Source organism: Microchirus variegatus (assembly GCF_963457635.1).
Source record: "Microchirus variegatus genome assembly, chromosome: 12".
Taxonomy (NCBI): Eukaryota; Metazoa; Chordata; class Actinopteri; order Pleuronectiformes; family Soleidae; genus Microchirus; species Microchirus variegatus.
In genome coordinates, this window is record NC_139813.1 from 28321733 (window position 1) to 28465911 (window position 144179).

Below are 144179 nucleotides of genomic sequence, written 5' to 3' on the forward strand. Positions count from 1 at the left end.
TTTTGCCAAATATTTGTCGCGCCCTGCGAAGGAATTGTGTTCTTATTTATGTCCAAACAGAGAGAGGTTAACCGTCACACGGTTAGAGAGACGCAGGCGTCTGTGTGTGTTTGTGTTGTTGTTGTTGTTGTTGTTGTTGTTGTTGTGTCTGTGAATAAACTGCAGGCTGACAGGTGTAACTGCACTGCTGCTGTCTTTTGTTTTTGATACTTTTGTTCAATAAAAAAAAACCTGAAAAACACAACAAACGTCTGCACTTTTATGCTGTAAATAGAACTGAGTCCAGAATTTATGAAGCGTTTTAATATTAATGTAATAATAATAAAGTGACGTCATCATAATTAACCTGAATGTATATATATATATATATGTTATTCCACACACACACACATATATATAAAACCCTATATAATATAATATCATATACTGTACATGTATATGTGTGTGTATATCTATATATACACATATGTATATATATATGTATACAATATTATATTGATTTTTCTTTTTTCTTTTTTTAATGATTCACATTTAAGAAGCTGAAAAGTAAATAAATAAGAACAATAAATAATTCATAAACAATTTAATATATATGTAAATATATATTTATATATATATACACAAGTTTTCTTCACAATAAAGTGCTGAAAAGGGGAAAAGTGGACATTTCCGGAAACAGGCTTTTAATTTGGCGGGTCGTCCCTTTGAAAACTGAGGTGACCTCAGAATGTCCAACATGAGTGGACATGAGTGGACATGAGTGGACATGAGTGGACATGAGTGGACATGAGTGGACATGAGTGGACGTGTCCACAGAGGGACAAAAGAGGAGGGGGGGGGGTGATGAAATATGACTCAGCGTTTCTTCTTCTGTGAAACTTTAAGTGTGATGTCACCGCTGGACGTGAGGTTTCCACACACACACACCAATGAGATGATGTCAGGACTGTTTGACTGTAATGCCTGTTGTGTCCATGCGGGGTCCTCAGTGTGCGTGTGTTTGTCACATGTCCACCTTCATCAGTGATTAACTGTCTGCACCTGAGTGTTTGTGTTGATGCTCAGTGTTGATCTGACGCAGCTGAGGACAATCATTGTTCACATACTTTTGGTTTTCACTGCTGTTGGATTAACTAAACCTTGGATTTACTAAACCTTGGAATTACTAAACCTTGGATTTACTAAACCTTGGATTTACTAAACCTTGGATTTACTAAACCTTGGATTTACCAAACCTTGGATTTACTAAACCTTGGATTTACTAAACCTTGGATTTACTAAACCTTGGATTTACCAAACCTTGGATTTACTAAACCTTGGATTTACTAAACCTTGGATTTACTAAACCTTGGATGTTTGTGAGTAACTCTGCGTGGACATCTTACACCTTTGAAAGTATTATATATAAAAGTGACGTCGAGTTACATTTACACAGTCGAAGAAAAGATTCACAGGTTAAAATCTACAACGGCTAAAGTCTATGATGTCTTAAATATATGTTTACACTTTATTTCTTCACTGAACAGTCACTCACTCTCCCGCACCAAAGTCACTCACTCTCCCGCACCAAAGTCACTCGCTCTCCCGCACCAAAGTCACTCACTCTCCCGCACCAAAGTCACTCACTCTCCTGCACCAAAGTCACTCACTCTCCCGCACCAAAGTCACTCACTCTCCCACACCAAAGTCACTCACTCTCCCACACCAAAGTCACTCACTCTCCCACACCAAAGTCACTCTCCCACACCAAAGTCACTCACTCTCCCACACCAAAGTCACTCACTCTCCCGCACCAAAGTCACTCACTCTCCCGCACCAAAGTCACTCACTCTCCCGCACCAAAGTCACTCACTCTCCCGCACCAAAGTCACTCACTCTCCCGCACCAAAGTCACTCACTCTCCCGCACCAAAGTCACTCACTCTCCCGCACCAAAGTCACTCACTCTCCCACACCAAAGTCACTCTCCCACACCAAAGTCACTCACTCTCCCGCACCAAAGTCACTCACTCTCCCGCACCAAAGTCACTCACTCTCCCGCACCAAAGTCACTCACTCTCCCGCACCAAAGTCACTCACTCTCCCGCACCAAAGTCACTCACTCTCCCGCACCAAAGTCACTCACTCTCCCGCACCAAAGTCACTCACTCTCCCGCACCAAAGTCACTCACTCTCCCGCACCAAAGTCACTCACTGTCCCGCACCAAAGTCACTCACTGTCCCGCACCAAAGTCACTCACTCTCACACACCAAAGTCACTCACTCTCCCACACCAAAGTCACTCACTCTCCCACACCAAAGTCATTCACTCTCCCACACCAAAGTCACTCACTCTCCCGCACCAAAGTCACTCACTCTCCCGCACCAAAGTCACTCACTCTCCCACACCAAAGTCGCTCACTCTCACACACCAAAGTCACTCACTCTCCCACACCAAAGTCACTCACTCTCCCACACCAAAGTCACTCACTCTCCCCCACTAAAGTCACTCATTCTCTCACACCAAAGTCACTCACTCTCCCACACCAAAGTCACTCACTCTCCCACACCAAAGTCACTCACTCTCCCACACCAAAGTCATTCTCTCTCCCACACCAAAGTCACTCATTCTCTCACACCAAAGTCCATAGAGAAAACCAGTGATTTTAACATCACAGAGACACAGGAGCTGTTGAATAACAGTAACTCAACTACTAAAAGTTCAAATGTCTTATTTTGTAAAATTTGGCTTTAAAAATATTTAATTTAGACTTAACTCAGTGACACAAAGTGGCCACACGAGGCAGCAGAGGACCAGCAGCAAAAAATTAATGTCCCCAGAATGAAAAAATGTCCCCACAAATAAGGTGTTTTGCCAGGGGTTGGTCCACACAAGAATAGAAATACAAGCACACACAGATACGCATCTACATGTCTGTACCACATTGTGGGGACCACGATCAGGACTGGGCATAATGTCCCCAGAACGAAAAAATGTCCCCACATATAGGGTGTTCTGCCAGATGTGGGGGGGGGGTTGTCAGACTGCATGAAGAGGAGGAGCAGTGCATGCTGGGACAGAAAGTCAGGTCAGTGCGATGATGATGATGATGATGATGATGATGATCTTCAGAGAAACTTCTTTATTTACATTTGATTTAAAACCTTTTATTTTATATAAAGCATTTTATTTCACTTGATTCACTTTTTGTTATTTTTGTATAAATGTATTAATTTTCACTTTATTTTTTCATTTTCACTTAAAACATTTGTTTTTGTTCATTAGTTTTACTTCATCTTATTTTGAACTAAAATCATTTTTTCATGTCTGTTTTGACTGAGTGTGAACCTCTGTGTTTCAGGCTGGTTCTCAGCAGCAGGGGGCGCTCACAGCACAGTCAGTAGCTCATTATAATGAGCAGCACAGGTAGACGACTCAGTTAATGACAGACAATCATTGTTTATGATGAATTACTGAGGCTTTAACATCAGGTTCTAAACAGTGAGACCTCGTCCACCACTGAAGCTGCTGTCTCTTCATGTTCTACAGAGAACACAGAGACACTGAGGAACCAGGAAAGACACAGAACCCAGGATACAGTGTTTGAGTGAATGTGGTCCTGAAGGTGTGGAGGTGGATCAGTGAGTCAGAGGAGACTCTGTAGAAGGACAGAGTCCCAGCAGGACAGTCCACAAACACTGAGACTCTGTGAGAGACAGAGGACGATGTGATGGATGTGAATGTATTACAGTGAGCGACAGAATAACCATCATCAGAGCAGATCAGACTCCAGGACTGATTATTATATCCAAACACACAGTCAGAACTGTTCTCTTTCCTCTTGATTCCTCTGTAACTCACTGATATATAAACTCTTCCTCTCCACTCGACCTCCCAGTAACAGAGACCAGTCAGACCAGATCTGCACAGCAACTGATAACAGTAATCAAATCTGTCTGGATGATCAGGATACGACTGATCTTCTCTCCCATTGGTCACTTTCCTGTTGTCTTCAGACAGTTTGAGTCTTCTGTTCATTGTGTTTGTGTCCAGTTCCAGTTCACATGAATCTGATGAAGAACAAGACACAGCTGCAGTTTATTGATGATCAGCTGAGATGTTGTTATTTCCTGTAAATCCATACTTACACTTCCTGACACCAGGTTTTAGCCTCTGCTCTCCAGCATGGTCCATCCTGGAGGAAGAAACAGTCTGAATGAGTTTGTGTCTTAATGACGCACTCTGGTGGACACAATGATGAACTACACCCTGGTGTCAGATGAAGGACAGGTGTGTTTCAAAGACAAGACGGTGTCTGCAGAACCAGAGACCACAGTTTCAGGAGGCTACGCATTTTCTTAACAGCGCCACCATGTGGACAACACAGAAGACAACTCCTGTATATACATTTATAACTCCTGTCAAACAAGAACAATATCTATCAGGCAGATGATCCACTGTGGCGCCCCCTAAAGGCAGGAGCCAGAAGAAGAAGAACAGGTGTTTAAAATGTTTGACTAATGTTTGGTTATATTCACTGACTTCTTATCACATTTGTCTCATAAACGACAGCAGAATAACAGAACATCTTCAACCTGAACCTTCTTACAAGTTTGAATGGTGCTGTTGAAGATGAAGCAGAAGAGGAAGAGGAGGAGGAGAATACCTGAGAGTGTCCAGTCTCCAGTGTGGACTCTTCAGTCCAGCAGACAGAAGCTTCTCTCCTGACTTTCCTGGATGATTGAAGCTCAGGTCCAGTTCTCTCAGATGGGAGGGGTTGGAGTTCAGAGCTGAGGTCAGAGAAGAACATCCTTCTTCTGTGACCAGACAACCTGACAGACTGGAGTTAAGAAGATATGATGAACTCAGAACATCTTCATCAACAAGAACCTCAAGATCAACTGTCAAATAAAGTGAGTCCTGACCTGAGAGTCTCCAGAGAACAGTGAGGACTCTTCAGTCCATCACACAGCAGCTTCACTCCTGAATCCTGAAGGTCATTGTTACTCAGGTCCAGGTGTCTCAGACTAGAGGACACAGAGCTGAGGACTGAGGACAGAGCTTCACAGCTTCTCTCTGAGAGTTTACAGTCACTCAGTCTGAGGTAGAAAACAGTGATGAACAAAAGGTTAAACATGTTTATCTTCTGAATATGTCTTATTAATATTTATATATTGATCCACGTACAGAGCTTTGTTGGAGGCTTTGACCACCGGCAGCAGCTTCAGAAGAGCCTCCTCTGAAGCAGAGAACTTCTTCAGGTCAAACTCTTCCAGATCTTTTCCTGATGACAGTAAGATGAAGACCAGAGCTGACCACTGAGCAGGAGACAGTGTCTCTGTGGACAGATGTCCTGATGTGAGGGACTCTTGGATCTCCTCCACAAGAGAACCATGGTTCAGTTCATTCAGACAGTGGAACAGGTTGATGCTTCTCTCTGCTGACAGATTCTCACTGATCTTCTCCTTGATGTACTTAGCGGTTTCCTGATTGGTCTGTGAACCACTTCCTGTTTGTGTCAGTAGACCTCTTAAGAGCTTCTGATTGGTCTCCAGTGAAAGACCCAGGAGGAAGCGGAGGAACAAGTCCAGGTGTCCATTTGGACTCAGTAAGGCCTGGTCCACAGCACTGTGGTGCAGATGATTCAGTTTGTGTCTAAACAGACTGGACCTCAGTCTGGACCTCTGGATCAACAGATTTGTTCCAGAGGTGATGAAGGTCAGATGAACATGAAGAGCAGCCAGAAACTCCTGAACACTCAGATGGACAAAGCAGAAGACCTTGTCCTGGTACAGGCCTCTCTCCTCTTTAAAGATCTGAGTGAAGACTCCTGAGTAAACTGAAGCTGCTGTGATATCGATGCCACACTCTGTCAGGTCTGATTCATAGAAGATCAGGTTTCCTTTCTGCAGCTGCTCAAAAGCCAGTTTCCCCAAAGACTTAATCATCTCCATGTTCTCTGGACTCCAGTGTGGATCTGTCTCAGCTCCTCCATCATATTTGACCTTCTTCACTTTGGACTGAACCACCAGGAAGTGGATGTACATCTCAGTCAGGGTCTTGGGCAGTTCTCCTCCATCTCTGGTTCTCAACATGTTCTCCAGAACTGTTGCAGTGATCCAGCAGAAGACTGGGATGTGACACATGATGTGGAGGCTTCGTGATGTCTGGATGTGGGAGATGATCCTCCTGGCCTGCTCCTCATCTCTGAACCTCTTCCTGAAGTAGTCCTCCTTCTGTGGGTCTGTGAACCCTCTGACCTCTGTCACCATGTCAACACAGTCAGGAGGGATCTGATTGGCTGCTGCAGGTCGTGTGGTTATCCAGAGGCGAGCAGAGGGAAGCAGTTTCCCCCTGATGAGGTTTGTCAGCAGCACGTCCACTGAGGTGGACGCTGTGACATCAGTCAGGATCTCAGTGTTGTGGAAGTCCAGAGGAAGTCGACACTCGTCCAGACCATCAAAGATGAAGACCACCTTCAAGTCTTCAAACCTGCAGATTCCTGCTTCTTTGGTTTCAGTGAAGAAGTGATGGATGAGTTCCACCAAACTGTACTTCTTCTCTTTCAGCACATTCAGCTCTCTGAAGGTGAAGGGAAATGTCAACTCTATGTCCTTGTTGCTTTTGTCTTCAGCCCAGTCCAGAGTGAACTTCTGTGTTAACACTGTTTTCCCAATGCCAGCCACTCCCTTTGTCATCACTCTTCTGATTGGTCCGTCTCTTCCAGCTGAGGCTTTAAAGATGTCTTCTTGTCTGATGGTTGTTTCTGCTCTGTCTGGTTTCCAGGAAGCTCTTTCAATCTGTCTGACCTCATGTTCTTCATTGACCTCTCCAGTCCCTCCCTCTGTGATGTAGAGCTCTGTGAAGATCTCATTCAGAAGGGTGGGGTTTCCTGCTTTAGCCACGCCCTCAAACAAACACTGGAACTTCTTCTTCAGGTTTGATTTGAGTTCACGTCGACAAGCTGCAGCTCTGGTTTCTGAAAGAACACAAGAAAATAAATCAGTGAGTGGATCATTGAGAAAATAAGATGTTCTTCCTTTCACATTAAAAGTCCTCTTACTGATCTGCAGACAGTCAGCGAGCTTCTCCTGCTTCATCCTCCTCAAGAAGTTCTCTGTGATCTTCAGAAAGGCCTCTCTGCTCCTCCTCTGCTCCTCATCTTCACCATCCAACACCTCCTCATCCTCCCTCTGACTCTCTGAGACTTCTGTGTGATCTGTACCCAGAACCTTCTGGATCTTCTTCAGCTCGTTCTTCACAAAGCAGATGATGTTCTCCTCCAGCAGCTGGAACAGAACATGTGAAGTTTAACCTGAGATGATCAGTGACAGAGTGAAGTCCTGCAGGTCCACAGAGCAGCATCCAGACTGTCAGGACCAGGACTCTGCTTCAATATGAACAGTAGTGTCATGTACATGTACACACCTTAAATATAGAGTCCAGGTCTGCTCCATGCTGCTGGACAGACTGACCACTGAGAACCTCTGTCCTCTGCTGATCAACTCTGAGGAGAAAACATTCAGAGTCATTAACTAAAGCAGGTTTTCACTGAGCTGCACCTACGTTTCTTCTTCAGCCAAAGTCACATGACATGAGTTTGACAACTTGAAGACAAAAGTCCCTGAAGGACAGTCTCTAGTGTGTGTGTGTGAAGTCTCAAAGACACAATCAGAGAGGCTTGACCATGAGTCCCTGACCAATCACGGACTCTGACTAGATTTACTGTTGGACATGTTTTCAGAGACGAGGACAGGCTGAAGACATTTAGTGGACTGGTCCACCAAGGACAAGAAGACTGGTTTTCTGGATTAAACATGTTTTGGACTAGACAGGCTCCCCCTGGTGGAGGATTATGTAAGTGTGTGTTACTATGTGTGAAATTCTTACATCAGTTCACCATGTTTTTGTCCATCCTTGAAGTTAATAAGACGATCAAAAGATTGGTCACTCTTCATGGACAAACAGCTGGGTCCAGGTCCAGATTCAGGTCCAGGTCCAGGTCCAGGTCCAGGTCCTACAGAGTCTGGTCTCTGTTGAAGGATCCTCCTACAAACACAGGACATGTAAATCCACCATCTGCTCTGATAGATTGATGTCTTTAATGATGGACAGTATCAGGAGACAGAGATGGTTTGACCCAGATGGTGTCGGCTGCTCGGTGTCAAACTCTACACTGATCAACACATTTAAGACTTCCACTAAAACATGGAGAACATCTTCAGTCAGATCACTTTACCCAAAGCCAAGGACGTGAGCCAGGACTGTTCCACATTTATTCAACATTTCTTATTCTTTCATGGCTCCAGATCTGAGCTTAAAGAGACGGCTCTGTTTGGGACTTGGGTCCAGAATGTCTTGGTACTGGATCTGAGGTCCTAAATATAAGGTGTCTCTGGTGCTACATGGTGGATCATTTGAGTTGTTGACCTGTGAAGACCTCCATCATCTGACCTCTGTTCTTGTTTGAAGTGCATAGGTTTATTCATGGACCAGTCACTCTTCATGGAGACACAGCTGGGTCCAGGTCCAGGTCCAGGTCCAGGTCCAGGTCCAGCAGAGTCTGGTCTCTGTTGATGGATCCTCCTACAAACACAGGACATGATGTGTCAATAAAACACTGAGCTGTGACATGGAGACGAGTCACATGATCCATGAGATCTTCATCTGACCTCTGACCCTCATGTTCCTCACACAGAGTGGTTTTAGAGGGCGGAGCTTCCTCTTCACTGTCCTTGATCTGATCCATAGCAGAGCGCCACCTGCTGGGAGAACACAGGACAATCATTACAGCATGGATTCCATTCCAAGTTAGTGTTAGCATGGGTGAACCAGCAGGTCCAGCAGGACCAAGAAGAGCCAGCAACACCAGCCGAGGAGGCGGAGTCAAGTCATAAGAACATGATGTCACAGGCAAGTGATTGTTTTGCAGTTAGCAGCATTAGCCAAGTTAGCTGAGAGAGGGTCAAAGGTCAAAGTCAAAGAAAACTGAAGATGACTTTGAATTATTGCAGAGGCAGCAAAAGCAAACACGCTGAACTTGTTAATGAAAGAGTTCACAAGTGTTTTATAAATGTTACATTTCAGTGTTTTTGGTGACAAAAGTTCAGTGGTTAATGTTGTGAATCAGTGTGATTATTATTCACATGATGAGAAGGTTTGATGTCAAACCATCACTCAGTGAATTAAGACCATAAACAACTTCAGCTCATTGGTGCTCAGCATCCATGTGATTCCAATGTGTCATATCAAATGTCAACCAGCAGATGTCAGCATTTATACTGTGTCAGCAGGGTTCAGAGGAACCAGGACATGTTCACATCCCATAATAAGAAAGGTTTGCAGTATTACAGCAGACATTTCAGCCTCTCTAAGTCACCACAGGGTCAATTCATTCTCTGTCAAAGCTCTGTTCATGTTATCAACGTGGTTTGGTTTGTTGACAAAAAGAACCTGGACAGTTTTTCAGAGAAAGTTTTCTCTTTCAGCAAAAGCACAAACGTCCTCTAAAGCAGTGATTTCAAACGTTTCAAACCTCACATTCATGAAGCTTCACAGTAACAAACATCATGTTTGAGATGAGTTTAGTTCTGTTACCTTCTGATGGTCAGAAATGATGGTCATGAAGCTGTTGAACGTCTGTCAAGTTATTCTGCTGTTTGAACAGGAAACAAACCACACACCAAAGTCTTCTCAAGTCTGATCTGAAGGAAACTTGATGAATCTGATCAAATAACTGCTCTGATCTGAACTTTAGACTCAACGACATCAACTGGAGTCAAACATTAACACAATCAGATCATAAACTTATGAAGTTCTAAGTCCAATCAGTTTAGTATCATCACGTTGTTTTCCATGACATCATAGCTCCTTCTCCTCCTCTGTGGTGTTAATGAGTTAATGACTCTTATTGCGCGATAAGAAAATGGCACATGAATCTATTCACTAAGTTGAGTTTACACAGTGATGAATTTCACTTTATTTTGACGTGGATATAAACGTGGTTGAATTACGCAGTCGGGGCGAGAACGAGTCAGAACGAGTGTGAAATTAGTTTGGGAAACGTCTCAAACATTGAACGTGACGCTGAGGCCGAGTTTGCTTCAGGGCAAATTTGTTTTCAAGAAGCTTCCTGATGGAAATCTCGTTATTTGTTATTTGCACCTTGTGCAAAGTGGAATTAGTTTACTGTGGGAGTTCCTCGAGTCTGAAGTACCACCTGAATACAGAACATCCCTAAGGTGACGTTAGCAAGGATGCTAGGCCAATCACTGATGTAGTGAGAAGTGTTTGTCAAACTACGATGTTCGAGTGAAGCCGAGGTAAAACCGTCACCACAGCTCTGTCAACCAAGCTAACTCATCTCATAGCTCCATGGACTGTTGACCTATCATCATGTTAGAGATGATGGACTTGAGCTTATTCTCCACTGACGACACGTCTTACAAACTATCATGGAGGCCAAACATCATGAGGAGAATCCATGACCAGTACGTCGCAGACAAGACGGCGAAAGAGGAGGTTTGACGGGGGCCATGTTTGTAGCACTGACTGTGGACGACTGTAAACAACATCAGTAAACAACATCAGTAAACAACCAAAACTACCTCATCAAAGTCAGCTGGGAGCTTCACTCGTTTGCCTTAGGTACGTTATGTAGCTTAGCTTCTTCAGCCTAACAGTTACACAGCTTTAGCTAGCTAGCGAACGTTGTTTTGTCTAGTAAACGTTAGCTTGCAGTGCTTTTTAATTTGTACATGTGTGAGCTCTCTAAAGGGCTCAAAGAGTGTAGGACTGGTTGTATGTTGGGAGAAAGGCTGATCAGTCATTTAATGTATGCTGATGACCTTGTTATCATGTCTCCCCAGGTGTGATGAAAACAGAGGAGCGTCACTTTGCAGAAGTGTGTGTCAGGCAGTTTCTCAACATCACAAATCAGTTGGGGATATGTGACAATATGTGACACGACCACAGACAGGAACAGACAGCTCTCCCAGTATGATAGCTGCAGGGAGGATGCTGCCCTTTGAGCGTTTGCCCTGCATCACACAACTTCTACAGAGGGACATTGTTATGTCCCTTTGGGACGTTGGTTTTGATGGTGTATTGGCCAAGTGTCACAAAGTGGTGGCACATTTCGAGCACAGTCTGGTCGACACTGACGAGCTGAATGTCCAGCAAGACCAGGAGTCACTCGTGCAGGACGTACCAACACCCTTGAATTCCACCCTCGACATGATCAAGCCCATGAGACGCAACACTGACCCAGCAGAAGCACAATGTGACCCTCCCAACAAATGCTGAATATGAGAAGCTGGCAAAGCTGGAGAAACTCCTGGAGCCATGCAGGTATGGTCTACAAAGATAGATTGTTCGTGTATAGGCCTTCAACTTCTTGTAAAAGTCACTTTGTATTTAAGTAATGCATTCCCTTAAATGTAATACGATTCAGAACTTTAAAATAGGGAAAATAAATGAGTCACTAATTTATATTGCTTTTTGTCTGTGTGTGTGTGTGTGTGTCTGTGTAGGTCCATCACTGAGCTCCGTGGTTCTACCTGCCCTGTGCCACCTCAGATAATGATCCTGCCTACATCGTGTGATTCAAGGCTGCCTTCACACAGGACCTCAACCAGTGGAGGAAGAAAACAACGCTGGAATGACTGAAGGTATGTCAGATTGACGAGAATATTACTGTATTGTCTGACCATTATAGACTGTTAGGCCAGATTTATATGTTGATAGATGAATGGGTCTCGACAAAATAATGTTCATGCACCCTCGTGTTTACCTCATAAACTCAGGTGATCTCATAAGCCATAATTTGTGATTGACCCCATAAGTTGTTCATATGTCACATATTGATGTTCAGAGTAAAATTATTATGCACATGGTCCTCATAAACCACTAAGAAACAGATGGTCCCCATAAACCATTGAAAAACAACATGGTCTCCATTAACCAGTGAAAAAACAAAGGGTTCCCATAAACCAGTGAAAAAACACATGGTCCCCATTAACCAGTGAAAAAACACATGGTCCCCGTAAACCAGTGAAAAAACACATGGTCCCCATAAACCACTGGAAAAAGCATGTTCCCTTTAAACCAGTGAAAAAAACACATGCTCCTCATAAACCAGTAAAAAACACATGGACCCCATAAACCAGTGAAAAAACACATGGTCCCCATTAACCAGTAAAAAAAACACATGGTCCCCATAAACCACTGAAAAAACACATGGTTCCCATAAACCACTGAAAAAACACATGGTCCCCATAAACTACTGAAAAAGCACATGGTCCCCATAAACCACTCATAAAGCACATGGTCCAGCTAAACCAGTGAAAAAACACATTGTCCCCGTAAACCAGTGAAAAACAACATGGTCCCCATAAACCAGTAAAAAAACACATGGTCCCCATTAACCACTGAAAACACATGGTCCCCATGAACTACTGAAAAAACACAGGGTCCCCATAAACCACTGAAAAAACACATGGTCCCCATTAACCACTGAAAAACACATGGTCCCCATAAACCACTGAAAAAGCACATGGTCCCCATAAACCACCTAAAGAACACATGGTCCCCATAAACCAGTAAAAAAACACATTGTTCCCGTAAACCAGTGAAAAACCACATGGTCCTCATAAACCACTGAAAAAACACACGGTCCCCACAAACCACTGAAAAACACACGGTACCCACAAAGCACTGAAAAAACACACGGTCCCCACAAAGCACTGAAAAACACACGGTCCCCATATACAACTGGAAAAACACACAGACGCCACAAAGCACTGAAAAAACACACTGTCCCCATAAACCACTTACAAATAAAGCGGTCCTCATGAACCACTGTAAAAACACACGTTCCCTGCAAAGCACTGACAAAACACACAGTCCCCATAAACCAACAAAAAAAACACGTTCCACATAAATAAGTGAAATAACACCAATCCCCATAAACCACTGAAAAAACAAACGATCCCCATAAAAAACTGTAAAAACACACGGTCCCCACAAAGCACTGAAAAAACACATGGTTCCCGCAAAGCACTGACAAAACACACGGTCCCCATAAACAACTGAAAAAAAACACGGTCCCCATATACAACTGGAAAAACACACAGACGCCACAAAGCACTGAAAAAACACACTGTCCCCATAAACCACTTACAAAAAAAGCGGTCCCCATGAACCACTGAAAAAACACACGTTCCCTGCAAAGCACTGACAAAACACACAGTCCCCATAAACCAACGAAAAAAAACACGTTCCACATAAATAAGTGAAATAACACCAATCCCCATAAACCACTGAAAAAACAAACGATCCCCATAAAAAACTGTAAAAACACACGGTCCCCACAAAGCACTGAAAAAACACATGGTTCCCGCAAAGCACTGACAAAACACACGGTCCCCATAAACAACTGAAAAAAAACACGGTCCCCATAAACCACTCAAAAAACACACGGTTCCCACAAAGCACAGACAAAACACACAGTCACCAAAAAGCACTGAAAAAAGACAAGGTCCCCGCACAGCACTGACAAAACATACGGTCCCCATTAACTGGATAAAAACACACTCCCCATAAACCACTCAAAAAACACACAGTCCCCCTAGACAACTATAAAAACACACAGTCCCCACAAAGCACTGGTCCCCATAAAACACTTAAACACATGGTCCCAATAAACCAGTGAAAAAACACACGGTCTCCATAAACCAGTGAAAAAGACACGGTCCCCATAAACCACTTAAAAACACACAGTCCACATAAACCAGTGAAAAAAAGACATGGTCCCCATAAACCACTTAAAAACACATGGTCCCCATAAACCAGTGAAAAAAGACATGGTCCCCATAAACCACTTAAAAACACATGGTCCCCATAAACCACTTAAAAACACATGGTCCCCATAAACCACTGAAAAAACACATGGTCCCCATAAACTACTGAAAAAGCACATGGTCCAGCTAAACCAGTGAAAAAACACATGGTCCCTGTAAACCAGTGAAAAACAACATGGTCCCCATAAACCAGTGAAAAAACACATGGTCCCCATTAACCACTGAAAACACATGGTCCCCATAAACCAGTGAAAAAAAGACATGGTCCCCATAAACCACTTAAAAACACATGGTCCCCATAAACCAGTGAAAAAAGACATGGTCCCCATAAACCACTTAAAACACATGGTCGCCATAAACCACTGAAAAAAAGACATGGTCCCTATAAACCACTTAAAAACACATGATCCCCATAAACCAGTGAAAAAAAGACATGGTCCCCATAAACCACTTAAAAACACATGGTCCCCATAAACCAGTGAAAAAAGACATGGTCCCCATAAACCACTTAAAAACACATGGTCCCCATAATACACTTAAGAAACACATGGTCCCCATTTGGCTGTGTGTGTCCGTCCATGTATTACTTTTGTTGTGGGGACCTAAAACTGTTTCCACACTCACACAATGGGGACATTCTTGCTTGTCGGGACAAAAAGTCCACATCACATAAATTAATAAATTTTTCAGGTTAATATATGTTTTAAGGGTTAGGTTGAGGGTAGAGTTAGGGTCAGATTAGAGTTAGGAAGAGTTAGGGTCAGATTAGAGTTAGGATTAGGATTAGGCCAGTAGTAATTATGGTAAAGGTTAGAGTAAGTCTCCTGGAAATGAATATAAGTCAATGTTATAAAGCGTGTGTGTGTGTGTGTGTGTGTGTGTGTGTGTGTGTGTGTGTGTGTGTGTGTGTGTGTGTGTGTGTGTGCGTGTGTGTGTGGTTCTGGTTTAGTGCAGTTTCACTTAATTAACCACTTACATCTATTTGACTGTATATTCCTGCATATATATTATTTATGATATATGTAAATATTCTTTTTTGAAACAACTCCTCCTGAGCACTTAGTGACGTCAGGTGTCCTCGTTTCACAGCCGTTATATTTAGTGTCCGTCGAGTTCAGTTCCAGTTATTTTCACCACAGAGCAGGAAGTGCTGCAGGAAACGGCTTGAATTAAAAAACAGAAGAAGAAAAGTAAAGTGGCAGCAATCGGTGACCTGTTCTGACGGAACCATCTTTGGTTTGGTCGCGGGATGACGTCGAGGATTGGATTGTGAGTCACGGCGTCCGTGGGGGCGCCAGAGGGAATGAAAAACGCTTATAGTGGAAGAAAGAATTAAGAAAACCCAACAAACTCACTCTCAGTTAACTCAGTGGCACAAAGTGACCACATGAGGCAGCAGAGGACCAGCAGCTCCTGTGTCCCTGTGAGCTAAAATCACTGATTTTCTCTATGGACTTTGGTGTGGGAGAGTGAGTGAACGTTTATAAACTTTTATCTACAGGAAAAGTCTGTCCAACAGTTTAATGCAGTGGTTCTCAATTATTTTCTGTTATAACCCACTTGCATAAAGATGTAGTCGTATCATTTGTCGTTAAAATAGTTATAAGTACACCTCTGCATAACATTGTATGCTTATTAACATTAAAGATAACAAAATATAGAAGAGAAGAAAGAATAACTTTATTGTTTTTTAGTCTGTAACAGAAAAGATTTAAAGTTTTACATTTTATTCTCGTACTGCAAACACAAATCTATAGAGCGTAGACTTAATCTGACAGATTTAACTCGGTGAGACGTTTGCCTGCGTCTGTACCTCGTGATCAACACAACAAAGTAGATGAAAGTAGAGATTTGTTGTGTTGTTTTTTTTTATTGATTGATTATTTCATGAAGCCACAGAAACAGAAACCACAGACTCTGATGAGGTCAATAAAATGATTTTCTGGAAACCGTGGTGAGTTTCCCGTCGCTGTCGTTGACGGAGCAGCAGGAGAACAGAGGTCGTCCTGAGTTTCCCTCGGTTTCACCTGCAGAAACCGCCGCGGCTCGACGTCCGCGATCGCACTTCCTCATTCATCAGCGCACGTTTTATGACGCAATCTGCTGGTGTGGGTCTCGTTTTCCCGTCCCTCAAAGTCATCATCTCTGTGTGGACGGCGGCGCTGACGCCACAGGCCGAAGAAGAGCTGGACTATTTTAGCGTAGCCTTTAGCATCCGCATGTTTCACAAAATGTGAAAGAAACTTCAAAGGTTAAAGAGTCCAAAGAATAAATGGTTTCTGTCATTTTCAATGTGAAGTCGACAGAACTGAGAGAGAAAAACAAGTTCACGTCTTTATCTTCACTGTGAGACAGACTTTTGTAAGCCACTCACTCTCCCGCACCAAAGTCCATAGAGAAAATCAGTGCTGCTCGACTGCTGCCTCCATCACAAAGTGTTGCCTTTATAGTTCATGTCATGGTGAACGGCGCCCTCTGGTGGTTTGTGTGTGTGTAACTCTCATGCAGTGCATGCTGGGACAGAAAGGCTCGTCAGTGAGAAGATGATGTTTTTTAGACAAAGAGTCAAACATTATATATTTATATATATATTATATAATCATTTATATTTGATTTAAAACCTTTCATTTTATTTTATCAAAAGCATTTTTTAATTTTTACTTTGTTTTACTTTTCTGTATCTTTTAATTTCACTTTATTCAGTTTTTGTTATTTTTGTATACATTTATTTGAAACATTTATTTACATTTATTTTATTTATTCATGTTTACATTTCTTCATTTTCAGTTAAAACATTTGTTTTTGTTCATTAGTTTTACTTCATCTTATTTTGAACTAAAATCATTTTTTCATGCCTGTTTTGACTGAGTGTGAACCTCTGTGTTTCAGGCTGGTTCTCAGCAGCAGGGGGCGCTCACAGCACAGTCAGTAGCTCATTATAATGAGCAGCACAGGTAGACGACTCAGCACAACATAGAAAGAAAAGAACACACACATCTACAGGTCTGTACCACATTGTGGGGACCACATTCTAGACCAGCCATAATGACACAAAGAAGGTGTTTTGTAAGGTGGTGGTCCACATAAGCATAGAAAGAGACAAGCATGCACACACACACACACGCAGTTTTTACTTCTAATGAAGAACTACACTTCCCAGCATGCTTTGGGAACAAATCCCGGTCTGATTGATCATAACAGAGCGACATTAGATCGTTCTGATTAGAGAAAGGCGAATGTCCGCACAAATGCACAATATGCATTTATGTCCTTTTGACTCGCTAATGAAGTGATTCACACGCATTTGGAGGGCGGAGCCTGATTCTATTGGTTTAGAGGTTTGAAACGAGCTGTCAATCACCCTAATTGACCAAGGTAAGCCAGAGCTATGACGCTGAGTAACTGAAGACGCTGCAGAGTCACAGAGTTGTTATTATGCACCGCACAGGGAGCATCTATTTACAGACAGTTATCATACTTTTTTTTGTTTTTTTTCCCAAAACAAGTTCTTTTTAGACCTGTAGTGACATATTAAATAAAATTAAATGTGTTTTTCATAATTTGGTACCTAAGAAATCTCAAATGACACAGATGGTGCCAAACTGTGCCAAAGAGATAACGCCTAGACATCTCTTTACTAAAACCTCTGTAATTTCACTCTGCTTCACTTCAGCAGCATCAGACTTTGCACAGCTCATGTCCACATGTTGTTACATGACCTCCATGTGTTTTTAAGCTCCTACTGCATATTTTAAAGGTGATATTTGCTTTAAAATGCAATATTTTTTTAGGCGAGAGAAAAAAATCCTTCAGTTATGCTGTGTTCTATGTACATTTACTCTGACACAGTGACATCTACAGTGAAACTTACACCTCTGGTGGAATCTCACAAGTGTTATCTGTAGTTTGATACCAAGATAATCCACATAGAGCTTTTAAATGCAGAGGTTAGTTACAAGCGGTCAAGAAGCCATCTTTGATTCATCTTGTTGTCGTTTCTTTTTCAAAATTCATCACTGGGGATTTTTGCACGATTTGGAGTTTGTGTTCTTGCATCTTTAACATCTTGTTGAACATTGAACATAAATAATGACATTTTCATATTAATTGGCACTTTAGAACATTTGCACATTTTCTATCAAACATTTTGAATCATTGGTATTTATTGAATGTTTGAATTGATTGTAAAAAACAAAAAACAAAAAAAATGACCCAAAACAAAATAAAATAGGCTCAAAATAAGGAATAAAAGGCATATATAGTGTAAGGGTTAGGATGATGATGATGATGATGATGCCTGTTTTGACTGAGTGTGAACCTCTGTGTTTCAGGCTGGTTCTCAGCAGCAGGGGGCGCTCACAGCACAGTCAGTAGCTCATTATAATGAGCAGCACAGGTAGACGACTCAGTTAATGACAGACAATCATTGTTTATGATGAATTACTGAGGCTTTAACATCAGGTTCTAAACAGTGAGACCTCGTCCACCACTGAAGCTGCTGTCTCTTCATGTTCTACAGAGAACACAGAGACACTGAGGAACCATGAGAGACATAGAACCCAGGATACAGTGTTTGAGTGAATGTGGTCCTGAAGGTGTGGAGGTGGATCAGTGAGTCAGAGGAGACTCTGTAGAAGGACAGAGTCCCAGCAGGACAGTCCACAAACACTGAGACTCTGTGAGAGACAGAGGACGATCTGATGGATGTGAATGTATCACAGTGAACGACATAATAACCATCATCATCAGAGCAGAACAGACTCCAGGACTGATTATTATATCCAAACAAACAGTCATCACTGTTGTCTTTCCTCTTGATTCCTCTGTAACTCACTGATATATAAACTCTTCCTCTCCACTCGACCTCCCAGTAACAGAGACCAGTCAGACCAGATCTACACAGCAACTGAGGACAGTGATCAAATCTGTCTGGATGATCAGGATACGACTGATATTCTGTCACAAAGGTCACTTTCCTGTTGTCTTCAGACAGTTTGAGTTCTCTGTTCATTGTGTTTGTGTCCAGTTCCAGTTCACATGAATCTGATGAAGAACAAGACACAGCTGCAGTTTATTGATGATCAGCTGAGATGTTGTTATTTCCTGTAAATCCATACTTACACTTCCTGACACCAGGTTTTAGCCTCTGCTCTCCAGCATGGTCCATCCTGGAGGAAGAAACAGTCTGAATGAGTTTGTGTCTTAATGACGCACTCTGGTGGACACAATGACGAACTACACCCTGGTGTCAGATGAAGGACAGGTGTGTTTCAAAGACAAGACGGTGTCTGCAGAACCAGAGACCACAGTTTCAGGAGGCTACGCATTTTCTTAACAGCGCCACCATGTGGACAACACAGAAGACAACTCCTGTATAAACATTTATAACTCCTGTCAAACAAGAACATTTGTCTCATAAACGACAGCAGAATAACAGAACATCTTCAACCTGAACCTTCTTACAAGTTTGAATGGTGCTGTTGAAGATGAAGCAGAAGAGGAAGAGGATGAGGAGAATACCTGAGAGTGTCCAGTCTCCAGTGTGGACTCTTCAGTCCAGCAGACAGAAGCTTCTCTCCTGACTTTCCTGGATGATTGAAGCTCAGGTCCAGTTCTCTCAGATGTGAGGGGTTGGAGTTCAGAGCTGAGGTCAGAGAAGAACATCCTTCTTCTGTGACCAGACAACCTGACAGACTGGAGTTAAGAAGATATGATGAACTCAGAACATCTTCATCAACAAGAACCTCAAGATCAACTGTCAAATAAAGTGAGTCCTGACCTGAGAGTCTCCAGAGAACAGTGAGGACTCTTCAGTCCATCACACAGCAGCTTCACTCCTGAATCCTGAAGGTCATTGTTCCTCAGGTCCAGGTGTCTCAGACTAGAGGACACAGAGCTGAGGACTGAGGACAGAGCTTCACAGCTTCTCTCTGAGAGTTTACAGTCACTCAGTCTGAGGTAGAAAACAGTGATGAACAAAAGGTTAAACATGTTTATCTTCTGCTCTTTAGAATATGTCTTATTAATATTTATATATTGATCCACGTACAGAGCTTTGTTGGAGGCTTTGACCACCGGCAGCAGCTTCAGAAGAGCCTCCTCTGAAGCAGAGAACTTCTTCAGGTCAAACTCTTCCAGATCTTTTCCTGATGACAGTAAGATGAAGACCAGAGCTGACCACTGAGCAGGAGACAGTGTCTCTGTGGACAGATGTCCTGATGTGAGGGACTCTTGGATCTCCTCCACAAGAGAACCATGGTTCAGTTCATTCAGACAGTGGAACAGGTTGATGCTTCTCTCTGCTGACAGATTCTCACTGATCTTCTCCTTGATGTACTCAGCGGTTTCCTGATTGGTCTGTGAACCACTTCCTGTTTGTGTCAGTAGACCTCTTAAGAGCTTCTGATTGGTCTCCAGTGAAAGACCCAGGAGGAAGCGGAGGAACAAGTCCAGGTGTCCATTTGGACTCAGTAAGGCCTGGTCCACAGCACTGTGGTGCAGATGATTCAGTTTGTGTCTAAACAGACTGGACCTCAGTCTGGACCTCTGGATCAACAGATTTGTTCCAGAGGTGATGAAGGTCAGATGAACATGAAGAGCAGCCAGAAACTCCTGAACACTCAGATGGACAAAGCAGAAGACCTTGTCCTGGTACAGGCCTCTCTCCTCTTTAAAGATCTGAGTGAAGACTCCTGAGTAAACTGAAGCTGCTGTGATATCGATGCCACACTCTGTCAGGTCTGATTCATAGAAGATCAGGTTTCCTTTCTGCAGCTGCTCAAAAGCCAGTTTCCCCAAAGACTTAATCATCTCCATGTTCTCTGGACTCCAGTGTGGATCTGTCTCAGCTCCTCCATCATATTTGACCTTCTTCACTTTGGACTGAACCACCAGGAAGTGGATGTACATCTCAGTCAGGGTCTTGGGCAGTTCTCCTCCATCTCTGGTTCTCAACATGTTCTCCAGAACTGTTGCAGTGATCCAGCAGAAGACTGGGATGTGACACATGATGTGGAGGCTTCGTGATGTCTGGATGTGGGAGATGATCCTCCTGGCCTGCTCCTCATCTCTGAACCTCTTCCTGAAGTAGTCCTCCTTCTGTGGGTCTGTGAACCCTCTGACCTCTGTCACCATGTCAACACAGTCAGGAGGGATCTGATTGGCTGCTGCAGGTCGTGTGGTTATCCAGAGGCGAGCAGAGGGAAGCAGTTTCCCCCTGATGAGGTTTGTCAGCAGCACGTCCACTGAGGTGGACGCTGTGACATCAGTCAGGATCTCAGTGTTGTGGAAGTCCAGAGGAAGTCGACACTCGTCCAGACCATCAAAGATGAAGACCACCTTCAAGTCTTCAAACCTGCAGATTCCTGCTTCTTTGGTTTCAGTGAAGAAGTGATGGATGAGTTCCACCAAACTGTACTTCTTCTCTTTCAGCACATTCAGCTCTCTGAAGGTGAAGGGAAATGTCAACTCTATGTCCTTGTTGCTTTTGTCTTCAGCCCAGTCCAGAGTGAACTTCTGTGTTAACACTGTTTTCCCAATGCCAGCCACTCCCTTTGTCATCACTCTTCTGATTGGTCCGTCTCTTCCAGCTGAGGCTTTAAAGATGTCTTCTTGTCTGATGGTTGTTTCTGCTCTGTCTGGTTTCCAGGAAGCTCTTTCAATCTGTCTGACCTCATGTTCTTCATTGACCTTTCCAGTCCCTCCCTCTGTGATGTAGAGCTCTGTGAATATCTCATTCAGAAGGGTGGGGTTTCCTGCTTTAGCCACGCCCTCAAACAAACACTGGAACTTCTTCTTCAGGTTTGATTTGAGTTCACGTCGACAAGCTGGAGCTCTGGTTTCTGAAAGAACACAAGAAAATAAATCAGTGAGTGGATCATTGAGAAAATAAGATGTTCTTCCTTTCACATTAAAAGTCCTCTTACTGATCTGCAGACAGTCAGCGAGCTTCTCCTGCTTCATCCTCCTCAAGAAGTTCTCTGTGATCTTCAGAAAGGCCTCTCTGCTCCTCCTCTGCTCCTCATCTTCACCATCCAACACCTCCTCATCCTCCCTCTGACTCTCTGAGACTTCTGTGTGATCTGTACCCAGAACCTTCTGGATCTTCTTCAGCTCGTTCTTCACAAAGCAGATGATGTTCTCCTCCAGCAGCTGGAACAGAACATGTGAAGTTTAACCTGAGATGATCAGTGACAGAGTGAAGTCCTGCAGGTCCACAGAGCAGCATCCAGACTGTCAGGACCAGGACTCTGCAGGTCCACAGAGCAGCATCCTGACTGTCAGGACCAGGACTCTGCAGGTCCACAGAGCAGCATCCAGACTGTCAGGACCAGGACTCTGCAGGTCCACAGAGCAGCATCCAGACTGTCAGGACCAGGACTCTGCTTCAATATGAACAGTAGTGTCATGTACATGTACACACCTTAAATATAGAGTCCAGGTCTGCTCCATGCTGCTGGACAGACTGACCACTGAGAACCTCTGTCCTCTGCTGATCAACTCTGAGGAGAAAACATTCAGAGTCATTTACTAAAGCAGGTTTTCACTGAGCTGCACCTACGTTTCTTCTTCAGCCAAAGTCACATGACATGAGTTTGACAACTTGAAGACAAAAGTCCCTGAAGGACAGTCTCTAGTGTGTGTGTGTGAAGTCTCAAAGACACAATCAGAGAGGCTTGACCATGAGTCCCTGACCAATCACGGACTCTGACTAGATTTACTGTTGGACATGTTTTCAGAGACGAGGACAGGCTGAAGACATTTAGTGGACTGGTCCACCAAAGACAAGAAGACTGGTTTTCTGGATTAAACATGTTTTGGACTAGACAGGCTCCCCCTGGTGGAGGATCATGTAAGTGTGTGTTACTATGTGTGAAATTCTTACATCAGTTCACCATGTTTTTGTCCATCCTTGAAGTCAATAAGACGACCAAAAGACTGGTCACTCTTCATGGACAAACAGCTGGGTCCAGGTCCAGGTCCAGGTCCAGGTCCAGGTCCAGCAGAGTCTGGTCTCTGTTGATGGATCCTTCTACAAACACAGGACATGTAAATCCACCATCTGCTCTGATAGATTGATGTCTTTAATGATGGACAGTATCAAGAGACAGAGATGGTTTGACCCAGATGGTGTCGGCTGCTCGGTGTCAAACTCTACACTGATCAACACATTTAAGACTTCCACTAAAACATGGAGAACATCTTCAGTCAGATCACTTTACCCAAAGCCAAGGACGTGAGCCAGGACTGTTCCACATTTATTCAACATTTCTTATTCTTTCATGGCTCCAGATCTGAGCTTAAAGAGACGGCTCTGTTTGGGACTTGGGTCCAGAATGTCTTGGTACTGGATCTGAGGTCCTAAATATAAGGTGTCTCTGGTGCTACATGGTGGATCATTTGAGTTGTTGACCTGTGAAGACCTCCATCATCTGACCTCTGTTCTTGTTTGAAGTTTGCAGGTTCACCCATGGACCAGTCACTCTTCATGGAGACACAGCTGGGTCCAGGTCCAGGTCCAGGTCCAGGTCCAGGTCCAGGTCCAGGTCCAGGTCCAGGTCCAGCAGAGTGTGGTCTCTGTTGATGGATCCTCCTACAAACACAGGACATGTAAATCCACCATCTGCTCTGATAGATGTCTTTAATGATGGACAGTATCAGGAGACAGAGATGGTTTGACCCAGATGGTGTCGGCTGCTCGGTGTCAAACTCTACACTGATCAACACATTTAAGACTTCCACTAAAACATGGAGAACATCTTCAGTCAGATCACTTTACCCAAAGTCAAGGACGTGAGCCAGGACTGTTCCACATTTATTCAACATTTCTTATTCTTTCATGGCTCCAGATCTGAGCTTAAAGAGACGGCTCTGTTTGGGACTTGGGTCCAGAATGTCTTGGTACTGGATCTGAGGTCCTAAATATAAGGTGTCTCTGGTGCTACATGGTGGATCATTTGAGTTGTTGACCTGTGAAGACCTCCATCATCTGACCTCTGTTCTTGTTTGAAGTTTGCAGGTTCACCCATGGACCAGTCACTCTTCATGGAGACACAGCTGGGTCCAGGTCCAGGTCCAGGTCCAGGTCCAGGTCCAGGTCCAGGTCCAGGTCCAGGTCCAGCAGAGTCTGGTCTCTGTTGATGGATCCTCCTACAAACACAGGACATGATGTGTCAATAAAACACTGAGCTGTGACATGGAGACGAGTCACATGATCCATGAGATCTTCATCTGACCTCTGACCCTCATGTTCCTCACACAGAGTGGTTTTAGAGGGCGGAGCTTCCTCTTCACTGTCCTTGATCTGATCCATAGCAGAGCGCCACCTGCTGGGAGAACACAGGACAATCATTACAGCATGGATTCCATTCCAAGTTAGTGTTAGCATGGGTGAACCAGCAGGTCCAGCAGGACCAAGAAGAGCCAGCAACACCAGCCGAGGAGGCGGAGTCAAGTCATAAGAACATGATGTCACAGGCAAGTGATTGTTTTGCAGTTAGCAGCATTAGCCAAGTTAGCTGAGAGAGGGTCAAAGGTCAAAGTCAAAGAAAACTGAAGATGACTTTGAATTATTGCAGAGGCAGCAAAAGCAAACACGCTGAACTTGTTAATGAAAGAGTTCACAAGTGTTTTATAAATGTTACATTTCAGTGTTTTTGGTGACAAAAGTTCAGTGGTTAATGTTGTGAATCAGTGTGATTATTATTCACATGATGAGAAGGTTTGATGTCAAACCATCACTCAGTGAATTAAGACCATAAACAACTTCAGCTCATTGGTGCTCAGCATCCATGTGATTCCAATGTGTCATATCAAATGTCAACCAGCAGATGTCAGCATTTATACTGTGTCAGCAGGGTTCAGAGGAACCAGGACATGTTCACATCCCATAATAAGAAAGGTTTGCAGTATTACAGCAGACATTTCAGCCTCTCTAAGTCACCACAGGGTCAATTCATTCTCTGTCAAAGCTCTGTTCATGTTATCAACGTGGTTTGGTTTGTTGACAAAAAGAACCTGGACAGTTTTTCAGAGAAAGTTTTCTCTTTCAGCAAAAGCACAAACGTCCTCTAAAGCAGTGATTTCAAACGTTTCAAACCTCACATTCATGAAGCTTCCCAGTAACAAACATCATGTTTGAGATGAGTTTAGTTCTGTTACCTTCTGATGGTCAGAAATGATGGTCATGAAGCTGTTGAACGTCTGTCAAGTTATTCTGCTGTTTGAACAGGAAACAAACCACACACCAAAGTCTTCTCAAGTCTGATCTGAAGGAAACTTGATGAATCTGATCAAATAACTGCTCTGATCTGAACTTTAGACTCAACGACATCAACTGGAGTCAAACATTAACACAATCAGATCATAAACTTATGAAGTTCTAAGTCCAATCAGTTTAGTATCATCACGTTGTTTTCCATGACTTCATAGCTCCTCCTCCTCCTCTGTGGTGTTAATGAGTTAATGACTCTTATTGCGCGATAAGAAAATGGCACATGAATCTATTCACTAAGTTGAGTTTACACAGTGATGAATTTCACTTTATTTTGACGTGGATATAAACGTGGTTGAATTACGCAGTCGGGGCGAGAACGAGTCAGAACGAGTGTGAAATTAGTTTGGGAAACGTCTCAAACATTGAACGTGACGCTGAGGCCGAGTTTGCTTCAGGGCAAATTTGTTTTCAAGAAGCTTCCTGATGGAAATCTCGTTATTTGTTATTTGCACCTTGTGCAAAGTGGAATTAGTTTACTGTGGGAATTCCTGGAGTCTGAAGTACCACCTGAATACAGAACATGCCTAAGGTGACGTTAGCAAGGATGCTAGGCCAATCACTGATGTAGTGAGAAGTGTTTGTCAAACTACGATGTTCGAGTGAAGCCGAGGTAAAACCGTCACCACAGCTCTGTCAACCAAGCTAACTCATCTCATAGCTCCATGGACTGTTGACCTATCATCATGTTAGAGATGATGGACTTGAGCTTATTCTCCACTGACGACACGTCTTACAAACTATCATGGAGGCCAAACATCATGAGGAGAATCCATGACCAGTACGTCGCAGACAAGACGGCGAAAGAGGAGGATTTGACAGGGGCCATGTTTGTAGCACTGACTGTGGACGACTGTAAACAACATCAGTAAACAACATCAGTAAACAACCAAAACTACCTCATCAAAGTCAGCTGGGAGCTTCACTCGTTTGCCTTAGGTACGTTATGTAGCTTAGCTTCTTCAGCCTAACAGTTACACAGCTTTAGCTAGCTAGCGAACGTTGTTTTGTCTAGCTAACGTTAGCTTGCAGTGCTTTTTAATTTGTACATGTGTGAGCTCTCTAAAGGGCTCAAAGAGTGTAGGACTGGTTGTATGTTGGGAGAAAGGCTGATCAGTCATTTAATGTATGCTGATGACCTTGTTATCATGTCTCCCCAGGTGTGATGAAAACAGAGGAGCGTCACTTTGCAGAAGTGTGTGTCAGGCAGTTTCTCAACATCACAAATCAGTTGGGGATATGTGACAATATGTGACACGACCACAGACAGGAACAGACAGCTCTCCCAGTATGATAGCTGCAGGGAGGATGCTGCCCTTTGAGCGTTTGCCCTGCATCACACAACTTCTACAGAGGGACATTATTATGTCCCTTTGGGACGTTGGTTTTGATGGTGTATTGGCCAAGTGTCACAAAGTGGCGGCACATTTCGAGCACAGTCTGGTCGACACTGACGAGCTGAAATTCCAGCAAGACCTGGAGTCACTCGTGCAGGACGTACCAACACCCTTGAATTCCACCCTCGACATGATCAAGCCCATGAGACGCAACACTGACCCAGCAGAAGCACAATGTGACCCTCCCAACAAATGCTGAATATGAGAAGCTGGCAAAGCTGGAGAAACTACTGGAGCCATGCAGGTATGGTCTACAAAGATAGATTGTTCGTGTATAGGCCTTCAACTTCTTGTAAAAGTCACTTTGTATTTAAGTAATGCATTCCCTTAAATGTAATACGATTCAGAACTTTAAAATAGGGAAAATAAATGAGTCACTAATTTATATTGCTTTTTGTCTGTGTGTGTATGTGTCTGTCTGTGTAGGTCCATCACTGAGCTCCGTGGTTCTACCTGCCCTGTGCCACCTCAGATAATGATCCTGCCTACATTGTGTGATTCAAGGCTGCCTTCACACAGGACCTCAACCAGTGGAGGAAGAAAACAACGCTGGAATGACTGAAGGTATGTCAGATTGACGAGAAGATTACTGTATTGTCTGACCATTATAGACTGTTAGGCCAGATTTATATGTTGATAGATGAATGGGTCTCGACAAAATAATGTTTATGCACCCTCGTGTTTACCTCATAAACTCAGGTGATCTCATAAGCCATAATTTGTGATTGACCCCATAAGTTGTTCATATGTCACATATTGATGTTCAGAGTAAAATTATTATGCACATGGTCCTCATAAACCACTAAGAAACAGATGGTCCCCATAAACCATTGAAAAACAACATGGTCTCCATTAACCAGTGAAAAAACAAAGGGTTCCCATAAACCAGTGAAAAAACACATGGTCCCCATTAACCAGTGAAAAAACACATGGTCCCCGTAAACCAGTGAAAAAACACATGGTCCCCATAAACCACTGGAAAAAGCATGTTCCCTTTAAACCAGTGAAAAAAACACATGCTCCTCATAAACCAGTAAAAAACACATGGACCCCATAAACCAGTGAAAAAACACATGGTCCCCATTAACCAGTAAAAAAAACATATGGTCCCCATAAACCACTGAAAAAACACATGGTTCCCATAAACCACTGAAAAAACACATGGTCCCCATAAACTACTGAAAAAGCACATGGTCCCCATAAACCACTCATAAAGCACATGGTCCAGCTAAACCAGTGAAAAAACACATTGTCCCCGTAAACCAGTGAAAAACAACATGGTCCCCATAAACCAGTAAAAAAACACATGGTCCCCATTAACCACTGAAAACACATGGTCCCCATGAACTACTGAAAAAACACAGGGTCCCCATAAACCACTGAAAAAACACATGGTCCCCATTAACCACTGAAAAACACATGGTCCCCATAAACCACTGAAAAAGCACATGGTCCCCATAAACCACCTAAAGAACACATGGTCCCCATAAACCAGTAAAAAAACACATTGTTCCCGTAAACCAGTGAAAAACCACATGGTCCTCATAAACCAGTAAAAAAACACATGGTCCCCATTAACCACTGAAAACACATGGTCCCCATGAACTACTGAAAAAACACAGGGTCCCCACAAAGCACTGAAAAAACACACTGTCCCCATAAACCACTTACAAAAAAAGCGGTCCTCATGAACCACTGTAAAAACACACGTTCCCTGCAAAGCACTGACAAAACACACAGTCCCCATAAACCAACGAAAAAATACACGTTCCACATAAATAAGTGAGATAACACCAATCCCCATAAACCACTGAAAAAACAAACGGTCCCCATAAAAAACTGTAAAAACACACGGTCCCCACAAAGCACTGAAAAAACACATGGTTCCCGCAAAGCACTGACAAAACACACGGTACCCACAAAGCACTGAAAAAACACACGGTCCCCACAAAGCACTGAAAAACACACGGTCCCCATATACAACTGGAAAAACAGACAGACGCCACAAAGCACTGAAAAAACACACTGTCCCCATAAACCACTTACAAAAAAAGCGGTCCCCATGAACCACTGAAAAAACACACGTTCCCTGCAAAGCACTGACAAAATACACAGTCCCCATAAACCAACGAAAAAAAACACGTTCCACATAAATAAGTGAAATAACACCAATCCCCATAAACCACTGAAAAAAAAAACGGTCCCCATAAAAAACTGTAAAAACACACGGTCCCCACAAAGCACTGAAAAAACACATGGTTCCCGCAAAGCACTGACAAAACACACGGTCCCCATAAACAACTGAAAAAAAACACGGTCCCCATAAACCACTCAAAAAACACGGTCCCCACAAAGCACCGACAAAACACACAGTCACCAAAAAGCACTGAAAAAAGACAAGGTCCCCGCACAGCACTGACAAAACATACGGTCCCCATTAACTGGATAAAAACACACTCCCCATAAACCACTCAAAAAACACACAGTCCCCACAAAGCACTGGTCCCCATAAAACACTTAAACACATGGTCCCAATAAACCAGTGAAAAAGACACGGTCCCCATAAACCACTTAAAAACACACAGTCCACATAAACCAGTGAAAAAAAGACATGGTCCCCATAAACCACTTAAAAACACATGGTCCCCATAAACCAGTGAAAAAAGACATGGTCCCCATAAACCACTTAAAAACACATGGTCCCCATAAACCACTGAAAAAACACATGGTCCCCATAAACTACTGAAAAAGCACATGGTCCAGCTAAACCAGTGAAAAAACACATGGTCCCTGTAAACCAGTGAAAAACAACATGGTCCCCATAAACCAGTGAAAAAACACATGGTCCCCATTAACCACTGAAAACACATGGTCCCCATAAACCAGTGAAAAAAAGACATGGTCCCCATAAACCACTTAAAAAGACATGGTCCCCATAAACCAGTGAAAAAAGACATGGTCCCCATAAACCACTTAAAACACATGGTCGCCATAAACCACTGAAAAAAAGACATGGTCCCTATAAACCACTTAAAAACACATGATCCCCATAAACCAGTGAAAAAAAGACATGGTCCCCATAAACCAGTGAAAAAAGACATGGTCCCTATAAACCACTTAAAAACACATGATCCCCATAAACCAGTGAAAAAAAGACATGGTCCCCATAAACCACTTAAAAACACATGGTCCCCATAAACCAGTGAAAAAAGACATGGTCCCCATAAACCACTTAAAAACACATGGTCCCCATAATACACTTAAGAAACACATGGTCCCCATTTGGCTGTGTGTGTCCGTCCATGTATTACTTTTGTTGTGGGGACCTAAAACTGTTTCCACACTCACACAATGGGGACATTCTTGCTTGTCGGGACAAAAAGTCCCCATCACATAAATTAATAAATTTTTCAGGTTAATATATGTTTTAAGGGTTAGGTTGAGGGTAGAGTTAGGGTCAGATTAGAGTTAGGAAGAGTTAGGGTCAGATTAGAGTTAGGATTAGGATTAGGCCAGTAGTAATTATGGTAAAGGTTAGAGTAAGTCTCCTGGAAATGAATATAAGTCAATGTTATAAAGCGTGTGTGTGTGTGTGCGTGTGTGTGTGTGCGTGCGTGCGTGCGTGCGTGTGTGTGTGTGGTTCTGGTTTAGTGCAGTTTCACTTAATTAACCACTTACATCTATTTGACTGTATATTTCTGCATATATATTATTTATGATATATGTAAATATTCTTTTTTGAAACAACTCCTCCTGAGCACTTAGTGACGTCAGGTGTCCTCGTTTCACAGCCGTTATATTTAGTGTCCGTCGAGTTCAGTTCCAGTTATTTTCACCACAGAGCAGGAAGTGCTGCAGGAAACGGCTTGAATTAAAAAACAGAAGAAGAAAAGTAAAGTGGCAGCAATCGGTGACCTGTTCTGACGGAACCATCTTTGGTTTGGTCGCGGGATGACGTCGAGGATTGGATTGTGAGTCACTGGGAATGAAAAACGCTTATAGTGGAAGAAAGAATTAAGAAAACCCAACAAACTCACTCTCAGTTAACTCAGTGGCACAAAGTGACCACACGAGGCAGCAGAGGACCAGCAGCTCCTGTGTCCCTGTGAGCTAAAATCACTAATTTTCTCTATGGACTTTGGTGTGGGAGAGTGAGTGAACGTTTATAAACTTTTATCTACAGGAAAAGTCTGTCTAACAGTTTAATGCAGTGGTTCTCAATTATTTTCTGTTATAACCCACTTGCATAAAGATGTAGTCGTATCATTTGTCGTTAAAATAGTTATAAGTACACCTCTGCATAACATTATATGCTTATTAACATTAAAGATAACAAAATATAGAAGAGAAGAAAGAATAACTTTATTGTTTTTTAGTCTGTAACAGAAAAGATTTAAAGTTTTACATTTTATTCTCGTACTGCAAACACAAATCTATAGAGCGTAGACTTAATCTGACAGATTTAACTCGGTGAGACGTTTGCCTGCGTCTGTACCTCGTGATCAACACAACAAAGTAGATGAAAGTAGAGATTTGTTGTGTTGTTTTTTTTTATTGATTGATTATTTCATGAAGCCACAGAAACAGAAACCACAGACTCTGATGAGGTCAATAAAATGATTTTCTGGAAACCGTGGTGAGTTTCCCGTCGCTGTCGTTGACGGAGCAGCAGGAGAACAGAGGTCGTCCTGAGTTTCCCTCGGTTTCACCTGCAGAAACCGCCGCGGCTCGACGTCCGCGATCGCACTTCCTCATTCATCAGCGCACGTTTTATGACGCAATCTGCTGGTGTGGGTCTCGTTTTCCCGTCCCTCAAAGTCATCATCTCTGTGTGGACGGCGGCGCTGACGCCACAGGCCGAAGAAGAGCTGGACTATTTTAGCGTAGCCTTTAGCATCCGCATGTTTCACAAAATGTGAAAGAAACTTCAAAGGTTAAAGAGTCCAAAGAATAAATGGTTTCTGTCATTTTCAATGTGAAGTCGACAGAACTGAGAGAGAAAAAAACAAGTTCATGTCTTTATCTTCACTGTGAGACAGACTTTTGTAAGCCACTCACTCTCCCGCACCAAAGTCCATAGAGAAAAATCAGTGCTGCTCGACTGCTGCCTCCATCACAAAGTGTTGCCTTTGTAGTTCATGTCATGGTGAACGGCGCCCTCTGGTGGTTTGTGTGTGTGTAACTCTCATGCAGTGCATGCTGGGACAGAAAGGCTCGTCAGTGAGAAGATGATGTTTTTTAGACAAAGAGTCAAACATCTTTGTTTACTTTGTTTTATATTTGATTTAAAACCTTTCATTTTATTTTATCAAAAGCATTTTTTAATTTTTACTTTGTTTTACTTTTCTGTATCTTTTAATTTCATTAGTTTTACTTCATCTTATTTTGAACTAAAATCATTTTTTCATGTCTGTTTTGACTGAGTGTGAACCTCTGTGTTTCAGGCTGGTTCTCAGCAGCAGGGGGCGCTCACAGCACAGTCAGTAGCTCATTATAATGAGCAGCACAGGTAGACGACTCAGTTAATGACAGACAATCATTGTTTATGATGAATTACTGAGGCTTTAACATCAGGTTCTAAACAGTGAGACCTCGTCCACCACTGAAGCTGCTGTCTCTTCATGTTCTACAGAGAACACAGAGACACTGAGGAACCAGGAAAGACATAGAACCCAGGATACAGTGTTTGAGTGAATGTGGTCCTGAAGGTGTGGAGGTGGATCAGTGAGTCAGAGGAGACTCTGTAGAAGGACAGAGTCCCAGCAGGACAGTCCACAAACACTGAGACTCTGTTAGAGACAGAGGACGATGTGACGGATGTGAATGCATCACAGTGAGCGACATAATAACCATCATCAGAGCAGATCAGACTCCAGGACTGATTATTACGTCCAAACACAGAGTCAGGACTGTCGTCTTTCCTCTTGATTCCTCTGTAACTCACTGATATATAAACTCTTCCTCTCCACTCGACCTCCCAGTAACAGAGACCAGTCAGACCAGATCTACACAGCAACTGACGACAGTGATCAAATCTGTCTGGATGATCAGGATACGACTGATCTTCTGTCACAAAGGTCACTTTCCTGTTGTCTTCAGACAGTTTGAGTTCTCTGTTCATTGTGTTTGTGTCCAGTTCCAGTTCACATGAATCTGATGAAGAACAAGACACAGCTGCAGTTTATTGATGATCAGCTGAGATGTTGTTATTTCCTGTAAATCCATACTTACACTTCCTGACACCAGGTTTTAGCCTCTGCTCTCCAGCATGGTCCATCCTGGAGGAAGAAACAGTCTGAATGAGTTTGTGTCTTAATGACGCACTCTGGTGGACACAATGATGAACTACACCCTGGTGTCAGATGAAGGACAGGTGTGTTTCAAAGACAAGACGGTGTCTGCAGAACCAGAGACCACAGTTTCAGGAGGCTACGCATTTTCTTAACAGCGCCACCATGTGGACAACACAGAAGACAACTCCTGTATATACATTTATAACTCCTGTCAAACAAGAACAATATCTATCAGGCAGATGATCCACTGTGGCGCCCCCTAAAGGGAGGAGCCAGAAGAAGAAGAACAGGTGTTTAAAATGTTTGACTAATGTTTGGTTATATTCACTGACTTCTTATCACATTTGTCTCATAAACGACAGCAGAATAACAGAACATCTTCAACCTGAACCTTCTTACAAGTTTGAATGGTGCTGTTGAAGATGAAGCAGAAGAGGAAGAGGAGGAGGAGAATACCTGAGAGTGTCCAGTCTCCAGTGTGGACTCTTCAGTCCAGCAGACAGAAGCTTCTCTCCTGAGTTTCCTGGATGATTGAAGCTCAGGTCCAGTTCTCTCAGATGTGAGGGGTTGGAGTTCAGAGCTGAGGTCAGAGAAGAACATCCTTCTTCTGTGACCAGACAACCTGACAGACTGGAGTTAAGAAGATATGATGAACTCAGAACATCTTCATCAACAAGAACCTCAAGATCAACTGTCAAATAAAGTGAGTCCTGACCTGAGAGTCTCCAGAGAACAGTGAGGACTCTTCAGTCCATCACACAGCAGCTTCACTCCTGAATCCTGAAGGTCATTGTTACTCAGGTCCAGGTTTTTCAGGAGGGAGGAGTCTGAGTTCAGAGCTGAGGTCAGAGAAGAACATCCTTCTTCTGTGATCAGACAACCTGACAACCTAAAGAGACACAGACACGAAGGAGTGATGACTGAATAATGTCAGGACAGAGAGAACTTCAAGTTAATTTATACATTTTGAAACATTCCTAACCTGAGAGTCTCCAGAGAACAGTGAGGACTCTTCAGTCCATCACACAGCAGCTTCACTCCTGAATCCTGAAGGTCATTGTTACTCAGGTCCAGGTTTTTCAGGAGGGAGGAGTCTGAGTTCAGAGCTGAGGTCAGAGAAGAACATCCTTCTTCTGTGACCAGACAACCTGACAGACTGGAGTTAAAAAGATATGATGAACTCAGAACATCTTCATCAACAAGAACCTCAAGATCAACTGTCAAATAAAGTGAGTCCTGACCTGAGAGTCTCCAGAGAACAGTGAGGACTCTTCAGTCCATCACACAGCAGCTTCACTCCTGAATCCTGAAGGTCATTGTTCCTCAGGTCCAGGTGTCTCAGACTAGAGGACACAGAGCTGAGGACTGAGGACAGAGCTTCACAGCTTCTCTCTGAGAGTTTACAGTCACTCAGTCTGAGGTAGAAAACAGTGATGAACAAAAGGTTAAACATGTTTATCTTCTGCTCTTTAGAATATGTCTTATTAATATTTATATATTGATCCACGTACAGAGCTTTGTTGGAGGCTTTGACCACCGGCAGCAGCTTCAGAAGAGCCTCCTCTGAAGCAGAGAACTTCTTCAGGTCAAACTCTTCCAGATCTTTTCCTGATGACAGTAAGATGAAGACCAGAGCTGACCACTGAGCAGGAGACAGTGTCTCTGTGGACAGATGTCCTGATGTGAGGGACTCTTGGATCTCCTCCACAAGAGAACCATGGTTCAGTTCATTCAGACAGTGGAACAGGTTGATGCTTCCCTCTGCTGACAGATTCTCACTGATCTTCTCCTTGATGTACTCAACTGTTTCCTGATTGGTCTGTGAACCACTTCCTGTTTGTGTCAGTAGACCTCTTAAGAGCTTCTGATTGGTCTCCAGTGAAAGACCCAGGAGGAAGCGGAGGAACAAGTCCAGGTGTCCATTTGGACTCAGTAAGGCCTGGTCCACAGCACTCTGGTGCAGATGATTCAGTTTGTGTCTAAACAGTATGGACCACAGACTGGACCTCTGGATCAACAGATTTGTTCCAGAGTTGATGAAGGTCAGATGAACATGAAGAGCAGCCAGAAACTCCTGAACACTCAGATGGACAAAGCAGAAGACCTTGTCCTGGTACAGGCTTCTCTCCTCTTTAAAGATCTGAGTGAAGACTCCTGAGTAAACTGAAGCTGCTGTGATATCGATGCCACACTCTGTCAGGTCTGATTCATAGAAGATCAGGTTTCCTTTCTGCAGCTGCTCAAAAGCCAGTTTCCCCAGAGACTCAATCATCTTCATGTTCTCTGGACTCCAGTGTGGATCTGTCTCAGCTCCTCCATCATATTTGACCTTCTTCACTTTGGACTGAACCACCAGGAAGTGGATGTACATCTCAGTCAGGGTCTTGGGCAGTTCTCCTCCATCTCTGGTTCTCAACATGTTCTCCAGAACTGTTGCAGTGATCCAGCAGAAGACTGGGATGTGACACATGATGTGGAGGCTTCGTGATGTCTGGATGTGGGAGATGATCCTCCTGGCCTGCTCCTCATCTCTGAACCTCTTCCTGAAGTAGTCCTCCTTCTGTGGGTCTGTGAACCCTCTGACCTCTGTCACCATGTCAACACAGTCAGGAGGGATCTGATTGGCTGCTGCAGGTCGTGTGGTTATCCAGAGGCGAGCAGAGGGAAGCAGTTTCCCCCTGATGAGGTTTGTCAGCAGCACGTCCACTGAGGTGGACGCTGTGACATCAGTCAGGATCTCAGTGTTGTGGAAGTCCAGAGGAAGTCGACACTCGTCCAGACCATCAAAGATGAAGACCACCTTCAAGTCTTCAAACCTGCAGATTCCTGCTTCTTTGGTTTCAGTGAAGAAGTGATGGATGAGTTCCACCAAACTGTACTTCTTCTCTTTCAGCACATTCAGCTCTCTGAAGGTGAAGGGAAATGTCAACTCTATGTCCTGGTTGCTTTTGTCTTCAGCCCAGTCCAGAGTGAACTTCTGTGTTAACACTGTTTTCCCAATGCCAGCCACTCCCTTTGTCATCACTCTTCTGATTGGTCCGTCTCTTCCAGCTGAGGCTTTAAAGATGTCTTCTTGTCTGATGGTTGTTTCTGCTCTGTCTGGTTTCCAGGAAGCTCTTTCAATCTGTCTGACCTCATGTTCTTCATTGACCTCTCCAGTCCCTCCCTCTGTGATGTAGAGCTCTGTGAAGATCTCATTCAGAAGGGTGGGGTTTCCTGCTTTAGCCACGCCCTCAAACAAACACTGGAACTTCTTCTTCAGGTTTGATTTGAGTTGACGTCGACAAGCTGCAGCTCTGGTTTCTGAAAGAACACAAGAAAATAAATCAGTGAGTGGATCATTGAGAAAATAAGATGTTCTTCCTTTCACATTAAAAGTCCTCTTACTGATCTGCAGACAGTCAGCGAGCTTCTCCTGCTTCATCCTCCTCAAGAAGTTCTCTGTGATCTTCAGAAAGGCCTCTCTGCTCCTCCTCTGCTCCTCATCTTCACCATCCAACACCTCCTCATCCTCCCTCTGACTCTCTGAGACTTCTGTGTGATCTGTACCCAGAACCTTCTGGATCTTCTTCAGCTCGTTCTTCACAAAGCAGATGATGTTCTCCTCCAGCAGCTGGAACAGAACATGTGAAGTTTAACCTGAGATGATCAGTGACAGAGTGAAGTCCTGCAGGTCCACAGAGCATCATCCAGACTGTCAGGACCAGGACTCTGCAGGTCCACAGAGCAGCATCCAGACTGTCAGGACCAGGACTCTGCAGGTCCACAGAGCATCATCCAGACTGTCAGGACCAGGACTCTGCAGGTCTACAGAGCAGCATCCAGACTGTCAGGACCAGGACTCTGCAGGTCTACAGAGCAGCATCCAGACTGTCAGGACCAGGACTCTGCAGGTCCACAGAGCATCATCCTGACTGTCAGGACCAGGACTCTGCAGGTCCACAGAGCAGCATCCAGACTGTAAGGACCAGGACTCTGCAGGTCCACAGAGCAGCATCCAGACTTTCAGGACCAGGACTCTGCAGGTCTACAGAGCAGCATCCAGACTGTCAGGACCAGGACTCTGCAGGTCCACAGAGCAGCATCCAGACTGTCAGGACCAGGACTCTGCAGGTCCACAGAGCAGCATCCAGACTGTCAGGACCAGGACTCTGCTTCAATATGAACAGTAGTGTCATGTACATGTACACACCTTAAATATAGAGTCCAGGTCTGCTCCATGCTGCTGGACAGACTCACCACTGAGAACCTCTGTCCTCTGCTGATCAACTCTGAGGAGAAAACATTCAGAGTCATTAACTAAAGCAGGTTTTCACTGAGCTGCACCTACGTTTCTTCTTCAGCCAAAGTCACATGACATGAGTTTGACAACTTGAAGACAAAAGTCCCTGAAGGACAGTCTCTAGTGTGTGTGTGTGAAGTCTCAAAGACACAATCAGAGAGGCTTGACCATGAGTCCCTGACCAATCACGGACTCTGACTAGATTTACTGTTGGACATGTTTTCAGAGACGAGGACAGGCTGAAGACATTTAGTGGACTGGTCCACCAAAGACAAGAAGACTGGTTTTCTGGATTAAACATGTTTTGGACTAGACAGGCTCCCCCTGGTGGAGGATTATGTAAGTGTGTGTTACTATGTGTGAAATTCTTACATCAGTTCACCATGTTTTTGTCCATCCTTGAAGTTAATACTACGACCAAAAGACTGGTCACTCTTCATTGACAAACAGCTGGGTCCAGGTCCAGGTCCAGGTCCAGGTCCAGGTCCTGCAGAGTCTGGTCTCTGTTGATGGATCCTCCTACAAACACAGGACATGTAAATCCACCATCTGCTCTGATAGATTGATGTCTTTAATGATGGACAGTATCAGGAGACAGAGATGGTTTGACCCAGATGGTGTCGGCTGCTCGGTGTCAAACTCTACACTGATCAACACATTTAAGACTTCCACTAAAACATGGAGAACATCTTCAGTCAGATCACTTTACCCAAAGCCAAGGACGTGAGCCAGGACTGTTCCACATTTATTCAACATTTCTTATTCTTTCATGGCTCCAGATCTGAGCTTAAAGAGACGGCTCTGTTTGGGACTTGGGTCCAGAATGTCTTGGTACTGGATCTGAGGTCCTAAATATAAGGTGTCTCTGGTGCTACATGGTGGATCATTTGAGTTGTTGACCTGTGAAGACCTCCATCATCTGACCTCTGTTCTTGTTTGAAGTTTGCAGGTTTATCCATGGACCAGTCACTCTTCATGGAGACACAGCTGGGTCCAGGTCCAGGTCCAGGTCCAGGTCCAGGTCCAGCAGAGCCTGGTCTCTGTTGATGGATCCTCCTACAAACACAGGACATGATGTGTCAATAAAACACTGAGCTGTGACATGGAGACGAGTCACATGATCCATGAGATCTTCATCTGACCTCTGACCCTCATGTTCCTCACACAGAGTGGTTTTAGAGGGCGGAGCTTCCTCTTCACTGTCCTTGATCTGATCCATAGCAGAGCGCCACCTGCTGGGAGAACACAGGACAATCATTACAGCATGGATTCCATTCCAAGTTAGTGTTAGCATGGGTGAACCAGCAGGTCCAGCAGGACCAAGAAGAGCCAGCAACACCAGCCGAGGAGGCGGAGTCAAGTCATAAGAACATGATGTCACAGGCAAGTGATTGTTTTGCAGTTAGCAGCATTAGCCAAGTTAGCTGAGAGAGGGTCAAAGGTCAAAGTCAAAGAAAACTGAAGATGACTTTGAATTATTGCAGAGGCAGCAAAAGCAAACACGCTGAACTTGTTAATGAAAGAGTTCACAAGTGTTTTATAAATGTTACATTTCAGTGTTTTTGGTGACAAAAGTTCAGTGGTTAATGTTGTGAATCAGTGTGATTATTATTCACATGATGAGAAGGTTTGATGTCAAACCATCACTCAGTGAATTAAGACCATAAACAACTTCAGCTCATTGGTGCTCAGCATCCATGTGATTCCAATGTGTCATATCAAATGTCAACCAGCAGATGTCAGCATTTATACTGTGTCAGCAGGGTTCAGAGGAACCAGGACATGTTCACATCCCATAATAAGAAAGGTTTGCAGTATTACAGCAGACATTTCAGCCTCTCTAAGTCACCACAGGGTCAATTCATTCTCTGTCAAAGCTCTGTTCATGTTATCAACGTGGTTTGGTTTGTTGACAAAAAGAACCTGGACAGTTTTTCAGAGAAAGTTTTCTCTTTCAGCAAAAGCACAAACGTCCTCTAAAGCAGTGATTTCAAACGTTTCAAACCTCACATTCATGAAGCTTCACAGTAACAAACATCATGTTTGAGATGAGTTTAGTTCTGTTACCTTCTGATGGTCAGAAATGATGGTCATGAAGCTGTTGAACGTCTGTCAAGTTATTCTGCTGTTTGAACAGGAAACAAACCACACACCAAAGTTTCACCAAAGTTTCGTTTCTGTCTTGTTCTTTTCCATGACGTCATAGCTCCTCCTGTGGGCGGAGTCATGACATCACTGTGGCGGAATGATTGGTGGAAACTTGACTTTGACTGTGGACCAAAAAAAGAGGAAATGTGTGACTGAGGTTAAGGTTCTTATCTCTGTCTTATCTTGTGTATTAAAGTATTGACGTGATAAACCACTGCAGTCCAGGGGTCGTTTTTATCAAGCGTCTCAGAGTGCAATTTTACACTTTAGTCCTGAGAATTTGTGAAATTTAGTCCTACTCTCAAACTTAAGAATAAGAGCTATTCATCAACTGTCTTAAGTCTAACAATCACTCCTGGGCTGAATTCCAATTCCAATCTTAACCCTCAATCTCAAAAATGTTCTCCCTCTAGTCCAAGTTCTGTCCTGATTCTCAGATAAATGAAGTTGAGGTCAAGTTTAAGGGCTGTATCGCCCTCAATGTTGAGATTTACCGACACCACCCTTGGGAGCAAGGGCTACCCAGAATGCATTGCGTGTTTTGCCATAACAAAGATGGCGTCGAAAGCAGCGAAACGAGTACAAGCTACAAATGAAGTGTTTTCTTTGTTAATAGAGATATAAAAATGATGTTAGTTTAGGCCCAGGTTATGGATTAATGACGTCATTGTTGTGTAACATTTATTTTTATTTTACCATCTTTTTGTTTGTTTGTATGAGTATCATCTTATAACTAACTGACAACCTAATAACTTAATAATAATAATCCTGACGTAAATGTGTTCTTCTTCTTCTTCTTCTTTTTTGGAGTTGACAGACTGGACGCAGGCGTTTGTGGCGTTATTCTGCCCCCTACAGTCTGAAGATGTATCTGCATTTAAGGGGTGTCCCATTTCTAAGTGACAAAATAACCCTCAACACTTGGTTTTGAGGCTCAGTTAAGATTGAGGGTTAATATAGGAATTGGAATTGAGCCTAAGAATCACTCCTACTCTCCCATATATTTAAGAGACCTCCAGAGGTGTCCTAAGTGGTTAGGAGTTGCCAGCAGGGGGCAGCACTGAGGTGAGCAGGATGTCCTGGTTTTTGGGTGCTCAACATCGTGCTTGCATGATTGTTGCTATTTTGACACTGGCTGGCTTTAATGACACAAATGTAGGTTAAATCAAAAGTAACTTGAATCCACAATTCAAAACCATTCCGTCACATCCTTTAAAACATAAAGTCGTCCACAGTCGTCTATAACACATATTTAATTTGTCGTGTTGTCACTCGGTGCGTCTTATAAACTGGTCCGTGATTATTTCCAGGCTGTTATTCCTTGACAATGTCTTGTGACGGTTCAGTATCAGCCTTGGATCACAGACTTTTCAGGTTTTCTGACATCACAATGCCACCCGTTGATAGGTGGCGCTCATTAACTCAATGACAAGAGGAGGCTGGCACATAGCGCCCACAGTATCATCGTCTATGCTCCCATTGTCCATTTCAATATTTCCTAGATCAGGGGTCCCCAAACTTTTTCCTGTGAGGGCCACATCACTTTTCCATTGTCTGATGGGGGCCGGACGATCACAGGGGTGCATATACGTAAACATTTATTGTTTTCCAAAAGCCACACATAACCAAATATTAATAACCCTTTGTGGGTTCTTCACAGGAAAAAAAGTCAGGAAATAAATAATAACACTATTAATGAAATAAATAATAACACTATTAATGAAATAAAAAATAACACTATTTATTAAATAAATAATAACACTATTAATGAAATAAGTAATAACACCATTAATGAAATAAATAATACAACTATTAATGAAATAAATAATAAAACTATTAATGAAATAAATAATAAAACTATTAATGAAATAAATAATAACACTATTAATGAAATAAATAATAACACTATTAATGAAATAAATAATAACACCATTAATGAAATAAATAATAACACCATTAATTAAATAAATAAAACTATTAATGAAATAAATAATAACACTATTAATGAAATAAATAATAACACCATTAATGAAATAAATAATAACACTATTAATGAAATGAATAATAAAACTATTAATGAAATAAATAATAACACCATTAATGAAATAAATAATAACACTATTAATGTAATAAATAATAACACCATTAATGAAATAAATAATAACACCATTAATGAAATAAATAATAACACAATTAATGAAATAAATAATAACACCATTAATGAAATAAATAACACCATTAATGAAATAAATAACACTATTAATGAAATAAATAATAAAACTATTAATGAAATAAATAATAACACCATTAATGAAATAAATAATAACACTATTAATGAAATAAATAATAAAACTATTAATGAAATAAATAATAACACTATTAATGAAATAAATAATAACACTATTTATTAAATAAATAATAACACTATTAATGACATAAATAATAACACTATTTATTAAATAAATAATAACACTATTAATGAAATAAATAACACTATTTATTAAATAAATAATAACACTATTAATGAAATAAATAATAACACTATTAATAAAATAAATAATAACACAATTAATGAAATAAATAACTATTAATAAAATAAATAATAACAGTATTAATGAAATAAATAACACTATTAATAAAATAAATAATAACACTATTAATGAAATAAATAATAAAACTATTAATGAAATAAATAATAACACTATTAATGAAATAAATAATAACACTATTAATGAAATAAATAATAACACTATTTATTAAATAAATAATAACACTATTAATGAAATAAATAATAACACTATTAATAAAATAAATAATAACACAATTAATGAAATAAATAATAACCAAATAACCCTCTCTGGGTTCTTCATAGAAAAAAAGGCCATTATTCCGTTCAGGGGTTAGTCAGGATTCACGTGGCTGGTCTCTGGTATTGTTCAGGGGGCCGGGCCAAATGTGGAGGCGGGCCGTATGCGGCCCCCGGGGCCGTAGTTTGGGGACCACTGTCCTAGATATTCCCTTATTCTTAGACAAAGGGATTCCCTTCCGTGATTGGTCATTTCTGTGGACACGGAAGTGACGTCACCTAAAATTGCGTTTACGGCACATCAGTACTGTGGTGATTCAGCTCTGAGACACTAAGGTTCAGTCCTCAGAGAAAGATGCTCCAACACTAACCTAGTTATTCTGTACCAGGACAAGGTCTTCTGCTTTGTCCATCTGAGTGTTCAGGAGTTTCTGGCTGCTCTTCATGTTCATCTGACCGTCATCAACTCTGGAACAAATCTGATGTCAGAAGAACCAACAATGAGCAACTGGTCCAGACTGTTTGGAATCAATCCTTTACTGAATCATCTGCACCAGAGTGCTGTGGACCAGGCCTTACTGAGTCCAAATGGACACCTGGACTTGTTCCTCCGCTTCCTCCTGGGTCTTTCACTGGAGACCAATCAGAAGCTCTTAAGAGGTCTACTGACACAAACAGGAAGTGGTTCACAGACCAATCAGGAAACAGTTGAGTACATCAAGGAGAAGATCAGTGAGAATCTGTCAGCAGAGAGAAGCATCAACCTGTTCCACTGTCTGAATGAACTGAACCATGGTTCTCTTGTGGAGGAGATCCAAGAGTCCCTCACATCAGGACGTCTGTCCACAGAGACACTGTCTCCTGCTCAGTGGTCAGCTCTGGTCTTCATCTTACTGTCATCAGGAAAAGATCTGGAAGAGTTTGACCTGAAGAAGTTCTCTGCTTCAGAGGAGGCTCTTCTGAAGCTGCTGCCGGTGGTCAAAGCCTCCAACAAAGCTCTGTACGTGGATCAATATATAAATATTAATAAGACATATTCTAAAGAGCAGAAGATAAACAGGTTTAACCTTTTGTTCATCACTGTTTTCTACCTCAGACTGAGTGACTGTAAACTCTCGAAGAGAAGCTGTGAAGCTCTGTCCTCAGTCCTCAGCTCTGTGTCCTCTAGTCTGAGACACCTGGACCTGAGGAACAATGACCTTCAGGATTCAGGAGTGAAGCTGCTGTGTGATGGACTGAAGAGTCCTCACTGTTCTCTGGAGACTCTCAGGTTAGGACTCACTTTATTTGACAGTTGATCTTGAGGTTCTTGTTGATGAAGATGTTCTGAGTTCATCATATCTTCTTAACTCCAGTCTGTCAGGTTGTCTGGTCACAGAAGAAGGATGTTCTTCTCTGACCTCAGCTCTGAACTCCAACCCCTCACATCTGAGAGAACTGGACCTGAGCTTCAATCATCCAGGAAACTCAGGAGAGAAGCTTCTGTCTGCTGGACTGAAGAGTCCACACTGGAGACTGGACACTCTCAGGTATTCTCCTCCTCCTCTTCCTCTTCTGCTTCATCTTCAACAGCACCATTCAAACTTGTAAGAAGGTTCAGGTTGAAGATGTTCTGTTATTCTGCTGTCGTTTATGAGACAAATGTGATAAGAAGTCAGTGAATATAACCAAACATTAGTCAAACATTTTAAACACCTGTTCTTCTTCTTCTGGCTCCTCCCTTTAGGGGGCGCCACAGTGGATCATCTGCCTGATAGATATTGTTCTTGTTTGACAGGAGTTATAAATGTATATACAGGAGTTGTCTTCTGTGTTGTCCACATGGTGGCGCTGTTAAGAAAATGCGTAGCCTCCTGAAACTGTGGTCTCTGGTTCTGCAGACACCGTCTTGTCTTTGAAACACACCTGTCCTTCATCTGACACCAGGGTGTAGTTCATCATTGTGTCCACCAGAGTGCGTCATTAAGACACAAACTCATTCAGACTGTTTCTTCCTCCAGGATGGACCATGCTGGAGAGCAGAGGCTAAAACCTGGTGTCAGGAAGTGTAAGTATGGATTTACAGGAAATAACAACATCTCAGCTGATCATCAATAAACTGCAGCTGTGTCTTGTTCTTCATCAGATTCATGTGAACTGGAACTGGACACAAACACAATGAACAGAACACTCAAACTGTCTGAAGACAACAGGAAAGTGACCTTTGTGAGAGAAGATCAGTCGTATCCTGATCATCCAGACAGATTTGATCACTGTCCTCAGTTGCTGTGTAGATCTGGTCTGACTGGTCTCTGTTACTGGGAGGTCGAGTGGAGAGGAAGAGTTCATATATCAGTGAGTTACAGAGGAATCAAGAGGAAAGACAACAGTCCTGACTGTGTGTTTGGACGTAATAATCAGTCCTGGAGTCTGATCTGCTCTGATGTTCATGGTTATTCTCTCCGTCACTGTGATACATTCACATCCATCACATCGTCCTCTGTCTCTCACAGAGTCTCAGTGTTTGTGGACTGTCCTGCTGGGACTCTGTCCTTCTACAGAGTCCCAGCAGGACAGTCCACTCACTGATCCACCTCCACACCTTCAGGACCACATTCACTCAAACACTGTATCCTGGGTTCTATGTCTGTCATGGTTCCTCAGTGTCTCTGTGTTCTCTGTAGAACATGAAGAGACAGCAGCTTCAGTGGTGGACGAGGTCTCACTGTTTAGAACCTGATGTTAAAGCCTCAGTAATTCATCATAAACAAACCTTTTGTTCTACTCTGTCTGTGTGGGGGGGGTCGTTGACACACCCACCAGACAGGTTAACTAGAGAGATTTTCTATTGTCTCAGCAGTCTTCTCACGTTGACTGAATCTGCAAGTTGCCTTGGGATTGCTCTTTCTGTACAGAAATAAACTCTTGTTTGATTCCTGAGCTCCAACATCCATCTTTTACCAAATTATCCTGACATTTTGGCGCACCAACGTGGGGCACCAATACCTGTCCCTCTCTTCACAACGGTGGACCTGAAGACCTTGCAAGGCGGAGAAAAGAAACATTTCTCCAGAAAAGACCTCCACCTCGGGGCTCTTAAAGCTCCGTTTGGTCAGGGAGGCCAGGTCCCCTGAAAAGTGGGACAGTGACGGTGACCAACCAGAGAGGGGTGACGGAACAGCCAGGGAGTCAAACAATCAAAAAGGTAAGACGCGTGTCGTGTATGTTTTGTGAGGAGCCAAATCGTTGGAAATTTAATTTTGGATTGGTTGAAACAGAAACCGGTTCATTTGGCTTCAAGATCAAACATAGTGAGGGCCAGATCATTGGAGAATTAGTCTCGGGGGGGTTTGAAAAATAACCCTCATCTGGCACCAAGATTAGAAATATCTCATGAGGACCAAATCATTGGAAACTTAATTTCGGGGGGTTTGAAACAAGAACCCATGTTTGGCACCAAGATTGAAGATATACGTGAGAAGCCAAATCATTGGAAACTTAATTTGAGGGGGTTTGAAAAAAAAAAACTCTCGTTTGGCTTCAAGAACGGGTGGTCTGTTTTTGGAAGGACGGCATAGTCTTAAACTAATCCCGAAGTCGACTGCGTCAAAATAAAAAGAGAAGGAAAGAGTCAGGGACTCTATACAATGGATGAGGTTAAGAAGAAGATAAAACTTTGTGGTAACGAGAATAAAACTTTGTGGTGACTAGAGCTGAAACGATTAATCGATCAATCGATTATTAAATTAATCGTCAACTATTTTGATAATCGATAATCGGTTTGAAGCTTTTTTCATTATTAAAACAAGATTTCTGATTGTTTTAGCTTCTTAAATGTGAATATTTTCTTTGCTTCTTTGCTCCACATAAACAAAGAAATCATTAAAACTGAATCATTTTGGTTTGTGGACAAAACAAGACATTCGAGGACATCATCATTTTCAGGTTTGACAGACATTGATCAACGTTTTTTTTCTGACATTTTATGAACCAAATGATTCATCGATTAATCGAGAAAATAATCGACAGATTAATCGATTACCAAAATAATCGTTAGTTGCAGCTCTAGTGGTGACTTATTCAGTGTCTTAAATATCCTCTGTGGATGTTACAAGAGTGAGTTGCTTGGAACGAATGTGTCGTACAAACCACCTGGCTGATTATCCAAAGTTAGTGTATGTTTGATAAAGATCCAAATGTGTGTATGAAAAATCAGGATGTGTGAAACAGGTTGAGTGTGTGAGAATAAGAAAAAACAAAGTTAAGAAAAAGGAAGTTTAAAACTGAAGAAGATAGCCCATTGTAAGTGATATCACACCCATTCGAGGAATGGTAGGTAAAACCGGTAAAATAAAAAAAAGCAGTTTAAAAAAAAAAAAAATAAAAAAAAAAAAGTATAAAAATGGGAAACTATAACAGTTATAAATGTTGTGAACCTGACGAGGTTCAACTTAAAAGAGATGTGAAACGGATGAGCCAGAAAGCGGTAGATAATGTGAAATATATGAAAAAGTGGGAAAAGAAGTATGGTTTTAGAGGAAAACTACAGGTAGAAGAATGCAAAGAATTGGTAGAAAAGATCGAGGCTAAGTCTCAGGGAATTGAGAAAAGACAGGAAGAAGAGATGCAGGATGTTATAAATTTAATTCTGTTTTTTAACTCCAACTGAGATAAACAGGAGGATGACGCCTCTGGGTCTCCATCCCCCGAGCATCAGCACTCAACACCTCCAGCTCAGGGGCCTCATTTATAAAACTGTGCGTAGGACCGACGTCAAAATAGACGTACGCACAAAGCACAGAAAGTGCTTACGCACAAAAATATCCTGATTTATAAAACAGTGCGCACGCACGCCCTACACCGATTTCCCTTTATAAATCACAATCCACTCTAAATGTGGCGCACCTGTTTGCGGGTCATACCACGCCCATATTTGCCGATAAATATTCAGAGAAACGTCCCTCATAAATATTGATTCATGACTGAAATCATGCAGAAATCGGAGAGAAAGGCCAAATAACGTAATTTCGCGAGGTGGAAGTACTTGTCGGGGAGGTGGAGAAGAGGAAGGCTTGTCAATGTTGTTTCATCAGAAGGTCGGAGTGTGGCCGAGGTGAAAAAAAAGTGATCAGACATTTAAGTCGCAAAAAAGCGCCTGGAGTCACACAGGCAGAGCGTCTGTGCCACGGGCGAGGAACAGGCCAACCGGAGCTCACCCTGCTGGATGAAACACTGGTGGGGATCATCACTTAGGGGGACACCCATGCAGGTGTCGCGCCAATGTAGGTATCACCGACAGAAAGTGTTGCCGCGGAGGCGGAGAAACAGTGGTGCGCTTGCTTTCACCCAAGTAAATTAAAACAATTGCATTGTTTAATGATGTATTTTATGTATACTTCACATACTACTATATAACGTCTGGCAAAGATATGGGGGAAACACATTAATTCAGACTGTTTACCTGTCTGCCATAATTTGTATCCCCCCATATTTTCGGCTAGAATAGAAGAAAGCTGTTCATAATACCAGAGGTTATAGACTAGTATGTGAAGTATACATAAAATAAATCATTAAACAATGCAATTTTTAGTTTTAATTTACTTGGGTGAAAGCAAGCGCACCACTGTTCCTCCGCCTCCGCCTCCGTGGCCAGGGTAAACACTTTCTGTCGGGGATACCTACATTGGCACAACACCTGTCGCCAGAAACCCGAGTGTTGTGAGCACTCGGAGCTGGACTGGCACGGTGTGGTTTCTGCGGGTGATCCTCTCTAAGGATGAGCCCAATGCTGCACACAGATCCAAGAGGAAGCTCGTGGGAGTCGGAAACGGCTCATCAGCCACTCATCACTGTTGGTCAGTGGATCTAGCTCGTCTCGGAAGTTCCGCTCCCTCCGTATCCTTCCGTTTGCCACATCCTCTAACAGTGCCAAAGCAGCCATTGTGCGCCATGACGCATTGTGAGTATCTGCCTTTATATGCCCATCGATAAGGTATCTGCTACACGTGTTAGAATTACCCTGATATCAGTGAATACATAATTTGCCCTACTGTTGTGTTACTATTGTCTAAATTATATGTTTCCTGTGTGCACTCCAGGGAGTTTGTTTGTTTGTTCGTTGTAGAAATGTAATTGTTTTTATCCATTTCTTGCAAATAAACTGTTCATATATGAGAGGTAATATAACTTATAATATATATAATTTGTATAATTTATTTTACACGATCAGTTTCACACATTTCTCCCGTTTCTTTCTTCTTCCATCAGTGGCGCAGTTTCGCTTTACCCCAGGTATGTGCGTACGCATGGGTCAGAGTTGGCGTGGAGGAGCGCACATTTTCCCGTCAAGTTCTCTTTTTATAAATCCCACGGTTTGCGTAGAGAGTGACGTACGCCTTCTTTTTTGCGTACGCAACGTTTATAAATGAGGCCCCTGGTCTCTGCTCCAGTCTCTCCCCCTCCTTCTCACTCTGCACCTCCTCTCTCTCTCTTCCTGCACATACCTGAAGTGTCACAGGAAGTCGGAAAGCGACAAGGTCAGATAAGTGGTATGAAAAGTTGAAAAGTATGCTCATGCATTTTCTGATGTGTATTTCCGAGACAACATCAATGGTGGAGGCAGGAGAGGAGGAGGAAGAGGAGGAGGACGAGGAGGATGGAGAATTGATGGAGATGAGAGCTGCTACAATTGTGGCAAATTTGGACATTGGGCTCGACAATGTAAGTCTCAAAAGGGCAGAGGTCAAGGAGGCTGGAGGGGGGAAGGAGAAAGGAAACCCAGACGAGTTGAGGATTCATCAGAATGACTTGACAATAAACAGGTTATGCACCTACACACACACGTACACACCAGAACCTAGAAGATGAGGATGTTTTTTAGTGTTTTATTGTGCATGGTAATCATGTGCTTTTGGAGGTTTTTGGATGTTGAATAGACTGTTATAAAATGATGAAGTTGTTTGAGAAGCAAGGAAAAGTAAGTTGATTAAGGAAAGACTGTGGAAAGTAGTGAAAGTTTAAAGAGTAAGTTAAAGTTGAAGTTGAGATTTGATTCAAATATTGAATAAAATACATACAAATAAAACAATAGTGAAAACAACAGTAATAATAAATGAACACATTAATGTCACTAGAGTTAGGTCAGCTAAGTTTGACTAGATCTTGTGTTTCATATAGTGCTTTAGCTGGTTAATGAGAGGATGATTGTCTAGGATGAAGTGTCCCTGATCAAGACACTAAGTCCTTAACGGCTCCTGATAAGTGTGGTTTATGTAGAACACGTGTCAAACTCAAGGAAAACAACAAATGGTCAAATTGTGGCTGAAGAATCACATGTGCTTCAAAGTCTTTTTCTGAGGTTGCGTTTGCATTTTTAAGTTCTATTTATTCTGTCGTACAGTTAAGCCCAATTTATACTTCTGCGTAAAGTGCTCTGCGTAGCTACGTAGAGACTCTGCGTCGACGCAGAACCTGTCGAAGAGCCTCTGCGTCGTCTCCGGGTGCACGGAATATTTTTTAAGTGTCCGTCACTCCGTCAAGGGACTACGGAGACGGCAAGAGCTGCGATTGGTCCTCAGGACAGGCTGAGCTAAGCTGCTCTGTGCCGGCTCTCAGTGCGCTCCGGGCGTCCTGACAGAGGCGGAGCTGATCCCCGCCGATAACGCCGCTGCCGAACTATAAATACGTCATATCTTAACACACACAGCACATGTTTAGACTCTAAATGGCCAATTTCTCGCCTCAAATTATCTTAAAACTGCGTTCCGTGACACAGAAAAGTGAGAAACGGCCACTTTTTCAACAACAACAGTCTTTCTCTCTCTTTCTTTCTCGGACGCCATTGCTCACTGTAGCCAGAAGCACAACAACCTTGCGCAGCGACCCCTACTGATCGGGCGGGAAATTGCAGCGAGTGTCCGTCACCACGACGCAGAAGTATAAATGCTCGAGGCGTCTCCGTGGTGACGCAGACGGATAACGCATACGCAGTCGGAGAAGTATAATGTGGCCTTTATATCTGGCCCTATGAGGGCAACCAGTATGCTGATGTGGCCTATGGTGAAAATAAGTTTGACACCTCTGATGCATGAATGTGAGTGAATGGGAGAATTCAAGCTGTTCAAGAGAGCTTTGAAAGGCCCAGTGGACAAATGGAAATAGTTTTTAAGATGAAGGTCTGACAAGATTTTGCTTCATTTGCAAATGACTTTGTCTCATTGTAGATAAGAGATGTGTGTTGGTGGATGATGTTGATGTGATGTGAAAATGACTAGTGGTTACCAACTAACATCTGAGATATACAATACAGTCACAATAGGGTTAAAATAATTAATTAAGAATAAAAAATGAATATTAAAGTAAAGTAATCTACAATTAGGCTAGGAGATAATAAAGGTCATGAGGAACGACATAGGACGCTATGTTGTTTTCAAATGAATCACCAAGAGAGGAGAAATCGGGGACGCTCTTTTTCTTCTCAAAGCCTTGGGTGAACTCATATTGACCAAATAAATATCTTATGATCATTTTGGACATTATTAAAGGACAATTACATACATTTGATATAGGTATAGTGGATGACTACCTGATTCAATCCATGACTCCACTAACAGATCTGACTGACTTATAAGAAACTGACTCTGCAGAAATAACTTTGAGTGAATGTGTCTCTGTAAATAATGTGAGGAGTGTATTGGAGAGTTGAAGGTTGTCTGAAGTGTGTTGATATTTAAACTTAGTACAAGGTCAAATGTGCTAATTTGGAAATGGTTTTCTGCTTCAAGGTGGTGACATATTGGTTTGATTGACTCTGATTAGGTTAAAATCAAAGAAAAGATTAACAGTATATCAATTGTTGGTGATGCAAGTTTTTGTAAATGTTGTTATTTTAGTGATGTATAATGATGTAAGTGGCAATTGGGAAATCAATGTGCAGTGAGAATGGTTGTTTTTGTTGTGATATGGAGCAGTGTACTTTTCACTGGCTTAGTGAGAAATGAAACTTGAAGACTCTCTGTGAAGTAGGAGTGTTTATCCATATGTTACTCTATTATCATGTTTCCCTGACATTTGCTCACTCCCCCTGAGTGGTGTGAAACTTCACACTCTCAAAAACTTTGAAAGGAAAACAACAGGATTAAAGTCACTGTAAGTAGCTACACATACAATTCAAATGTGGAGATTTACTAAAAAGATTTGGATGAAGAAATTAAAGTTAAACATTTTTAGCAGATTAACTAATGCCTGGTTTGAACAAAATTAGGTATTTAATTTAAACGTTTAAAGAAATAAATCTTAAGAATTTTTTTTTTAGGTCTTTAAGGAACATGCTGACTTCATGAAGGACATCATAGAGATTACAAAGCACAGGATAAAAGTAAAGGTAAAATAAGGAAAGTAAGGAGACTTAGAATTAGTAATAATGTGCACAGAGTAAATCTGTGCAAGGGGGGAGAACAATAATGGAAATACATATTGAAACAATAAAATTTTAAATTTTTGGAAAAATGAAATAAATGTAATGGAAGATTTGATAAATTATACATTTGTAATGAGGAAATAATTTAAATTTGTGTGTGCAATAATATAATACATGTGTAATCTTTGTTGGTAGTTTAATACTCCGCTGAGAATTCCATTACCAGATCGACAGTTGAAATATTTAGTTATGAATCGTGTGGTCATTAGGAAAAATAAAGTAATAACTGATAGTCTGTCATTGGATTGAAATAGCACCATTTGAGAGAGAGAGAGAGAGAGAGAGAGAGAGAGAGAGAGAGAGAGAGAGAGAGAGAGAGAGAGAGAGAGCAGTTGGTAAAACAAATTGAGAAAGATGTTTTTGGAATTTAGAAAGAGTGGAAGTTTAAACTCTTAGCCAGGGAATGATGTATATTGAATGTTGGAAATTGAGGTGTGAATATGGAAGTGAGTGGTTGGTTGTCATTACCGTTGATCATTTTAAAGTTAAGGTTTGGTTGATATAATTAATGCAACAGTGATTTAATAACAAAATTAAATGAAAAGTGTACTACCACAACACTAAACTGATTATGTTTGGATAACTGCATGTTTAAATCACAGTGCTAACACTGCATAAATGCTAACAGGTGAACTTATGCTAACACAGCTGCAAAAAGGACTCACTGTTTTAAAGATTACAATGTACTGAATAACCCACATTAGATGACTGCCCTCCATAGGCTAGTTCATAGGTTTGCTTTACTTTCAGAAAAGATGGTGGAAGCTCAGCTTGAGACAAGGAAGTTGAGTGGCTGAGGCTGCTGTGAACCAGTGAACCTGAGGGGGGTGCAAAGGAAGTGGAAGAGCCAATGAGAGGAGGAGCTTGAACTGTGATGATAACAACATCATCAGCAGTTTAGTCTGAAGGAGCATGGCATTGTGTCAACTGAGCAAGTACAAGGAAGTGTACGACAAGATCAAGAGCAGAATTTGGTCTGAAAGTGATGCAAAAATACAGGGAAAACGTTGACTGTATTAAAGCAACAGCTCATACAGCAGAAAATGGACTGTGGGCCCTGAACGTCAGTAACAGGAAAACTGATTCAACATAGTCTGGACATTTCAGGAGAAAACACGACTGAAGTTTTAACATTCAAATTTACCGGATGACATGTGTGAATGTTTGTAATTTTGTGTTTATGTTCAAAGGGAATGTTAGATTGTAAGGATGTTTTATGTTCTGTTTTGATGGAAACAATGTTTGATTTTTTAAATGATGCTTATTTTGTGTATGATTACTGTTTCTTGTAACATGGAGTACCTGTGTGTGGTTGCCGGGGCAGCGGAACCGTGAGAGAGTTTCCCTTTCTGAAAGGATAATGGATAAATAGAATGTTTTGAACTGCTCGAAAGGGTTTTCGCTCTCACACTCTACAAAATGTATGTCATAATTATGCTTAAGATCAGCATGAACAGGAGGGATATGTTACGGAAATTTTGTATTGATATTGTATAAATGTAAAAGTATGACCTAAGATCAAGGGACCATTTGCTATTTTGTTGTACAACAGTTGGAGACACAGGGGTTTGAGTCGTAAACACCTTATCTTCCTCTTTCCCTATGGGGGGTCTACCTGATTCCCTCTCTTCCCGTGGGAGGGAGGAAACCTTTTGTTCTACTCTGTCTGTGTGGGGGGGGTCGTTGACACACCCACCAGACAGGTTAACTAGAGAGATTTTCCAATTTGCTGGCAGTCTTCTCAGGGTGACTGAATCTGCAAGTTGCCTTGGGATTGCTCTTTCTGTACAGAAATAAACTCTTGTTTGATTCCTGAGCTCCAACATCCATCTTTTACCAAATTATCCTGACAAGCGTCTTCCATCGTCTGAAGGGTGATTTTCATTGCACTGGAAACATTTGAATGTGAGAATAAATCATTATTATAATACGTTTGTGGAGCAACGATGATAATTAACGTGCAAATGTCCAAAATGTGGACATTAATGTTATATATTGAATTTTTTCAATTTAAAAGAATGTTTCCTGATTTTTTTTCTTGTTCTTTCACAGTTTTGCATCTTTTAAAAGAGCAAAACGACGACAGAAACGATGACCTTTTACCTTCCGTCGTCGTCGTCACTCTCGAGCGTTTGTTCGTACACAGATCCTTCGCTCTTCGCACTCGCTGAAGATACTTTTGTCTCGTAAACGTCATAAATACTTTAAAAAAAACACAAGAAAACTATAAGAAAATGATCATTTATGAATAAAGACTTTTCCAGTGGAGAATCTCAACAGTGCCATCAAATTTATAAATGTCTAATGGTCGCTTTTCCAATTATAACTAGATTTTAAAACATTAAGTAGAGTTTGGAACTTGTTGTGATTCCTTTCTGGTTTTAAATGTCTGTCCATGGTTTTACCTTCCATCTCCATCACCATCATCTTCGCGGTCTTGTGCGTCGTTTTCCAGCGTAACTTCGTACACAGATGCTTCGCTCTTCGCATCTTTTCTTCCACCAACGTCGTAAATACTGATGGAAAAAAACACAAAGCTTTTAATCGATATCGTGTCACAAAGATAAACCTTTGTTTTTACTGTCGAGGAGCATAAAAATGCTAAATCTGAGTAATAACAAAATATTAACGCACCCAAATGGTATGCTCGCCGTCCACGCCACGAGTGGACAGAGGTGGACATGGTGGACAGTCAGGGCCGAGGACTTGCTAAAGCACTAACAGAAGAAAAAAAAAAACACCACAAACGTTTCATTTCCAGCTATTTTTGAATCTTTTCTACCAAAGTGATTTCCAGACGATGAAGGCACATAAAAAAAAAAACGCCGACTTTACGCCACGTTGTCCTTTTGTCGCTGTCATGTTAATAAAAAACAGGGGGCAAAAGTCGTATATTTATTATTGTTGTTGTTGTTGTTGTTGTTGCGTTACTGCTGTAAGTCGTGAATCTGCTGCTAACGCTCAGCACTCAGGTCTTTAAACGCCGCTCAGACGCTCACAGTTTACGCAGACGACGCTTTGACTTTTCCGAAGCATTTAAAACAAATGGTTTGAATCTTAAACAGACGTGGGCTTTTCTTTCTTTCTTTGTTTTTTTAACGTCCTCCGAGACGATGAAGCTAGTTTTCTACCTAAAAATCCTACAAATATACACAAACATATATATATATATATGTGTGTGTTGTACCGACCGTGCATTAACTCTGTATGTAAACACACACAAAACACAAGAAAGATTGTTATTTTTTTTTTAATTGTATTTATTTAAAGAAGCGACACAAGATGTTGTGACGTCTGTGTGTGTTTTTGCCAAATATTTGTCGCGCCCTGCGAAGGAATTGTGTTCTTATTTATGTCCAAACAGAGAGAGGTTAACCGTCACACGGTTAGAGAGACGCAGGCGTCTGTGTGTGTTTGTGTTGTTGTTGTTGTTGTTGTTGTTGTTGTTGTTGTGTCTGTGAATAAACTGCAGGCTGACAGGTGTAACTGCACTGCTGCTGTCTTTTGTTTTTGATACTTTTGTTCAATAAAAAAAACCTGAAAAACACAACAAACGTCTGCACTTTTATGCTGTAAATAGAACTGAGTCCAGAATTTATGAAGCGTTTTAATATTAATGTAATAATAATAAAGTGACGTCATCATAATTAACCTGAATGTATATATATATATGTTATTCCACACACACACACATATATATAAAACCCTATATAATATAATATCATATACTGTACATGTATATGTGTGTGTATATCTATATATACACACACATATACATGTACAGTATATGATATTATATTGATTTTTTTTTTTTTTTTTAATGATTCACATTTAAGAAGCTGAAAAGTAAATAAATAAGAACAATGAATAATTCATAAACAATTTAATATATATGTAAATATATATATATATATATATATATATATACACAAGTTTTCTTCACAATAAAGTGCCATTAGGGAAAAGTGGACATTTCCGGAAACAGGCTTTTAATTTGGCGGGTCGTCCCTTTGAGGTGACCTCAGAATGTCCAACATGAGTCGACATGAGTGGACATGAGTGGACATGAGTGGACATGAGTGGACGTGTCCACAGAGGGACAAAAGAGGAGGGGGGGGGGGGTGATGAAATATGACTCAGCGTTTCTTCTTCTGTGAAACTTTAAGTGTGATGTCACCGCTGGACGTGAGGTTTCCACACACACACACCAATGAGATGATGTCAGGACTGTTTGACTGTAATGCCTGTTGTGTCCATGCGGGGTCCTCAGTGTGCGTGTGTTTGTCACATGTCCACCTTCATCAGTGATTAACTGTCTGCACCTGAGTGTTTGTGTTGATGCTCAGTGTTGATCTGACGCAGCTGAGGACAATCATTGTTCACATACTTTTGGTTTTCACTGCTGTTGGATTTACTAAACCTTGGATTTACTAAACCTTGGATTTACTAAACCTTGGATTTACTAAACCTTGGATTTACTAAACCTTGGATTTACTAAACCTTGGATTTACTAAACCTTGGATTTACTAAACCTTGGATGTTTGTGAGTAACTCTGCGTGGACATCTTACACCTTTGAAAGTATTATATATAAAAGTGACGTCGAGTTACATTTACACAGTCGAAGAAAAGATTCACAGGTTAAAATCTACAACGGCTAAAGTCTATGATGTCTTAAATATATGTTTACACTTTATTTCTTCACTGAACAGTCACTCACTCTCCCACACCAAAGTCACTCACTCTCCCACACCAAAGTCACTCACTCTCCCACACCAAAGTCACTCACTCTCCCGCACCAAAGTCACTCGCTCTCACGCACCAAAGTCACTCGCTCTCACGCACCAAAGTCACTCGCTCTCACGCACCAAAGTCACTCGCTCTCCCGCACCAAAGTCACTCGCTCTCCCGCACCAAAGTCACTCGCTCTCCCGCGCCAAAGTCACTCACTCTCTCACACCAAAGTCACTCACTCTCCCGCGCCAAAGTCACTCGCTCTCCCGCGCCAAAGTCACTCACTCTCTCACACCAAAGTCACTCACTCTCCCACACCAAAGTCACTCACTCTCCCGCACCAAAGTCACTCACTCTCCCGCACCAAAGTCACTCACTCTCCCGCACCAAAGTCACTCGCTCTCACGCACCAAAGTCACTCGCTCTCACGCACCAAAGTCACTCGCTCTCACACACCAAAGTCACTAGCTCTCACGCACCAAAGTCACTCGCTCTCACGCACCAAAGTCACTCGCTCTCCCGCACCAAAGTCACTCACTCTCTCACACCAAAGTCCATAGAGAAAACCAGTGATTTTAACATCACAGAGACACAGGAGCTGTTGAATAACAGTAACTCAACTACTATAAGTTCAAATGTCTTATTTTGTAAAATTCGGCTTTAAAAATATTTAATTTAGACTTAACTCAGTGACACAAAGTGACCACACGAGGCAGCAGAGGACCAGCAGCAAAAAATTAATGTCCCCAGAATGAAAAATGTCCCCACAAATAAGGTGTTTTGCCAGGGGTTGGTCCACACAAGAATAGAAATACAAGCACACACAGATACGCATCTACATGTCTGTACCACATTGTGGGGACCACGATCGGGACTGGGCATAATGTCCCCAGAACGAAAAATGTCCGCACATATAGGGTGTTCTGCCAGATGTGGGGGGGGGGGGCGCTGTTGTCAGACTGCATGAAGAGGAGCAGCAGTGCATGCTGGGACAGAAAGTCAGGTCAGTGAGATGATGGTGATGATGATGATGATCTTCAGAGAAACTTCTTTATTTACATTTGATTTAAAACCTTTTATTTTATATAAAGCATTTTATTTCACTTGATTCACTTTTTGTTATTTTTGTATAAATGTATTAATTTTTACTTTATTTTTTCATTTTCACTTAAAAACATTTGTTTTGTTCATTAGTTTTACTTCATCTTATTTTGAACTAAAATCATTTTTTCATGTCTGTTTTGACTGAGTGTGAACCTCTGTGTTTCAGGCTGGTTCTCAGCAGCAGGGGGCGCTCACAGCACAGTCAGTAGCTCATTATAATGAGCAGCACAGGTAGACGACTCAGTTAATGACAGACAATCATTGTTTATGATGAATTACTGAGGCTTTAACATCAGGTTCTAAACAGTGAGACCTCGTCCACCACTGAAGCTGCTGTCTCTTCATGTTCTACAGAGAACACAGAGACACTGAGGAACCAAGACAGACATAGAACCCAGGATACAGTGTTTGAGTGAATGTGGTCCTGAAGGTGTGGAGGTGGATCAGTGAGTCAGAGGAGACTCTGTAGAAGGACAGAGTCCCAGCAGGACAGTCCACAAACACTGAGACTCTGTGAGAGACAGAGGACGATGTGATGGATGTGAATGTATCACAGTGAAGGACAGAATAACCAACATCAGAGCAGATCAGACTCCAGGACTGATTATTACGTCCAAACACACAGTCAGAACTGTTGTCTTTCCTCTTGATTCCTCTGTAACTCACTGATATATAAACTCTTCCTCTCCACTCGACCTCCCAGTAACAGAGACCAGTCAGACCAGATCTACACAGCAACTGAGGATAGTGATCAAATCTGTCTGGATGATCAGGATACGACTGATATTCTGTCACATTGGTCACTTTCCTGTTGTCTTCAGACAGTTTGAGTTCTCTGTTCATTGTGTTTGTGTCCAGTTCCAGTTCACATGAATCTGATGAAGAACAAGACACAGCTGCAGTTTATTGATGATCAGCTGAGATGTTGTTATTTCCTGTAAATCCATACTTACACTTCCTGACACCAGGTTTTAGCCTCTGCTCTCCAGCATGGTCCATCCTGGAGGAAGAAACAGTCTGAATGAGTTTGTGTCTTAATGACGCACTCTGGTGGACACAATGATGAACTACACCCTGGTGTCAGATGAAGGACAGGTGTGTTTCAAAGACAAGACGGTGTCTGCAGAACCAGAGACCACAGTTTCAGGAGGCTACGCATTTTCTTAACAGCGCCACCATGTGGACAACACAGAAGACAACTCCTGTATATACATTTATAACTCCTGTATATACATTTATAACTCCTGTCAAACAAGAACATTATCTATCAGGCAGATGATCCACTGTGGCGCCCCCTAAAGGGAGGAGCCAGAAGAAGAACAGGTGTTTAAAATGTTTGACTAATGTTTGGTTATATTCACTGACTTCTTATCACATTTGTCTCATAAACGACAGCAGAATAACAGAACATCTTCAACCTGAACCTTCTTACAAGTTTGAATGGTGCTGTTGAAGATGAAGCAGAAGAGGAAGAGGAGGAGGAGAATACCTGAGAGTGTCCAGTCTCCAGTGTGGACTCTTCAGTCCAGCAGACAGAAGCTTCTCTCCTGAGTTTCCTGGATGATTGAAGCTCAGGTCCAGTTCTCTCAGATGTGAGGGGTTGGAGTTCAGAGCTGAGGTCAGAGAAGAACATCCTTCTTCTGTGACCAGACAACCTGACAGACTGGAGTTAAGAAGATATGATGAACTCAGAACATCTTCATCAACAAGAACCTCAAGATCAACTGTCAAATAAAGTGAGTCCTGACCTGAGAGTCTCCAGAGAACAGTGAGGACTCTTCAGTCCATCACACAGCAGCTTCACTCCTGAATCCTGAAGGTCATTGTTACTCAGGTCCAGGTTTTTCAGGAGGGAGGAGTCTGAGCTCAGAGCTGAGGTCAGAGAAGAACATCCTTCTTCTGTGACCAGACAACCTGACAACCTGAAGAGACACAGACATGAAGGAGTGATGACTGAATAATGTCAGGACAGACAGGAAATGAACACAACCTTTCATGGATCATCTGACCTGAGAGTCTCCAGAGAACAGTGAGGACTCTTCAGTCCATCACACAGCAGCTTCACTCCTGAATCCTGAAGGTCATTGTTCCTCAGGTCCAGGTGTCTCAGACTAGAGGACACAGAGCTGAGGACTGAGGACAGAGCTTCACAGCTTCTCTCTGAGAGTTTACAGTCACTCAGTCTGAGGTAGAAAACAGTGATGAACAAAAGGTTAAACATGTTTATCTTCTGCTCTTTAGAATATGTCTTATTAATATTTATATATTGATCCACGTACAGAGCTTTGTTGGAGGCTTTGACCACCGGCAGCAGCTTCAGAAGAGCCTCCTCTGAAGCAGAGAACTTCTTCAGGTCAAACTCTTCCAGATCTTTTCCTGATGACAGTAAGATGAAGACCAGAGCTGACCACTGAGCAGGAGACAGTGTCTCTGTGGACAGACGTCCAGATTTCAAGGACTCTTGGATCTCCTCCACAAGAGAACAATCATTCAGTTCATTCAGACAGTGGAACAGGTTGATGCTTCTCTCTGCTGACAGATTCTCACTGATCTTCTTCTTGATGTACTCAGCTGTTTCCTGATTGGTCTGTGAACCACTTCCTGTTTGTGTCAGTAGACCTCTTAAGAGCTTCTGATTGGTCTCCAGTGAAAGACCCAGGAGGAAGCGGAGGAACAAGTCCAGGTGTCCATTTGGACTCAGTAAGGCTTGGTCCACAGCACTCTGGTGCAGAGGATTCAGTTTGTGTCTAAACAGTCTGGACCTCTGTCTGGACCTCAGTCTGGACCACAGACTGGACCTCTGGATCATTGTTGGTTCTTCTGACATCAGATTTGTTCCAGAGTTGATGAAGGTCAGATGAACATGAAGAGCAGCCAGAAACTCCTGAACACTCAGATGGACAAAGCAGAAGACCTTGTCCTGGTACAGGCTTCTCTCCTCTTTAAAGATCTGAGTGAAGACTCCTGAGTAAACTGAAGCTGCTGTGATATCGATGCCACACTCTGTCAGGTCTGATTCATAGAAGATCAGGTTTCCTTTCTGCAGCTGCTCAAAAGCCAGTTTCCCCAGAGACTTAATCATCTTCATGTTCTTTGGACTCCAGTGTGGATCTGTCTCAGCTCCTCCATCATATTTGACCTTCTTCACTTTGGACTGAACCACCAGGAAGTGGATGTACATCTCAGTCAGGGTCTTGGGCAGTTCTCCTCCATCTCTGGTTCTCAACATGTTCTCCAGAACTGTTGCAGTGATCCAGCAGAAGACTGGGATGTGACACATGATGTGGAGGCTTCGTGATGTCTGGATGTGGGAGATGATCCTCCTGGCCTGCTCCTCATCTCTGAACCTCTTCCTGAAGTAGTCCTCCTTCTGTGGGTCTGTGAACCCTCTGACCTCTGTCACCATGTCAACACAGTCAGGAGGGATCTGATTGGCTGCTGCAGGTCGTGTGGTTATCCAGAGGCGAGCAGAGGGAAGCAGTTTCCCCCTGATGAGGTTTGTCAGCAGCACGTCCACTGAGGTGGACGCTGTGACATCAGTCAGGATCTCAGTGTTGTGGAAGTCCAGAGGAAGTCGACACTCGTCCAGACCATCAAAGATGAAGACCACCTTCAAGTCTTCAAACCTGCAGATTCCTGCTTCTTTGGTTTCAGTGAAGAAGTGATGGATGAGTTCCACCAAACTGTACTTCTTCTCTTTCAGCACATTCAGCTCTCTGAAGGTGAAGGGAAATGTCAACTCTATGTCCTTGTTGCTTTTGTCTTCAGCCCAGTCCAGAGTGAACTTCTGTGTTAACACTGTTTTCCCAATGCCAGCCACTCCCTTTGTCATCACTCTTCTGATTGGTCCGTCTCTTCCAGCTGAGGCTTTAAAGATGTCTTCTTGTCTGATGGTTGTTTCTGCTCTGTCTGGTTTCCAGGAAGCTCTTTCAATCTGTCTGACCTCATGTTCTTCATTGACCTCTCCAGTCCCTCCCTCTGTGATGTAGAGCTCTGTGAAGATCTCATTCAGGAGGGTGGGGTTTCCTGCTTTAGCCACGCCCTCAAACAAACACTGGAACTTCTTCTTCAGGTTTGATTTGAGTTGACGTCGACAAGCTGCAGCTCTGGTTTCTGAAAGAACACAAGAAAATAAATCAGTGAGTGGATCATTGAGGAAATAAGATGTTCTTCCTTTCACATTAAAAGTCCTCTTACTGATCTGCAGACAGTCAGCGAGCTTCTCCTGCTTCATCCTCCTCAAGAAGTTCTCTGTGATCTTCAGAAAGGCCTCTCTGCTCCTCCTCTGCTCCTCATCTTCACCATCCAACACCTCCTCATCCTCCCTCTGACTCTCTGAGACTTCTGTGTGATCTGTACCCAGAACCTTCTGGATCTTCTTCAGCTCGTTCTTCACAAAGCAGATGATGTTCTCCTCCAGCAGCTGGAACAGAACATGTGAAGTTTAACCTGAGATGATCAGTGACAGAGTGAAGTCCTGCAGGTCCACAGAGCAGCATCCAGACTGTCAGGACCAGGACTCTGCAGGTCCACAGAGCAGCATCCAGACTGTCAGGACCAGGACTCTGCAGGTCCACAGAGCAGCATCCAGACTGTCAGGACCAGGACTCTGCAGGTCTACAGAGCAGCATCCAGACTGTCAGGACCAGGACTCTGCAGGTCCACAGAGCAGCATCCTGACTGTCAGGACCAGGACTCTGCAGGTCCACAGAGCAGCATCCAGACTGTCAGGACCAGGACTCTGCAGGTCCACAGAGCAGCATCCTGACTGTCAGGACCAGGACTCTGCTTCAATATGAACAGTAGTGTCATGTACATGTACACACCTTAAATATAGAGTCCAGGTCTGCTCCATGCTGCTGGACAGACTGACCACTGAGAACCTCTGTCCTCTGCTGATCAACTCTGAGGAGAAAACATTCAGAGTCATTTACTAAAGCAGGTTTTCACTGAGCTGCACCTACGTTTCTTCTTCAGCCAAAGTCACATGACATGAGTTTGACAACTTGAAGACAAAAGTCCCTGAAGGACAGTCTCTAGTGTGTGTGTGTGAAGTCTCAAAGACACAATCAGAGAGGCTTGACCATGAGTCCCTGACCAATCACGGACTCTGACTAGATTTACTGTTGGACATGTTTTCAGAGACGAGGACAGGCTGAAGACATTTAGTGGACTGGTCCACCAAAGACAAGAAGACTGGTTTTCTGGATTAAACATGTTTTGGACTAGACAGGCTCCCCCTGGTGGAGGATCATGTAAGTGTGTGTTACTATGTGTGAAATTCTTACATCAGTTCACAATGTTTTTGTCCATCCTTGAAGTTAATAATACGACCTATAGACCAGTCACTCTTCATGGACAAACAGCTGGGTCCAGGTCCAGGTCCAGGTCCAGGTCCAGCAGAGTCTGGTCTCTGTTGATTGATCCTCCTACAAACACAGGACATGTAAATCCACCATCTGCTCTGATAGATTGATGTCTTTAATGATGGACAGTATCAGGAGACAGAGATGGTTTGACCCAGATGGTGTCGGCTGCTCGGTGTCAAACTCTACACTGATCAACACATTTAAGACTTCCACTAAAACATGGAGAACATCTTCAGTCAGATCACTTTACCCAAAGCCAAGGACGTGAGCCAGGACTGTTCCACATTTATTCAACATTTCTTATTCTTTCATGGCTCCAGATCTGAGCTTAAAGAGACGGCTCTGTTTGGGACTTGGGTCCAGAATGTCTTGGTACTGGATCTGAGGTCCTAAATATAAGGTGTCTCTGGTGCTACATGGTGGATCATTTGAGTTGTTGACCTGTGAAGACCTCCATCATCTGACCTCTGTTCTTGTTTGAAGTGCATAGGATTATCCATGGACCAGTCACTCTTCATGGACAAACAGCTGGGTCCAGGTCCAGGTCCAGGTCCAGGTCCAGGTCCAGCAGAGTGTGGTCTCTGTTGATGGATCCTCCTACAAACACAGGACATGATGTGTCAATAAAACACTGAGCTGTGACATGGAGACGAGTCACATGATCCATGAGATCTTCATCTGACCTCTGACCCTCATGTTCCTCACACAGAGTGGTTTTAGAGGGCGGAGCTTCCTCTTCACTGTCCTTGATCTGATCCATAGCAGAGCGCCACCTGCTGGGAGAACACAGGACAATCATTACAGCATGGATTCCATTCCAAGTTAGTGTTAGCATGGGTGAACCAGCAGGTCCAGCAGGACCAAGAAGAGCCAGCAACACCAGCCGAGGAGGCGGAGTCAAGTCATAAGAACATGATGTCACAGGCAAGTGATTGTTTTGCAGTTAGCAGCATTAGCCAAGTTAGCTGAGAGAGGGTCAAAGGTCAAAATCAAAGAAAACTGAAGATGACTTTGAATTATTGCAGAGGCAGCAAAAGCAAACACGCTGAACTTGTTAATGAAAGAGTTCACAAGTGTTTTATAAATGTTACATTTCAGTGTTTTTGGTGACAAAAGTTCAGTGGTTAATGTTGTGAATCAGTGTGATTATTATTCACATGATGAGAAGGTTTGATGTCAAACCATCACTCAGTGAATTAAGACCATAAACAACTTCAGCTCATTGGTGCTCAGCATCCATGTGATTCCAATGTGTCATATCAAATGTCAACCAGCAGATGTCAGCATTTATACTGTGTCAGCAGGGTTCAGAGGAACCAGGACATGTTCACATCCCATAATAAGAAAGGTTTGCAGTATTACAGCAGACATTTCAGCCTCTCTAAGTCACCACAGGGTCAATTCATTCTCTGTCAAAGCTCTGTTCATGTTATCAACGTGGTTTGGTTTGTTGACAAAAAGAACCTGGACAGTTTTTCAGAGAAAGTTTTCTCTTTCAGCAAAAGCACAAACGTCCTCTAAAGCAGTGATTTCAAACGTTTCAAACCTCACATTCATGAAGCTTCACAGTAACAAACATCATGTTTGAGATGAGTTTAGTTCTGTTACCTTCTGATGGTCAGAAATGATGGTCATGAAGCTGTTGAACGTCTGTCAAGTTATTCTGCTGTTTGAACAGGAAACAAACCACACACCAAAGTCTTCTCAAGTCTGATCTGAAGGAAACTTGATGAATCTGATCAAATAACTGCTCTGATCTGAACTTTAGACTCAACGACATCAACTGGAGTCAAACATTAACACAATCAGATCATAAACTTATGAAGTTCTAAGTCCAATCAGTTTAGTATCATCACGTTGTTTTCCATGACTTCATAGCTCCTCCTCCTCCTCTGTGGTGTTAATGAGTTAATGACTCTTATTGCGCGATAAGAAAATGGCACATGAATCTATTCACTAAGTTGAGTTTACACAGTGATGAATTTCACTTTATTTTGACGTGGATATAAACGTGGTTGAATTACGCAGTCGGGGCGAGAACGAGTCAGAACGAGTGTGAAATTAGTTTGGGAAACGTCTCAAACATTGAACGTGACGCTGAGGCCGAGTTTGCTTCAGGGCAAATTTGTTTTCAAGAAGCTTCCTGATGGAAATCTCGTTATTTGTTATTTGCACCTTGTGCAAAGTGGAATTAGTTTACTGTGGGAGTTCCTCGAGTCTGAAGTACCACCTGAATACAGAACATCCCTAAGGTGACATTAGCAAGGATGCTAGGCCAATCACTGATGTAGTGAGAAGTGTTTGTCAAACTACGATGTTCGAGTGAAGCCGAGGTAAAACCGTCACCACAGCTCTGTCAACCAAGCTAACTCATCTCTTAGCTCCATGGACTGTTGACCTATCATCATGTTAGAGATGATGGACTTGAGCTTATTCTCCACTGACGACACGTCTTACAAACTATCATGGAGGCCAAACATCATGAGGAGAATCCATGACCAGTACGTCGCAGACAAGACTGCGAAAGAGGAGGTTTGACGGGGGCCATGTTTGTAGCACTGACTGTGGACGACTGTAAACAACATCAGTAAACAACATCAGTAAACAACATCAGTAAACAACCAAAACTACCTCATCAAAGTCAGCTGGGAGCTTCACTCGTTTGCCTTAAGGTACGTTATGTAGCTTAGCTTCTTCAGCCAAACAGTTACACAGCTTTAGCTAGCTAGCGAACGTTGTTTTGTCTAGCTAACGTTAGCTTGCGGATGCTTTTTAATTTATACATGTGTGAGCTCTCTAAAGGGCTCAAAGAGTGTAGGACTGGTTGTATGTTGGGAGAAAGGCTGATCAGTCATTTAATGTATGCTGATGACCTTGTTATCATGTCCCCAGGTGTGATGAAAACAGAGGAGCGTCACTTTGCAGAAGTGTGTGTCAGGCAGTTTCTCAACATCACAAATCAGTTGGGGATATGTGACAATATGTGACACGACCACAGACAGGAACAGACAGCTCTCCCAGTATGATAGCTGCAGGGAGGATGCTGCCCTTTGAGCGTTTGCCCTGCATCACACAACTTCTACAGAGGGACATTATTATGTCCCTTTGGGACGTTGGTTTTGATGGTGTATTGGCCAAGTGTCACAAAGTGGCGGCACATTTCGAGCACAGTCTGGTCGACACTGACGAGCTGAAATTCCAGCAAGACCTGGAGTCACTCGTGCAGGACGTACCAACACCCTTGAATTCCACCCTCGACATGATCAAGCCCATGAGACGCAACACTGACCCAGCAGAAGCACAATGTGACCCTCCCAACAAATGCTGAATATGAGAAGCTGGCAAAGCTGGAGAAACTACTGGAGCCATGCAGGTATGGTCTACAAAGATAGATTGTTCGTGTATAGGCCTTCAACTTCTTGTAAAAGTCACTTTGTATTTAAGTAATGCATTCCCTTAAATGTAATACGATTCAGAACTTTAAAATAGGGAAAATAAATGAGTCACTAATTTATATTGCTTTTTTTGTCTGTGTGTGTGTGTGTGTGTGTGTGTGCGTGTGTGTGTGTGTGTGTGTGTGTGTGTGTGTGTCTGTGTAGGTCCATCACTGAGCTCCGTGGTTCTACCTGGCCTGTGCCACCTCAGATAATGATCCTGCCTACATCGTGTGATTCAAGGCTGCCTTCACACAGGACCTCAACCAGTGGAGGAAGAAAACAACGCTGGAATGACTGAAGGTATGTCAGATTGACGAGAATATTACTGTATTGTCTGACCATTATAGACTGTTAGGCCAGATTTATATGTTGATAGATGAATGGGTCTCGACAAAATAATGTTCATGCACCCTCGTGTTTACCTCATAAACTCAGGTGATCTCATAAGCCATAATTTGTGATTGACCCCATAAGTTGTTCATATGTCACATATTGATGTTCAGAGTAAAATTATTATGCACATGGTCCTCATAAACCACTAAGAAACAGATGGTCCCCATAAACCATTGAAAAACAACATGGTCTCCATTAACCAGTGAAAAAACAAAGGGTTCCCATAAACCAGTGAAAAAACACATGGTCCCCATTAACCAGTGAAAAAACACATGGTCCCCGTAAACCAGTGAAAAAACACATGGTCCCCATTAACCACTGGAAAAAGCATGTTCCCTTTAAACCAGTGAAAAAAACACATGCTCCTCATAAACCAGTAAAAAACACATGGACCCCATAAACCAGTGAAAAAACACATGGTCCCCATTAACCAGCAAAAAAACACATGGTCCCCATAAACCACTGAAAAAACACATGGTTCCCATAAACCACTGAAAAAACACATGGTCCCCATAAACTACTGAAAAAGCACATGGTCCCCATAAACCACTCATAAAGCACATGGTCCAGCTAAACCAGTGAAAAAACACATTGTCCCCGTAAACCAGTGAAAAACAACATGGTCCCCATAAACCAGTAAAAAAACACATGGTCCCCATTAACCACTGAAAACACATGGTCCCCATGAAGTACTGAAAAAACACAGGGTCCCCATAAACCACTGAAAAAACACATGGTCCCCATTAACCACTGAAAAACACATGGTCCCCATAAACCACTGAAAAAGCACATGGTCCCCATAAACCACCTAAAGAACACATGGTCCCCATAAACCAGTAAAAAAACACATTGTTCCCGTAAACCAGTGAAAAACCACATGGTCCTCATAAACCACTGAAAAAACACACGGTCCCCACAAACCACTGAAAAACACACGGTACCCACAAAGCACTGAAAAAACACACGGTCCCCACAAAGCACTGAAAAACACACGGTCCCCATATACAACTGGAAAAACACACAGACGCCACAAAGCACTGAAAAAACACACTGTCCCCATAAACCACTTACAAAAAAAGCGGTCCTCATGAACCACTGTAAAAACACACGTTCCCTGCAAAGCACTGACAAAACACACAGTCCCCATAAACCAACGAAAAAACACACGTTCCACATAAATAAGTGAAATAACACCAATCCCCATAAACCACTGAAAAAACAAACGGTCCCCATAAAAAACTGTAAAAACACACGGTCCCCACAAAGCACTGAAAAAACACATGGTTCCCGCAAAGCACTGACAAAACACGGTACCCACAAAGCACTGAAAAAACACACGGTCCCCACAAAGCACTGAAAAACACACGGTCCCCATATACAACTGGAAAAACACACAGACGCCACAAAGCACTGAAAAAACACACTGTCCCCATAAACCACTTACAAAAAAAGCGGTCCCCATGAACCACTGAAAAAACACACGGTCCCCACAAAGCACTGAAAAACACACGGTCCCCATATACAACTGGAAAAACACACAGACGCCACAAAGCACTGAAAAAACACACTGTCCCCATAAACCACTTACAAAAAAAGCGGTCCCCATGAACCACTGAAAAAACACACGTTCCCTGCAAAGCACTGACAAAACACACAGTCCCCATAAACCAACGAAAAAACACACGTTCCACATAAATAAGTGAAATAACACCAATCCCCATAAAACACTGAAAAAACAAACGGTCCCCATAAAAAACTGTAAAAACACACGGTCCCCACAAAGCACTGAAAAAACACATGGTTCCCGCAAAGCACTGACAAAACACACGGTACCCACAAAGCACTGAAAAAACACACGGTCCCCACAAAGCACTGAAAAACACACGGTCCCCATATACAACTGGAAAAACACACAGACGCCACAAAGCACTGAAAAAACACACTGTCCCCATAAACCACTTACAAAAAAAGCGGTCCCCATGAACCACTGAAAAAACACACGTTCCCTGCAAAGCACTGACAAAACACACAGTCCCCATAAACCAACGAAAAAAAACACGTTCCACATAAATAAGTGAAATAACACCAATCCCCATAAACCACTGAAAAAACAAACGATCCCCATAAAAAACTGTAAAAACACACGGTCCCCACAAAGCACTGAAAAAACACATGGTTCCCGCAAAGCACTGACAAAACACACGGTCCCCATAAACAACTGAAAAAGCACATGGTCCAGCTAAACCACTCAAAAAACACACGGTTCCCACAAAGCACAGACAAAACACACAGTCACCAAAAAGCACTGAAAAAAGACAAGGTCCCCGCACAGCACTGACAAAACATACGGTCCCCATTAACTGGATAAAAACACACTCCCCATAAACCACTCAAAAAACACACAGTCCCCCTAGACAACTATAAAAACACACAGTCCCCACAAAGCACTGGTCCCCATAAAACACTTAAACACATGGTCCCAATAAACCAGTGAAAAAACACACGGTCTCCATAAACCAGTGAAAAAGACACGGTCCCCATAAACCACTTAAAAACACACGGTCCACATAAACCAGTGAAAAAAAGACATGGTCCCCATAAACCACTTAAAAACACATGGTCCCCATAAACCAGTGAAAAAAGACATGGTCCCCATAAACCACTTAAAAACACATGGTCCCCATAAACCACTGAAAAAACACATGGTCCCCATAAACTACTGAAAAAGCACATGGTCCAGCTAAACCAGTGAAAAAACACATGGTCCCCGTAAACCAGTGAAAAACAACATGGTCCCCATAAACCAGTGAAAAAACACATGGTCCCCATTAACCACTGAAAACACATGGTCCCCATAAACCAGTGAAAAAAAGACATGGTCCCCATAAACCACTTAAAAACACATGGTCCCCATAAACCAGTGAAAAAAGACATGGTCCCCATAAACCACTTAAAACACATGGTCGCCATAAACCACTGAAAAAAAGACATGGTCCCTATAAACCACTTAAAAACACATGATCCCCATAAACCAGTGAAAAAAAGACATGGTCCCCATAAACCACTTAAAAACACATGGTCCCCATAAACCAGTGAAAAAAGACATGGTCCCCATAAACCACTTAAAAACACATGGTCCCCATAAACCACTTAAGAAACACATGGTCCCCATTTGGCTGTGTGTGTCCGTCCATGTATTACTTTTGTTGTGGGGACCTAAACTGTTTCCACACTCACACAATGGGGACATTCTTGCTTGTCGGGACAAAAAGTCCCCATCACATAAATTAATAAATTTTTCAGGTTAATATATGTTTTAAGGGTTAGGTTGAGGGTAGAGTTAGGGTCAGATTAGAGTTAGGAAGAGTTAGGGTCAGATTAGAGTTAGGATTAGGATTAGGCCAGTAGTAATTATGGTAAAGGTTAGAGTAAGTCTCCTGGAAATGAATATAAGTCAATGTTATAAAGCGTGTGTGTGTGTGTGTGTGTGTGTGTGTGTGTGTGTGTGTGCGTGCGTGCGTGCGTGTGTGTGTGTGGTTCTGGTTTAGTGCAGTTTCACTTAATTAACCACTTACATCTATTTGACTGTATATTCCTGCATATATATTATTTATGATATATGTAAATATTCTTTTTTGAAACAACTCCTCCTGAGCACTTAGTGACGTCAGGTGTCCTCGTTTCACAGCCGTTATATTTAGTGTCCGTCGAGTTCAGTTCCAGTTATTTTCACCACAGAACAGGAAGTGCTGCAGGAAACGGCTTGAATTAAAAAACAGAAGAAGAAAAGTAAAGTGGCAGCAATCGGTGACCTGTTCTGACGGAACCATCTTTGGTTTGGTCGCGGGATGACGTCGAGGATTGGATTGTGAGTCACGGCGTCCGTGGGGGCGCCAGAGGGAATGAAAAACGCTTATAGTGGAAGAAAGAATTAAGAAAACCCAACAAACTCACTCTCAGTTAACTCAGTGGCACAAAGTGACCACACGAGGCAGCAGAGGACCAGCAGCTCCTGTGTCCCTGTGAGCTAAAATCACTGATTTTCTCTATGGACTTTGGTGTGGGAGAGTGAGTGAACGTTTATAAACTTTTATCTACAGGAAAAGTCTGTCTAACAGTTTAATGCAGTGGTTCTCAATTATTTTCTGTTATAACCCACTTGCATAAAGATGTAGTCGTATCATTTGTCGTTAAAATAGTTATAAGTACACCTCTGCATAACATTGTATGCTTATTAACATTAAAGATAACAAAATATAGAAGAGAAGAAAGAATAACTTTATTGTTTTTTAGTCTGTAACAGAAAAGATTTAAAGTTTTACATTTTATTCTCGTACTGCAAACACAAATCTATAGAGCGTAGACTTAATCTGACAGATTTAACTCGGTGAGACGTTTGCCTGCGTCTGTACCTCGTGATCAACACAACAAAGTAGATGAAAGTAGAGATTTGTTGTGTTGTTTTTTTTTATTGATTGATTATTTCATGAAGCCACAGAAACAGAAACCACAGACTCTGATGAGGTCAATAAAATGATTTTCTGGAAACCGTGGTGAGTTTCCCGTGGCTGTCGTTGACGGAGCAGCAGGAGAACAGAGGTCGTCCTGAGTTTCCCTCGGTTTCACCTGCAGAAACCGCCGCGGCTCGACGTCCGCGATCGCACTTCCTCATTCATCAGCCCACGTTTTATGACGCAATCTGCTGGTGTGGGTCTCGTTTTCCCGTCCCTCAAAGTCATCATCTCTGTGTGGACGGCGGCGCTGACGCCACAGGCCGAAGAAGAGCTGGACTATTTTAGCGTAGCCTTTAGCATCCGCATGTTTCACAAAATGTGAAAGTAACTTCAAAGGTTAAAGAGTCCAAAGAATAAATGGTTTCTGTCATTTTCAATGTGAAGTCGACAGAACTGAGAGAGAAAAAAACAAGTTCACATCTTTATCTTCACTGTGAGACAGACTTTTGTAAACCACTCACTCTCCCACACCAAAGTCCATAGAGAAAATCAGTGCTGCTCGACTGCTGCCTCCATAACAAAGTGTTGCCTTTATAATTCATGTCATGGTGAACGGCGCCCTCTGGTGGTTTGTGTGTGTGTAACTCTCATGCAGTGCATGCTGGGACAGAAAGGCTCGTCAGTGAGAAGATGATGTTTTTTAGACAAAGAGTCAAACATCTTTGTTTACTTTGTTTTATATTTGATTTAAAACCTTTCATTTTATTTTATCATAAGCATTTTTTTAATTTTTACTTAGTTTTACTTTTCTGTATCTTTTAATTTCACTCAATTCAGTTTTTGTTATTTTTGTATACATTTATTTGAAACATTTGTTGTATTTTATTTATTCCTTTTTTTACCTTTCTTCATTTTCAGTTAAAACGTTTTTATTCATTAGTTTTACTTCATCTTATTTTGAACTAGAGTGTGAACCTCTGTGTTTCAGGCTGGTTCTCAGCAGCAGGGGGCGCTCACAGCACAGTCAGTAGCTCATTATAATGAGCAGCACAGGTAGACGACTCAGCACAACATAGAAAGAAAAGAACACACACACACACACACACACACATCTACAGGTCTGTACCACATTGTGGGGACCACATTCTAGACCGGCCATAATGACATAAAGAAGGTGTTTGGCAAGGGGGTGGTCCACATAAGCATAGAAAGAGACAAGCATGCACACACACACACACGCAGTTTTTACTTCTAATGAAGAACTACACTTCCCAGCATGCTTTGGGAACAAATCCCGGTCTGATTGATCATTACAGAGCGACATTAGATCGTTCTGATTAGAGAAAGGCGAATGTCCGCACAAATGCGTCATATGCATTTATGTCCTTTTGACTCGATAATGAAGTGCTTCACACGCATTTGGAGGGCGGAGCCTGATTCTATTGGTTTAGAGGTTTGAAACGTGCTGTCAATCACCCTAATTGACCAAGGTAAGCCAGAGCTATGGCGCTGAGTAACTGAAGACGCTGCAGAGTCACAGAGTTGTTATTACGCACAGGGAGCATCTATTTACAGTTGTACGACAGTTATCATACTTTTTTTGGGGGGTTTTTCCCCAAACAAGTTCTTTTTAGACCTGTAGTGACATATTAAATAAAATTAAATGTGTTTTTAATAATTTGGTACCTAAGAAATCTCAAATGACTCAGATGGTGCCAAACTGTGCCAAAGAGAGAACGCCCAGACATCTCTTTACTAAAACCTCTGTAATTTCACTCTGCTTCACTTCAGCAGCATCAGACTTTGCACAGCTCATGTCCACATGTTGTCACATGACCTCCATGTGTTTTTAAGCTCCTACTGCTGATTTTAAAGGTGATATTTGCTTTAAAATGCAATATTTTTTTAGGCGAGAGAAAAAAATCCTTCAGTTATGCTGTGTTCTATGTACATTTACTCTGACACAGTGACATCTACAGTGAAACTTACACCTCTGGTGGAATCTCACAAGTGTTATCTGTAGTTTGATACCAAGATAATCCACATAGAGCTTTTGAATGAAGAGGTTAGTTACAAGCGGTCAAGAAGCCATCTTTGATTCATCTTGTTGTCGTTTCTTTTTCAAAATTCATCACTGGGGATTTTTGCACGATTTGGAGTTTGTGTTCTTGCATCTTTAACATCTTGTTGAACATTGAACATAAATAATGACATTTTCATATTAATTGGCACTTTAGAACATTTGCACATTTTCTATCAAACATTTTGAATCATTGGTATTTATTGAATGTTTGAATTGATTGTAAAAAACAAAAAACAAAAAAAATGACCCAAAACAAAATAAAATCGGCTCAAAATAAGGAATGAAAGGCATATATAGTGTAAGGGTTAGGATGATGATGATGATGATGATGATGATGCCTGTTTTGACTGAGTGTGAACCTCTGTGTTTCAGGCTGGTTCTCAGCAGCAGGGGGCGCTCACAGCACAGTCAGTAGCTCATTATAATGAGCAGCACAGGTAGACGACTCAGTTAATGACAGACAATCATTGTTTATGATGAATTACTGAGGCTTTAACATCAGGTTCTAAACAGTGAGACCTCGTCCACCACTGAAGCTGCTGTCTCTTCATGTTCTACAGAGAACACAGAGACACTGAGGAACCAAGCCAGACATAGAACCCAGGATACAGTGTTTGAGTGAATGTGGTCCTGAAGGTGTGGAGGTGGATCAGTGAGTCAGAGGAGACTCTGTAGAAGGACAGAGTCCCAGCAGGACAGTCCACAAACACTGAGACTCTGTTAGAGACAGAGGACGATGTGATGGATGTTGATTTACCACAGTGAACGATAGAATAACGATCATCAGAGCAGAACAGACTCCAGGACTGATTATTACGTCCAAACAAACAGTCATCACTGTTCTCTTTCCTCTTGATTCCTCTGTAACTCACTGATATATCAACTCTTCCTCTCCACTCGACCTCCCAGTAACAGAGACCAGTCAGACCAGATCTACACAGCAACTGAGGCCAGTAATCAAATCTGTCTGGATGATCAGGATACGACTGATCTTCTCTCCCATTGGTCACTTTCCTGTTGTCTTCAGACAGTTTGAGTCTTCTGCTCATTGTGTTTGTGTCCAGTTCCAGTTCACATGAATCTGATGAAGAACAAGACACAGCTGCAGTTTATTGATGATCAGCTGAGATGTTGTTATTTCCTGTAAATCCATACTTACACTTCCTGACACCAGGTTTTAGCCTCTGCTCTCCAGCATGGTCCATCCTGGAGGAAGAAACAGTCTGAATGAGTTTGTGTCTTAATGACGCACTCTGGTGGACACAATGATGAACTACACCCTGGTGTCAGATGAAGGACAGGTGTGTTTCAAAGACAAGACGGTGTCTGCAGAACCAGAGACCACAGTTTCAGGAGGCTACGCATTTTCTTAACAGCGCCACCATGTGGACAACACAGAAGACAACTCCTGTATATACATTTATAACTCCTGTCAAACAAGAACATTATCTATCAGGCAGATGATCCACTGTGGCGCCCCCTAAAAGGAGGAGCCAGAAGAACAGGTGTTTAAAATGTTTGACTAATGTTTGGTTATATTCACTGACTTCTTATCACATTTGTCTCATAAACGACAGCAGAATAACAGAACATCTTCAACCTGAACCTTCTTACAAGTTTGAATGGTGCTGTTGAAGATGAAGCAGAAGAGGAAGAGGAGGAGGAGAATACCTGAGAGTGTCCAGTCTCCAGTGTGGACTCTTCAGTCCAGCAGACAGAAGCTTCTCTCCTGAGTTTCCTGGATGATTGAAGCTCAGGTCCAGTTCTCTCAGATGTGAGGGGTTGGAGTTCAGAGCTGAGGTCAGAGAAGAACATCCTTCTTCTGTGACCAGACAACCTGACAGACTGGAGTTAAGAAGATATGATGAACTCAGAACATCTTCATCAACAAGAACCTCAAGATCAACTGTCAAATAAAGTGAGTCCTGACCTGAGAGTCTCCAGAGAACAGTGAGGACTCTTCAGTCCATCACACAGCAGCTTCACTCCTGAATCCTGAAGGTCATTGTTACTCAGGTCCAGGTTTTTTAGGAGGGAGGAGTCTGAGTTCAGAGCTGAGGTCAGAGAAGAACATCCTTCTTCTGTGACCAGACAACCTGACAACCTAAAGAGACACAGACATGAAGGAGTGATGACTGAATAATGTCAGGACAGACAGGAAATGAACACAACCTTTCATGGATCATCTGACCTGAGAGTCTCCAGAGAACAGTGAGGACTCTTCAGTCCATCACACAGCAGCTTCACTCCTGAATCCTGAAGGTCATTGTTCCTCAGGTCCAGGTGTCTCAGACTAGAGGACACAGAGCTGAGGACTGAGGACAGAGCTTCACAGCTTCTCTCTGAGAGTTTACAGTCACTCAGTCTGAGGTAGAAAACAGTGATGAACAAAAGGTTAAACATGTTTATCTTCTGCTCTTTAGAATATGTCTTATTAATATTTATATATTGATCCACGTACAGAGCTTTGTTGGAGGCTTTGACCACCGGCAGCAGCTTCAGAAGAGCCTCCTCTGAAGCAGAGAACTTCTTCAGGTCAAACTCTTCCAGATCTTTTCCTGATGACAGTAAGATGAAGACCAGAGCTGACCACTGAGCAGGAGACAGTGTCTCTGTGGACAGATGTCCTGATGTGAGGGACTCTTGGATCTCCTCCACAAGAGAACCATGGTTCAGTTCATTCAGACAGTGGAACAGGTTGATGCTTCTCTCTGCTGACAGATTCTCACTGATCTTCTTCTTGATGTACTCAGCTGTTTCCTGATTGGTCTGTGAACCACTTCCTGTTTGTGTCAGTAGACCTCTTAAGAGCTTCTGATTGGTCTCCAGTGAAAGACCCAGGAGGAAGCGGAGGAACAAGTCCAGGTGTCCATGTGGACTCAGTAAGGCCTGGTCCACAGCACTCTGGTGCAGAGGATTCAGTTTGTGTCTAAACAGTCTGGACCTCTGTCTGGACCTCAGTCTGGACCACAGACTGGACCTCTGGATCATTGTTGGTTCTTCTGACATCAGATTTGTTCCAGAGTTGATGAAGGTCAGATGAACATGAAGAGCAGCCAGAAACTCCTGAACACTCAGATGGACAAAGCAGAAGACCTTGTCCTGGTACAGGCCTCTCTCCTCTTTAAAGATCTGAGTGAAGACTCCTGAGTAAACTGAAGCTGCTGTGATATCGATGCCACACTCTGTCAGGTCTGATTCATAGAAGATCAGGTTTCCTTTCTGCAGCTGCTCAAAAGCCAGTTTCCCCAGAGACTCAATCATCTTCATGTTCTCTGGACTCCAGTGTGGATCTGTCTCAGCTCCTCCATCATATTTGACCTTCTTCACTTTGGACTGAACCACCAGGAAGTGGATGTACATCTCAGTCAGGGTCTTGGGCAGTTCTCCTCCATCTCTGGTTCTCAACATGTTCTCCAGAACTGTTGCAGTGATCCAGCAGAAGACTGGGATGTGACACATGATGTGGAGGCTTCGTGATGTCTGGATGTGGGAGATGATCCTCCTGGCCTGCTCCTCATCTCTGAACCTCTTCCTGAAGTAGTCCTCCTTCTGTGGGTCTGTGAACCCTCTGACCTCTGTCACCATGTCAACACAGTCAGGAGGGATCTGATTGGCTGCTGCAGGTCGTGTGGTTATCCAGAGGCGAGCAGAGGGAAGCAGTTTCCCCCTGATGAGGTTTGTCAGCAGCACGTCCACTGAGGTGGACGCTGTGACATCAGTCAGGATCTCAGTGTTGTGGAAGTCCAGAGGAAGTCGACACTCGTCCAGACCATCAAAGATGAAGACCACCTTCAAGTCTTCAAACCTGCAGATTCCTGCTTCTTTGGTTTCAGTGAAGAAGTGATGGATGAGTTCCACCAAACTGTACTTCTTCTCTTTCAGCACATTCAGCTCTCTGAAGGTGAAGGGAAATGTCAACTCTATGTCCTGGTTGCTTTTGTCTTCAGCCCAGTCCAGAGTGAACTTCTGTGTTAACACTGTTTTCCCAATGCCAGCCACTCCCTTTGTCATCACTCTTCTGATTGGTCCGTCTCTTCCAGCTGAGGCTTTAAAGATGTCTTGTGGTTTACAAGAAGCTGCCTCAAACTGTTTGACGTCATACTCAGAAATGTCCTCGTCGGTTCCTCCCTTTGCGATGTAGAGATCCATGTAGATCGGATTCAGGAGGCTCTGCTTTCCCGTTGTGCTAATTCCCTTTAATTCACTCTGAAACTTATTCTTTAACGCCAACTTCATTTTCCGTTGGCACACCGCTGCTCTCGTTCCTGGACAAACAAACAATCAGAGACCTGAGATGATGACTTTGACCTCATAAGCAGCACATACTTTGTGGAACAAGGAACGTTTGGGTAAAACCGTCTTTCTCAAAGTCTCTTACTGTTTTTTAGAGAGTTAGCCAGATCTTCCATCCCCATTCTCCTCAGAAAGATCAGTGTGATCTTCAGAAACGCCTTCCTGCACCTCCTCCTCTGATCTTCGTCGTCGCTGTAGATCATGCCCTCGTCCTCACAGTGGCTCTCTAAGTACATGTGTTCTGGGCACTCTGGACTGAGAGCCCTCTGGAACCTCTCCAGCTGGCTATTCATGAACTTTGAGATGTTCTCTTGCAGTCGCTGAAGGAGAGACACACACACACATATATATATATAGTTATGCGTCAAATTCTGGCAGGGAAGGATGCTGTTCACTTCTATAGACATGACGTACTAAGAAGACAACACATAAATCTGGGAATATGTCAGAAAACTCGTCTGTTCTCCGGCTGATGGTGGACAGAGACAGGCTAACAGGCTAACAGGCTAACGGTAGAACATTTTACAGGATCCCCACTGATCCAGAGAGTACAATGAAGGGACGTTGATCAGGAAGTTGAAGATGTCAGGATACAGCAGCTCTGGAATCATTTTCTTTTTGGATTTACCTCACGTGAGATGTGTGTCCAGTCAACTTTGTGCCCATAGATTTGTTCAATTGTGTTGATGTGTTTGGCAGAAGCGGCTGCGTCTGTTCACGAGCTCACCGTAAATATGGAGTCCAGATCTTTCTCGTCCGTCTGTTTCCACTCAGCGCCGAGAAGATCTTGAATCTCCTGATAAAGACTGTGGAGGAAAAAGATCAACGATCGACGAAAAAACTGAACGGAAAGTCGAGTTTCAACTGTTCACACTTGGCTTATAGAGAGACACAGCGCCACCTACGGGGGCAGAGTCACACGTACACAGGACTCTTGTCTGATTGTCTGTCTTAGTCGGACTACGACGACCTTAGATCAAACTGTGCATGTATCGTGTCATATCTGCTTACAACTACATACAGTACAAGTGGGGACTTCTCACCTGGGGCTAATGCTAAGCTAAAATACCGTCAAGCTAAAGTGCGACAAACAGCTCGAGTCAAAGCATCTTTTCCCATGTAGTCGATCTTTCTTTGGTCTCTGTTGTTCAGGGAGCGACGGGAACACAACCGTCCTCCATTTCTGATACGACCTCTTTTAAAGAAGCTTTTAACGCTAGCTTTCGTGACGTCATCGCGTTACATGGATTTTTCCGGAGCATCTACGTCGTTTGGTTCAGTTACACAGTTGTTTGTGTTTTGACTGAGAAGCAAAATGAGCGTCTTCCATCGACAAACTGCAGTACAAAAACTACACTTGTGATTTTCGTCTTTCTTACTCTTCGTCATCCTGGCGTCCGTAGACGTTGGGACGCTGGTCGGCGTGCAGCACATCCTCAGGTGTGAGGTCAACGTCGTCGATGCTGAGAGAAACAAAACATTTAGTGATATTTTCAAAGAGAAAGATTTGCCTTTTCTGCTCTGGAGCAATTTAAATGTGACTGTGGCTGCATTCCAAACTGAAGTGTTTCCACTGAACCTTCACTGTGTCTCATCTTCTTCTTCTTCTTCACGTGTTTGTCGTTGCGTTTATTTCCTTCACAAGACGCCGTTTCACTTCGCCGCGTTCCCGCGTGGATCAGAACTAAATGGAACGAGGCCTCAAACGTCTTTACCTTTCGTGGTCGTGGTGACGGCGTCTGTCGTCGTTTACAGTTTGTTGATACGTGGATCCCTCGCTCCTCACGGGCGCCAAAGCTGCGTCGTGGTAAAAACTAATTTAACAAACGAAACAAAACAAAACCAAAAAAAAAATAATTCAGAAAAAAATATGAAATATATTTTAACACGTTCAAATCCAGAGTGAAGTCGATGTCGGCTACGTTTTACCTTCTATAAACGTCATCGTATTCTTTATCTTCTTCATCACAGAGCGTATGTTCGTACAGGAATCCTTCGCTTTTTCCTGACGTCAACGACTTTTGTTCCTCGTAAACGTCGCAAATACTGAAGAAAATGGAAAACAGGTTTTTTTTTCATTGCACTGGAAACATTTGAATGTGAGAATAAATCATTATTATAATACGTTTGTGGAGCAACGATGATAATTAACGTGCAAATGTCCAAAATGTGGACATTAATGTTATATATTGAATTTTTTCAATTTAAAAGAATGTTTCCTGATTTTTTTCTTGTTCTTTCACAGTTTTGCATCTTTTAAAAGAGCAAAACGACGACAGAAACGATGACCTTTTACCTTCCGTCGTCGTCGTCGCTCTCGAGCGTTTGTTCGTACACGGATCCGTCGTTTTTCTCACTCCAGACTTTTGTCTCGTAAACGTCATAAACACTGAAAATGAAACACATTTTTTTTTTAGTATAAATCATTATTTCCTGATTTCCCTCCTTTTATATTTCATGTGTGTATTTTTTATTGTTTGTATTTATTTTCTCATAAGGAGCAAAACGACGAGTCAACACATTTGACCTTAAGAAACATGTCTGTAAAGTTTTTACCTTCCGTCGTCGTCGTCACTCTCGAGCGTTTGTTCGTACACAGATCCTTCGCTCTTCGCAATCGCTGAAGATACTTTTGTCTCGTAAACGTCATAAATACTTTAAAAAAAACACAAGAAAACTATAAGAAAATGATCATTTATGAATAAAGACTTTTCCAGTGGAGAATCTCAACAGTGCCATCAAATTTATAAATGTCTAATGGTCGCTTTTCCAATTATAAGTATATTTTAAAACATTAAGTAGATTTTGGAACTTGTTGTGATTCCTTTCTGGTTTTAAATGTCTGTCCATGGTTTTACCTTCCATCTCCATCTCCATCACCATCATCTTCACGGTCTTGTGCGTCGTTTTCCAGCGTAACTTCGTACACAGATGCTTCGCTCTTCGCATCTTTTCTTCCACCAACGTCGTAAATACTGATGGAAAAAAACACAAACATTTAAATCGATATCGTGTCACAAATATAAACCTTTGTTTTTACTGTCGAGGAGCATAAAAATGCTAAATCTGAGTAATAACAAAATATTAACGCACCCAAATGGTATGCTCGCCGTCCACGCCACGAGTGGACAGAGGTGGACATGGTGGACAGTCAGGGCCGAGGACTTGCTAAAGCACTAACAAAAGAAAAAAAAAAAACCACCACAAACGTTTAATTTCCAGCTATTTTTGAATCTTTTCTACCAAAGTGATTTCCAGACGATGAAGGCACATAAAAAAAAAGACGCCGACTTTACGCCACGTTGTCCTTTTGTCGCTGTCGTGTTAATAAAAAACAGGGGGCAAAAGTCGTATATTTATTATTGTTGTTGTTGTTGTTGTTGTTGCGTTACTGCTGTAAGTCGTGAATCTGCTGCTAACGCTCAGCACTCAGGTCTTTAAACGCCGCTCAGACGCTCACAGTTTACGCAGACGACGCTTTGACTTTTCCGAAGCATTTAAAACAAATGGTTTGAATCTTAAACAGACGTGGGCTTTTCTTTCTTTCTTTGTTTTTTTAACGTCCTCCGAGACGATGAAGCTAGTTTTCTACCTAAAAATCCTACAAATATACACAAACATATATATATATATATATATATGTGTGTTGTATCGACCGTGCATTAACTCTGTATGTAAACACACACAAAACACAAGAAAGATTGTTATTTTTTTTTGAGTTGTATTTATTTAAAGAAGCGACACAAGATGTTGTGACGTCTGTGTGTGTTTTTGCCAAATATTTGTCGCGCCCTGCGAAGGAATTGTGTTCTTATTTATGTCCAAACAGAGAGAGGTTAACCGTCACACGGTTAGAGAGACGCAGGCGTCTGTGTGTGTTTGTGTTGTTGTTGTTGTTGTTGTTGTTGTTGTGTCTGTGAATAAACTGCAGGCTGACAGGTGTAACTGCACTGCTGCTGTCTTTTGTTTTTGATACTTTTGTTCAATAAAAAAAAACCTGAAAAACACAACAAACGTCTGCACTTTTATGCTGTAAATAGAACTGAGTCCAGAATTTATGAAGCGTTTTAATATTAATGTAATAATAATAAAGTGACGTCATCATAATTAACCTGAATGTATGTATATATATATAATATGTTATTCCACACACACACACACATATATATAAAACCCTATATAATATAATATCATATACTGTACATGTATATGTGTGTGTATATCTATATATACACATATGTATATATATATGTATACAATTATATTGATTTTTTTTTTTTTTTTTTAATGATTCACATTTAAGAAGCTGAAAAGTAAATAAATAAGAACAATGAATAATTCATAAACAATTTAATATATATGTAAATATATATATATATATATATATACACAAGTTTTCTTCACAATAAAGTGCCATAAGGGAAAAGTGGACATTTCCGGAAACAGGCTTTTAATTTGGCGGGTCGTCCCTTTGAAAACTGAGGTGACCTCAGAATGTCCAACATGAGTGGACATGAGTGGACATGAGTGGACATGAGTGAACATGAGTGGACATGAGTGGACGTGTCCACAGAGGGACAAAAGAGGAGGGGGGGGGGTGAAATATGACTCAGCGTTTCTTCTTCTGTGAAACTTTAAGTGTGATGTCACCGCTGGACGTGAGGTTTCCACACACACACACCAATGAGATGATGTCAGGACTGTTTGACTGTAATGCCTGTTGTGTCCATGCGGGGTCCTCAGTGTGCGTGTGTTTGTCACATGTCCACCTTCATCAGTGATTAACTGTCTGCACCTGAGTGTTTGTGTTGATGCTCAGTGTTGATCTGACGCAGCTGAGGACAATCATTGTTCACATACTTTTGGTTTTCACTGCTGTTGGATTTACTAAACCTTGGATTTACTAAACCTTGGATTTACTAAACCTTGGATTTACTTAACCTTGGATTTACTAAACCTTGGATTTACTAAACCTTGGATTTACTAAACCTTGGATTTACCAAACCTTGGATTTACTAAACCTTGGATGTTTGTGAGTAACTGCGTGGTCATCTTACACCTTTGAAAGTATTATATATAAAAGTGACGTCGAGTTACATTTACACAGTCGAAGAAAAGATTCACAGAGTTAAAATCTACAACGGCTAAAGTCTATGATGTCTTAAATATATGTTTACACTTTATTTCTTCACTGAACAGTCACTCACTCTCCCACACCAAAGTCACTCACTCTCCCACACCAAAGTCACTCACTCTCCCACACCAAAGTCACTCACTCTCCCACACCAAAGTCACTCACTCTCCCACACCAAAGTCACTCACTCTCCCACACCAAAGTCACTCACTCTCCCACACCAAAGTCACTCACTCTCCCACACCAAAGTCACTCACTCTCCCACACCAAAGTCACTGACTCTCCCACACCAAAGTCACTCACTCTCCCACACCAAAGTCACTCACTCTCCCACACCAAAGTCACTCACTCTCTCACACCAAAGTCACTCACTCTCCCACACCAAAGTCACACACTCTCCCACACCAAAGTCACTCACTCTCCCACACCAAAGTCATTCACTCTCCCGCACCAAAGTCACTCACTCTCCCGCACCAAAGTCACTCACTCTCCCGCACCAAAGTCACTCACTCTCCCGCACCAAAGTCACTCACTCTCCCACACCAAAGTCACTCTCCCACACCAAAGTCACTCACTCTCCCACACCAAAGTCACTCACTCTCCCGCACCAAAGTCACTCACTCTCCCGCACCAAAGTCATTCACTCTCCCACACCAAAGTCACTCACTCTCCCACACCAAAGTCACTCACTCTCCCACACCAAAGTCACTCACTCTCCCGCACCAAAGTCATTCACTCTCCCGCACCAAAGTCACTCACTCTCCCGCACCAAAGTCACTCACTCTCCCACACCAGTCACTCACTCTCCCGCACCAAAGTCACTCACTCTCCCGCACCAAAGTCACTCACTCTCCCGCACCAAAGTCACTCACTCTCCCACACCAAAGTCACTCACTCTCCCGCACCAAAGTCACTCACTCTCCCACAGCAAAGTCATTCACTCTCCCACACCAAAGTCACTCACTCTCCCACACCAAAGTCACTCACTCTCCCGCACCAAAGTCACTCACTCTCCCACAGCAAAGTCACTCACTCTCCCACACCAAAGTCACTCACTCTCCCACACCAAAGTCACTCACTCTCTCACACCAAAGTCACTCACTCTCCCGCACCAAAGTCATTCACTCTCCCACACCAAAGTCACTCACTCTCCCACACCAAAGTCACTCACTCTCCCACACCAAAGTCACTCACTCTCCCGCACCAAAGTCACTCACTCAAAAAAACCAATAAAATAGTGCAAAATAAAATAAGACAGAATCAGATAAAAGATAAGAAGACAAAAGATAAAAAGTGTCACCATACTACTCGGTATTAAAACCCATCCTAAATAAATAGGTTTTTAGCCTTGATTTGAAGAGGCCCAGGTCAGAGATAAGACGCATCTCAACAGGGAGTTTATAATGAATAACAGTAACTCAACTACTATAAGTTCAAATGTCTTATTTTGTAAAATTCGGCTTTAAAAATATTTAATTTAGACTTAACTCAGTGACACAAAGTGGCCACACGAGGCAGCAGAGGACCAGCAGCAAAAAATTAATGTCCCCAGAATGAAAAATGTCCCCACAAATGAGGTGTTTTGCCAGGGGTTGGTCCACACAAGAATAGAAATACAAGCACACACAGATACGCATCTACATGTCTGTACCACATTGTGGGGACCACGATCGGGACTGGGCATAATGTCCCCAGAACGAAAAATGTCCCCACATATAGGGTGTTCTGCCAGATGTGGGGGGGGGCGCTGTTGTCAGACTGCATGAAGAGGAGCAGCAGTGCATGCTGGGACAGAAAGTCAGGTCAGTGAGATGATGATGATGATGATGATGATGATGATCTTCAGAGAAACTTCTTTATTTACATTTGATTTAAAACCTTTTATTTTATATAAAGCATTTTATTTCACTTGATTCACTTTTTGTTATTTTTGTATAAATGTATTAATTTTTACTTTATTTTTTCATTTTCACTTAAAACATTTGTTTTTGTTCATTAGTTTTACTTCATCTTATTTTGAACTAAAATCATTTTTTCATGTCTGTTTTGACTGAGTGTGAACCTCTGTGTTTCAGGCTGGTTCTCAGCAGCAGGGGGCGCTCACAGCACAGTCAGTAGCTCATTATAATGAGCAGCACAGGTAGACGACTCAGTTAATGACAGACAATCATTGTTTATGATGAATTACTGAGGCTTTAACATCAGGTTCTAAACAGTGAGACCTCGTCCACCACTGAAGCTGCTGTCTCTTCATGTTCTACAGAGAACACAGAGACACTGAGGAACCAGGAAAGACAAAGAACCCAGGATACAGTGTTTGAGTGAATGTGGTCCTGAAGGTGTGGAGGTGGATCAGTGAGTCAGAGGAGACTCTGTAGAAGGACAGAGTCCCAGCAGGACAGTCCACAAACACTGAGACTCTGTTAGAGACAGAGGACGATGTGACGGATGTGAATGCATCACAGTGAAGGACATAATAACCATGATCATCAGAGCAGAACAGACTCCAGGACTGATTATTATATCCAAACAAACAGTCATAACTGTTGTCTTTCCTCTTGATTCCTCTGTAACTCACTGATATATAAACACTTCCTCTCCACTCGACCTCCCAGTAACAGAGACCAGTCAGACCAGATCTACACAGCAACTGAGGCCAGTAATCAAATCTGTCTGGATGATCAGGATACGACTGATCTTCTGTCACAAAGGTCACTTTCCTGTTGTCTTCAGACAGTTTGAGTTCTCTGTTCATTGTGTTTGTGTCCAGTTCCAGTTCACATGAATCTGATGAAGAACAAGACACAGCTGCAGTTTATTGATGATCAGCTGAGATGTTGTTATTTCCTGTAAATCCATACTTACACTTCCTGACACCAGGTTTTAGCCTCTGCTCTCCAGCATGGTCCATCCTGGAGGAAGAAACAGTCTGAATGAGTTTGTGTCTTAATGACGCACTCTGGTGGACACAATGATGAACTACACCCTGGTGTCAGATGAAGGACAGGTGTGTTTCAAAGACAAGACGGTGTCTGCAGAACCAGAGACCACAGTTTCAGGAGGCTACGCATTTTCTTAACAGCGCCACCATGTGGACAACACAGAAGACAACTCCTGTATATATGTATATGTGAATTTCTCTGTGAGATGAATAAAGTATCTATCTATCTACATGTTTAACTCTTGTTAATAAGACATTCACTCGTTCTCACGAGAGTCGAGTGTTTGTTTCTAGTTTTTATGTTTATTATTAACCTCTTCTTCCCTGAGCCTCTTTGTGGAGTCCCTGCTCTAAAATGACATGAAACTAAACTAAATAGAGTAAATCTCTGCAGTTACAAGCTCTATGTGGATTATCTTGGTATCAAACTACAGATAACACTTGTGAGATTCCACCAGAGGTGTAAGTTTCACTGTAGATGTCACTGTGTCAGAGTAAATGTACATGGAACACAGCATCACTGAAGGATTTTTTTCTCTCGCCTAAAAAAATATTGCATTTTAAAGCAAATATCACCTTTAAATCAGCAGTAGGAGCTTAAAAACACATGGAGGTCATGTAACAACATGTGGACATGAGCTGTGCAAAGTCTGATGCTGCTGAAGTGAAGCAGAGTAAAATTACAGAGGTTTTAGTAAAGAGATGTCTGGGCGTTCTCTCTTTGGCACAGTTTGGCACCATCTGTGCCATTTGAGATTTCTTAGGTACTAAATTATTAAAAACACATTTAATTTTATTTACATGTCACTACAGGTCTAAAAAGGACTTAACATGCTAAGTATGATAAAATATATGATAACTGTCTGTAAATAGATGCTCCCTGTGCGTAATAACAACTCTGTGACTCTGCAGCGTCTTCAGTTACTCAGCGTCATAGCTCTGGTTTACCTTGGTCAATTAGGGTGATTGACAGCTCGTTTCAAACCTCTAAACCAATAGAATCAGGCTCCGCCCTCCAAATGCGTGTGAATCACTTAATTATCGAGTCAAAAGGACATAAATGCATATGACGCATTTGTGCGGACATTGGCCTTTCTCTAATCAGAACGATCTAATGTCGCTCTGTAATGATCAATCAGACCGGGATTTGTTCCCAAAGCATGCTGGGAAGTGTAGTTCTTCATTAGAAGTGGTTTTGTTCCGGTGGAAATAACTTGTTTTGATAAACAGCAAAGGTAAGACAATATTTCTGCTTGTTTTTCTTGAAAGTCAGTTGTTGTTTTGCTCTTATTTTGGGGCTGGATCTGTAAATCTTGGTGTTTACATAATCACGCTGACGCTCTGGTGCCGCTTTTCAATGTGTGCACTGTAACTGTTTTTTCCGCTACTACTGTTTGATCCATGTGTGTTTTAACTGTGTTTGTTGAACTTTAGAATGATTTATATGAGCTTTTAGCTGAGTTTCTGACCTTTCTGTGGATATGCAGCATGTCTGTGTTTGTTAAAGTTAGATATGGTTTTATGACGCTTTTGTTGCTGCGTCTGACGCTGACCCTGATACTGAGGACATCAGTGAAGAAGAGATTAAACAAGAACAATATCTATCAGGCAGATGATCCACTGTGGCGCCCCCTAAAGGCAGGAGCCAGAAGAAGAAGAACAGGTGTTTAAAATGTTTGACTAATGTTTGGTTATATTCACTGACTTCTTATCACATTTGTCTCATAAACGACAGCAGAATAACAGAACATCTTCAACCTGAACCTTCTTACAAGTTTGAATGGTGCTGTTGAAGATGAAGCAGAAGAGGAAGAGGAGGAGGAGAATACCTGAGAGTGTCCAGTCTCCAGTGTGGACTCTTCAGTCCAGCAGACAGAAGCTTCTCTCCTGAGTTTCCTGGATGATTGAAGCTCAGGTCCAGTTCTCTCAGATGTGAGGGGTTGGAGTTCAGAGCTGAGGTCAGAGAAGAACATCCTTCTTCTGTGACCAGACAACCTGACAGACTGGAGTTAAGAAGATATGATGAACTCAGAACATCTTCATCAACAAGAACCTCAAGATCAACTGTCAAATAAAGTGAGTCCTGACCTGAGAGTCTCCAGAGAACAGTGAGGACTCTTCAGTCCATCACACAGCAGCTTCACTCCTGAATCCTGAAGGTCATTGTTACTCAGGTCCAGGTTTTTTAGGAGGGAGGAGTCTGAGTTCAGAGCTGAGGTCAGAGAAGAACATCCTTCTTCTGTGACCAGACAACCTGACAACCTAAAGAGACACAGACATGAAGGAGTGATGACTGAATAATGTCAGGACAGACAGGAAATGAACACAACCTTTCATGGATCATCTGACCTGAGAGTCTCCAGAGAACAGTGAGGACTCTTCAGTCCATCACACAGCAGCTTCACTCCTGAATCCTGAAGGTCATTGTTACTCAGGTCCAGGTTTTTCAGGAGGGAGGAGTCTGAGTTCAGAGCTGAGGTCAGAGAAGAACATCCTTCTTCTGTGACCAGACAACCTGACAGACTGGAGTTAAGAAGATATGATGAACTCAGAACATCTTCATCAACAAGAACCTAAAGATCAACTGTCAAATAAAGTGAGTCCTGACCTGAGAGTCTCCAGAGAACAGTGAGGACTCTTCAGTCCATCACACAGCAGCTTCACTCCTGAATCCTGAAGGTCATTGTTCCTCAGGTCCAGGTGTCTCAGACTAGAGGACACAGAGCTGAGGACTGAGGACAGAGCTTCACAGCTTCTCTCTGAGAGTTTACAGTCACTCAGTCTGAGGTAGAAAACAGTGATGAACAAAAGGTTAAACATGTTTATCTTCTGCTCTTTAGAATATGTCTTATTAATATTTATATATTGATCCACGTACAGAGCTTTGTTGGAGGCTTTGACCACCGGCAGCAGCTTCAGAAGAGCCTTCTCTGAAGCAGAGAACTTCTTCAGGTCAAACTCTTCCAGATCTTTTCCTGATGACAGTAAGATGAAGACCAGAGCTGACCACTGAGCAGGAGACAGTGTCTCTGTGGACAGATGTCCTGATGTGAGGGACTCTTGGATCTTCTCCACAAGAGAACCATGGTTCAGTTCATTCAGACAGTGGAACAGGTTGATGCTTCTCTCTGCTGACAGATTCTCACTGATCTTCTCCTTGATGTACTCAGCGGTTTCCTGATTGGTCTGTGAACCACTTCCTGTTTGTGTCAGTAGACCTCTTAAGAGCTTCTGATTGGTCTCCAGTGAAAGACCCAGGAGGAAGCGGAGGAACAAGTCCAGGTGTCCATTTGGACTCAGTAAGGCCTGGTCCACAGCACTCTGGTGAAGATGATTCATCAGATTTGTTCCAGAGTTGATGAAGGTCAGATGAACATGAAGAGCAGCCAGAAACTCCTGAACACTCAGATGGACAAAGCAGAAGACCTTGTCCTGGTACAGGCCTCTCTCCTCTTTAAAGATCTGAGTGAAGACTCCTGAGTAAACTGAAGCTGCTGTGATATCGATGCCACACTCTGTCAGGTCTGATTCATAGAAGATCAGGTTTCCTTTCTGCAGCTGCTCAAAAGCCAGTTTCCCCAGAGACTTAATCATCTTCATGTTCTCTGGACTCCAGTGTGGATCTGTCTCAGCTCCTCCATCATATTTGACCTTCTTCACTTTGGACTGAACCACCAGGAAGTGGATGTACATCTCAGTCAGGGTCTTGGGCAGTTCTCCTCCATCTCTGGTTCTCAACATGTTCTCCAGAACTGTTGCAGTGATCCAGCAGAAGACTGGGATGTGACACATGATGTGGAGGCTTCGTGATGTCTGGATGTGGGAGATGATCCTCCTGGCCTGCTCCTCATCTCTGAACCTCTTCCTGAAGTAGTCCTCCTTCTGTGGGTCTGTGAACCCTCTGACCTCTGTCACCATGTCAACACAGTCAGGAGGGATCTGATTGGCTGCTGCAGGTCGTGTGGTTATCCAGAGGCGAGCAGAGGGAAGCAGTTTCCCCCTGATGAGGTTTGTCAGCAGCACGTCCACTGAGGTGGACGCTGTGACATCAGTCAGGATCTCAGTGTTGTGGAAGTCCAGAGGAAGTCGACACTCGTCCAGACCATCAAAGATGAAGACCACCTTCAAGTCTTCAAACCTGCAGATTCCTGCTTCTTTGGTTTCAGTGAAGAAGTGATGGATGAGTTCCACCAAACTGTACTTCTTCTCTTTCAGCACATTCAGCTCTCTGAAGGTGAAGGGAAATGTCAACTCTATGTCCTGGTTGCTTTTGTCTTCAGCCCAGTCCAGAGTGAACTTCTGTGTTAACACTGTTTTCCCAATGCCAGCCACTCCCTTTGTCATCACTCTTCTGATTGGTCCGTCTCTTCCAGCTGAGGCTTTAAAGATGTCTTCTTGTCTGATGGTTGTTTCTGCTCTGTCTGGTTTCCAGGAAGCTCTTTCAATCTGTCTGACCTCATGTTCTTCATTGACCTCTCCAGTCCCTCCCTCTGTGATGTAGAGCTCTGTGAAGATCTCATTCAGAAGGGTGGGGTTTCCTGCTTTAGCCACGCCCTCAAACAAACACTGGAACTTCTTCTTCAGGTTTGATTTGAGTTCACGTCGACAAGCTGGAGCTCTGATTTCTGAAAGAACACAAGAAAATAAATCAGTGAGTGGATCATTGAGAAAATAAGATGTTCTTCCTTTCACATTAAAAGTCCTCTTACTGATCTGCAGACAGTCAGCGAGCTTCTCCTGCTTCATCCTCCTCAAGAAGTTCTCTGTGATCTTCATAAAGGCCTCTCTGCTCCTCCTCTGCTCCTCATCTTCACCATCCAACACCTCCTCATCCTCCCTCTGACTCTCTGAGACTTCTGTGTGATCTGTACCCAGAACCTTCTGGATCTTCTTCAGCTCGTTCTTCACAAAGCAGATGATGTTCTCCTCCAGCAGCTGGAACAGAACATGTGAAGTTTAACCTGAGATGATCAGTGACAGAGTGAAGTCCTGCAGGTCCACAGAGCAGCATCCAGACTGTCAGGACCAGGACTCTGCAGGTCCACAGAGCAGCATCCAGACTGTCAGGACCAGGACTCTGCAGGTCCACAGAGCAGCATCCAGACTGTCAGGACCAGGACTCTGCAGGTCCACAGAGCAGCATCCAGACTGTCAGGACCAGGACTCTGCAGGTCCACAGAGCAGCATCCTGACTGTCAGGACCAGGACTCTGCAGGTCCACAGAGCAGCATCCTGACTGTCAGGACCAGGACTCTGCAGGTCCACAGAGCAGCATCCTGACTGTCAGGACCAGGACTCTGCAGATCCACAGAGCAGCATCCTGACTGTCAGGACCAGGACTCTGCAGGTCCACAGAGCAGCATCCAGACTGTCAGGACCAGGACTCTGCAGGTCCACAGAGCAGCATCCTGACTGTCAGGACCAGGACTCTGCTTCAATATGAACAGTAGTGTCATGTACATGTACACACCTTAAATATAGAGTCCAGGTCTGCTCCATGCTGCTGGACAGACTGACCACTGAGAACCTCTGTCCTCTGCTGATCAACTCTGAGGAGAAAACATTCAGAGTCATTAACTAAAGCAGGTTTTCACTGAGCTGCACCTACGTTTCTTCTTCAGCCAAAGTCACATGACATGAGTTTGACAACTTGAAGACAAAAGTCCCTGAAGGACAGTCTCTAGTGTGTGTGTGTGAAGTCTCAAAGACACAATCAGAGAGGCTTGACCATGAGTCCCTGACCAATCACGGACTCTGACTAGATTTACTGTTGGATATGTTTTCAGAGACGAGGACAGGCTGAAGACATTTAGTGGACTGGTCCACCAAAGACAAGAAGACTGGCTTTCTGGATTAAACATGTTTTGGACTAGACAGGCTCCCCCTGGTGGAGGATCATGTAAGTGTGTGTTACTATGTATGAAATTCTTACATCAGTTCACCATGTTTTTGTCCATCCTTGAAGTTAATACTACGACCAAAAGACTGGTCACTCTTCATGGACAAACAGCTAAGTCCAGGTCCAGGAAAGTCTTGTTTCACGTGTTGATTCCTAATTCTATAAATGTTAAATAGACAATATTATTTATAATATAATATAAATTATGTTTACTAAAATCAACAAACTTCTATTTTTTATTTACCCCTGACTCTTCCTGAAGTTAATAATACGATCTATAGACCAGTCACTCTTCATGGACAAACAGCTGGGTCCAGGTCCAGGTCCAGGTCCAGGTCCAGGTCCTGCAGAGTCTGGTCTCTGTTGATGGATCCTCCTACAAACACAGGACATGTAAATCCACCATCTGCTCTGATAGATTGATGTCTTTAATGATGGACAGTATCAGGAGACAGAGATGGTTTGACCCAGATGGTGTCGGCTGCTCGGTGTCAAACTCTACACTGATCAACACATTTAAGACTTCCACTAAAACATGGAGAACATCTTCAGTCAGATCACTTTACCCAAAGCCAAGGACGTGAGCCAGGACTGTTCCACATTTATTCAACATTTCTTATTCTTTCATGGCTCCAGATCTGAGCTTAAAGAGACGGCTCTGTTTGGGACTTGGGTCCAGAATGTCTTGGTACTGGATCTGAGGTCCTAAATATAAGGTGTCTCTGGTGCTACATGGTGGATCATTTGAGTTGTTGACCTGTGAAGACCTCCATCATCTGACCTCTGTTCTTGTTTGAAGTGCATAGGATTATCCATGGACCAGTCACTCTTCATGGAGACACAGCTGGGTCCAGGTCCAGGTCCAGGTCCAGGTCCAGGTCCAGGTCCAGGTCCAGGTCCAGGTCCAGCAGAGTCTGGTCTCTGTTGATGGATCCTCCTACAAACACAGGACATGATGTGTCAATAAAACACTGAGCTGTGACATGGAGACGAGTCACATGATCCATGAGATCTTCATCTGACCTCTGACCCTCATGTTCCTCACACAGAGTGGTTTTAGAGGGCGGAGCTTCCTCTTCACTGTCCTTGATCTGATCCATAGCAGAGCGCCACCTGCTGGGAGAACACAGGACAATCATTACAGCATGGATTCCATTCCAAGTTAGTGTTAGCATGGGTGAACCAGCAGGTCCAGCAGGACCAAGAAGAGCCAGCAACACCAGCCGAGGAGGCGGAGTCAAGTCATAAGAACATGATGTCACAGGCAAGTGATTGTTTTGCAGTTAGCAGCATTAGCCAAGTTAGCTGAGAGAGGGTCAAAGGTCAAAGTCAAAGAAAACTGAAGATGACTTTGAATTATTGCAGAGGCAGCAAAAGCAAACACGCTGAACTTGTTAATGAAAGAGTTCACAAGTGTTTTATAAATGTTACATTTCAGTGTTTTTGGTGACAAAAGTTCAGTGGTTAATGTTGTGAATCAGTGTGATTATTATTCACATGATGAGAAGGTTTGATGTCAAACCATCACTCAGTGAATTAAGACCATAAACAACTTCAGCTCATTGGTGCTCAGCATCCATGTGATTCCAATGTGTCATATCAAATGTCAACCAGCAGATGTCAGCATTTATACTGTGTCAGCAGGGTTCAGAGGAACCAGGACATGTTCACATCCCATAATAAGAAAGGTTTGCAGTATTACAGCAGACATTTCAGCCTCTCTAAGTCACCACAGGGTCAATTCATTCTCTGTCAAAGCTCTGTTCATGTTATCAACGTGGTTTGGTTTGTTGACAAAAAGAACCTGGACAGTTTTTCAGAGAAAGTTTTCTCTTTCAGCAAAAGCACAAACGTCCTCTAAAGCAGTGATTTCAAACGTTTCAAACCTCACATTCATGAAGCTTCACAGTAACAAACATCATGTTTGAGATGAGTTTAGTTCTGTTACCTTCTGATGGTCAGAAATGATGGTCATGAAGCTGTTGAACGTCTGTCAAGTTATTCTGCTGTTTGAACAGGAAACAAACCACACACCAAAGTCTTCTCAAGTCTGATCTGAAGGAAACTTGATGAATCTGATCAAATAACTGCTCTGATCTGAACTTTAGACTCAACGACATCAACTGGAGTCAAACATTAACACAATCAGATCATAAACTTATGAAGTTCTAAGTCCAATCAGTTTAGTATCATCACGTTGTTTTCCATGACTTCATAGCTCCTCCTCCTGTGATAACGTGGTTTTCTCCACGACACAAACACAAACTAGTAACTAAAGTAGTTGTTTATGGTGAAAGTGAATCGTTAAAAAGATTTGTTGACAGAACGGTTCAGTCACTGAACGTGATCACGATGGTCGTCTTTCAGCAGTGATGTCTCTAAATATACCAGACTGTTAAATATGGACATTTTAGATATTTACTTTTACTAAATGTTGGACACGAACGTCATGTTTTCATTGTTGGATTCATGACTCTTCAGTGACGACACTCGCTGACCAATCAGTGGCCGGGAGTCTGTTGAAGTCACAGTTTAGTATCAGCTCAGCTCGGCTGGAACCTCTGATTATCTTATTAAATACTTTCCTACATCGTACATTCATAGATGTGAAAATGTGTTTCTATTAGATTTATCAATCAGTCAATAGATTCATCTTGACCAGGGGCGTCAAACTCATCTTCACTGAAGGCGACATCAGCATAATGGTTACAAATGTCACTGTTAGACAGAATAAATGTAACTAAATGTAAACGCACCCTCAGAAGGGGACTGTACCTATGTTCCCCAGGTCCTATGTTCCCCGGGTCCTATGTTCCCCGGGTCCTATGTTCCCCGGGTCCTAACCCTAACCCTAACCCTAACCCTAACCCGGGGAACATAGGACCCTTTTTCAAAAAAAGGGTCCTATGTTCCACTGTCACATACAAAGTGGACCTTTTTTGGGAAAAACGGGGAACATAGAACCCGGGGAACATAGGTACGACCCCCTCAGAAGAAGACTAGCTAGCTAGCTAGCTTTCACTGCCGCTTCGTTTGTTGTTATGGTTTTTGGGAACACATTCTGCTCATTTTGCCTTTTAATTCTTTGACAATTTGTTGTTTTTCCTTGAAGGCTAACTTTGGCAAACTCGGCTACTACTAGAGCTGCAAGTAACGATTATTTTCATGATCGATTAATCTGTCCATTATTTTCTCGATTAATCGACGAATCGTTTGGTCCATAAAATGTCAGAAAATGTAAAAAAAAAAAAAAACATTGATCAGTGTTTGTCAAAGCTGGAAATGATGATGTTCTTGAACGTCTTTGTTTTGTCCACAAATCAAAATGATTCAGTTCTGATGATTTATTTGTTTATGTGGAGCAAAGAAACCAAGAAAATATTTAAGAAGCTGAAACAATCAGAAATCTGGTTTTACTGATGAAAAAAGCTTAAAACCGATTATCGATTATAAAATAGTTGGCGATTAATTTAGTAATCGATTAATAATTGATTCATCGATTAATCTTTTCAGCTCTAGCTACTACTACTCCTTGTTTGGCGTCAAAATTCTGACGTAGATCGTACTCTTTGGCGACCGACACCGCCTCATAACGCGAAAGACGTATCGGTTTTTTTCTCCTTGAAGCACAAACACGTATTCGCCTTCACCATCTTTATCGACGCTTTCTTTCATCTGCATCAATCTTTCTCTTCCTGGACATTTTGGGATCATTTGTAAATATTTCAATCCCAAGTTCATTCGTCTCATGATGATACACGGCAAACTTAGTGGCCGGGATGCCGTCACTTCACGGGTAAAACAATCGCCATCATGCATTGTGGGAAATGCAGTTTATGGTCAAACTCACGCCTTAAAGCGGCATAGACCTCGTGGGCCACATAAAATGATGAGGCGGGCCACATCTGGCCCCCGGGCCTTGACTTTGACACATGTGATCTTGACTGTCTTTTCTGGTGAAAGGAGGTTTTTGGTCGATCACTTTCGCAGATTATTGCTCTGTTTTCAGGCAAAAATCTAAATCAAACCGTGAACTACTGCGTCTGCTGTTTGGCTGTTAGATGAGACGTATTCTCGTCATTTGATTGACGATAACATTGTTGTTGTTCTGTTAATGTTTGACTCCAGTTGATGCAGAGATTAGCGCTGACACTTTGTTTCCCGTTCAAGGCTCAGAGTAGTTTTGTGCTTGAATCAAATGAACAGGAAGTTGTCTGTTGACGTCTTCTTCTTCTTCATGTGTTGTTTGGGTAACTCTGTGCTAATGCTCTGTACAAAGATGGCACCTGAATGTTTCAGTGATTGAGGATTTAGTGATTTTTGTGTGGACACAGAAGTCTGATTGTTGTGTTTGTAGAACAGTGAATGGACTGTGATTTGTAAAGTTTCAGGAATTTATTTTTACCGGCAACATGGAGACAGGAAAGTACACGACCTGACGCTGCCTCCAATTCTGAGGATCAGTCCTCCAGGTGACGCTGTTCGTCATCCCTCTGACAGACGTGTTTTTATTAGAATCAGGAAAAACTCTCTCTGGAATAACATGCTCTCAGTTCCGTCATTATCTATAGCTCAGTCTGGTACAGTACGCTATGGTTTGGAACCAGTGTGCAAAATACCCATTAATAAACGGGGGGTCCCATCCCTGGTTACACCAGCCCAGGTGCCACGCTGCAGTATCGGCTATTTTCCCTGTCACATGTGGGCTTGTGTCGGCCTTTTCCACAGCGCTATTTGGAAAGCAATTCATTAAAACATTAAAAATACAAAATTACAAATAAAATAATGTATATTTTGTCTGGTTATAAAGGATAAGAAATCACACAAAGTGTATTATGTCTGTAGATCATATATGTAAAACTGAAATTAAAAAGATCTTTAGGGGAAAAAAAACATGTTTTTCAATGACACTGTAACATGTTTAAACTCGGGCTGAACCATTATGGCAAAAATATTAGTCACAATTATTTTTGACTGATATTGAAATCATGATTAATAGACATGATATTCATTGATATCAAAACTTGAGTATTTATTGAATCACCAAAACTCAACTTTAAATATCATTTTAAAAAACAGCCAGAAATTACGGAGTCCCCGAAGTGACATGAGGAAAAAAAAAAAAGACGAAATTTATTGTCTCGAGTTTCCAAAAAAATATGACTTTTTTATATATATATATAGATTTTTCCATATTTTTTTGGAAACTCGAGATCTCGGCTTTCCAAGAAAAATATGAAAAAAAACTTTTGGGAAAAAAAATATATAATTTTTTTGGAAAGTCGAGATCTCGAGTTTCCTAAATATCACACGTCACTCACTTGCTGCAGCTGCACGTAACACGGGTGCATTCAAGGTGTTTTTCGAGCATAGGAATTTACATACACGCCGTGCCATGCGGCGCATTAATTGTTTTTCTTAGATTACAATGTTTTAGACATGGCTTTGATCGTGAGAAGCCAAAATCATGAATGAAATTCATTCATTTATTGTCCAGCCCTAGTTTAGACCTCCCTCAAATTTTGCCTTTGAGGCTTTCAGGGGGTCTCGAGTGTTAATCAGGGGGGTCTGACCCCCCCAGACCCCCCTGTATTTCGCAGAGTGTTTGGAGCGGTAAAGTCCTGGGTCCATGAATTGCGGGTTGTGCTCTGTGCCTGATGGTCACGCCAGTGAGATACGTAAGCGTGACATTGTACAATGAAGAGGTTTTGAAGTCGCAAGCGAGTGACGCTTTTCTGTCGCTCCAATCAGCTGACTGTCGTTGGTCGAGCTTATCCTTTACCGTCACTCTGAGAAACTGAGAAAGGTAAAGTTTGAAGAAGTGAACGCACTGTTTTGCTCTTGGAGCCAAACTTGAAACTCGCTCAGTCTGTACAATAACATGTTCAACAACAACTGGTCTTTCCATTAGCAATAGCTCTATGCTAACAATGAATATTAATGACTAATGCTGTAGATTGACCAAGGATTATGAACGTCCTGCACCGTCCTTCACCGCTGCAGAGTCAGTTCTTCTCTAACACAGAGACACTGAACCGAACCACACCCTAAAGCCAGGATACAGCAGGTCAGAGAAGTTGAAGTTGAAGGTGTGAAGGCGGATCGGCGAGTCGTAGGAGACTCTGTAGAAGGACAAGATGCCGGCGAGACAGTCCACGTACACTCCCACTCTGTGGGAGATGGAGGACGAGGGGATGCGCGTCTCTTTGTTGTCGTGCCACACCGAGTAAAAGTCGTCGCAGCAGCTCAGACACCAGGACCGAGCGTTTCCTCCGAACCTGCAGTCTCTTCTGTAGCCTTTCTTTGCGATTCCTCTCAGCGTCACCGCGACGTCCACCCGTCCGGACCACTCCACCTCCCAGTAGCAGCGACCACTCAGGCCGTTTCTGCACAGCAGCTGACAGAGGATGTCGAACCTCTCCGGATCGTCGGGGTACGGCCGCGGCCTGGTCACCAGATCCACCTTCCTGTTGCAGTCGGACAGTCTCAGGTTTTTGTGCGCTGATTTGGGGTCCAGTGTGAGTTCACAGGAAACTGGTGCAAGGGGGAAAAAACAGCTGTGAATCAAACGTAATGGTGTCTGGTGATGTTGACTAGATCCAGGTCTGACCTCCTCTTACGTCCACTTTTACCAACATAAACTTAAATCGAGTTCCTTAACCTTAAAGGTCCCCTATTGTGAAAAATCAACTTTTTTTTATCTTTTAGTACTTATATGTGGGACTCAGTGGGCCATACCAGTCCCCAAAATGTGAAAAAACAAGACTCAGTCATGTTTTAGTGGTTCCACTTTGTGTAAGTATAGGCGATAAAACACGCGATGTTTACACCTCCTGACCAAGTGACGACAGTGCGGACATTTCACCGTGAATGTTGGCACCCTGCCAGGCAGAGTACTTCACAGAGTACTTCACAGAGTACTTCACAGAGTACTTCACAGAGTACTTCACAGAGTACTTCACAGAGTACTTTACAGAGTACTTCACAGCTCCACCGTAGCTCCCCCTTGTCCCTGTGAAATACGAGACTGCAGGCGAGGGAGGAAGAGTGGCTGCACAGCGGAGCACAGTGTTTTACACAAACTTCCAGCCTCAGAAGATTTTTGTGTCCACTGGATATATTTTATTTATGAAAAAATGTTCACAAGCTTCACAAGCCCTTTGTTGTTGATCGTGTATGTAAATTCCTATGCTGGAGGGACACCTTGAACGCACCAGTTACGTGCCTGCAGTTAGCGAGTGACATGTGTGGATCAGTGATATGAGGAGCACGTGTTTGAAAGCACTGCAGAAAGATGTAGATGTTGTCCTACATTTCTTCTCAACCAAAGGCTGCCTTTCTGTCGTGTTTCCACGTTCTCTCCTCGTGTTGTTGATCCACACACGCCAGTTGGAGCCGCAGTTACACTGGTGCGTTCAGGGTCTTTTTCTAGCATGGGAATTTACATACACGCCGCGCCGCAATAATCGTTTTTCTTCGATTTTTTTATGATCGCGAGAAGCCAAAATTGTGGTCACTCTATGCATTACGGTGAAACGCAGTAACAACAGGTAAACGGACATTACTATGGGGTATATGGAGCGGGGGTTGTGACGACGCTGCATGACAATAGGTGATAAGTGGTGACAGTTAGATCAACACTCCCCTGGAAGCAGTGATGTGTGTTTACCTGAGTCTCATTCACATGTAAATGATCAGACACAAAACCGAGCGTTCTGAAAAAGGCTGTTTTGTCAGAGTTATTGAACTGTTATTGTGCTTCATCCTTATGATATTTTGACTAAAGCATGACACAGACATGTTCATTAGGACATCAGGACCTAGTTTAACTTGGGTTAATAGGGTATAATATGGGACCTTTAATAAAGAATCAATGTCAACTACATCTCCAACCTTCATCCATGTTTAACTCCACCTTCCCTGACGTCATGAGCAAACTCTCTGTTCTTCCATCATCAATTCCTTAATCCTTCTTTCTGCTTCGACCTCAGAGCTCCACAAAGTGTCTTCTGCGACCTCGACCACAGGCTAAGCTTAAATTATCGCCTTACGGAGACTTTGTGTTGGAGCCGATGTCAGATTTCCACAGTTCAGGAGCTCAGGAAGTGTCTCTACAGATGGGAGTGTTTCACATATCAAGTTGTTTCTGATGCTTTTGAATATCTGCGACACCTTCACCTCTGACCTCACAGGAGTTCTTACCATCAACACCTTACGGCTAAAGATGATAAAGATGAGTTTCCAGACTAGAGTTTGTCAGAACTGAAGAAGCTCACGTGAACACGTCTTCAACTTAACTCAACAAAGTCCACTTGTCCAGATCTTCTCTCCTGAAGATGACCTGGATTCCTGAGACTCTTCACACACAGATGTCACAGCCTCCATTATTCTAATGTCAGTACAGTCACATGTTTGACTTCACATCTCCTTCACATCTTTCTCTGACCTTGTGATCTGTTCCATCCAGGTCAAGAAAAAGGTAGTTTGGGAAGAATCTATGTTCTATTTCTCTGGACTGATCTGATTCAACCGTTCTTACCAAAACAACAGTTCTGGATTTATGAAAGGGTTTTCTAACTCACTCATGAGTCTGAGAGCTTTAACCCAACAGACGACTCTGCCATCCAACCAGGCCACAGACAACAGGATCTGCTCCAGATAAGGACTCGGTCTTTGGACAGTAGCCACACTGATAGCATTAGCTGCTAAAGTAACATCACTGAGAACCACATATTGTTTATTTCCTCATCTGCTGATGCGTTCGAGTCAAAGAGTAAAATGTTGAACTTACATTTCCTCACACCAGGCGTTAACCTCTGCTCTCCACAGTTGTCCAGCCTGGAGGAGGAAACTCAGTCAGACCAGTGAATCAGGTGAATTTAAAGGGATAGTTCGGAATTTTAAGACATTAGACCTATTTTCCAACTCAGCCGGTGTGATGGAGACGTCTGGAGACGTTTTCAAGAAATCTCATTCAGTTCTTCTAGTTGCCGAGTTCGCTGATGCTATGGCTAGCGCAAGTCAATGGTACCGACTCCACAGTGCACCCGAGGCAAATCGACTGTAACGGCAGACTATAGATGTACATATCTGTGTTGATAGAATGTTTGAAATAAAACCAACCTTGCAATTTGAAGGATTTATGTCTCAGCAGCAGAAGCAGCAGCGCGTCATACTTCTCAAAGTATAGTTCCGAGAAAGTAGTCCCTCCAAAATCCATGCGATGCGACGTTAGTTTTGTTTCAAATATCATTCTATCAACACAGTTATGTACATTGATAATCTGCCGTTACAGTCCATTTGCCTCAGGTGCACTGTGGAGTCAGTATGAGTGTTTTTAATGCCATGCTAACATGTATCATTGACTTGTGCTAGCCATAGCATCAGCAAACTCGGCAACTAGAAGAACTGAATGAAGTTTCTTGAAAACGTCTCCGGAGTTGGAAAATAGGTCTTATGTCCAAAAATTCCAAACTATCCCTTTGACAACGTTCCGTCAAACAAGAATGTTTATTTATTGCTGTCATTTATCTTGAAAACACATTTTCTTCTTCCTGTTGCTCTCAGAACTGAGTCGCAACCAGACGGTCAAATCCTGGAAAGGATGCCCCTGAGCAAGACACCTACTCCCCATTGCTCCCTGATAAGTATCGCCCGTTGCTTGTGTGTGTTCACTGCTGGTGTGTAACATGGATGGGTTAAATTCACGATCACTCACAAACGTTGGCATCACATTGTTACCAACATATTTGCTTCACGCCGACTTTAGGTCAGTGTGACAAAGGAACTATGAATTAGCAAACGTCGTCCACCCGTACTTAAGCGTGTCCAGTCTCCAGTTTGTGTCGGCCAGTCCGGCGGACAAGAGCTTCACTCCTGAATCCCACAGGTTGTTGTTGCTCAGGTCCAGCTCTGTGAGACGGGACGGGTTTTTGCTGAGAGCCGAAGCCAAAGAGACGCAGCCTTCGTCCGTGATCAGACAACCTGACAGACTGAACGCAAAACAAGAGCGAAATGTTTTAATGATGCTGCTGAATGTTAGGATGACGGTGAACCTCAAAGGTTTGTGCTTTCATTATTATGTTTCTTTGGATTGAGTTTGCTGTGTCATCACCTGAGAGTCTCCAACACACAGTCAGGACTCTGCAATCCACGTGACAGAAGCTTCACACCTGAGTCCTGAAGGTGGTTGTCGCTCAGGTCCAGGTGTCTCAGACCAGAGGACACAGAGCTGAGGACTGAGGACAGAGCTTCACAGCTTCTCTCTGAGAGGTTACAGCCACTCAGTCTGAGGAGGGATCACGAAAAAAAGGCAAGTCAAGTTTATTTGCATATCACATTACAACGACACGGTTCATTCAAAGTGCTTTACATGAAACATTTAAAAAGCATAGAAAAGAGACGTTTATAAAATCAGATATAACATCAGAATAAAAACAAGCAGGTAAAATGTAAAGATTTTCAAGAAGATTCAGTTTTTTCTTTGTTTAATTGGAGAAAATTCTGCTCCATCCAATCATTGATTTGCTCAACGCATCCACTCAGTGCTTGTATTGGGCTACAGTCTCCTGGTGATAGTGTTGTGTAAATTTGTGTGTCGTCTGCGTAGCTATGGTAACATATTGTGTTGCTTTTCATGATCTGAGCCAGTGGGAGCATGTAGATGTTAAACAGAAGAGGCCCCAGGATGGAGCCTTGGGGAACTCCACATGCTCAGATGTGTAATTGCCTACAGACGCAAAGAAGTCCCTGTCCTTCAAGTAGGATTCAAACCATTTTAATGCCGTGCCAGAAAGTCCTACCCGGTCGGTCAAGTAATATGTTATGATCGACTGTCGAATGCAAAAAAAAACCAGCAACAAAACATTTAAACGTCCTCTTGCAAATGCACATATTGTAAATATTGTGTATTTGCTCTTGGTATTGACATCATTCCACCTACACAGCTTTGTTGGAGGCTTTGACCACCGGCAGCAGCCTCAGAAGAGCCTCCTCTGAAGCAGAGAACTTCTTCAGGTCAAACTCTTCCAGATCTTTTCCTGATGACAGTAAGATGAAGAGCAGAGCTGACCACTGAGCAGGAGACAGTGTCCTCGCAGCAAGACGTCCAGACCTCAGGAGCGTTTGGACGTCTTCGGTTAGAGAATGGTCTTTCAGTTCGTTCAGGCAGTAGAACAGGTTGATGCTTTTCTCCGAAGACCAGTTTTCCTTCATCTTCTCATTAATGAAGTCAATGGTTCGCTGCCTGTTAACTAAGCTACTTCCTGTGTGTTTCAGCAGGCTACGCAGAAGAGTCTGGTTGGTCTCCAGTGAAAGACCCAGGAGGAAGCGGAGGAACAAGTCCAGGTGTCCATTTGGACTTTTCAAGGCCTTTTCCACAGCACTCTGGTGCAGATGACTCAGTTTAAGTCGATCTTGAAAGACCCTGGGTAAACGTGATGCTGCCTGTGGTTGTGACATCAGATTTGTTCCAGAGTTGATGAAGGTCAGATGAACATGAAGAGCAGCCAGAAACTCCTGAACACTCAGATGGACAAAGCAGAAGACCTTGTCCTGGTACAGGCTTCTCTCCTCTTTAAAGATCTGAGTGAAGACTCCTGAGTAAACTGAAGCTGCTGTGATATCGATGCCACACTCTGTCAGGTCTGATTCATAGAAGATCAGGTTTCCTTTCTGCAGCTGCTCAAAAGCCAGTTTCCCCAGAGACTCAATCATCTTCATGTTCTCTGGACTCCAGTGTGGATCTGTCTCAGCTCCTCCATCATATTTGACCTTCTTCACTTTGGACTGAACCACCAGGAAGTGGATGTACATCTCAGTCAGGGTCTTGGGCAGTTCTCCTCCATCTCTGGTTCTCAACATGTTCTCCAGAACTGTTGCAGTGATCCAGCAGAAGACTGGGATGTGACACATGATGTGGAGGCTTCGTGATGTCTGGATGTGGGAGATGATCCTCCTGGCCTGCTCCTCATCTCTGAACCTCTTCCTGAAGTAGTCCTCCTTCTGTGGGTCTGTGAACCCTCTGACCTCTGTCACCATGTCAACACAGTCAGGAGGGATCTGATTGGCTGCTGCAGGTCGTGTGGTTATCCAGAGGCGAGCAGAGGGAAGCAGTTTCCCCCTGATGAGGTTTGTCAGCAGCACGTCCACTGAGGTGGACGCTGTGACATCAGTCAGGATCTCAGTGTTGTGGAAGTCCAGAGGAAGTCGACACTCGTCCAGACCATCAAAGATGAAGACCACCTTCAAGTCTTCAAACCTGCAGATTCCTGCTTCTTTGGTTTCAGTGAAGAAGTGATGGATGAGTTCCACCAAACTGTACTTCTTCTCTTTCAGCACATTCAGCTCTCTGAAGGTGAAGGGAAATGTCAACTCTATGTCCTGGTTGCTTTTGTCTTCAGCCCAGTCCAGAGTGAACTTCTGTGTTAACACTGTTTTCCCAATGCCAGCCACTCCCTTTGTCATCACTCTTCTGATTGGTCCGTCTCTTCCAGCTGAGGCTTTAAAGATGTCTTGTGGTTTACAAGAAGCTGCCTCAAACTGTTTGACGTCATACTCAGAAATGTCCTCGTCGGTTCCTCCCTTTGCGATGTAGAGATCCATGTAGATCGGATTCAGGAGGCTCTGCTTTCCCGTTGTGCTAATTCCCTTTAATTCACTCTGAAACTTATTCTTTAACGCCAACTTCATTTTCCGTTGGCACACCGCTGCTCTCGTTCCTGGACAAACAAACAATCAGAGACCTGAGATGATGACTTTGACCTCATAAGCAGCACATACTTTGTGGAATAAGGAACGTTTGGGTAAAACCGTCTTTCTCAAAGTCTCTTACTGTTTTTTAGAGAGTTAGCCAGATCTTCCATCCCCATTCTCCTCAGAAAGATCAGTGTGATCTTCAGAAACGCCTTCCTGCACCTCCTCCTCTGATCTTCGTCGTCGCTGTAGATCATGCCCTCGTCCTCACAGTGGCTCTCTAAGTACATGTGTTCTGGGCACTCTGGACTGAGAGCCCTCTGGAACCTCTCCAGCTGGCTATTCATGAACTTTGAGATGTTCTCTTGCAGTCGCTGAAGGAGAGACACACACACACATATATATATATAGTTATGCGTCAAATTCTGGCAGGGAAGGATGCTGTTCACTTCTATAGACATGACGTACTAAGAAGACAACACATAAATCTGGGAATATGTCAGAAAACTCGTCTGTTCTCCGGCTGATGGTGGACAGAGACAGGCTAACAGGCTAACAGGCTAACAGGCTAACGGTAGAACATTTTACAGGATCCCCACTGATCCAGAGAGTACAATGAAGGGACGTTGATCAGGAAGTTGAAGATGTCAGGATACAGCAGCTCTGGAATCATTTTCTTTTTGGGATTTACCTCACGTGAGATGTGTGTCCAGTCAACTTTGTGCCCATAGTTTTGTTCAATTGTGTTGATGTGTTTGGCAGAAGCGGCTGCGTCTGTTCACGAGCTCACCGTAAATATGGAGTCCAGATCTTTCTCGTCCGTCTGTTTCCACTCAGCGCCGAGAAGATCTTGAATCTCCTGATAAAGACTGTGGAGGAAAAAGATCAACGATCGACGAAAAAACTGAACGGAAAGTCGAGTTTCAACTGTTCACACTTGGCTTATAGAGAGACACAGCGCCACCTACGGGGGCAGAGTCACACGTACACAGGACTCTTGTCTGATTGTCTGTCTTAGTCGGACTACGACGACCTTAGATCAAACTGTGCATGTATCGTGTCATATCTGCTTACAACTACATACAGTACAAGTGGGGACTTCTCACCTGGGGCTAATGCTAAGCTAAAATACCGTCAAGCTAAAGTGCGACAAACAGCTCGAGTCAAAGCATCTTTTCCCATGTAGTCGATCTTTCTTTGGTCTCTGTTGTTCAGGGAGCGACGGGAACACAACCGTCCTCCATTTCTGATACGACCTCTTTTAAAGAAGCTTTTAACGCTAGCTTTCGTGACGTCATCGCGTTACATGGATTTTTCCGGAGCATCTACGTCGTTTGGTTCAGTTACACAGTTGTTTGTGTTTTGACTGAGAAGCAAAATGAGCGTCTTCCATCGACAAACTGCAGCACAAAAACTACACTTGTGATTTTCGTCTTTCTTACTCTTCGTCATCCTGGCGTCCGTAGACGTTGGGACGCTGGTCGGCGTGCAGCACATCCTCAGGTGTGAGGTCAACGTCGTCGATGCTGAGAGAAACAAAACATTTAGTGATATTTTCAAAGAGAAAGATTTGCCTTTTCTGCTCTGGAGCAATTTAAATGTGACTGCGGCTGCATTCCAAACTGAAGTGTTTCCACTGAACCTTCACTGTGTCTCATCTTCTTCTTCTTCTTCACGTGTTTGTCGTTGCGTTTATTTCCTTCACAAGACGCCGTTTCACTTCGCCGCGTTCCCGCGTGGATCAGAACTAAATGGAACGAGGCCTCAAACGTCTTTACCTTTCGTGGTCGTGGTGACGGCGTCTGTCGTCGTTTACAGTTTGTTGATACGTGGATCCCTCGCTCCTCACGGGCGCCAAAGCTGCGTCGTGGTAAAAACTAATTTAACAAACGAAACAAAACAAAACCAAAAAAAAAATCATTCAGAAAAAAATATGAAATATATTTTAACACGTTAAAATCCAGAGTGAAGTCGATGTCGGCTACGTTTTACCTTCTATAAACGTCATCGTATTCTTTATCTTCTTCATCACAGAGCGTATGTTCGTACAGGAATCCTTCGCTTTTTCCTGACGTCAACGACTTTTGTTCCTCGTAAACGTCGCAAATACTGAAGAAAATGGAAAACAGGGTTTTTTTTCATTGCACTGGAAACATTTGAATGTGAGAATAAATCATTATTATAATACGTTTGTGGAGCAACGATGATAATTAACGTGCAAATGTCCAAAATGTGGACATTAATGTTATATATTGAATTTTTTCAATTTAAAAGAATGTTTCCTGATTTTTTTCTTGTTCTTTCACAGTTTTGCATCTTTTAAAAGAGCAAAACGACGACAGAAACGATGACCTTTTACCTTCCGTCGTCGTCGTCGCTCTCGAGCGTTTGTTCGTACACGGATCCGTCGTTTTTCTCACTCCAGACTTTTGTCTCGTAAACGTCATAAACACTGAAAATGAAACACGTTTTTTTTTTTAGTATAAATCATTATTTCCTGATTTCCCTCCTTTTATATTTCATGTGTGTATTTTTTATTGTTTGTATTTATTTTCTCATAAGGAGCAAAACGACGAGTCAACACATTTGATCTTAAGAAAAATGTCTGTAAAGTTTTTACCTTCCGTCGTCGTCGTCACTCTCGAGCGTTTGTTCGTACACAGATCCTTCGATCTTCGCACTCGCTGAAGATTATTTTGTCTCGTAAACGTCATAAATACTTTAAAAAAAACACATGAAAACTATAAGAAAATGATCATTTATGAATAAAGACTTTTCCAGTGGAGAATCTCAACAGTGCCATCAAATTTATAAATGTCTAATGGTCGCTTTTCCAATTATAACTAGATTTTAAAACTTTAAGTAGATTTTGGAACTTGTTGTGATTCCTTTCTGGTTTTAAATGTCTGTCCATGGTTTTACCTTCCATCTCCATCTCCATCACCATCATCTTCGCGGTCTTGTGCGTCGTTTTCCAGCGTAACTTCGTACACAGATGCTTCGCTCTTCGCAGACGCTGAAGAATCTTTTCTTCCACCAACGTCGTAAATACTGATGGAAAAAAACACACAAACATTTAAATCGATATCGCGTCACAAATATAAACCTTTGTTTTTACTGTCGAGGATCATAAAAATGCTAAATCTGAGTAATAACAAAATATTAACGCACCCAAATGGAATGCGGCCAATTTGACTGTTTATTTTTAAACTTTAAGTCAAAATGTCTGCTCTGAAAAAGAAATCGGGGATATTTTTTACCTTCCGTAGCCGTAACTGACGTCATCTTTGTCGTCGTCGTAGCTACTTATGAGACTTTCTCTGGACTGACTGAGCTCTGCCCCCTGCTGGTGGATCCTGAAAGCAACACAAACCATGTCGTCTCTGTAACAGCTGACTAAACTTCTGTTTAGACGTGTTATTTAAAACAGTGGTTCCCAAAGTCTGGGTCGGGGAACCACAGATGGGTCACGGGAGATTTTTGTTTTGTTTCCTAAAACGAATTTTTCAACCTTTAATTTAAGATTTATGTGTGTGTGTATGGTTTATAAATTAAATAACCGATAATAAATGAAGTTTAAACACATTTTCCTTAATGATCTCATCAGTTTACTCATTCAGAATGATGCTCGCTGAAAACACAACATTTATGTCGTCACGATAGTTTTCCATCTTTAAAAAGTGGATCCACACGTCGAAACACCTGCTGCCCATCTGTGGGCCCCGCCCCAGGGTTTGAGAAACACTGAGTATGAAAAATGATGTTATTGATGCTCATGAAAGTGATGTTTGATTGTTCTGATCCGTCGTCAAAGGAAACCTTACTTGTGGTCAGCTGACTGCTGCACGTGGTCATTGTGTTCAAAAAACGCCTTGAGTCTCTGGACAGGTCCAGGTCCAGGTCCAGGTCCAGGTCCAGGTCCAGGTCCAGGTCCAGAGTCTGGTCTAAAACACAGAGTCACCGCCCCTCCCCCCTCCCTGTCCTCACTCTCATTCATAGCAGAGCGCCACCTGCTGGGAGATCAGCACTCGTTCATGACAACAATAGAGAAAGAAAAACCCGAGAACCGATTTCAACGTCAAACTCAACCACCAGGGCCGCACCTAATCGTCTGGGGGGGCCCCTAAGCAACAAAAGCTTTTTTTGGGGGCCATTTGTTGAAAATGACAATAATTATGATCAAGATGTTTTTTTAAAAAGGCTTAGGTTTTAACCCGAGACGCGATTTCGTCCAAGCTGTTAATCATTAGCGTTAGCGTTGCACTGATTGTTCAGTTGTAAAGTTTTATGACGTGACGGAAAAACAAAGGTTTTTTCACAGACGTTTTGGTCAAATTGGCGAATCATTTATCGTCACGATAGAAAACGTTCACTGTGATCGTACCAACTATCGTCTTTATCGTCATTAACGACGTTAGACGTTTAACGACGAGGACACGCCCACTGACATCACTGACCTTCTGACGGTGGAATCAAGCTTCAGTGAGAGCTTTGTTGTTGTTGTTGTTGTTGTTGTTGTTGTTGTTTTTAATCGAGCGTTGTTCTTTCGTTTTCCTCTCGTCTTTATTCTCTGGTGTTTCCTAAAGACGTCTGAAGAGAACTCTGACCTGTGGAACTCGACTCTGAACCAACACACACGTGGTCAAACATTAACAGCATCTCCACACTGGGCCTCACATCTGCTCCGGCCTGAGCCGACCACCAGGTGTCGCCCTCGCGTCATTCTCAGCTGATCACCAGCAGCTCAGGAAGTCTTAGAATCACTCCTAAGAACTCTGCTCAGAGTTGACTTATGAGTAAAAATAAATTCTTGGCTGAAAGCTGCTCTTAAAGGTTAGTGATGGAGCATCTTTCTCTGAGGACTGAACCTTAGTGTCTCAGAGCTGAATCACCACAGTACTGATGTGCCGTAAACGCAATTTTAGGTGACGTCACTTCCGTGTCCACAGAAATGACCAATCACGGAAGGGAATCCCTTTGTCTAAGAATAAGGGAATATCTAGGACAGTGGTCCCCAAACTACGGCCCCGGGGGCCGCATACGGCCCGCCTCCACATTTGGCCCGGCCCCCTGAACAATACCAGAGACCAGCCACGTGAATCCTGACTAAAGGCCACATTATACTTCTCCGACTGCGTATGCGTTATCCGTCTGCGTCACCACGTAGACCACTCGAGCATTTATACTTCTGCGTCGTGGTGACGGATAGGCGCTGCAATTTCCCGCCCGATCAGTAGGGGTCGCTGCGCAAGGTCTTGTGCTTTTGGCTACAGTGAGCAATGGCGTCCGAGGGAGAAAGACTGTTGTTGTTGAAACAGCGGCCGTTTCTCACTTTTCTGTGTCACGGAACGCAGTTTTAAGATAATTTGAGGCGAGAAATTGGTCATTTAGAGTCTAAACATGTGCTGTGTGTGTTAAGATATGACGTATTTATAGTTTGGCAGCGACGAAATCGGCGGGGATCAGCTCCGCCCTCTGTAGCGCTCGGTGCTCACTGTGAGCCGGCACAGAGCAGCTTAGCTCGGCCTGTCCTGAGGACCAATCGCAGCTCTTGCCGTCTCCGTAGTCCCTTGACGGAGTGACGGACACTTAAAAAATATTCCGTGCACCCGGAGACGACGCAGAGGCTCTTCGACAGGTTCTGCGTCGACGCAGAGGACTCTGCGTAACTACGCAGAGCACTTTACGCAGGAGTATAAATTGGGCTTAACTCCTGAACGGAATAATGGCGAAAAGGTAAGACCTTTTTTCTATGAAGAACCCAGAGAGGGTTATTTGGTTATTATTTATTTCATTAATTGTGTTATTATTTATTTTATTAATAGTGTTATTTATTTCATTAAAAGTGTTATTTCATTAAAAGTGTTATTTATTTCATTAATAATGTTTTTTATTTTATTAATAGTTATTTATTTCATTAATTGTGTTATTTATTTCATTAATTGTGTTATTATTTATTTCATTAATAGTGTTATTATTTATTTAATAAATAGTGTTATTATTTATTTCATTAATAGTGTTATTATTTATTTCATTAATAGTTTTATTATTTATTTCATTAATAGTGTTATTATTTATTTCATTAATGGTGTTATTATTTATTTCATTAATAGTTTTATTATTTATTTCATTAATGGTGTTATCATTTATTTCATTAATAGTTTTATTATTTATTTCATTAATAGTTTTATTATTTATTTCATTAATGGTGTTATTATTTATTTCATTAATAGTGTTATTATTTATTTCATTAATAGTTTTATTATTTATTTCATTAATGGTGTTATCATTTATTTCATTAATAGTTTTATTATTTATTTCATTAATGGTGTTATTTATTTCATTAATAGTTTTATTATTTATTTCATTAATGGTGTTATTATTTATTTCATTAATGGTGTTATTATTTATTTCATTAATAGTTTTATTATTTATTTCATTAATGGTGTTATTATTTATTTCATTAATAGTTTTATTATTTATTTCATTAATAGTGTTATTATTTATTTCATTAATAGTGTTATTATTTATTTCATTAATAGTGTTATTTATTTCATTAATGGTGTTATTATTTATTTCATTAATAGTGTTATTATTTATTTCATTAATGGTGTTATTATTTATTTCATTAATAGTGTTATTATTTATTTCATTAATAGTGTTATTTATTTCATTAATGGTGTTATTATTTATTTTATAAAAAGTGTTATTATTTATTTCATTAATAGTGTTATTATTTATTTCATTAATAGTGTTATTATTTATTTCATTAATGGTGTTTTTATTTATTTCATTAATAGTTGTATTATTTATTTCATTAATAGTGTTATTATTTATTTCATTAATGGTGTTATTTATTTCATTAATAGTGTTATTATTTATTTCATTAATGGTGTTATTATTTATTTCATTAATAGTGTTATTATTTATTTCATTAATGGTGTTATTATTTATTTCATTAATAGTGTTATTATTTATTTCATTAATAGTTTTATTATTTATTTCATTAATGGTGTTATTATTTATTTCATTAATAGTTTTATTATTTATTTCATTAATAGTTTTATTATTTATTTCATTAATGGTGTTAGTATTTATTTCATTAATAGTTGTATTATTTATTTCATTAATAGTTTTATTATTTATTTCATTAATGGTGTTATTATTTATTTAATTAATAGTTTTATTATTTACTCGTCGGGTTAGGGTCTTCGTCGTCACTGAAGAGTCATGAATCCAACAATGAAAACATGACGTTTTTAGTAAAAGTAAATATCTAAAATGTCCATATTTAACAGTCTGGTATATTTAGAGACATCACTGCTGAAAGACGACCATCGTGATCACGTTCAGTGACTGAACCGTTCTGTCAACAAATCTTTTTAACGATTCACTTTCACCATAAACAACTACTTTAGTTACTAGTTTGTGTTTGTGTCGTGGAGAAAACCACAGTGATGTTATGACTCCGCCTTCACAGCGGAGGAGGAGGAGCTACGATGTCATGGAAAACAACGTGATGATACTAAACTGATTGGACTTAGAACTTCATAAGTTTATGATCTGATTGTGTTAATGTTTGACTCCAGTTGATGTGGTTGAGTCTAAAGTTCAGATCAGAGCAGTTATTTGATCAGATTCATCAAGTTTCCTTCAGATCAGACTTGAGAAGACTTTGGTGTGTGGTTTGTTTCCTGTTCAAACAGCAGAATAACTTGACAGACGTTCAACAGCTTCATGACCATCATTTCTGACCATCAGAAGGTAACAGAACTAAACTCATCTCAAACATGATGTTTGTTACTGTGAAGCTTCATGAATGTGAGGTTTGAAACGTTTGAAATCACTGCTTTAGAGGACGTTTGTGCTTTTGCTGAAAGAGAAAACTTTCTCTGAAAAACTGTCCAGGTTCTTTTTGTCAACAAACCAAACCACGTTGATAACATGAACAGAGCTTTGACAGAGAATGAATTGACCCTGTGGTGACTTAGAGAGGCTGAAATGTCTGCTGTAATACTGCAAACCTTTCTTATTATGGGATGTGAACATGTCCTGGTTCCTCTGAACCCTGCTGACACAGTATAAATGCTGACATCTGCTGGTTGACATTTGATATGACACATTGGAATCACATGGATGCTGAGCACCAATGAGCTGAAGTTGTTTATGGTCTTAATTCACTGAGTGATGGTTTGACATCAAACCTTCTCATCATGTGAATAATAATCACACTGATTCACAACATTAACCACTGAACTTTTGTCACCAAAAACACTGAAATGTAACATTTATAAAACACTTGTGAACTCTTTCATTAACAAGTTCAGCGTGTTTGCTTTTGCTGCCTCTGCAATAATTCAAAGTCATCTTCAGTTTTCTTTGACTTTGACCTTTGACCCTCTCTCAGCTAACTTGGCTAATGCTGCTAACTGCAAAACAATCACTTGCCTGTGACATCATGTTCTTATGACTTGACTCCGCCTCCTCGGCTGGTGTTGCTGGCTCTTCTTGGTCCTGCTGGACCTGCTGGTTCACCCATGCTAACACTAACTTGGAATGGAATCCATGCTGTAATGATTGTCCTGTGTTCTCCCAGCAGGTGGCGCTCTGCTATGGATCAGATCAAGGACAGTGAAGAGGAAGCTCCGCCCTCTAAAACCACTCTGTGTGAGGAACATGAGGGTCAGAGGTCAGATGAAGATCTCATGGATCATGTGACTCGTCTCCATGTCACAGCTCAGTGTTTTATTGACACATCATGTCCTGTGTTTGTAGGAGGATCCATCAACAGAGACCAGACTCTGCTGGAACTGGACCTGGACCTGGACCTGGACCTGGACCTGGACCTGGACCTGGACCTGGACCTGGACCTGGACCTGGACCTGGACCCAGCTGTGTCTCCATGAAGAGTGACTGGTCCATGATTGAACCTATGCACTTCAAACAAGAACAGAGGTCAGATGATGGAGGTCTTCACAGGTCAACAACTCAAATGATCCACCATGTAGCACCAGAGACACCTTATATTTAGGACCTCAGATCCAGTACCAAGACATTCTGGACCCAAGTCCCAAACAGAGCCGTCTCTTTAAGCTCAGATCTGGAGCCATGAAAGAATAAGAAATGTTGAATAAATGTGGAACAGTCCTGGCTCACGTCCTTGGCTTTGGGTAAAGTGATCTGACTGAAGATGTTCTCCATGTTTTAGTGGAAGTCTTAAATGTGTTGATCAGTGTAGAGTTTGACACCGAGCAGCCGACACCATCTGGGTCAAACCATCTCTGTCTCCTGATACTGTCCATCATTAAAGACATCAATCTATCAGAGCAGATGGTGGATTTACATGTCCTGTGTTTGTAGGAGGATCCATCAACAGAGACCAGACTCTGCTGGACCTGGACCTGGACCTGGACCCAGCTGTTTGTCCATGAAGAGTGACTGGTCTTTTGGTCGTCTTTTTAACTTCAGGAAGAGTCAGGGGTAAATAAAAAATAGAAGTTTGTTGATTTTAGTAAACATAATTTATATTATATTATAAATAATATTGTCTATTTAACATTTATAGAATTAGGAATCAACACGTGAAACAAGACTTTCCTGGACGTGGACCTGGATCTGGACCCAGCTGTTTGTCCATGAAGAGTGACCGGTCTATAGGTCGTCTTATTAGCTTCAAGGATGGACAAAAACATGATGAACTGATGTAAGAATTTCACACATAGTAACACACACTTACATGATCCTCCACCAGGGGGAGCCTGTCTAGTCCAAAACATGTTTAATCCAGAAAACCAGTCTTCTTGTCTTTGGTGGACCAGTCCACTAAATGTCTTCAGCCTGTCCTCGTCTCTGAAAACATGTCCAACAGTAAATCTAGTCAGAGTCCGTGATTGGTCAGGGACTCATGGTCAAGCCTCTCTGATTGTGTCTTTGAGACTTCACACACACACACTAGAGACTGTCCTTCAGGGACTTTTGTCTTCAAGTTGTCAAACTCATGTCATGTGACTTTGGCTGAAGAAGAAACGTAGGTGCAGCTCAGTGAAAACCTGCTTTAGTAAATGACTCTGAATGTTTTCTCCTCAGAGTTGATCAGCAGAGGACAGAGGTTCTCAGTGGTCAGTCTGTCCAGCAGCATGGAGCAGACCTGGACTCTATATTTAAGGTGTGTACATGTACATGACACTACTGTTCATATTGAAGCAGAGTCCTGGTCCTGACAGTCTGGATGCTGCTCTGTAGACCTGCAGAGTCCTGGTCCTGACAGTCTGGATGCTGCTCTGTGGACCTGCAGGACTTCACTCTGTCATTGATCATCTCAGGTTAAACTTCACATGTTCTGTTCCAGCTGCTGGAGGAGAACATCATCTGCTTTGTGAAGAACGAGCTGAAGAAGATCCAGAAGGTTCTGGGTACAGATCACACAGAAGTCTCAGAGAGTCAGAGGGAGGATGAGGAGGTGTTGGATGGTGAAGATGAGGAGCAGAGGAGGAGCAGAGAGGCCTTTCTGAAGATCACAGAGAACTTCTTGAGGAGGATGAAGCAGGAGAAGCTCGCTGACTGTCTGCAGATCAGTAAGAGGACTTTTAATGTGAAAGGAAGAACATCTTATTTCCTCAATGATCCACTCACTGATTTATTTTCTTGTGTTCTTTCAGAAACCAGAGCTGCAGCTTGTCGACGTGAACTCAAATCAAACCTGAAGAAGAAGTTCCAGTGTTTGTTTGAGGGCGTGGCTAAAGCAGGAAACCCCACCCTTCTGAATGAGATCTTCACAGAGCTCTACATCACAGAGGGAGGGACTGGAGAGGTCAATGAAGAACATGAGGTCAGACAGATTGAAAGAGCTTCCTGGAAACCAGACAGAGCAGAAACAACCATCAGACAAGAAGACATCTTTAAAGCCTCAGCTGGAAGAGACGGACCAATCAGAAGAGTGATGACAAAGGGAGTGGCTGGCATTGGGAAAACAGTGTTAACACAGAAGTTCACTCTGGACTGGGCTGAAGACAAAAGCAACCAGGACATAGAGTTGACATTTCCCTTCACCTTCAGAGAGCTGAATGTGCTGAAAGAGAAGAAGTACAGTTTGGTGGAACTCATCCATCACTTCTTCACTGAAACCAAAGAAGCAGGAATCTGCAGGTTTGAAGACTTGAAGGTGGTCTTCATCTTTGATGGTCTGGACGAGTGTCGACTTCCTCTGGACTTCCACAACACTGAGATCCTGACTGATGTCACAGCGTCCACCTCAGTGGACGTGCTGCTGACAAACCTCATCAGGGGGAAACTGCTTCCCTCTGCTCGCCTCTGGATAACCACACGACCTGCAGCAGCCAATCAGATCCCTCCTGACTGTGTTGACATGGTGACAGAGGTCAGAGGGTTCACAGACCCACAGAAGGAGGACTACTTCAGGAAGAGGTTCAGAGATGAGGAGCAGGCCAGGAGGATCATCTCCCACATCCAGACATCACGAAGCCTCCACATCATGTGTCACATCCCAGTCTTCTGCTGGATCACTGCAACAGTTCTGGAGAACATGTTGAGAACCAGAGATGGAGGAGAACTGCCCAAGACCCTGACTGAGATGTACATCCACTTCCTGGTGGTTCAGTCCAAAGTGAAGAAGGTCAAATATGATGGAGGAGCTGAGACAGATCCACACTGGAGTCCAGAGAACATGAAGATGATTGAGTCTCTGGGGAAACTGGCTTTTGAGCAGCTGCAGAAAGGAAACCTGATCTTCTATGAATCAGACCTGACAGAGTGTGGCATCGATATCACAGCAGCTTCAGTTTACTCAGGAGTCTTCACTCAGATCTTTAAAGAGGAGAGAAGCCTGTACCAGGACAAGGTCTTCTGCTTTGTCCATCTGAGTGTTCAGGAGTTTCTGGCTGCTCTTCATGTTCATCTGACCTTCATCACATCTGGAACAAATCTGATGTCAAAAGAACCAACAACGACGCAGAGGTCCAGACTGTTTAGACACAAACCTGAACTGAATCATCTGCACCAGAGTGCTGTGGACCAGGCCTTACTGAGTCCAAATGGACACCTGGACTTGTTCCTCCGCTTCCTCCTGGGTCTTTCACTGGAGACCAATCAGAAGCTCTTAAGAGGTCTACTGACACAAACAGGAAGTGGTTCACAGACCAATCAGGAAACCGCTGAGTACATCAAGGAGAAGATCAGTGAGAATCTGTCAGCAGAGAGAAGCATCAACCTGTTCCACTGTCTGAATGAACTGAACCATGGTTCTCTTGTGGAGGAGATCCAAGAGTCCCTCACATCAGGACATCTGTCCACAGAGACACTGTCTCCTGCTCAGTGGTCAGCTCTGGTCTTCATCTTACTGTCATCAGGAAAAGATCTGGAAGAGTTTGACCTGAAGAAGTTCTCTGCTTCAGAGGAGGCTCTTCTGAAGCTGCTGCCGGTGGTCAAAGCCTCCAACAAAGCTCTGTACGTGGATCAATATATAAATATTAATAAGACATATTCTAAAGAGCAGAAGATAAACATGTTTAACCTTTTGTTCATCACTGTTTTCTACCTCAGACTGAGTGACTGTAAACTCTCAGAGAGAAGCTGTGAAGCTCTGTCCTCAGTCCTCAGCTCTGTGTCCTCTAGTCTGAGACACCTGGACCTGAGGAACAATGACCTTCAGGATTCAGGAGTGAAGCTGCTGTGTGATGGACTGAAGAGTCCTCACTGTTCTCTGGAGACTCTCAGGTCAGGACTCACTTTATTTGACAGTTGATCTTGAGGTTCTTGTTGATGAAGATGTTCTGAGTTCATCATATCTTCTTAACTCCAGTCTGTCAGGTTGTCTGGTCACAGAAGAAGGATGTTCTTCTCTGACCTCAGCTCTGAACTCCAACCCCTCCCATCTGAGAGAACTGGACCTGAGCTTCAATCATCCAGGAAACTCAGGAGAGAAGCTTCTGTCTGCTGGACTGAAGAGTCCACACTGGAGACTGGACACTCTCAGGTATTCTCCTCCTCCTCTTCCTCTTCTGCTTCATCTTCAACAGCACCATTCAAACTTGTAAGAAGGTTCAGGTTGAAGATGTTCTGTTATTCTGCTGTCGTTTATGAGACAAATGTGATAAGAAGTCAGTGAATATAACCAAACATTAGTCAAACATTTTAAACACCTGTTCTTCTTCTTCTGGCTCCTGCCTTTAGGGGGCGCCACAGTGGATCATCTGCCTGATAGATATTGTTCTTGTTTAATCTCTTCTTCACTGATGTTCTCAGTATCAGGGTCAGCGTCAGACGCAGCAACAAAAGCGTCATAAAACCATATCTAACTTTAACAAACACAGACATGCTGCATATCCACAGAAAGGTCAGAAACTCAGCTAAAAGCTCATATAAACCATTCTAAAGTTCAACAAACACAGTTAAAACACACATGGATCAAACAGTAGTAGCGGAAAAAAACAGTTACAGCGCACACATTGAAAAGCGGCACCGGAGCGTCAGCGTGATTATGTAAACATCAAGATTTACAGATCCAGCCCCAAAATAAGAGCAAAACAACAACTGACTTTCAAGAAAAACAAGCAGAAATATTGTCTTACCTTTGCTGTTTATCAAAACAAGTTATTTCCACCGGAACAAAACCACTTCTAATGAAGAACTACACTTCCCAGCATGCTTTGGGAACAAATCCCGGTCTGATTGATCATTACAGAGCGACAATAGATCGTTCTGATTAGAGAAAGGCGAATGTCCGCACAAATGCGTCATATGCATTTATGTCCTTTTGACTCGATAATTAAGTGATTCACACGCATTTGGAGGGCGGAGCCTGATTCTATTGGTTTAGAGGTTTGAAACGAGCTGTCAATCACCCTAATTGACCAAGGTAAGCCAGAGCTATGGTGCTGAGTAACTGAAGACGCTGCAGAGTCACAGAGTTGTTATTACGCACAGGAAGCATCTATTTACAGACAGTTATCATATATTTTATCATACTTAGCATGTTAAGTTCTTTTTAGACCTGTAGTGACATGTAAATAAAATTAAATGTGTTTTTAATAATTTGGTACCTAAGAAATCTCAAATGGCACAGATGGTGCCAAACTGTGCCAAAGAGATAACGCCCAGACATCTCTTTACTAAAACCTCTATAATTTCACTCTGCTTCACTTCAGCAGCATCAGACTTTGCACAGCTCATGTCCACATGTTGTTACATGACCTCCATGTGTTTTTAAGCTCCTACTGCTGATTTTAAAAGGTCATATTTGCTTTAAAATGCAATATTTTTTTAGGCGAGAGAAAAAAATCCTTCAGTGATGCTGTGTTCTATGTACATTTACTCTGACACAGTGACATCTACAGTGAAACTTACACCTCTGGTGGAATCTCACAAGTGTTATCTGTAGTTTGATACCAAGATAATCCACATAGAGCTTGTAACTGCAGAGATTTACTCTATTTAGTTTAGTTTCATGTCATTTTAGAGCAGGGACTCCACAAAGAGGCTCAGGGAAGAAGAGGTTAATAATAAACATAAAAACTAGAAACAAACACTCGACTCTCGTGAGAACGAGTGAATGTCTTATTAACAAGAGTTAAACATGTATATACAGGAGTTATAAATGTATATACAGGAGTTGTCTTCTGTGTTGTCCACATGGTGGCGCTGTTAAGAAAATGCGTAGCCTCCTGAAACTGTGGTCTCTGGTTCTGCAGACACCGTCTTGTCTTTGAAACACACCTGTCCTTCATCTGACACCAGGGTGTAGTTCATCATTGTGTCCACCAGAGTGCGTCATTAAGACACAAACTCATTCAGACTGTTTCTTCCTCCAGGATGGACCATGCTGGAGAGCAGAGGCTAAAACCTGGTCTCAGGAAGTGTAAGTATGGATTTACAGGAAATAACAACATCTCAGCTGATCATCAATAAACTGCAGCTGTGTCTTGTTCTTCATCAGATTCATGTGAACTGGAACTGGACACAAACACAATGTACAGAAGACTCAAACTGTCTGAAGACAACAGGAAAGTGACCTTTGTGAGAGAATATCAGTCGTATCCTGATCATCCAGACAGATTTGATTACTGTTATCAGCTGCTGTGTAGATCTGGTCTGACTGGTCTCTGTTACTGGGAGGTCGAGTGGAGAGGAAGTGTTGATATATCAGTGAGTTACAGAGGAATCAAGAGGAAAGACAACAGTGATGACTGTTGGTTTGGACGTAATAATCAGTCCTGGAGTCTGTTCTGCTCTGATCATGATGGTTATTCTGTCCGTCACTGTGGTAAATCAACATCCATCACATCGTCCTCTGTCTCTCACAGAGTCTCAGTGTTTGTGGACTGTCCTGCTGGGACTCTGTCCTTCTACAGAGTCTCCTCTGACTCACTGATCCACCTCCACACCTTCAGGACCACATTCACTCAAACACTGTATCCTGGGTTCTGTGTCTGGTCTGGTTCCTCAGTGTCTCTGTGTTCTCTGTAGAACATGAAGAGACAGCAGCTTCAGTGGTGGACGAGGTCTCACTGTTTAGAACCTGATGTTAAAGCCTCAGTAATTCATCATAAACAATGATTGTCTGTCATTAACTGAGTCGTTTACCTGTGCTGCTCATTATAATGAGCTACTGACTGTGCTGTGAGCGCCCCCTGCTGCTGAGAACCAGCCTGAAACACAGAGGTTCACACTCAGTCAAAACAGACATGAAAAAATGATTTTAGTTCAAAATAAGATGAAGTAAAACTAATGAACAAAAACAAATGTTTTAAGTGAAAATGAAAAACTAAAGTAAAAATTAATACATTTATACAAAAATAACAAAAAGTGAATCAAGTGAAATAAAATGCTTTATATAAAATAAAAGGTTTTAAATCAAATGTAAATAAAGAAGTTTCTCTGAAGATCATCATCATCATCATCATCATCTCACTGACCTGACTTTCTGTCCCAGCATGCACTGCTGCTCCTCTTCATGCAGTCTGACAACAGCGCCACCCCCCCCCCCCCCACATCTGGCAGAACACCCTATATGTGGGGACATTTTTCGTTCTGGGGACATTATGCCCAGTCCCGATCGTGGTCCCCACAATGTGGTACAGACATGTAGATGCAAGATACAAGGAAGTGTACGACAAGATCAAGAGCAGAATTTGTTCTGAAAGTGATGCAAAAATACAGGGAAAACGTTGACTGTATTAAAGCAACAGCTCATACAGCAGAAAATGGACTGTGGGCCCTGAACGTCAGTAACAGGAAAACTGATTCAACATAGTCTGGACATTTCAGGAGAAAACACGACTGAAGTTTTAACATTCAAATTTACCGGATGACATGTGTGAATGTTTGTAATTTTGTGTTTATGTTCAAAGGGAATGTTAGATTGTAAGGATGTTTTATGTTCTGTTTTGATGGAAACAATGTTTGATTTTTTAAATGATGCTTATTTTGTGTATGATTACTGTTTCTTGTAACATGGAGTACCTGTGTGTGGTTGCCGGGGCAGCGGAACCGTGAGAGAGTTTCCCTTTCTGAAAGGATAATGGATAAATAGAATGTTTTGAACTGCTCGAAAGGGTTTTCGCTCTCACACTCTACAAAATGTATGTCATAATTATGCTTAAGATCAGCATGAACAGGAGGGATATGTTACGGAAATTTTGTATTGATATTGTATAAATGTAAAAGTATGACCTAAGATCAAGGGACCATTTGCTATTTTGTTGTACAACAGTTGGAGACACAGGGGTTTGAGTCGTAAACACCTTATCTTCCTCTTTCCCTATGGGGGGTCTACCTGATTCCCTCTCTTCCCGTGGGAGGGAGGAAACCTTTTGTTCTACTCTGTCTGTGTGGGGGGGGTCGTTGACACACCCACCAGACAGGTTAACTAGAGAGATTTTCTATTGTCTCAGCAGTCTTCTCACGTTGACTGAATCTGCAAGTTGCCTTGGGATTGCTCTTTCTGTACGGAAATAAACTCTTGTTTGATTCCTGAGCTCCAACATCCATCTTTTACCAAATTATCCTGACATTTTGGCGCACCAACGTGGGGCACCAATACCTGTCCCTCTCTTCACAACGGTGGACCTGAAGACCTTGCAAGGCGGAGAAAAGAAACATTTCTCCAGAAAAGACCTCCACCTCGGGGCTCTTAAAGCTTCGTTTGGTCAGGGAGGCCAGGTCCCCTGAAAAGTGGGACAGTGACGGTGACCAACCAGAGAGGGGTGACGGAACAGCCAGGGAGTCAAACAATCAAAAAGGTAAGACGCGTGTCGTGTATGTTTTGTGAGGAGCCAAATCATTGGAAATTAAATTTTGGATTGGTTGAAACAGAAACCGGTTCATTTGGCTTCAAGATCAAACATAGTGAGGGCCAGATCATTGGAGAATTAGTCACGGGGGGGTTTGAAAAATAAACCTCGTCTGGCACCAAGATTAGAAATATCTCATGAGGACCAAATCATTGGAAACTTAATTTCGGGGGGTTTGAAACAAGAACCCATGTTTGGCACCAAGATTGAAGATATACGTGAGAAGCCAAATCATTGGAAACTTAATTTGAGGGGGTTTGAAAAAAAAAAACTCTCGTTTGGCTTCAAGAACGGGTGGTCTGTTTTTGGAAGGACGGCATAGTCTTAAACTAATCCCGAAGTCGACTGCGTCAAAATAAAAAGAGAAGGAAAGAGTCAGGGACTCTATACAATGGATGAGGTTAAGAAGAAGATAAAACTTTGTGGTAACGAGAATAAAACTTTGTGGTGACTAGAGCTGAAACGATTAATCGATCAATCGATTATTAAATTAATCGTCAACTATTTTGATAATCGATAATCGGTTTGAAGCTTTTTTCATTATTAAAACAAGATTTCTGATTGTTTTAGCTTCTTAAATGTGAATATTTTCTTTGCTTCTTTGCTCCACATAAACAAAGAAATCATTAAAACTGAATCATTTTGGTTTGTGGACAAAACAAAGCATTCGAGGACGTCATCATTTTCAGGTTTGACAGACATTGATCAACGTTTTTTTCTGACATTTTATGAACTAAATGATTCATCGATTAATCGAGAAAATAATCGACAGATTAATCGATTACCAAAATAATCGTTAGTTGCAGCTCTAGTGGTGACTTATTCGGTGTCTTAAATATCCTCTGTGGATGTTACAAGGGTGAGTTGCTTGGAACGAATGTGTCGTACAAACCACCTGGCTGATTATCCAAAGTTAGTGTATGTTTGATAAAGATCCAAATGTGTGTATGAAAAATCAGGATGTGTGAAACAGGTTGAGTGTGTGAGAATAAGAAAAAACAAAGTTAAGAAAAAGGAAGTTTAAAACTGAAGAAGATAGCCCATTGTAAGTGATATCACACCCATTCGAGGAATGTTAGGTAAAACCGGTAAAATAAAAAAAAGCAGTTTAAAAAAAATTAATAAAAAAAAAAAAGTATAAGAATGGGAAACTATAACAGTTATAAATGTTGTGAACCTGACAAGGTTCAACTTAAAAGAGATGTGAAACGGATGAGCCAGAAAGCGGTAGATAATGTGAAATATATGAAAAAGTGGGAAAAGAAGTATGGTTTTAGAGGAAAACTACAGGTAGAAGAATGCAAAGAATTGGTAGAAAAGATCGAGGCTAAGTCTAAGGGAATTGAGAAAAGACAGGAAGAAGAGATGCAGGATGTTATAAATTTAATTCTGTTTATAACTCCAACTGAGATAAACAGGAGGATGACGCCTCTGGGTCTCCATCCCCCGAGCATCAGCACTCAACACCTCCAGCTCAGGGGCCTCATTTATAAAACTGTGCGTAGGACCGACGTCAAAATAGACGTACGCACAAAGCACAGAAAGTGCTTACGCACAAAAATATCCTGATTTATAAAACAGTGCGCACGCACGCCCTACACCGATTTCCCTTTATAAATCACAATCCACTCTAAATGTGGCGCACCTGTTTGCGGGTCATACCACGCCCATATTTGCCGATAAATATTCAGAGAAACGTCCCTCATAAATATTGATTCATGACTGAAATCATGCAGAAATCGGAGAGAAAGGCCAAATAACGTAATTTCACGAGGTGGAAGTACTTGTCGGGGAGGTGGAGAAGAGGAAGGCTTTATTGTTTGGTGTTCTAGAGTGGCAGCATGTGGCGGATAATGTCAATGCTGTTGCCTCAGAAGGTCGGAGTGTGGCCGAGGTGAAAAAAGACTGATCAGACATTAAAGTAGACGCAAAAAAGCGCCTGGAGTCACACAGTCAGAGCGTCTGTGCCACGGGCGAGGAACAGGCCAACCGGAGCTCACCCCGCTGGATGAAACACTGGTGGGGATCATCGGGGAATCCCTCCTGAGTGGAGAGGTGACGGAGGTTTAGGGGGACACCCATGCAGGTGTCGCGCCAATGTAGGTATCACCGACAGAAAGTGTTGCCGCGGAGGCGGAGAAACAGTGGTGCGCTTGCTTTCACCCAAGTAAATTAAAACTAAAAATTGCATTGTTTAATGATGTATTTTATGTATACTTCACATACTACTATATAACGTCTGGCAAAGATATGGGGGAAACACATTAATTCAGACTGTTTACCTGTCTGCCATAATTTGTATCCCCCCATATTTTCGGCTAGAATAGAAGAAAGCTGTTCATAATACCAGAGGTTATAGACTAGTATGTGAAGTATACATAAAATAAATCATTAAACAATGCAATTTTTAGTTTTAATTTACTTGGGTGAAAGCAAGCGCACCACTGTTTCTCCGCCTCCGTGGCCAGGGTAAACACTTTTTGTCGGGGATACCTACATTGGCACAACACCTGTCGCCAGAAACCCGAGTGTTGTGAGCACTTGGAGCTGGACTGGCACGGTGTGGTTTCTGCGGGTGCTCCTCTCTAAGGATGGGCCCAATGCCGCACACAGATCCAAGAGGAAGCTCGTGGGAGTCGGAAACGGCTCATCAGCCACTCATCACTGTTGGCCAGTGGATCTAGCTCGTCTCGGAAGTTCCGCTCCCTCCGTATCCTTCCGTTTGCCACATCCTCTAACAGTGCCAAAGCAGCCATTGTGCGCCATGACGCATTGTGATACCTGCCTTTATATACCCATCGATTAGGTATCTGCTACACGTGTTAGAATTACCCTGATATCAGTGAATACATAATTTGCCCTACTGTTGTGTTACTATTGTCTAAATTATATGTTTCCCGTGTGCACTCCAGGGAGTTTGTTTGTTGGTTCGTTGTAGAAATGTAATTGTTTTTATCCATTTCTTGCAAATAAACTGTTCATATATGAGAGGTAATATAACTTATAATATATATAATTTGTATAATTTATTTTACACGATCAGTTTCACACATTTCTCCCGTTTCTTTCTTCTTCCATCAGTGGCGCAGTTTCGCTTTACCCCAGGTATGTGCGTACGCATGGGTCAGAGTTGGCGTGGAGGAGCGCACATTTTCCCGTCAAGTTCTCTTTTTATAAATCCCACGGTTTGCGTAGAGAGTGACGTACGCCTTCTTTTTTGCGTACGCAACGTTTATAAATGAGGCCCCAGGTCTCTGCTCCAGTCTCTCCCCCTCCTTCTCACTCTGCACCTCCTCTCTCTCTCTCTTCCTGCACATACCGGAAGTGTCACAGGAAGTCGGAAAGCGACAAGGTCAGATAAGTGGTATGAAAAGTTGAAAAGTATGCTCATGCATTTTCTGATGTGTTTTTCCGAGACAACATCAACGGTGGAGGCAGGAGAGGAGGAGGAAGAGGAGGGAGGACGAGGAGGATGGAGAATTGATGGAGATGAGAGCTGCTACAATTGTGGCAAATTTGGACATTGGGCTCGACAATGTAAGTCTCAAAAGGGCAGAGGTCAAGGAGGCTGGAGGGGGGAAGGAGAAAGGAAACCCAGATGAGTTGAGGATTCATCAGAATGACTTGACAATAAACAGGTTATGCACCTACACACACACACGTACACACCAGAACCTAGAAGATGAGGATGTTTTTTAGTGTTTTATTGTGCATGGTAATCATGTGCTTTTGGAGGTTTTTGGATGTTGAATAGACTGTTATAAAATGATGAAGTTGTTTGAGAAGCAAGGAAAAGTAAGTTGATTAAGGAAAGAATGTGGAAAGTAGTGAAAGTTTAAAGAGTAAGTTAAAGTTGAAGTTGAGATTTGATTCAAATATTGAATAAAATACATACAAATAAAACAATAGTGAAAACAACAGTAATAATAAATGAACACATTAATGTCACTAGAGTTAGGTCAGCTAAGTTTGACTAGATCTTGTGTTTCATATAGTGCTTTAGCTGGTTAATGAGAGGATGATTGTCTAGGATGAAGTGTCCCTGATCAAGACACTAAGTCCTTAACGGCTCCTGATAAGTGTGGTTTATGTAGAACACGTGTCAAACTCAAGGAAAACAACAAATGGTCAAATTGTGGCTGAAGAATCACATGTGCTTCAAAGTCTTTTTCTGAGGTTGCGTTTGCATTTTTAAGTTCTATTTATTCTGTCGTACAGTTACATCTGGTCCTATGAGGGCAACCAGTATGCAGATGTGGCCTATGGTGAAAATAAGTTTGACACCTCTGATATAGAGCATGAATGTGAGTGAATGAATGGGAGAATTCAAGCTGTTCAAGAGAGCTTTGAAAGGCCCAGTGGACAAATGGAAATAGTTTTTAAGATGAAGGTCTGACAAGATTTTGCTTCATTTGCAAATGACTTTGTCTCATTGTAGATAAGAGATGTGTGTTGGTGGATGATGTTGATGTGATGTGAAAATGACTAGTGGTAACCAACTAACATCTGAAATATACAATACAGTCACTATAGGGTTAAAATAATTAATTAAGAATAAAAAATGAATATTAAAGTAAAGTAATCTACAATTAAGCTAGGAGATAATAAAGGTCATGAGGAACGACATAGGACGCTATGTTGTTTTCAAATGAATCACCAAGAGAGGAGAAATCGGGGACGCTCTTTTTCTTCTCAAAGCCTTTGGTGAACTCATATTGACCAAATAAATATCTTATGATCATTTTGGACATTATTAAAGAACAATTAGATACATTTGATATAGGTATAGTGGATGACTACCTGATTCAATCCATGACTCCACTAACAGACCTGACTGACTTATAAGAAACTGACTCTGCAGAAATAACTTTGAGTGAATGTGTCTCTGTAAATAATGTGAGGAGTGTATTGGAGAGTTTGAAGGTTGTCTGAAGTGTGTTGATATTTAAACTTAGTACAAGGTCAAATGTGCTAATTTGGAAATGGTTTTCTGCTTCAAGGTGGTGACATATTGGTTTGATTGACTCTGATGAGGTTAAAATCAAAGAAAAGATTAACAGTATATCAATTGATGATTGGTGATGCAAGTTTTTGTAAATGTTGTTATTTTAGTGATGTATAATGATGTAAGTGGCAATTGGGAAATCAATGTGCAGTGAGAATGGTTGTTTTTGTTGTGATATGGAGCAGTGTACTTTTCACTGGCTTAGTGAGAAATGAAACTTGAAGACTCTCTGTGAAGTAGGAGTGTTTATCCATATGTTACTCTATTATCATGTTTCCCTGACATTTGCTCACTCCCCCTGAGTGGTGTGAAACTTCACACTCTCAAAAACTTTGAAAGGAAAACAGGATTAAAGTCACTGTAAGTAGCTACACATACAATTCAAATGTGGAGATTTACTAAAAAGATTTGGATGAAGAAATTAAAGTTAAACATTTTTAGCAGATTAACTAATGCCTGGTTTGAACAAAATTAGGTATTTAATTTAAACGTTTAAAGAAATAAATCTTAAGAATTTTTTTTTTTAGGTCTTTAAGGAACATGCTGACTTCATGAAGGACATCATAGAGATTACAAAGCACAGGATAAAAGTAAAGGTAAAATAAGGAAAGTAAGGAGACTTAGAATTAGTAATAATGTGCACAGAGTAAATCTGTGCAAGGGGGGAGAACAATAATGGAAATACATATTGAAACAATAAAAATTTAACATTTTTGGAAAAATGAAATAAATGTAATGGAAGATTTGATAAATTATACATTTGTAATGAGGAAATAATTTAAATTTGTGTGTGCAATAATATAATACATGTGTAATCTTTGTTGGTAGTTTAATACTCCGCTGAGAATTCCATTACCAGATCGACAGTTGAAATATTTAGTTATGAATCGTGTGGTCATTAGGAAAAATAAAGTAATAACTGATAGTCTGTCATTGGATTGAAATAGCACCATTGGAGAGAGAGAGAGAGAGAGAGAGAGAGAGAGAGCAGTTGGTAAAACAAATTGAGAAAGATGTTTTTGGAATTTGGAAAGAGTGGAAGTTTAAACTCTTAGCCAGGGAATGATGTATATTGAATGTTGGAAATTGAGGTGTGAATATGGAAGTGAGTGGTTGGTTGTCATTACCGTTGATCATTTTAAAGTTAAGGTTTGGTTGATATAATTAATGCAACAGTGATTTAATAACAAAATTAAATGAAAAGTGTACTACCACAACACTAAACTGATTATGTTTGGATAACTGCATGTTTAAATCACAGTGCTAACACTGCATGGAATGCTAACAGGTGAACTTATGCTAACACAGCTGCAGAAAGGACTCACTGTTTGAAAGATTACAATGTACTGAATAACCCACATTAGATGACTGCCCTCCATAGGCTAGTTCATAGGTTTGCTTTACTTTCAGAAAAGATGGTGGAAGCTCAGCTTGAGACAAGGAAGTTGAGTGGCTGAGGCTGCTGTGAACCAGTGAACCTGAGGGGGGTGCAAAGGAAGTGGAAGAGCCAATGAGAGGAGGAGCTTGAACTGTGATGATAACAACATCATCAGCAGTTTAGTCTGAAGGAGCATGGCATTGTGTCAACTGAGCAAGTACAAGGAAGTGTACGACAAGATCAAGAGCAGAATTTGGTCTGAAAGTGATGCAAAAATACAGGGAAAACGTTGACTGTATTAAAGCAACAGCTCATACAGCAGAAAATGGACTGTGGGCCCTGAACGTCAGTAACAGGAAAACTGATTCAACATAGTCTGGACATTTCAGGAGAAAACACGACTGAAGTTTTAACATTCAAATTTACCGGATGACATGTGTGAATGTTTGTAATTTTGTGTTTATGTTCAAAGGGAATGTTAGATTGTAAGGATGTTTTATGTTCTGTTTTGATGGAAACAATGTTTGATTTTTTAAATGATGCTTATTTTGTGTATGATTACTGTTTCTTGTAACATGGAGTACCTGTGTGTGGTTGCCGGGGCAGCGGAACCGTGAGAGAGTTTCCCTTTCTGAAAGGATAATGGATAAATAGAATGTTTTGAACTGCTCGAAAGGGTTTTCGCTCTCACACTCTACAAAATGTATGTCATAATTATGCTTAAGATCAGCATGAACAGGAGGGATATGTTACGGAAATTTTGTATTGATATTGTATAAATGTAAAAGTATGACCTAAGATCAAGGGACCATTTGCTATTTTGTTGTACAACAGTTGGAGACACAGGGGTTTGAGTCGTAAACACCTTATCTTCCTCTTTCCCTATGGGGGGTCTACCTGATTCCCTCTCTTCCCGTGGGAGGGAGGAAACCTTTTGTTCTACTCTGTCTGTGTGGGGGGGGTCGTTGACACACCCACCAGACAGGTTAACTAGAGAGATTTTCCAATTTGCTGGCAGTCTTCTCAGGGTGACTGAATCTGCAAGTTGCCTTGGGATTGCTCTTTCTGTACAGAAATAAACTCTTGTTTGATTCCTGAGCTCCAACATCCATCTTTTACCAAATTATCCTGACAAGCGTCTTCCATCGTCTGAAGGGTGATTTTCATTGCACTGGAAACATTTGAATGTGAGAATAAATCATTATTATAATACGTTTGTGGAGCAACGATGATAATTAACGTGCAAATGTCCAAAATGTGGACATTAATGTTATATATTGAATTTTTTCAATTTAAAAGAATGTTTCCTGATTTTTTTTCTTGTTCTTTCACAGTTTTGCATCTTTTAAAAGAGCAAAACGACGACAGAAACGATGACCTTTTACCTTCCGTCGTCGTCGTCACTCTCGAGCGTTTGTTCGTACACAGATCCTTCGATCTTCGCACTCGCTGAAGATACTTTTGTCTCGTAAACGTCATAAATACTTTAAAAAAACACATGAAAACTATAAGAAAATGATCATTTATGAATAAAGACTTTTCCAGTGGAGAATCTCAACAGTGCCATCAAATTTATAAATGTCTAATGGTCGCTTTTCCAATTATAACTAGATTTTAAAACATTAAGTAGAGTTTGGAATTATAAGTAGATTTTGGAACTTGTTGTGATTCCTTTCTGGTTTTAAATGTCTGTCCATGGTTTTACCTTCCATCTCCATCTCCATCATCATCATCTTCGCGGTCTTGTGCGTCGTTTTCCAGCGTAACTTCGTACACAGATGCTTCGCTCTTCGCATCTTTTCTTCCACCAACGTCGTAAATACTGATGGAAAAAAACACAAACATTTAAATCGATATCGTGTCACAAATATAAACCTTTGTTTTTACTGTCGAGGAGCATAAAAATGCTAAATCTGAGTAATAACAAAATATTAACGCACCCAAATGGTATGCTCGCCGTCCACGCCACGAGTGGACAGAGGTGGACATGGTGGACAGTCAGGGCCGAGGACTTGCTAAAGCACTAACAAAAGAAAAAAAAAAACACCACAAACGTTTAATTTCCCGCTATTTTTGAATCTTTTCTACCAAAGTGATTTCCAGACGATGAAGGCACATAAAAAAAATCGTGTTAATAAAAAACAGGGGGCAAAAGTCGTATATTTATTATTGTTGTTGTTGTTGTTGTTGCGTTACTGCTGTAAGTCGTGAATCTGCTGCTAACGCTCAGCACTCAGGTCTTTAAACGCCGCTCAGACGCTCACAGTTTACGCAGACGACGCTTTGACTTTTCCGAAGCATTTAAAACAAATGGTTTGAATCTTAAACAGACGTGGGCTTTTCTTTCTTTCTTTGTTTTTTTAACGTCCTCCGAGACGATGAAGCTAGTTTTCTACCTAAAAATCCTACAAATATACACAAACATATATATATATATATATGTGTGTTGTATCGACCGTGCATTAACTCTGTATGTAAACACACACAAAACACAAGAAAGATTGTTATTTTTTTTTGAATTGTATTTATTTAAAGAAGCGACACAAGATGTTGTGACGTCTGTGTGTGTTTTTGCCAAATATTTGTCGCGCCCTGCGAAGGAATTGTGTTCTTATTTATGTCCAAACAGAGAGAGGTTAACCGTCACACGGTTAGAGAGACGCAGGCGTCTGTGTGTGTTTGTGTTGTTGTTGTTGTTGTTGTTGTTGTTGTTGTGTCTGTGAATAAACTGCAGGCTGACAGGTGTAACTGCACTGCTGCTGTCTTTTGTTTTTGATACTTTTGTTCAATAAAAAAAACCCTGAAAAACACAACAAACGTCTGCACTTTTATGCTGTAAATAGAACTGAGTCCAGAATTTATGAAGCGTTTTAATATTAATGTAATAATAATAAAGTGACGTCATCATAATTAACCTGAATGTATGTATATATATATATATGTTATTCCACACACACACACATATATATAAAACCCTATATAATATAATATCATATACTGTACATGTATATGTGTGTGTATATCTATATATACACATATGTATATATATATATGTATACAATATTATATTGATTTTTTTTTTTTTTTTTAATTATTCACATTTAAGAAGCTGAAAAGTAAATAAATAAGAACAATAAATAATTCATAAACAATTTAATATATATGTAAATATATATATATATATATATATATATATATACACAAGTTTTCTTCACAATAAAGTGCCATAAGGGGAAAAGTGGACATTTCCGGAAACAGGCTTTTAATTTGGCGGGTCGTCCCTTTGAAAACTGAGGTGACCTCAGAATGTCCAACATGAGTGGACATGAGTGGACATGAGTGGACATGAGTGGACATGAGTGGACATGAGTGGACATGAGTGGACATGAGTGGACGTGTCCACAGAGGGACAAAAGAGGAGGGGGGGGGGTGATGAAATATGACTCAGCGTTTCTTCTTCTGTGAAACTTTAAGTGTGATGTCACCGCTGGACGTGAGGTTTCCACACACACACACCAATGAGATGATGTCAGGACTGTTTGACTGTAATGCCTGTTGTGTCCATGCGGGGTCCTCAGTGTGCGTGTGTTTGTCACATGTCCACCTTCATCAGTGATTAACTGTCTGCACCTGAGTGTTTGTGTTGATGCTCAGTGTTGATCTGACGCAGCTGAGGACAATCATTGTTCACATACTTTTGGTTTTCACTGCTGTTGGATTTACTAAACCTTGGATTTACTAAACCTTGGATTTACTAAACCTTGGATTTACTAAACCTTGGATTTACTAAACCTTGGATTTACCAAACCTTGGATTTACCAAACCTTGGATTTACTAAACCTTGGATTTACTAAACCTTGGATTTACTAAACCTTGGATTTACCAAACCTTGGATTTACCAAACCTTGGATTTACTAAACCTTGGATTTACTAAACCTTGGATTTACTAAACCTTGGATGTTTGTGAGTAACTCTGCGTGGTCATCTTACACCTTTGAAAGTATTATATATAAAAGTGACGTCGAGTTACATTTACACAGTCGAAGAAAAGATTCACAGGTTAAAATCTACAACGGCTAAAGTCTATGATGTCTTAAATATATGTTTACACTTTATTTCTTCACTGAACAGTCACTCACTCTCCCACACCAAAGTCACTCACTCTCCCGCACCAAAGTCACTCGCTCTCACGCACCAAAGTCACACGCTCTCACGCACCAAAGTCACTCGCTCTCACGCACCAAAGTCACTCGCTCTCACGCACCAAAGTCACTCGCTCTCACGCACCAAAGTCACTCGCTCTCCCGCACCAAAGTCACTCGCTCTCCCGCACCAAAGTCACTCGCTCTCCCGCGCCAAAGTCACTCACTCTCTCACACCAAAGTCACTCACTCTCCCGCGCCAAAGTCACTCGCTCTCCCGCGCCAAAGTCACTCACTCTCTCACACCAAAGTCACTCACTCTCCCACACCAAAGTCACTCACTCTCCCGCACCAAAGTCACTCGCTCTCACGCACCAAAGTCACTCGCTCTCACGCACCAAAGTCACTCGCTCTCCCGCACCAAAGTCACTCGCTCTCCCGCACCAAAGTCACTCGCTCTCACGCACCAAAGTCACTCGCTCTCCCGCACCAAAGTCACTCGCTCTCCCGCACCAAAGTCACTCGCTCTCCCGCACCAAAGTCACTCGCTCTCACGCACCAAAGTCACTCACTCTCCCGCACCAAAGTCACTCGCTCTCCCGCACCAAAGTCACTCGCTCTCACGCACCAAAGTCACTCACTCTCACGCACCAAAGTCATTCACTCTCCCACACCAAAGTCACTCACTCTCCCACACCAAAGTCATTCACTCTCCCACACCAAAGTCACTCACTCTCTCACACCAAAGTCACTCACTCTCCCACACCAAAGTCACTCACTCTCCCACACCAAAGTCATTCACTCTCTCACACCAAAGTCCATAGAGAAAACCAGTGATTTTAACATCACAGAGACACAGGAGCTGTTGAATAACAGTAACTCAACTACTATAAGTTCAAATGTCTTATTTTGTAAAATTCGGCTTTAAAAATATTTAATTTAGACTTAACTCAGTGACACAAAGTGGCCACACGAGGCAGCAGAGGACCAGCAGCAAAAAATGAATGTCCCCAGAACGAAAAATGTCCCCACATATAGGGTGTTCTGTCAGATGGGGGGGGGGGGGGGGGCGCTGTTGTCAGACTACATGAAGAGGAGCAGTGCATGCTGGGACAGAAAGTCAGGTCAGTGAGATGATGATGATGATGATGATGATGATGATGATCTTCAGAGAAACTTCTTTATTTACATTTGATTTAAAACCTTTTATTTTATATAAAGCATTTTATTTCACTTGATTCACTTTTTGTTATTTTTGTATAAATGTATTAATTTTTACTTTATTTTTTCATTTTCACTTAAAACATTTGTTTTTGTTCATTAGTTTTACTTCATCTTATTTTGAACAAAAATCATTTTTTCATGTCTGTTTTGACTGAGTGTGAACCTCTGTGTTTCAGGCTGGTTCTCAGCAGCAGGGGGCGCTCACAGCACAGTCAGTAGCTCATTATAATGAGCAGCACAGGTAGACGACTCAGTTAATGACAGACAATCATTGTTTATGATGAATTACTGAGGCTTTAACATCAGGTTCTAAACAGTGAGACCTCGTCCACCACTGAAGCTGCTGTCTCTTCATGTTCTACAGAGAACACAGAGACACTGAGGAACCAGGATAGACATAGAACCCAGGATACAGTGTTTGAGTGAATGTGGTCCTGAAGGTGTGGAGGTGGATCAGTGAGTCAGAGGAGACTCTGTAGAAGGACAGAGTCCCAGCAGGACAGTCCACAAACACTGAGACTCTGTGAGAGACAGAGGACGATGTGATGGATGTGAATGTATTACAGTGAACGACAGAATAACCATGATCAGAGCAGATCAGACTCCAGGACTGATTATTACGTCCAAACCAACAGTCATAACTGTTGTCTTTCCTCTTGATTCCTCTGTAACTCACTGATATATAAACACTTCCTCTCCACTCGACCTCCCAGTAACAGAGACCAGTCAGACCAGATCTACACAGCAACTGAGGACAGTGATCAAATCTGTCTGGATGATCAGGATACGACTGATCTTCTGTCACAAAGGTCACTTTCCTGTTGTCTTCAGACAGTTTGAGTCTTCTGTTCATTGTGTTTGTGTCCAGTTCCAGTTCACATGAATCTGATGAAGAACAAGACACAGTTGCAGTTTATTGATGATCAGCTGAGATGTTGTTATTTCCTGTAAATCCATACTTACACTTCCTGACACCAGGTTTTAGCCTCTGCTCTCCAGCATGGTCCATCCTGGAGGAAGAAACAGTCTGAATGAGTTTGTGTCTTAATGACGCACTCTGGTGGACACAATGATGAACTACACCCTGGTGTCAGATGAAGGACAGGTGTGTTTCAAAGACAAGACGGTGTCTGCAGAACCAGAGACCACAGTTTCAGGAGGCTACGCATTTTCTTAACAGCGCCACCATGTGGACAACACAGAAGACAACTCCTGTATATACATTTATAACTCCTGTCAAACAAGAACAATATCTATCAGGCAGATGATCCACTGTGGCGCCCCCTAAAGGCAGGAGCCAGAAGAAGAAGAACAGGTGTTTAAAATGTTTGACTAATGTTTGGTTATATTCACTGACTTCTTATCACATTTGTCTCATAAACGACAGCAGAATAACAGAACATCTTCAACCTGAACCTTCTTACAAGTTTGAATGGTGCTGTTGAAGATGAAGCAGAAGAGGAAGAGGAGGAGGAGAATACCTGAGAGTGTCCAGTCTCCAGTGTGGACTCTTCAGTCCAGCAGACAGAAGCTTCTCTCCTGAGTTTCCTGGATGATTGAAGCTCAGGTCCAGTTCTCTCAGATGGGAGGGGTTGGAGTTCAGAGCTGAGGTCAGAGAAGAACATCCTTCTTCTGTGACCAGACAACCTGACAGACTGGAGTTAAGAAGATATGATGAACTCAGAACATCTTCATCAACAAGAACCTAAAGATCAACTGTCAAATAAAGTGAGTCCTGACCTGAGAGTCTCCAGAGAACAGTGAGGACTCTTCAGTCCATCACACAGCAGCTTCACTCCTGAATCCTGAAGGTCATTGTTACTCAGGTCCAGGTTTTTCAGGAGGGAGGAGTCTGAGTTCAGAGCTGAGGTCAGAGAAGAACATCCTTCTTCTGTGACCAGACAACCTGACAACCTAAAGAGACACAGACACGAAGGAGTGATGACTGAATAATGTCAGGACAGACAGGAAATGAACACAACCTTTCATGGATCATCTGACCTGAGAGTCTCCAGAGAACAGTGAGGACTCTTCAGTCCATCACACAGCAGCTTCACTCCTGAATCCTGAAGGTCATTGTTCCTCAGGTCCAGGTGTCTCAGACTAGAGGACACAGAGCTGAGGACTGAGGACAGAGCTTCACAGCTTCTCTTTGAGAGTTTACAGTCACTCAGTCTGAGGTAGAAAACAGTGATGAACAAAAGGTTAAACATGTTTATCTTCTGCTCTTTAGAATATGTCTTATTAATATTTATATATTGATCCACGTACAGAGCTTTGTTGGAGGCTTTGACCACCGGCAGCAGCTTCAGAAGAGCCTCCTCTGAAGCAGAGAACTTCTTCAGGTCAAACTCTTCCAGATCTTTTCCTGATGACAGTAAGATGAAGACCAGAGCTGACCACTGAGCAGGAGACAGTGTCTCTGTGGACAGATGTCCTGATGTGAGGGACTCTTGGATCTCCTCCACAAGAGAACCATGGTTCAGTTCATTCAGACAGTGGAACAGGTTGATGCTTCTCTCTGCTGACAGATTCTCACTGATCTTCTCCTTGATGTACTCAGCGGTTTCCTGATTGGTCTGTGAACCACTTCCTGTTTGTGTCAGTAGACCTCTTAAGAGCTTCTGATTGGTCTCCAGTGAAAGACCCAGGAGGAAGCGGAGGAACAAGTCCAGGTGTCCATTTGGACTCAGTAAGGCTTGGTCCACAGCATTCTGGTGCAGATGATTCAGTTTGTGTCTTAACAGTCTGGACCACAGACTCAACAGATTTGTTTCAGAGTTGATGAAGGTCAGATGAACATGAAGAGCAGCCAGAAACTCCTGAACACTCAGATGGACAAAGCAGAAGACCTTGTCCTGGTACAGGCTTCTCTCCTCTTTAAAGATCTGAGTGAAGACTCCTGAGTAAACTGAAGCTGCTGTGATATCGATGCCACACTCTGTCAGGTCTGATTCATAGAAGATCAGGTTTCCTTTCTGCAGCTGCTCAAAAGCCAGTTTCCCCAGAGACTTAATCATCTTCATGTTCTTTGGACTCCAGTGTGGATCTGTCTCAGCTCCTCCATCATATTTGACCTTCTTCACTTTGGACTGAACCACCAGGAAGTGGATGTACATCTCAGTCAGGGTCTTGGGCAGTTCTCCTCCATCTCTGGTTCTCAACATGTTCTCCAGAACTGTTGCAGTGATCCAGCAGAAGACTGGGATGTGACACATGATGTGGAGGCTTCGTGATGTCTGGATGTGGGAGATGATCCTCCTGGCCTGCTCCTCATCTCTGAACCTCTTCCTGAAGTAGTCCTCCTTCTGTGGGTCTGTGAACCCTCTGACCTCTGTCACCATGTCAACACAGTCAGGAGGGATCTGATTGGCTGCTGCAGGTCGTGTGGTTATCCAGAGGCGAGCAGAGGGAAGCAGTTTCCCCCTGATGAGGTTTGTCAGCAGCACGTCCACTGAGGTGGACGCTGTGACATCAGTCAGGATCTCAGTGTTGTGGAAGTCCAGAGGAAGTCGACACTCGTCCAGACCATCAAAGATGAAGACCACCTTCAAGTCTTCAAACCTGCAGATTCCTGCTTCTTTGGTTTCAGTGAAGAAGTGATGGATGAGTTCCACCAAACTGTACTTCTTCTCTTTCAGCACATTCAGCTCTCTGAAGGTGAAGGGAAATGTCAACTCTATGTCCTGGTTGCTTTTGTCTTCAGCCCAGTCCAGAGTGAACTTCTGTGTTAACACTGTTTTCCCAATGCCAGCCACTCCCTTTGTCATCACTCTTCTGATTGGTCCATCTCTTCCAGCTGAGGCTTTAAAGATGTCTTCTTGTCTGATGGTTGTTTCTGCTCTGTCTGGTTTCCAGGAAGCTCTTTCAATCTGTCTGACCTCATGTTCTTCAATGACCTCTCCAGTCCCTCCCTCTGTGATGTAGAGCTCTGTGAAGATCTCATTCAGAGGGGTGGGGTTTCCTGCTTTAGCCACGCCCTCAAACAAACACTGGAACTTCTTCTTCAGGTTTGATTTGAGTTCACGTCGACAAGCTGCAGCTCTGGAGTCTGAAAAAACACAAGAAAATAAATCAGTGAGTGGATCATTGAGAAAATAAGATGTTCTTCCTTTCACATTAAAAGTCCTCTTACTGATCTGCAGACAGTCAGCGAGCTTCTCCTGCTTCATCCTCCTCAAGAAGTTCTCTGTGATCTTCAGAAAGGCCTCTCTGCTCCTCCTCTGCTCCTCATCTTCACCATCCAACACCTCCTCATCCTCCCTCTGACTCTCTGAGACTTCTGTGTGATCTGTACCCAGAACCTTCTGGATCTTCTTCAGCTCGTTCTTCACAAAGCAGATGATGTTCTCCTCCAGCAGCTGTAGAATGATGCATTAAATCACATTGATCACCAACAGATTGGTTGCTTACTATTAAGTTTTAGACTGACTGTGCTTGTTCATTTACACACCGTAAATATAGAGTCCAGGTCTGTTCCATTCTTGTGGGCAGACGGATCATTGAGAACCTCTGTCCTCTGCTGATCAACTCTGAGGAGAAAACATTCAGTCATTTACTAAAGCAGGTTTTCACTGAGCTGCACCTACGTTTCTTCTTCAGCCAAAGTCACATGACATGAGTTTGACAACTTGAAGACAAAAGTCCCTGAAGGACAGTCTCTAGTGTGTGTGTGTGTGAAGTCTCAAAGACACAATCAGAGAGGCTTGACCATGAGTCCCTGACCAATCACGGACTCTGACTAGATTTACTGTTGGACATGTTTTCAGAGACGAGGACAGGCTGAAGACATTTAGTGGACTGGTCCACCAAAGACAAGAAGACTGGTTTTCTGGATTAAACATGTTTTGGACTAGACAGGCTCCCCCTGGTGGAGGATTATGTAAGTGTGTGTTACTGTGTGAGAAATTCTTACATCAGTTCACCATGTTTTTGTCCATCCTTGAAGTTAATAATACGATCTATAGACCAGTCACTCTTCATGGACAAACAGCTGGGTCCAGGTCCAGGTCCAGGTCCTGCAGAGTCTGGTCTCTGTTGATGGATCCTCCTACAAACACAGGACATGTAAATCCACCATCTGCTCTGATAGATGTCTTTAATGATGGACAGTATCAGGAGACAGAGATGGTTTGACCCAGATGGTGTCGGCTGCTCGGTGTCAAACTCTACACTGATCAACACATTTAAGACTTCCACTAAAACATGGAGAACATCTTCAGTCAGATCACTTTACCCAAAGCCAAGGACGTGAGCCAGGACTGTTCCACATTTATTCAACATTTCTTATTCTTTCATGGCTCCAGATCTGAGCTTAAAGAGACGGCTCTGTTTGGGACTTGGGTCCAGAATGTCTTGGTACTGGATCTGAGGTCCTAAATATAAGGTGTCTCTGGTGCTACATGGTGGATCATTTGAGTTGTTGACCTGTGAAGACCTCCATCATCTGACCTCTGTTCTTGTTTGAAGTGCATAGGATTATCCATGGACCAGTCACTCTTCATGGAGACACAGCTGGGTCCAGGTCCAGGTCCAGCAGAGTCTGGTCTCTGTTGATGGATCCTCCTACAAACACAGGACATGATGTGTCAATAAAACACTGAGCTGTGACATGGAGACGAGTCACATGATCCATGAGATCTTCATCTGACCTCTGACCCTCATGTTCCTCACACAGAGTGGTTTTAGAGGGCGGAGCTTCCTCTTCACTGTCCTTGATCTGATCCATAGCAGAGCGCCACCTGCTGGGAGAACACAGGACAATCATTACAGCATGGATTCCATTCCAAGTTAGTGTTAGCATGGGTGAACCAGCAGGTCCAGCAGGACCAAGAAGAGCCAGCAACACCAGCCGAGGAGGCGGAGTCAAGTCATAAGAACATGATGTCACAGGCAAGTGATTGTTTTGCAGTTAGCAGCATTAGCCAAGTTAGCTGAGAGAGGGTCAAAGGTCAAAGTCAAAGAAAACTGAAGATGACTTTGAATTATTGCAGAGGCAGCAAAAGCAAACACGCTGAACTTGTTAATGAAAGAGTTCACAAGTGTTTTATAAATGTTACATTTCAGTGTTTTTGGTGACAAAAGTTCAGTGGTTAATGTTGTGAATCAGTGTGATTATTATTCACATGATGAGAAGGTTTGATGTCAAACCATCACTCAGTGAATTAAGACCATAAACAACTTCAACTCATTGGTGCTCAGCATCCATGTGATTCCAATGTGTCATATCAAATGTCAACCAGCAGATGTCAGCATTTATACTGTGTCAGCAGGGTTCAGAGGAACCAGGACATGTTCACATCCCATAATAAGAAAGGTTTGCAGTATTACAGCAGACATTTCAGCCTCTCTAAGTCACCACAGGGTCAATTCATTCTCTGTCAAAGCTCTGTTCATGTTATCAACGTGGTTTGGTTTGTTGACAAAAAGAACCTGGACAGTTTTTCAGAGAAAGTTTTCTCTTTCAGCAAAAGCACAAACGTCCTCTAAAGCAGTGATTTCAAACGTTTCAAACCTCACATTCATGAAGCTTCACAGTAACAAACATCATGTTTGAGATGAGTTTAGTTCTGTTACCTTCTGATGGTCAGAAATGATGGTCATGAAGCTGTTGAACGTCTGTCAAGTTATTCTGCTGTTTGAACAGGAAACAAACCACACACCAAAGTCTTCTCAAGTCTGATCTGAAGGAAACTTGATGAATCTGATCAAATAACTGCTCTGATCTGAACTTTAGACTCAACGACATCAACTGGAGTCAAACATTAACACAATCAGATCATAAACTTATGAAGTTCTAAGTCCAATCAGTTTAGTATCATCACGTTGTTTTCCATGACTTCATAGCTCCTCCTCCTGTGATAACGTGGTTTTCTCCATGACACAAACACAAACTAGTGACTTGTAAAGTAGTTGTTTATGGTGAAAGTGAATCGTTAAAAAGATTTGTTGACAGAACGGTTCAGTCACTGAACGTGATCACGATGGTCGTCTTTCAGCAGTGATGTCTCTAAATATACCAGACTGTTAAATATGGACATTTTAGATATTTACTTTTACTAAAAAACGTCATGTTTTCATTGCTGGATTCATGATTCTTCAGTGACGACACTCGCTGACCAATCAGTGGCCGGGAGTCTGTTGAAGTCACAGTTTAGTATCAGCTCAGCTCGGCTGGAACCTCTGATTATCTTATTAAATACTTTCCTACATCGTACATTCATAGATGTGAAAATGTGTTTCTATTAGATTTATCAATCAGTCAATATATTCATCTTGACCAGGGGCGTCAAACTCATCTTCACTGAGGGCGACATCAGCATAATGGTTACAGATGTCACTGTAAGACAGAATAAATGGAACTAAATGTAAACACACCCTCAGAAGGGGACTGTACCTATGTTCCCCGGGTCCTATGTTCCCTGCTTTGTATGTGACAGGGGAACATAGGACCCTTTCTCTAACCCTAATCCTAACCCTACCCTTTTTCAAAAAAAGGGTCCTATGTTCCCCTGTCACATACAAAGTGGACCTTTTTTGGGAAAAATGGGGAACATAGAACCTGGGGAACATAGGTACGGCCCCCTCAGAAGAAGACTAGCTAGCTAGCTTTCACTGCCGCTTCGTTTGTTGTTATGGTTTTTGGGAACACATTCTGCTCAGTTTGCCTTTTAATTCTTTGACAATTTGTTGTTTTTCCTTGAAGGCTAACTTTGGCAAACTCGGCTACTACTAGAGCTGCAAGTAACGATTATTTTCATGATCGATTAATCTGTCCATTATTTTCTCGATCAATCGACGAATCGTTTGGTCCATAAAATGTCAGAAAATGTAAAAAAAAAAAAACATTGATCGGTGTTTGTCAAAGCTGGAAATGATGATGTTCTTGAACGTCTTTGTTTTGTCCACAAATCAAAATGATTCAGTTCTGATGATTTATTTGTTTATGTGGAGCAAAGAAACCAAGAAAATATTCACATTTAAGAAGCTAAAACAATCAGAAATCTGGTTTTACTGATGAAAAAAGCTTAAAACCGATTATCGATTATCAAATAGTTGGCGATTAATTTAGTAATCGATTAATAATTGATTCATCGATTAATCTTTTCAGCTCTAGCTACTACTACTCCTTGTTTGGTGTCAAAATTCTGACGTAGATCGTACTCTTTGGCGACCGACACCGCCTCATAACGCGAAAGACGTATCGGTTTTTTTCTCCTTGAAGCACAAACGTATTCGCCTTCACCATCTTTCTCGACGCTTTCTTTCATCTGCATCAATCTTTCTCTTCCTGGACATTTTGGGATCATTTGTAAATATTTCAATCCCAAGTTCATTCATCGCATGATGATACACGGCAAACTTAGTGGCCGGGATGCCGTCACTTCACGGGTAAAACAATCGCCATCATGCATTGTGGGAAATGCAGTTTATGGTCAAACTCACGCCTTAAAGCGGCATAGACCTCGTGGGCCACATAAAATGATGAGGCGGGCCACATCTGGCCCCCGGGCCTTGACTTTGACACATGTGATCTTGACTGTCTTTTCTGGTGAAAGGAGGTTTTTGGTCGATCACTTTCGCAGATTATTGCTCTGTTTTCAGGCAAAAATCTAAATCAAACCGTGAACTACTGCGTCTGCTGTTTGGCTGTTAGATGAGACGTATTCTCGTCATTTGATTGACGATAACATTGTTGTTGTTCTGTTAATGTTTGACTCCAGTTGATGCAGAGATTAGCGCTGACACTTTGTTTCCCGTTCAAAGCTCAGAGTAGTTTTGTGCTCGAATCAAATGAACAGGAAGTTGTCTGTTGACGTCGTCTTCTTCTTCATGTGTTGTTTGGGTAACTCTGTGCTAATGCTCTGTACAAAGATGGCACCTGAATGTTTCAGTGATTTAGGATTTAGTGATTTTTGTGTGGACACAGAAGTCTGATTGTTGTGTTTGTAGAACAGTGAATGGACTGTGATTTGTAAAGTTTCAGGAATTTATTTTTACCGGCAACATGGAGACAGGAAAGTACACGACCTGACGCTGCCTCCAATTCTGAGGATCAGTCCTCCAGGTGACGCTGTTCATCATCCCTCTGACAGACGTGTTTTTATTAGAATCAGGAAAAACTCTCTCTGGAATAACATGCTCTCAGTTCCGTCATTATCTATAGCTCAGTCTGGTACAGTACGCTATGGTTTGGAACCAGTGTGCAAAATACCCATTAATAAACGGGGGGTCCCATCCCTGGTTACACCAGCCCAGGTGCCACGCTGCAGTATCGGCTATTTTCCCTGTCACATGTGGGCTTGTGTCGGCCTTTTCCACAGCGCTATTTGGAAAGCAATTCATTAAAACATTAAAAATACAAAATTACAAATAAAATAATGTATATTTTGTCTGGTTATAAAGGATAAGAAATCACACAAAGTGTATTATGTCTGTAGATCATATATGTAAAACTGAAATTAAAAAGATCTTTAGGGGAAAAAAAACATCTCGGGCTGAACCATTATGGCAAAAATATTAGTCACAATTATTTTTGACTGATATTGAAATCATGATTAATAGACATGATATTCATTGATTTCAAAACTTGAGTATTTATTGAATCACCAAAACTCAACTTTAAATATCATTTTAAAAAACAGCCAGAAATTACGGAGTCCCCGAAGTGACATGAGAAAAAAAAAAAAGACGAAATTTATTGTCTCGAGTTTCCAAAAAAATATGATTTTTTTTATATATATATAGATTTTTCCATATTTTTTGGGAAACTCGAGATCTCGGCTTTCCAAGAAAAATATGAAAAAAAACTTTTGGGAAAAAAAATATATAATTTTTTTGGAAAGTCGAGATCTCGAGTTTCCTAAATATATGGGGAAAAAAATTTGATTTTTTTTTTCCCACACGTCACTCACGGGTGCATTCAAGGTGTTTTTCGAGCATAGGAATTTACATACACGCCGTGCCATGCGGCGCATTAATTGTTTTTCTTAGATTACAATGTTTTTATGATCGTGAGAAGCCAAAATCAAAATCATGAATGAAATTCATTCATTTATTGTCCAGCCCTAGTTTAGACCTCCCTCAAATTTTGCCTTTGAGGCTTTCAGGGGGTCTCGAGTGTTAATCAGGGGGGTCTGACCCCCCCAGACCCCCCTGTATTTCGCAGAGTGTTTGGAACGGTAAAGTCCTGGGTCCATGAATTGCGGGTTGTGCTCTGTGCCTGATGGTCACGCCAGTGAGATACGTAAGCGTGACATTGTACAATGAAGAGGTTTTGAAGTCGCAAGCGAGTGACGCTTTTCTGTCGCTCCAATCAGCTGACTGTCGTTGGTCGAGCTTATCCTTTACCGTCACTCTGAGAAACTGAGAAAGGTAAAGTTTGAAGAAGTGAACGCACTGTTTTGCTCTTGGAGCCAAACTTGAAACTCGCTCAGTCTGTACAATAACATGTTCAACAAAACTGGTCTTTCCATTAGCAATAGCTCTATGCTAACAATGAATATTAATGACTAATGCTGTAGATTGACCAAGGATTATGAACGTCCTGCACCGTCCTTCACCGCTGCAGAGTCAGTTCTTCTCTAACACAGAGACACTGAACCGAACCACACCCTAAAGCCAGGATACAGCAGGTCAGAGAAGTTGAAGTTGAAGGTGTGAAGGCGGATCGGCGAGTCGTAGGAGACTCTGTAGAAGGACAAGATGCCGGCGAGACAGTCCACGTACACTCCCACTCTGTGGGAGATGGAGGACGAGGGGATGCGCGTCTCTTTGTTGTCGTGCCACACCGAGTAAAAGTCGTCGCAGCAGCTCAGACACCAGGACCGAGCGTTTCCTCCGAACCTGCAGTCTCTTCTGTAGCCTTTCTTTGCGATTCCTCTCAGCGTCACCGCGACGTCCACCCGTCCGGACCACTCCACCTCCCAGTAGCAGCGACCACTCAGGCCGTTTCTGCACAGCAGCTGACAGAGGATGTCGAACCTCTCCGGATCGTCGGGGTACGGCCGCGGCCTGGTCACCAGATCCACCTTCCTGTTGCAGTCGGACAGTCTCAGGTTTTTGTGCGCTGATTTGGGGTCCAGTGTGAGTTCAC

General features: G+C 42.3%; 7 protein-coding genes across 7 annotated transcripts in view; 3 read left to right on the forward strand and 4 right to left on the reverse strand.

The window, feature by feature from the left end:
- The window catches only part of atf3 (activating transcription factor 3), a 4339-nt gene extending 4203 nt beyond the window's left edge, over positions 1 to 136 (forward strand). The window contains exon 4 of the mRNA XM_083898888.1: positions 1 to 136. This exon is cut by the window's left edge and continues 1127 nt beyond it. The gene's annotated coding sequence lies outside the window, so the exon portion shown is untranslated.
- Positions 137 to 4254: 4118 nt separating this feature from the next.
- On the reverse strand, positions 4255 to 38340 carry LOC310934882 (uncharacterized protein; the record flags this gene model as incomplete). Its single annotated transcript, XM_083898682.1, has 13 exons — positions 4255 to 4294; positions 4646 to 4819; positions 4905 to 5078; positions 19359 to 19532; positions 19618 to 19791; positions 33257 to 33430; positions 33516 to 33689; positions 33783 to 33956; positions 34042 to 34215; positions 34312 to 36103; positions 36188 to 36413; positions 36993 to 37071; positions 38225 to 38340. The coding sequence occupies 13 exons, from the start codon at positions 38338 to 38340 to the stop codon at positions 4255 to 4257; spliced, it is 3645 nt and encodes a 1214-aa protein (XP_083754808.1).
- A 6-nt stretch (positions 38341 to 38346) lies between these two features.
- LOC310934883 (NLR family CARD domain-containing protein 3-like) lies at positions 38347 to 45149 on the forward strand (the record flags this gene model as incomplete). The annotated part of the gene is made up of 6 exons (XM_083898683.1): positions 38347 to 38362; positions 42412 to 42911; positions 43203 to 43306; positions 43392 to 43537; positions 44222 to 44370; positions 45054 to 45149. The coding sequence occupies 6 exons, from the start codon at positions 38347 to 38349 to the stop codon at positions 45147 to 45149; spliced, it is 1011 nt and encodes a 336-aa protein (XP_083754809.1).
- Positions 45150 to 57678: 12529 nt separating this feature from the next.
- LOC310934884 (protein NLRC3-like) lies at positions 57679 to 64375 on the reverse strand (the record flags this gene model as incomplete). Its single annotated transcript, XM_083898684.1, has 9 exons — positions 64308 to 64375; positions 63383 to 63475; positions 62157 to 62235; positions 61528 to 61753; positions 59610 to 61443; positions 59340 to 59513; positions 59079 to 59252; positions 58825 to 58993; positions 57679 to 58197 (listed from the first exon to the last, which is right to left on the reverse strand). Exons 2-9 carry the CDS (start codon positions 63457 to 63459, stop codon positions 57679 to 57681), a joined length of 3252 nt encoding a protein of 1083 aa, XP_083754810.1. The 5' UTR covers positions 63460 to 63475; positions 64308 to 64375.
- A 9245-nt stretch (positions 64376 to 73620) lies between these two features.
- LOC310934885 (uncharacterized protein) lies at positions 73621 to 92475 on the reverse strand (the record flags this gene model as incomplete). Its single annotated transcript, XM_083898685.1, has 22 exons — positions 73621 to 74147; positions 74226 to 74272; positions 74738 to 74911; positions 74997 to 75170; positions 75258 to 77089; positions 77150 to 77334; positions 77448 to 77682; positions 78090 to 78168; positions 78742 to 78825; positions 79078 to 79176; positions 79292 to 79408; positions 79659 to 79751; positions 79919 to 80017; positions 80221 to 80337; positions 84767 to 85283; positions 85362 to 85408; positions 87267 to 87440; positions 88046 to 88219; positions 88316 to 90062; positions 90147 to 90372; positions 90908 to 90986; positions 92360 to 92475. The coding sequence occupies 22 exons, from the start codon at positions 92473 to 92475 to the stop codon at positions 73621 to 73623; spliced, it is 6942 nt and encodes a 2313-aa protein (XP_083754811.1).
- Positions 92476 to 111741: 19266 nt separating this feature from the next.
- LOC310934886 (protein NLRC3-like) lies at positions 111742 to 119509 on the forward strand (the record flags this gene model as incomplete). The annotated part of the gene is made up of 9 exons (XM_083898686.1): positions 111742 to 111793; positions 112626 to 112718; positions 114116 to 114194; positions 114378 to 114603; positions 114688 to 116491; positions 116588 to 116761; positions 116847 to 117020; positions 118855 to 118901; positions 118980 to 119509. The coding sequence occupies exons 2-9, from the start codon at positions 112642 to 112644 to the stop codon at positions 119507 to 119509; spliced, it is 3111 nt and encodes a 1036-aa protein (XP_083754812.1). The 5' UTR covers positions 111742 to 111793; positions 112626 to 112641.
- Positions 119510 to 133442: 13933 nt separating this feature from the next.
- Positions 133443 to 141382, reverse strand: LOC310934888 (protein NLRC3-like; the record flags this gene model as incomplete). The annotated part of the gene is made up of 10 exons (XM_083898688.1): positions 133443 to 133969; positions 134048 to 134094; positions 134566 to 134739; positions 134825 to 134998; positions 135086 to 135259; positions 135356 to 137135; positions 137220 to 137445; positions 137538 to 137616; positions 138736 to 138825; positions 141330 to 141382. 10 exons carry the CDS (start codon positions 141380 to 141382, stop codon positions 133443 to 133445), a joined length of 3324 nt encoding a protein of 1107 aa, XP_083754814.1.
- Positions 141383 to 144179: the final 2797 nt, after the last annotated feature.